This window comes from Epinephelus fuscoguttatus, linkage group LG10 (genome assembly GCF_011397635.1).
Source record: "Epinephelus fuscoguttatus linkage group LG10, E.fuscoguttatus.final_Chr_v1".
NCBI lineage: Eukaryota > Metazoa > Chordata > Actinopteri > Perciformes > Serranidae > Epinephelus > Epinephelus fuscoguttatus.
In genome coordinates, this window is record NC_064761.1 from 38106498 (window position 1) to 38217514 (window position 111017).

A 111017-nucleotide genomic window follows, 5' to 3' on the forward strand; every position below is an offset into this window, starting at 1 on the left:
AAAGCCTTCATGTAGCTTAACTTGCAAGTCTGCAATGAAACAGGTCACATGTCACACACTTTTAAAATTGGGTAGTGTTCATGTGGGTGTAAAGGACAGACTGAGGATGTAAAGGACAGAGACACTTGTTCTGTCGTCTGATTACAAGTAGGAACAGGAACAAAATGCATGGCTGATTACAGCACAGGTAGATATTAGAGCATTATCCAACAAACAAAATCAACGGAAAGCCTCTGTGACTGTAGAGTAGAGTTCTAGATTTTCCTTGCATGTTGTGTTCGACGTCTCTGGCAAAGGCTCACAAATTTGCCCTTGAGGTTGTCATAGCAACCCAGTGTAAGGGTTTGGTGGAGAATACATCATCCTCTCTGTTTGGAATAAAACAATGACAAGGTACAAGTAATCAAGCCCAGCATCTGATGAACAGGGTACATCTCATCAGCACAAGAGGACTCAGAGCAACGCCACGGCCACTTAAACTGATATCAGCTGCCAAGACACAGCTGAGAGCCTGCTTAGTATGTAGCCTGTGCTCTGGTTTACATTACAGGCATGTATGGGATGTTTTGTCCATTTTCTTCATTAAAAAATGTCATTGTCTGAATTTTTGCTTCAAGATATATTAACTCTACTATGTACCACAGATGTATCATAGATTTTAAAGCTCCTGAGGCTTCTTTTTTTTTTTTGGTGTGTGTCCTTGTCACTGATCCTGTTTGTGATTTTCACGGACAGGATCTCAAATCACATCTCTGCTTTTTTCTCCAGCATGCACTGGGGCGGTTTGCTGAGTGTGAAGCAGTTGGGATGAGAGTCAGCACCTCCAAATCTGAGGCCATGGCTCTCTGCCGGAAACCGGTGGATTGCCCTCTCCAGACTGGGGGAGAGTTACTGCCTCAAGCGAGGGAGTTCAGGTATCTTGGGGTCTTGTTCATGAGTGAGGGTAGAATGGAGCGTGAGATGGATTGTCGATTTGGTGCGGCTTCTGCAGTGATGCGGGCGCTGCGCCAGGCTGTCGTGGTTAAGAGGGAGCTGAGCCAGAAGGCGATGCTTTTGATTTACTGGTCCATCTACGTCCCAACCTTCACCTATGGTCATGAGCTCTGGGTAGTGACCAAAAGAATGAGATCGCAGATACAAGCGGCTGGAATGAGTTTCCTACGTGGGGTGTCTGGGCGCAGCCTTAGAGATAGGGGGAAGAGCTTGGACATCTGGAGGGAGCTTGAAGTCGCCAGGATCCTCCTGGGCGCCTCCTGCCGGAGGTGTTCCAGGCACGTCCCACTGGTAGGAGGCCCCGGGGCAGACCCAGGACACATTGGAGGGATTACATATCTCGTCTGGCCTGGGAACACCTTGGGGTCCCCCAGGAGGAGCTGGAAAGCTTTGCAGGGGGAGAGGGACGCCTGGGGTGCTTTGCTAAGCCTGCTACCTCCTGTCATGTAGCTGTCCCTTATTCACTCTCTCTACAGCAGGGGATGGCACTTCAAAATAAAAGCTCTGTGCCAGAAATTCACTGTACTTTAAGAGAAAGTGTTTTTTTACAATCTTGACACGTTTGTGATTCAGAATGGACCCATGACCCACCTCTGGACTCCAACCCACCATCTGGGAACCACTGGTCTGTAACACACCTCAGCTACAGAGTCCTCACTCATGACTTTGGTCAGCAAGTTCACACTGTTGCACTTTGTTTTATGGATTCTGTATCATGGCTTTTATGACTTCCTGCTTCCTTCTCATTTCTACAGAGTCTATATCTTTCTCAAGGCACGTGGAATACTTTTTATATCCTGTTTTAATTTTCATTATAGACAATATAATTACATCAATGATGTGTTGTCATGCTGACTTTGTATTGCTTCAAGTTTACTGCAGCTTGGTTTAGCACTTGCTTAAGCAAAATTTTCCTCCAGGGACAGTCAAATGTATCTTATCTTTTTTCCCCCTTATCTTAACCAAAAAGTCCCTTACTGATAGAAAGCCTTCTAGGAAATCTTCTTTCAGTTGCGTAACCAATGTTATACTTCTCTGTGCTTTAGACTTCAATTGTTGTTGTTTTTTGTAGTAGTTAGTTAGTTAGTAGTTATCATAGTTGATGTTCTCTAGCGGCATACAAATCATAATTTCTGATGTCCACTTTGATATAGAGAGGGGGGAAATCTGACTTTCATCCATCCATCGTCGCGGAGGCAGCAGGCCGAACAAAGCACCCAAAACATCCCTCTCCCCAGCAACACTTTCCAGCTCCTCCTGGAGGACCCCAAGGCGTTTCCAGGCCAGACGAGATATGTAATCCCTCCAGCATGTTCTGGGTCTGCCCCGGGGCCTCCAGGTCAATGCAACATACTTCCTGGCAACAGCAAGAGCTATATCGATAAATTTCCTAGAGCTTTGATTTAGTTTCAAATTTGTAACAGTTCCTGGGAGAAAAGTCCTGGATCATAATTTTATTGAGTGTGTGACACAAATCAAACCAAAATGTTGTAACTGTAGTGCAGTGCCACATGCAGTGTAGCATCTGAATCAGAAATTTGAAATTGTAGGATTATACTGGTGTAACTTTTGAAGGGTTAGGTACAGCTGATGGAGAAAATTGTAGATCACCAATGGAAATCTGGCATTTTCAGTGGCGAACAAACTCTTCTGACATAAATCTGACCATACATCTTCATCTTCATCTTCATTTGAAGTAATACCTAGGCCAGATTCCCACCTCTTAAATCTGTGTACATATGTTTTGGGCATTATTCAATCATTAATCATTCAGTTCAATCACTGCTTATTCCAGAGTGAGAGATGTTTGTTGCTAACCAGACCTGATCACATCAGTTTGGATTCAGCTCATTGTTGAATGGCTGAGGGTAATAAATGAAGGGGCTGTGCAGTCTGATTGACTTGGAAATGCGCGGGGAGGCCAGCGTGTAGGAGACAATCGTTGCACTGGTGCACTCTGGGAAAGCCAGGGTTTAGGATGCAGTAATTAACACAGTGCCTTCTGGCACAGATGTAAAGAGGCTTTCAATCAGATCTCTATGCACCTGGAGACTAAACCTAATGAAGGCTGGAGAAGGGGAGAGTGATTGGTGACCACTTCTTGATTTTGTTTCACCATAGCAGCATCTGATTAAAATACTCTAAACATATATAAGTGGTTTTAGTTTTTTATGACCTCACCACTAAAGGGACTGTATTATCTGTGACTTATGCTTTCCAACATCCAGCACAAACATTAGATCATAAGCTTTCGAATGCAGGATTATGTCTAAATCAGACATTTGAAGAAGGGTACAGAAACGTTATTTCTGTCTGTCAGTGTCTATAGACTCTCTGTATGTAAGCACCTTTTCTGTGTATCCAGAACAGTGTTTCTATTAATGGATTGCCCTAAACCCACTCTCAGTGAGGACAATCCAAAGTCTATTACAGGGCTAATTCCCTTCAGTTTGAGAGGACCACAGACGCCCACACACACAAAACAAACCATTATCAGACACGGCAGCAGTATTGTTCATATCTGAGCTACAGAGATGATTTCTATAGATCATTATTAGAATATCTATAAGTGAATATAATATCAGAGATCATATTCCACATTGGTGGCCATAGATAATCCTGAACAGCTGGAGTCTTGCTCTTCATTTAGTGTAATATTGAAACAATGTTCAACAAAAGCGACGAATCTTAAATTGACCACGTCCATGAGGGGGCATTAGGAGGCTGAAATAGGTGCTCAAGTCTAAGCTGGGATTAGCGGTGCAGCTCCGTATATTGCCAAAGGATTTCTCTTTTAACCTTATGCCTTCGGGTGAGGTGGAGGGGGGGCGGGGCTACTCTGTGGTGCTGAGCTGGTGTGGTGACAGCAGAAACATTAGGTTGTGGGATGCTTCTCTCAGTCTGCTGCCCTAATTATTTTAATTAATATGTTATGTATGTTATATTTTATCCCTATTTTATATCTATATGCCTACAGTATATCTATATAGACTTATATTTTAACTTACACTATTCTATGTCTTAGAATATCTTTTATTTTACTTTACTGATTTATTATAACATATCTAATGAGCATTACTGGAGGAAGATTTTCATTGCCAGCAACTGCCTTTCAATTGTTGTGACAATAAATAACTTGAAATTTCCAAAACCAATCTCATGTGTGGATACAATCATTTTACTTGGCCTTTTCTTATAAATCCCATGTTAATGTACAAAAACACTACAGTATCATCTTAGCGTACCATAATGGAAAGGGATGTTAGACTACCTAGCAGTGGTGGAGGAAGTACGCAGATCTTTTACTCAAGTAAAAGTAGTAATACTATAGTGTAAAAATGCATTCAAAACTTAAAATAAAAGTACAAAATCATCAAAGTGGGAGACGTCAACTGTGACTCTGTGCCTCTTCCTCTTAATGGAAAAATCAAAATAAAGTCTATAATTATAGACTTATAATTATAGATGCATAAATGTGTTCATCACTTAATGTTGCAGATGGTAAAGATTGGGGTGGATAACCTGTAATGATATATAACCACCCATTAGTTTATTCATATTTTGCACTGAAAATCTATATTCGCAAAGTAACTAAAGCTTCAAAATAAATGTAGTGGAGTAAAATGTACAATATTTCCCTTAGAAATGTAGTTTATATTCTATGTTTGCTTTTATTTATTTACTTGGTCTGCAACGGTGTTTGAGTGGGTGGAACATGTCAGGTGGTATCCACATGAATGGCAGAACCAAAGGTTTCCCAGCAGAACAATGCATTGGAACAAAGTAATCAAAGTTATTCACTTCAACTGTCAGTGGTTTGAATGTTTTGGCTGATCGGTGTGTACATATATATGCATACATATGTGTGTGTGTATATATATATATTTAACTTTTTATCTTCATATTTTGTGCTTGTATGTTTGAGATATTTTTTATCTTATATCTTTATATTTGTAAGTGTATGATGGCACCTTGGGGCTGGGAGAAAGCACAATTTCGTTCCCATACTCTGTATGTGGAAATGACAATAAAGTTGAACCTGACTTGAACTTGACATATTAGCATCAAAGAAAAGTTCATTTCAGAAGCACACATATATCATATAGTTGGATTACACTACTTATTATTGATGCATTCATGTTTTAATCACTTTAATGTTGCTAGGAAAGCTGGGACTCATTCTTATTACTCTATATACTGCAGGGTGGCCTAATCTGTAGTAATGTGTTATAATTTATTACTTAATTTATATTTTGTATCACTGATCTAACTCTGCCAAATCTAGCCTATAGATTTAAAAGTACAACAATTAGAAGTAGGCTGTAATGTAGCAATAATGGAAATATTCAGGTAGCGTACAAGTACATAAAAACTGTATTTAAGTACAGTACTTGAGTAAATGTACTTAGTTACCCTCCATCATTGGTTGATGCACTGTTGCTTCAAACTGCACACATGCACAGAGCTGTGTGAGGGTGTAAACTTTCTACAGTTTCAAATGCAACATTTCCACATTTATTATCTTACTTTGTGTCCGTGCCATGTGTTTGGTGTGTGTGGTTTTAACATGTGTCCTGATGACTGTGCAGTCAGCTGTGAGCTGTGATGGACGCTGATGGACAGGTCTCCGTCTCCTCCCCCAAGTCTGATCTGGGACCTGTGAGCTCAGCCAGCACCGTCCTCATCCAGCAGAGCCGCTGCTGCCAATTATGGACAGCCGGCATCGATATTTTTGGTGACGCTGCGCTCGGACCAAACGGATCGGGAATATTTCACTGGAGAACTATATTTCATTTTTAAAGATGGGATTATACAGAAGCGATCAGAGGGGAATTACTTGTTTGGTCGGAATAAAAAAGTCAGTGTGAAGCGGCTTCAGACGGGTGAGTTATCCGCTAAATGCTTCTGTTCAGACTCCGCAAGACTTTCAGATCTGTGACTGTAAAACTATCATTTTATTTAGAATAATATCATGTGTCGGTTTCTGTGAATTTGGACGGCTGTTCTGCAGCAACAGGTTGTCGAAGATGCTCACATAAATTCCCACTACAGCTGTCAGAGCTCTGATATTCTTCTGCACATTTCTCTGACTTCATTTTTATTCAACTTGATTAAAATGTCAAAAAAATGTGGAGTTATAGAAAACACACTTCAGAGCATATTGGTACATGGAGGCACACACTGCAGAGCACAAGCAGATAATCACAATGTGATGAGCTTTTTTTTATTTGTTCATGTCTGACTGTCTTGTATGAGGGCATCATACACGTCCTTTTCCATCTTCATATGTGAATTTCTTTGTCTGGAAATGAAAAAAAATGTGAGGCAGAGGAGTTGTAAAAGAGACTAGAATGAAAGAAAATGTTAAAATAAGACATAAAAGAAAGGTGAGGAATGTAATGAAGATGTGCAGCACCATTTTGAGCAAAGCTGTAGATCCACTGAGTTCTTTCATGCCCTGATAAAGCAGTAAAAGCTGTCATTTCCTCTCCAAAAAAATTGAAATAGAATACAATAATAATAATACACTGAGTTGTGCTTCAGGAAGGGAGCCTTTTTTGTAGCAGATTATATTCGCCAAGGTTGGGATGGAGAGCAGAATATTTTGTTAAGAGCTGTAAAATAACCTGTTTTCATATAACGACCACTGCAGCTGTACTTTAAGAGTCTTGCAACGCCGTGTGGGTCCAACACTTTGCGTACATGACATAAAAATAAAGTAGGCAGTTAGCCTTTAGCAGAAGCCATATGTCCAAAGGGTGTATCAGTTAAACAGTGCAAGCCTTAAAGCTTATTTGTAGGAGACTATGAAGAATGCAGCAGTCTATTAAACATATTTACATTTATAACTGGATTTAATGAGGATACTTAGTTTGTAGGGTAAAAAGCAGTAGGCCCATGTGAGTGAGGGGGGGGGGGGGGTGTCTTGATCAACACAATCTCACCACAAGCCTCTTAGTGAGTCTTGACACCTGGGTGCAGCAGGGAGACTAATCTCCAGGAACAATAATCATTTAAACACTGGTTTCAACTTTAAAGAGCCCGCTACTGTAAAGGGGACACACTGTTCAATAATTACAAATGATGTCACTGAATTAAAACATTATTGGGCCCATATTAATTACATTTTGGTTGAGAAAATGGCAGCATAAAATAATGTAGAGGCAGATTTGTCTTGGGAGTAACGTCATATTCAAACACCAGGCTCCAACACAATGTATTTTCTAGAGGCTCCATGATACGATATTATCACCATACAATATTATTGCGATTTTGAAAATGTCGTAATATGCTGAGTATCGCGATAAAATATGCTGCGATGTATTGCGATTTCTAACCTTTTTTCAGTGGCAAATTATGTCCCTAAAGGAAAACTTTGTCAACATTGACAGTTTTATTGAATAAGTCGCCAATCTGTTCATCTCACTCCAGTCATTAAAGTAAACCGAAAAAGCAAATGATGACATTATTGTAGTAAGCTACCAACAGTTTAAGTTTTGTATTCCTAATATTAATCACTTATATAATAAAAAAAAGTCTTGGTGTCTATGTCATGATGCAATATTGCCACACAAAAATATCACGATATTATACGGTATCGATTTTCTTAACACCACTGTGGTATGCTGTGTATTTTCACTAGAATTTAAGTGTATCATCGTTAGGTTGTCCTTGTTTTTAATGAATTTTTGTATGATTAAAAAAAAGCTCAAAAGGCAGATATGTTCAGCACAATGCAGGAAGTGGTATGCATTGCAACATTTTCTTTTTTTAAACTGCGCCATCATCCTCTGGTCTCTGACAAGCTGTGATTGTCATGTTTGAAAGCAAGAAATTATATGTAAAACATGAAAAAACAATGACTTAATGACACTTGACTATAATAAATATGCATTCTCAGGTGTAACAGAGGTGCTGCGTGGCTCAGGGATGATTATGCAACTCACATTTGGTGTACAGACAGCGTTGGCTTTACCTTTCGTCACCCTTCAAGCGCTTGGCTTCTGGGTGATTCTGCCGCTGTGATTTAATTTAGTGGGGGCTGGTTAACTCCCTGGTATTAGCACTAAGCTACATGTGCGCACGTGTTACAACCACTGGTGTTCCCCAGAGATCAGTGAGTCATTATTTACCAGCAGACCAAAATAATCTATTACCATGAAGCAAAAAGCACTTCAAATTTATTTAAATTATTTATATATTAATTATTATATATATATTTACAGACCTGTAATAAGGTATAATGTCTTAAAAAGCCACTGGGAGAAATGGGATATCAGTAGCACATACTTGTCTTTCCCTTTTCCTGCCTTTGTCCTCGCCTAAACTTCAGGACTGCAATTGAAATAAGTCATGAGACCTAATTGCAATACACTGATGGATTTTAGCTCTGTATAAACGTTCCTGTACTGTATTCTAATTTATCAAGTCAGCCTACAATCCATCTGCACTGCATTAAAATGTGCTTTATTTCCTGGAGATGGCTGACCTGGCCTGGCTGGTTTCTCCAGACTTTACCTAGAACTGAAAGAGTCACCATGTACATTTAGACTTCTTCTTTAAGTGGTGCTCTAATAGACTTAACCTGCCGTATACACGGCCGAACATAGCAACTACAGTCTACCTGTAAGCCATAGCTTAGTTATTTTAAAAGGCAGCTGATGGTTCACAGAGAGAGGGCACTGATCCTGTTTAGTGTTAAGGACATAATGAGGTTGTATTTTTAGGCGCTACTCTCTGCCAAACGTTCAGTAAACACATCAACAACACAGCTCTCACGAGGGGAAAATGATTTCTGGCTTTAAAATGTTGTGTTTGTGCCATAAAGTCAAAGTCTCAAAGTTTGTGTTCTCTGTGTGCTGCAGGCCAGCAGAGCCAGACACGACGACATGGCAAAAATCTGCAGTGAAAAGTCCTTTTCAGGCAGACACCGGCTGCCCACCAACACGCACGAAGACGAGCTCGCTGTCGTTGAAAATGGAGAGAGCAGGTCTGATATCACCGTCAGATTATTTAGATTCAAGGAATGCTCAAAAACTCACTTTGTGCTTCTGTTAGGTCAGGATTTTATGAATTTTGACTACAGTCAGCACCTTTTGCATCATTGACAGAGTCACTTGAAAGCTTTAACTTCAGCATGTCACTGTAATTTTCCCCTCCTGCTGTCTTGCAGGGCTCAGTCTCTTTGTGAAGACAACTCTGAGAGAGCGCTGTCTTCAGACTCCCACAGAAACTCATTTACAGGTGCTGGGGCCATGGCCAGGTAAACTTCTGCAGTCATACTTTTAAGTCCTTAGTTGGTATTTACCAGTGGTGGGAAGTTACTTAGTTAAGTTTCTAAAGTACTTAAATGCAATGTTGAGGTACTTTACTTGAGTATTTCTACTTTGTTTTGCTTTATTTCACTTTATTACATTAAACAGCAAAATATTGTACATTTTACTTCACTACATTAATTGGACAGCTTGTTACTGTTAATTTTTACAAAGCCCCTAATGCCTCAAAAGGTGATTTCTTGATTCTTGTGCGCAAAAGTTATTATCTTAAAAAAAAAAAAAAATTAAAAATCACCTTTTAGGACTTTAGGGACTTCTCAAAAACCAGTAACAACCTGTCAAATTAATGTAATGGAGTAAAAAGTACAATACTTTGCTGTACAATACAGTGAGTTAGATTGATTTGACTTGATTTGATTTGATTTGATTTGATTTGATTTGATTATTGTGTCATGCATAAACAGTATGTTCAGCCCAAACAGGCTCACAGGACACCATAAAAAAGAGAGACCAGAAACCAGCAGTGACACAAATCACAAATAATACTAAACATATAAACCATCTTGGCATTTTTTCAACTTATAAACATTGAAATTAAACAGTGAAGTAGAAGTATAAAGCAGAATACAATGCAAAGACTCAGGCAGAGTACCTCAAAATTGTACTTGGACAAGACTGACTTGTGCGCACAAAAAACAAAAACAAAGTCACCTGGGACATGAAGACTTTACGGGATTTCAGATTAAGAAGTGATTCCCAGCCTTTTGGCTTGTAACAAAAAAATGTCTAGTTTCATTTAAATAACTGTATGAGGCCCCAAAAGGCAACATTTGACAATATATATTTAACAAAAATATTTAATGTATATTTAACAAAAAAGCAAACATTCAGTCCAAAGCCCAAACAATGAATTTAAATACAGAAATATATTTTTCTTATCCCCTTTCCTATTATTATTTATCTCACAACCCTTTAAACATATTTTGTATGATTATAATGAAGATGAAGATTGATGTCTAGCATATAACTGAGGGCCAGACAGGAAACCCCTTTAACTTAAGCTAACAGTGCTAGCATTGATGCAACAGAAGTCCTGCGACATTCCCGAAGTGCCACTAGCTGCCGTGCAGTCAGTAGCTTTCCACAAGCTGTCATTCCTAACTTGAGGCTTGTAAGGGAGACGCTATCAGGGATGTATAAAGAGAACTGGATACGGCATTCTCATGAAAGTTGCTCAGTGGCGCATGAAGCCAAAAAAGTTCAACTTCGCGGGCATAAACTCACCTGGATTTCTCACTCTGCTTCCACATCATTGGGCCTGTAGGGCAGGTGCACTAGAGAGCTCGCCAGCTGGTGATAAAATTATTTAACTGTGTTGCTCTTGATCTTAATCTTGTTCAGGTTACAATATATATATGTATATATATATATTTATTTACGTTTATGTTTGTTAATAATTCCTGTTTATTTAACTATATATTTGTTAATACTATTGTTTAAATTTCTTATATTTTCACGTATCTTTCCTCTCTTGCAAGGAGCACCTGTAACATAAATAATTTCCCCTCGGGGATCAATAAAGTATTTCTGATTCTGATTCTGATTCTCTTCTAGACGTTCGTTATGTTATTGGCTCATATGGATCAAATCACGACAGTGAAGCAAATCATTTTGCTGGGGTTATGATGCTCAAAAAATGCATCCACTGATTTAGAGATGTCTCTCCCAGTCTAAGTCACTGGGGAAATGTCATTTTGGGCCCAGTGACATCACATGACAGACCCAGAAGCTAGACTGTCAATTTGGCTTCAAAGTCCGACATACTTCCTACAGGGGGCCAGAGCGCAACTTGATGCAGTAGCCATAGATCAGCTACAACAGTAAAATGCTGCTTATACATCAGTGCTTCAGTATTTATAATTTTATGATGTAACACTCCTCATGAATGAAGGACTTTTACTTGTAATGTAGTATTTGTGTTGTGTTTTGTTGTATTGTATTGTCCCTCCACCACTAGTATTTCTGTACCCTGTTACATCCCTAGACTAGACGGGTGTCACTTTGTTGGCTTTTCCCTCCTGCTAACCTTCCAGGCTCTCTTACTTCTTCTTCATGCTGTGGAACTGGGCGTCTCACAGAATAAACCCTGAAACAGAGAGGCAAGACTCTTTCCTCGACCGCTTCAGAGGCCCTGAGCTCAAAGACATCTCCAGTCGAGACAGCAATGCCCAGTCTACGGGCCACAACGACACAATTCGAAAGAGAAAGTAAGTACTGGACCGTGTAGCGGTGCCTTAATAAAGTTTAATTTCCAGGTCTCACTGTGACAGTGGTTTCTTTGTGTGAACAATTTCAAACAAAACCCACTGAAGAGGACAATTAATCCACTTTACATGAGGAACAATCATTTCTTGAAGTAGGCTTAATGGATGGACAGAAAATGATGCTAAAATTACAATGGGACAGAAGATTTAACCTCAGTACTGTGAGTGATTGGATCGCTGAAGAGGTTCAGAGCTGCAGAGGACTATCGCCTGCCACAAAAACCCCTGTCACCTGCACGAGGAAGAGGAAGAGTGAAATGAATAAACTGGACCTCAACCACATCCTTTGAATATACTAACTCTCCTACCATGATATTGCTCTGCTAGCTAACCACGAGATAACAGACGAGTGCGGTGTTATAAACTGGCAACCTCTGGGCTGAAAAATCAAGCCTTAAAGCTGAATCCACAAGCGAGTCAATCCCCACAGGGCAAAGACACAACAAACTCGCATCAGAGAAATAGTGGCGATGAAGGCTGACTGTTCCGTCACCTTACCTCGCCTGTGTCTTGGCCTGAAAGCTGCACTTGAGGGCAGCACAAAGACTGCAGACAATGGCCAATAAGCATGTACGTTCTGCACCTGTGTGAGAGGACATAACTTTCCATACCAGCAGGTGGCGGTAGTCTGTAATCGTCATTCAAAAAGGGAAACTGGAAGACTGACAGGATGAAGCTAGTTAGCTAGCTAGCACATTACCAACACAACCCAATGTTCAAAGAACAAATGATATTTAACGTTCCCTGATAAACAATAACACAAACAGTTATGAACAATTTCTGCTAAAGAGCTCAATGGCTGAAAGAAAACCCTTCCTTGATCAGAATCAGAATCAGTATTAGCTTTATTTGCCAAGTATGTGTGTACACACAAGGAATTTGACTCGTGTAGACTTGCTCTCAATGTACCAGTTGTATAACAAGTTTATTTCGATCTCACGCCAATTCAACATGCTGAACAACTAGGGCAACAGACACTCACCGACACACTGCCATTGACCTACGGCCGATTGTCAGCTTGGTGTGTCACGGCCCTTAGATGCACGTGTACCTATTCCCAACTTAACAGCAGAAATAAACATGTTTACAGCCTGGTACAAAAAAGCGCTTTAGGTCTATACAGCTAATTTTTCCATTAATGACAACTGTACAGTGAATTTTTTAAAGGCTTAAAGGTGTGCATAATTAAGGCTCTCAGTCAGAGCCACCCCTCACTCCGCCACAGCTCCACCCTCTCGTCCAGATAGGGTCACTGTGGCTACAGAAACCCAAGATGGTGACAGCCAAAATGCCGAACTCGAGGCTCCAACACGGGGGAGATATTAAAAAAACAAATACTTTCGAATGATTTTTTTTTAAGCCATTATTAGCTTGTAACAAGAGATAAATGAATAATCAACACAGGGGCACGGGATTAAACTAACTTCAAAACATATTTTTCATTTTACTGTGTTCATAAAGATAAAGATCTTTGATGTCTGACACCGTGAGAGCTCCCTGTACAAAAGTCTTGTCTTTTATTTCTTTCCAAAGTCTCGCCAGTAATTGGCCGCTAGCTACTTACAACATGAATAACTGCAACAACACAGACGAGTAAGTGTGTGCATCATCTGTGTCAGGAAGTAGAATGAAAATAGATTTAGATTTGTAGAGAAATTAATCATGGATCGTGCTGAGCATAGCTGGCATAGTTTGTGTCATGTAGCTGATGTGGTGCATTCTGCGGTAAATCGCATAGCTAGAAGTCTTGTAAACACCATGTCCTTCATTTCCCCATTCCTTTTTGGTGTTTCCTCCTGCATTAGACAGATTTAACCTCTGCTCCTATGCTTGCTTGAGTCATGATGTGGGTTGTACTGATTTAACCCTGGGAATACATAGATATGAAACTTATAGGCATATTCTGATATTTAGCTGACGGTAGTTTTAAAGCTGTAAACTGAAAAGAAGACATGGGACCTTACCTGTATTATGATGCCATCTGCTGGACAAATGTATGACCTGCTTTAGATCTTCCAATAAAGTCTTGTGGGACACCTCCAGTAGAAACCCCTCTGTGTAGTCTGGTAGTCCTCTGACAGCCCCTTGTAGACCACCTCCGTCCTTTTTCACTTCCACTGAAAAAGTTAACCTCTGATCCGTAGCAAAAAAGAGGACAAGAAGGAGGAGATTAAAAAAGATGAGAAAAAAGAGGAGGAGAAAAAGGACGAGAAGAAAGACGGGGACAAGAAGGAAGAGGAGAAGAAGGATGAGAAGAAGGATGAGAAGAAAGACGAGAAGAAAGATGATAAGAAGGACGATAAGAAAGATGATAAAAAGAAAGAGGAGCCACCGTGAGTACACCTTTAGATACAATATGTCTATTAAGAATGGGAAATGTATTTACAGAAAGCGCAAGTCTGTCTCTTTCACACTTACTGTATATAAAGTAATGCTGAGTTCTTTTCAGGAAAGAAATCTGGATTATGGATCCAGCCACAGACCAGTACTACAAATGGCTGACTGTCATCGCAGGCCCAGTATTTTATAACCTGATGATCATCGTAACGAGGTATTGTCCATTTAACGTGCTTCAGAACTCCACCAAGTGGGATATTCATAAAATCTAAAATGTATTCTCCTTGTCTTCTAGAGCCTGTTTTAATGAACTCCAGGACTCATATGTAAAGCTCTGGTTAGTCTTGGACTACACCTCAGACATCATCTACTACATGGACTCGTTCGTCAGATCGAGAACAGGTCAGAATCTTGAAAATGTTTTAAGACAGAATTTCTTTACACTGATCAGTCACAACATTACAGCCCTGTCTACACATATAGAGATGTTTCTACCAACACATTTTTTGGCCTTTTATTAGGTCACTAAAATGGAGATTTTTTTTTAAATGCCTTCTAAGGTGCAGAAATAACAAAAACAATGGCGGACTACAAGTTTGCTAACGTTTTGTTAGCACTGCTTGGTCTAACGACTACTTTACACTATTTCTGAACCACTTTATGGACAAACAGAGGCATCTGCTGCACCCACTGTTTTTGGTACACCTTAGTGTCCACGGTTTTAAGTCCTTCAGAAACACCAGTTTTGAATCAGGACCGGTTGAACCAGCAGTGGGTTTGTTGTCAGGTGACGTTAGCCTGTGCACTTTTTTATCTTTGTGATGCGGTAGACTGCTGAAGACAGCTAATGCCAGCAAGCATTTGGAGTTGTTTTTGTGTTCTAGTGTTTTTATTTATTTTCTAACAAAGGGGAACAATGTCAGTTTTCAAAAATATCTGTATATGTGTAGACAGGGCCTAAAACCACTGACAGGTGAAGTGAATAACATTGATCATCTTGTTACAATGCACTGTTCTGCTGGGGAACCTTAGGTCCTGGCATTCATGGGGATGCTATGTGATGTGCTCTACCCACCGAAACATTGTTGTAGACTAAGTATCCCCCCCATGGCAACAGCACTTCCTGATGGCAGTGGCTCCCTGGCAGGGAAATGCACAATGCCAGACCACAAAAGCAGCCCAGAAATGGCCTGAAGAACATGACAAAGAGCTCAAGGCATTGACCTAGCCATATTCCCCAGATCCCAATCTGATCGAGCATCTGTGGGACATACCCCATTTCATAACTTACAGGACTGAAAGGATCAACCACCAACACCCTGGTGCCAGACACAAAAAGCCACTCCCAGAGGTCTTGTGCCCAAGCCTCGACAGTTCAGAGCCAAGTCCGATCCAAGGAGGCCTCATCGTGGGACAGACTTGGCTCCGGGGTACTGGCACATCCCAAGAATACTCAATCAGTTGGGGATCTGAGGAATTTAGAGACCAGGTTAACACCTTGAGCCCTTTGTCATGCACTGTACAGTTTTTTTTCCTTCTATGTAGCATTGTGGTCCTGCTGGGGGTGCCACCGCCACCAGGGAGCACCGCTGCCTCGAGGGGGTGTTCTTGGTCCACAATGGCGTTTTAGTGGGTGGTGCATATTAACTGGTGTCCACATGAATGCCAGGACCCAAGGATTCCCAGCAGAACATTGCATTGTGACGAGATGATCAATATCAGTCACTTCACCTGTCAGTGGTTTTATTGATGTGGTTGATCGATGTGTGTACAACAATGTGTGCATTGTAGTTTGGGATTCGGCTTCTAATTTTGTGTTTGTTCTTCAGGTTACCTGGAACAAGGTCTGCTGGTAAAAGATAAAGGGAAACTGATAGCCAAATACAGAACAACATCTCAGTTCAAATACGACATGATTTCAATGATCCCCACTGATCTACTGTTTCTGAAATTCGGATTCAACAACCCCGAGTTCAGACTTAACCGTCTTTGCAAAATCTCAAGGCTTTTTGAATTCTTTGAGAGGACTGAAACCAGAACCAGCTTCCCCAACATGTTTCGTATCAGCAATCTTGTGCTTTATATCCTCATTATTATCCACTGGAATGCTTGTATGTTTTTTGCCATTTCGAAAACTATTGGTTTTGGATCTGACACGTGGGTATATCCTAATATCAGTCACCCTGAGTACGGCCGATTGACCAGGAAGTACATCTACTCTCTGTATTGGTCCACACTGACCCTCACCACCATTGGAGAGACCCCTCCACCAGTGCGGGATATTGAATACCTGTTTGTCATTGCTGACTTTCTTACTGGTGTGCTGATCTTTGCTAGTATTGTCGGTAACGTCGGTGCCATGATCTCCAACATGAATGCCTCTCGTGCCGAGTTCCAGGCGAAGATCGACTCCATAAAACAGTACATGCAGTTTCGAAAAGTCACCAAGGACCTGGAGGCCAGGGTCATCAAGTGGTTTGACTATCTGTGGACCGAGAAGAAGACCTGTGATGAGAAGGAAGTTTTGAAGAACCTCCCAGACAAGCTCAAGGCTGAGATCGCCATCAATGTCCATTTGGATACTCTGAAAAAAGTGCGTATTTTCCAGGATTGTGAAGCCGGTCTGCTGATTGAATTGGTCCTCAAGCTGCAGCCACAAGTGTTCAGTCCTGGAGATTACATCTGTAAGAAGGGGGATATTGGCAGGGAGATGTACATCATCAAGGAGGGGAAGCTGGCTGTGGTGGCCGATGATGGAGTCACTCAGTTCGTAGTGCTCAGTGATGGTGCATACTTTGGGGAAATCAGTATCTTGGGTATCAAGGGCAGTAAAGCAGGCAACAGGAGAACAGCCAACATCAGAAGCGTAGGGTACTCTGATCTCTTCGCCCTGTCCAAAGATGACTTGATGGAAGCTCTCACTGAGTATCCAGATGCTAAAAAAGCTCTGGAGGAGAAGGGGAAAGCCATCTTGATGAAAGACAACCTGATCGATGAGGCGGTTGCCAACGCCGGCGCTGACCCCAAAGACCTGGACGAGAAAATTGTCAAACTGCAGAGCAACCTGGAGGCCATGCAAACCAAGTACGCCCAGCTAATGGCGGAGTTCACCTCCAGCCAGACAAGGATGAAGCAGAGGGTCACTGAGATGGAGGCCAAAGTGAAAAGCATACGACCTGAGGACCTGTCAGAGGTGGTGGCCGACAAAGACAAAAAAGTCCAGTAATGTGAGCGATACTCAAGGACTTTACAGGAAATGAAGGGATTTTTCATTTAGAATAGAAGAGTGTCACTTTTTAAAGATCCATGTTTATATCTATTTATACATCTCTGTTGATTATTACTGTAATGTGTCAAATTGTAAACAAATGTACAGTGTATACAGCAAATATTTTTGTTTGCATGCTACGATTGACAGCCAATTTCACGTTGTCAGTAAACTACCTGAGTATTCTGATCAGAAGCACTTGTGTATGCAAAACAAATGGCTTTTCATAGCCTTAGAATAAAGTTTTTTTCCCCTGATCACTATCGACATTTTCACCAGAAAACAAAGTCATCTATCTATAAAGTATGAACTGCAGTTAATGCACAATTATGTCTATTTGTCTGTGCTGTTTTAATCTTGCTCTGTGAAGCACTTTGGGCTGTGTGTTGTATGAAAGGTGCTAAAGAAAAAGAAAAAAAAAAGAATGCAACTGCAGTATCCGTTTGATACAGTAGGTGAATGCACAAAATAAACCCAAATGCAGTTCTGTTTATAAGTTATCAGCACACACTATCAGTTGTAAATTGCAATGTTATATGTAAATAAACATTAAATGTTGATATAACATATTCTATGTGTGTCTAGATTGTTCTATTGTCAGAGATTTGATTGTTTTTAAGTGATATTTTTAAGCTAATTGTTTGGACATGTACTCAGAAAACTACTCCCAGTCTTTACCAATGCTGTATATCATCATACGTTTGTTTTCTCACCAGTGTCCGTAATGTCCGGATAACTTCCAATAAGTTTCAAAACAAACTTCCAATAAGTACAGCCATACAAATCTTAATCTGAGCACAGTCGAAAACTGTTTCCTAACATCAGCACCACCTGTGCTTACTGGCATGAACTTAAATACCATGGCAAAGTTGTGCTTATGCGTAGCAATCTGGAAGTTCTACGGTTGAGAAAATGTAGCGCCATGGAAAAGGGCTGTCTGACAGCAAGGTAAAGTGGTGACTTTAAGTTTGTTTTTTTTTAGGTGGTTGAAAGACGTTTTTGCTGCTAACCCCCATCCACAGCTGTACATTGCTTATCTGCATGGCAGTACTTCTGTCTGCTTCTCCAAACTGGGAGCATGCCGACTGACATCTACTCACTTAAATACCCTGATTGTGGATGGCAGTTTGGTGCGGGGCAGGTAGGTTGCACTGAAGTTCATTCAGGACAAAGTGTGTATACGTTCCAATTGTTCTTTGCATATTACTCATACATTATTACAGACAGATGCCGTGACTAATGAAATAGCTACGCCTACAGTCTTCATCTGGGTACTTTTCTCCACCCAATGGAGGCATGTGTGAGATATGTTCGGATTTTACCTGGTGGCCCCTGATTGGTTATCAATGCATGGCAAAAATAACTAAACCTAGGGTGGAAAATTACAAGAAATGTTGTCAGATTGGGCAACTTTCTGCCCAAGTGGGTGGCTTTGGGATGGACTATGTTGGTAAAAATTAGCTTAGGTAGCTTACACAATCTATTTTTCTTCTTCTTTTTTTTTAATATTCATATTTTTAACTGGCTAATAATGACATCTTTGAACCAACCTGGTAACACTACAGTATAGGCTCACCCTCTGACTGCTAGTTGGTTGCTACTTGTTGCAACAGTAGATTACAGCAATGTCTGTAGTACTATATCCTCCCGAGACCCCGTGTCCTCATACGAGGACATTAAATTTTGGGTTTACAGGACTCAAAATTCAGTCTGCTTGACTTAGACTTGTTGCCTGTGTTCATGAACACTTTTTGTGCTTTCTAGTGACAGTAAGGCCACAATAAACCTAGACTCACAAGTCAGTCTTTAGACGCTTTGCTTAACTAACGACTGATGACTTTCTCCCTGATTTTGTGTTTAGATGGGCGGATACAATTTCAGAGTTTAAAAAACTCCCTACGTTGCAGAACCAATAGTAAATCTGCAGGGCGGTCCTTCAGTGACTCGCTGAACTCTTGTGCTCATAAACATAGTCCCACTAGAAACACGTGTAGTGGTACAAAATGGCTCAGCCGTGCTCGCAGAAAACGCAGTCAAAGTTAGTGGATGTTTGTCGCGTTTGCGGCGACACATTCTCGCCAACTAAAAGAAACAAACATAATCTTTTACAAGGCCATGACTCATCCGTCCGGCCGGACTATAGAGGGAATCGCCTTGTTGTTTACAAATACTTCCGGGTAGAAAACCAGCAGATCTTTTAGCTATATATATATATATATATCACATTTTTCACATCACTGTATCACCGTTTGGACTAATCCGATGTTTGTAAAGTCTATAAACACAATGATTGAACAAACATTACTATTTCTGTGTGCACGTTTAGCTGGGCTAACCGTTAGCGGTGTCTGTAATGGGTAATAACTCATTAAACGGTCCGTGAAAAAAATATCTTTTCCAGCGGATATTTTAGTTACAACATGATTGAGCTAGCAAAGCAGTTTTGTGTTGCTATGTGTGGTATTTATTCAGTTTTGGGAACTCACGATGTCTAGAAAGCATCAGTGGCTGCAGCTGACAGGGACAGCTAACAGCAGCAGCAAAGCTAACATCAGGACGTCATCTGTTAAAAGCCTCCCGTTGTCGGATACGACATGAAACTACTCCAGTTAGCTCAATCATGTTGTAACTAAGACATCCGCTGGAAAAAATATTTTCTTCACGGATGAGCACACGTTTGATTAAACGGAGTTAAATCTCTCGGCATCCATTTTCAAGCTCTCTGTGTGTTTGTTTCCTTGCGGACGAGAAAAGGGGGAGCGCACATTTCCGAGTAGGCGTGTCCTTTTCAAAAATGCAAGAGGCGTTGCTTTGTTGCCGGCTGTTTTCTCCGGTGTGTTAAACACACTTTAGAAAGGAGTGTCCCCAGACTATCAGAAGGCGGAAATCTCTGATTGTCTGGTGACGAGACTATAATAAACCAATCCACGTAAATACAACATGGCAGCCATCTCGCCATCTCTGCCAAGTCAGTCTGCAGCCGACCCCGACACAAACCTGGACAAGGTACAAAACCTAATTTGACGGTTAAAACTCATTTATTTATGATTAGTGTTTGTAGTTTGACGTGGCAACAAACTGACCACTTTTAGCGACGGTAACAAGCTAAGTACTTGTTTGAGATCACTGGGACTTTATTATCGTTGACCATGACCAAGTTTTTTAATACTTATCAGATCCTACAAATCCCATATGGCTAAGAGAAGTTTAAAATGCAAACCAAACAAAAGTTTGGGACTCAGGAAGATATTTGTGGGTGGAAGGTTTTCTTAATGTAAGAGAAAGTTCAGAATGAGCCGCCATTTTGGTCAGGTTTGAAGTCCGGGAGCAAAGTACTTAGTGGCACTCTAATAACATACAAAACTCATGATTTACTCTGAGTGGTTCTGGAACATGAGAAACACTTTTCAATATACTAATGTTTACCATACAAAATGGCTCGGAGCTAACTGTAATGTTGTAGCCCCACCTAGTGGAAGAGTCACGCCATGCCACTGCTGTACAGCAGATTCTCAGAGCTTTTGCTGAAAGCGGTTGCCTGCTGCAACCAAAAACTATACAAATAGAACAGCACTAAACCAAAACTGAGAAGTTGCAGACTGTTAAAGCAAAATAATGAGCTTAAAGATGCCATAAGGCTACAGAAAGCTGAGATGATTCACTTGGGGATTGTCCCTAGCATTGACCCCTTTCACATTACACACATTCTTGTTGTCCTTTGTTGATTTGAAAAACCTGACTACAGCAGCTTTAAGTTATCTAAACCAGTGGTTCCCAACTGGTCCAGACAGGGGGTCCAAATTTCTCCTTCGTCATTAGTTCAAGGTCCACACAGTTTAATATATTTAGCATCATATTTGTGTTTGGCCATGTCGTCAAGCTAGTTTGCTCTCTGTCAAGCAGCTGTCCGTTAGTCACTCTACAGCGGGAAACAGCCTGTCATAATAAAAGCTCTGTGCTGGATATTTAAAATTTTTTACAAACTTGACACGTTTATGAGTCACTTGTGGTCCATTCTGAATGGACCCGTGACCCACCAGATGGGAACCACTGTCTTTTATCGTATGTTTTCAGTAGAAATCCCCTCAGTGCATATTAATGACAAAGCTCCTAGATTTCCTTCACTTTTATTTCCTTTGCATAATCTTTGCTTTACATAAGAGTTTCACATTATCTGCACATTCTTTCCGTACCTGAGATATTTGGCCAAATAAAACAATTCATGTGACTCTTTTCCCTACAGAGGCATTGCACATTTGGCAACTGCACTTACAAATGTGCAATCAGAAACACTTAGTAGCAAACAAACCAAAAGGAAGAGAAACACTTCTTTCAGGATGTGAAAGTCTGAACCGACCAGTCATTCTAAAACCCTGCAAGCTATGGAAACCACACGGTCTGGTCAGATTCAACACACAGTATTCATTTCATATGTAATACAAGAGGCACAACACAGAAATACTTCAAAATAACCTTCAGGTTAGTGGTGAGTTTCTCTCCCACTGACAGGAAATGAAATAAAGCTAGTCAGTGAGGCTATTTGGGTTAGCAGTAATATAAAAGGCTTCACCTCAGTATACTTTGTTACCAAGAAGCACCATTATGCTCAGCCCACTCCCAGCTGTGGGGCCTCAGGACTGAATACTGCTACACCATAAAGAACATGACAAAAAAATCACACTAAGTCAATAAATATACTGCATGTGCTGGCATTCACTAAAACCCTGTGTATAAGTGCACTTTCACAGTTTCACAAATCAAATGTTGTTCACGTCTGCCTGGAAACAAAACACAAAAGTCAAAATACATTATTCAAGTGCAGTGTTAAACTCTTTGGGAAATCTCATGTACTGTTTATGAAACTGTGTCGGAGAAAGTTAGGCCTCGGAGTGAAACGCCCACAGTGAAGTATGACTGGTAGAGGGCGGTTAGGCACGGGGTTATTGCAGCATTTTGTTTTATGTCATATCCATCTGTTTTTTGTTTTTTTTTTTTGTTAAAATACAGTTTCTGTTTGTGGACCTGTCACAGCATCCCAAATCCTTTGGCATATGTGATGGCCTTGAGGAGTCTTTCTCTCAGTTTCTCCTTGGAGGAGTATTCTGGGAGCAGCAGTGCATTGAAGCAGGTGTGAGACGTCGGTAGCCTGAAAGAGAGGATGAGAAGTAGGAGCATTAAAGAAGAGACAAATGTGAACTGAGACAAGCTTAATGTGAAGGTTTGAGCACCAACAGAATGTAACAACAAGAAGTAACTAACTGTGAGTGCTTTTTTTTCAGGTATGTCGAAGGACAAAATCCAGAAATCCAGAAATCATGCCCTGTTGGAATCTGTTCTCTCTAAAAACTGGGCCTGTTGTTCTTGATGTGATCATCTGTTGTGTCTAAAAATACCTTTAAAAAACTGACTGTTCTGTACCTGTCTGTGTCTGAGCCATTCTTGGCAATGATCATTTTTAATTTGCCGAGCCCGCCAACTGGTGCTCTGTCTGTGCCAGTGGTAAACTGAAGAAACAACCTCTTCTGCTCCTCTCCGAACGAGTGTATCGTCTCCCAGAAATCTCTGTGTAGAGGAAATATAAGACAACATTTATGGAGGATAAAAAAAAAGACATAAATAAATAAATGTACAAATAGATACAGGTATACATAAATAAATATATATAAATAAATAAATACAGGAATGAATAAATAAATAAATACAGGAATAAGTAATTATATAAATAAATAAATAAGGAAATAAATAAAGGAATAAATAAGTGTATAAATAAATACAAGAATGTATAAATAAAGACAAATAAATTGATTATAAATAAATACAGGAATAAACAATACCAAAATAAAAAATGAATACATAAATACATAAATAAAAAATAATGTATGAATAAATAAAAAAAATAAAAACAGGAATAAATAAATAAATAAATAGGGAATTAAATAAATGTATGTACAAATAATCAAATCAAGTAAAACAATAAATATGGAAATAAATAAATAAATATATTGATAAATACGTAAATAAAAAATACATAAAGAAAAAAAATTATAAAAAATAAATATGGAAATAAATGAATAAATATTAGAATAAAAAAATAAAGGCAATAAATAAAAAATAAATAAATGGATAAATGAAAAAACAAATATTGAAATATATATGGTTATAAATAGATAAATGCATGAATAAATAAAAGTTGATCATTAAACAGGAAAAAAAGATAGGAAATAAATAACATTTCTACATTTTTGTAAAAGTACAATAGTTCATTTCTGTATTTCTGTTAATGAGGTAGGAGGTCCTCTGCATTTATGTATTTTTTTATTCATTTATGTCGCATTTATTTAAAAATATATCTATTCTTTCTTTTATTTACATATTTAGTTATTTATTTGTTCCTGTATTTACTTATACATTTAAGTACGTATTATCTGATTGATACTTTTGTCCAATAATAAAATCAATGTCCACTTTTTAATACGACCTGCTTCTTAAACATGTTTTCTGGTGGACAAAACGTAAACAGGACTTACTTGATGATTTGGCTGTCTTTGCTGTAACCTCCATCATATTCCGTCGTCTTTTCAAGTGCGTCAAAGTCAAGTTTCTGTGAAATCCCAACAGATTCATCTGTAAGTCATAAAATACTGGCTACAATGAAGCAACAAAAATCGTAACAAGGCTTTGTTTCCTCACCCTGCTGCCACAGATAAGCAGCTCTACTTCCTCGGGTCTGAACAAATATTTCAGCGGGGACTCATTTGTGACCATTTGGAAACCTTTCTTAAAGGCTTTGAATTGTCTCTCCACGCTCTTGTTGAGTATGTAGTCAGCATACATGTCCACAAACTCCTGTGAATTATAGGTGTAAAGAGCAAAGTATCTGTTAAATGTAGGGCAGTCAAAGGAATATAAGTCCTGTGTTGTGTGCATTTTAAGTGACTCTTCTTTTTACAAACCATCTCAACAGAGGAAAGACGACCTATGGAAAACACTGTCATAGGAAACGGCAGCTGCACTGTATCATTTTCAGCTCTTTCATATTCAACAAGTTCCTGTTTCTGCACTTGTGAAATTCACAAATAAAATCAAAAGAGGAACAAGAAATATGTGAACTGATTCTAGGAATAATGCAGCTGGACATTAAGACACGTCAGAAACAGCCATGGTGTGAAAAACTTTTCATGAAATTTGGTGACGAAAAGTAGAAATATATTAAAAATAAATTCATTTCACCCTCCTTCCACGACCATAATATAAATGAACATAAACTTCCTTCAACAGAGCTCTGCTGTGGTTTAAACATTTGGACATTTCACCTGTCTATTTTCTTTAGTGATGGGGATCTGGTCTCCCTGCTCCTTTAGGTCGTATAAGATCGGGTTTCCAAAAAGGTCTGTGTGTGATATCTGGTAGGTGAGCGTCATGTCTTCCTCTACGTTGCCGGTGTATGCGAGCAGCTCCTTCAGACTCTGGTAGAGAACCTGCGAGAGGAGAAGAAGAAATGTCTGCTGTTAAAGAAATTGTTTGAGACTTTATTAGATATGCTTTCCTGTCAGGAGTTGAGGCCTTTATTTGAGGCGATACACTCCACTCTCATGTGTGTCAGGTAAATATGAAGCTCCAGCCACATTAGTTATCTTAACTGAGCATACAGAGTGGAAACACTTTGCCTGGCTCTTTCTGATAGTAATAAAATCCACCTACCAGCACTTCCAAAGCTCACTAACATGTTATATTTCATTTGTTTAAGCAGCTTCAAGAAGTTTTTAACTGCTTATGAAGCAATCTCAGTTTAATACTGATGCCTCCATATGATATGACTTACATATGCAAATGAGAACATCAGCAAGAAAAACGCTCTATTTCTTCAAAGAACAGCAATGACAAAAGATCCAGCAACCAACAATCATGTCACAAGTGTACTTACAGAAATATTGAACTTTTCTTTTAAGTGCTTATGTGCATTTATTATATGCAACAAAATTTAATCCTATAGCAAATAAATACTGAGCTTTATACTTGTGCTTTGTCTCCCCCAACTCTGAAAACCACAGCGTCATTTTCTTGAGTCTACCATACACATCTTCCTCAATAGAAGCTGTCTCCAAAACATATTTGGAAATACAGAAGTGATGGATTGTCTTTCACTGTGTATATTAACTTTGGAGAAAGTTACTGTACTGGATGTGAGTCTGACAGGTCCAAGAAGGTCCCCTTCTTGCCCATGAGTTTCCTGTAGACAACCATTGGGAAATGTACGTCCAGGATGCAGTTGTTGTAGATGGCGAGCCCCAGGACGAGTCCAACGAGAGTGTACTGCGCTTCGTTCTCAAGGGAGGATGAGTTAAACCAGAAAAGCTTAGTGTCGTCGTCGTAGCTGAACATTCCTTCAGAGAGCCAAACAAAGAGAGAGGAACATTTTATACACTAAAAAACAGACATTTTGTGAAGTATTTGCTTTCTTGATGAGAGTTAGATGAAAAAAATCAACGTGACTCTCATGTCTGTACAATAAATATGAAGCTACAGTCATTAGCTTAGTACAGAGGCCGGAAACAGGAGGAAACAGCGAGATCAGTACCTCTAAAGTTCACTAGTGTCTTGTTCTATAGTTGCCTTTACCATGGGGTTGCCTAGCAACAAGCTGAGACCAGGAAGCTGATGCACCTGGCCAAAAACAGACTTGCACATAACCCACCGTAAAACCACAACTTGACATTTTTATACTTTGGTGTACAAATTAAACCAGATATAACATGTTAATTATTGAGCTTTAGAGGTGCTGGTAGCCAGGTTTTTTTTTACCTTGTGACAGAGCTGGCTAGCTGTTTCCTTGTTTCCAGTCTCCATGTCGGCTGTAGCGTCATATTTACTGTACAGACATGAGAGTGGTATTGATCCTTTCTTTCTCTTGGCAAGAAAATAAGTGCATTTCCCAAATGTCGAGCTACTCTGTTGAGATGATATAAAACAGGAATAAATGGGAAGCAGATGAAATAACTGTAAAACTGTGATTTTATGTCTCACCTATGTCGGGATTGAAAATTTCCTCCAAGACCAACTGAAAGAACTCCTTTGAGACCCCTCCCTCGTCCACACCTTGCTCCCCCTCGAACTCAACGAACAGCTGCTTCTTCAGGTCGGACGGGTTCTCCATGGAGATCATCTCCAACTGTAACTCAGAAATAATTTCTGTTCACACTAACGAGCCTGAAAACACATATTGCATTAAAAACCTATATGACTGGACCATGTTGGAATTTAATTTGAAAGGACAGACACAGGAAGTGTCCATGCTCAGCAGTCAGACAGGAGTCAGGTTCATTTCCAGGGCTGGTACCTGCGGTTATTCCACAGGCTAGTTAATAACATGTCGGGCAGGAAATCCAAAGTGTGGGATCATTTTGAGAAGGTGAAGGACGAACCCAAGGTGATATGTAAACTCATCTTCATTGGTCGACTACAAACATGACGTATCATCTGAAACATGGAAGTAGCTACATGCCCATTAGCCCACAGCGTCATTAACAGGCGGCTCGCTCAGTGTGTGACGTGCACTTGGAGATAAAATATAGGCCTATATTAATGAAGGTTCATTAATACATGTAAGTGTGGCTGTAGCCTCAATTTAACATCATACAATAGTAGCAGATCATGCTGTGACTCACTCTGACAAGGGCGTCGTCGATGATGTGATCTCTCCGTACTTTGAGCTTGAGGTATGGGTTGGGCTGCTGGCCCTGGACCATGCTGTAGAGGGCCGTGAGACGTCTCTCGCTGTACATCCTGATCCTGTTGTCGTAGTACAGTCCCTGGTTCTTGGTGATGACACTGAGGATAAAGGGGCAGGTCTGGAAAGAAAACTTGGTTTCGGCGTTGACCTTGAAGAAGGTAAAATCCTTGTCCATCTCCACCACCTCGTTCAGTGACTCGTTAATAAAATCCTCAAATGGGATGAGGGGTTTAATGCTGTCCACAGGCCTGACGCCCAGTTCTTTCTCCAGAGGATCGACCCGAGGACCCTTTTTATACAGCCGCTCCTCACCTAGCAGCTCATGCAGGGTGGGCTCATCAGAATCTGAGTCTTCGTCATCCTCCTCATTGTGATCCACATTCACATCCCCACCCAGGATACTTGCGTAGAAGGCAACTTTTAAACACTGCGTTGCAGCCACCACAGTCTCGTCATCATTTACCAGGTTGTCGCTGTCGTATTCATTGCTGACAACTGTGAAAGTGATGAGCTGTTGGAAGGTCTCCATCATGCGGCGGATGTGTTGGAGACCGTACATGGACCAGAGCTTCACCAGCCTGGCGAGCGCCGTCACAGGCAGTTTACTCATCGCTTTGCAGAACTGTGGCAAAGCCACTTCCAGGTACTCTGGGCTGTGAAGGTTACTGTTCTCCAGCACGATGAGGAAGATGTTCAGGTAATCTGGATTTGTTTCGTACACGTCAAGGTATTCCAGGTCAAGTTCCATGTTTGGAGTGAGGTAAACCAGTGCGTTTACAAGAGCTGCCTCTACCTGGTTGAGTCCTAGAAGTTTGTCGTAGACTCTGCGCACTGCCTCCATGTCCACTGAGACCTCACAAGGGTCAAAGCTTTCATTAACACCCTCGTCTGGTAAAGCAGCTGCAGCACCCATTTCTTCTGAGGGTTTATCACTTGACTTCTCACTCTTGTCTGCACCTCTTGCTTCTAAAGAGTCAAGGTTTTCAGCAGCTTTGGGTTCATCCTTCCTGAAACTCTTAATCAAGGCATCTGCATTGGAGAAAATCCTGCCAATGATGCGGATGAGAGCAGAGTAGTCCCCTTTCTCCTCGCAGAAACTCAGGATCATACATACTGTGTTCTCTGTGAGGTAATTAACATCTGGACCAAAACAGTAAAAGGAAAATTGAATTGACACAGTGAACTGATTCAAAGCCAGTGTCCATAAGAATGAGTCAGTTTTACAGTACCTGAGAAGTCCTCCTTGGCAGGACAGAGGTCCATATCGCTCATCCTACTGTCCAGATGAGTGTCTTTGTGTTGGGAGTCAGAGTCTCTCTTGGAGGGGTGAGGATTACAGAGTTTGGCATTAATCTTAAACAGCTCAAGTGCTTTGGCAGCTGCTGTATTGTTATCCAAAGGTTGAAAATCACTACATGATGCGCAAAACTCATTCGTGCAGTCGCCATTTCCACAGCCGTCAGTTAACTGCCGAAAGTAGCGCTCAATTAGATGCTTTGCAGTCGCTCTGTTCCTGCGTAAGATATTTAAACAGGAAGTCAGACTGATGATTCAAAGTCATCTATGGTTAGAAGAAAAGCATGAACATATTCTTGCAATGCAAATAATACAACACATTGAATGGATTGCATTCAGTGAAATCCAAGAAGAACATGTTCTTGTTAGGGATGCCAAGATCGACCGTCTAATCTTTATCAGTTAATATTCAGTAAATAAATGCGATGACCAAATCAGCTACTATGACTCAGATTTCACACGTGTGTTTTATTGAAGGAAAAATGTGAAAAATTTAGTGTGATATAGCGGCATCTAGTGGTGACGTTTGCAGATTGCACCAACTGAAACTTCTCCCGGTTAGAATTCCTTCAGTGTTCATTGATCAGGTTTTTACAGGGAGCTGAATTATCAGAAGTCTCTTCTTCCCAAAACAAACGGACCAGGTGATTAAAACTGATCAACCAACTGAATAAAGCAGTTTCACATAAAAAAATCGTATTTCAAAAGGGCTTCTAAATATAGGGGCCAACGCGAAAACGTGCATGGCCCTATCTACGGAGCCAGTGTTTGGCTTTACAATCTTACGGTAAGCGAACACTGATATCCCAAGTAAAGTCGGTGGTTGTTGGACCCATCCACCACCACTCCCAACCGCCCAACTCAGACTTCTGCTGCCTTAAATTTCATTTGTGTCCCGCCTTGTTTCCCCATGATACTGCTGGGTGCCATCAAACAATAATGGCAACTAGCTGCATATCATGCCGACGTGAAAGGACAGCTTTTTTCGTAGGTGTCTGCAGCTGGAAGTCAATGACCAAGCGCCAGTTTTCAACGATTTCAAAGTGAGATCGTGTTGTAAAAAATCAGTCCAGCAGGACACACCCACACACTGACTGCGTGTGCATGGCGCAACAAGAGAGGGAAAGAGATCACATTACATATTTCAGATCGTCTTTTAAATGTACTGTAGGCTACTTGTTGCATTGCTCCTTGTGAGTTCTTTGCACTGCTCATTTGATTGAACAGACTAGTAGAAGCAGGTTGTTGACAGAATAAGAAACCAATAAGACTGAATTCATTCTGCAGAGTTTAGTCAGTTTCGCTGCCACCTGGTGGACATCCCAATACACTACAAAGCAATCAAACTGACCTATGATACTATTACACCTGCTGCTATAACAAAACAAAATCACGATTGGTAGCGGCTGTGTATCGGTCGGTAGGACTCATAGATGATGGGAAATTATCGGTATTATCCGAAAATATCGGTGGCAAAAAAACATGATCGGGGCATCCCTATTTGACAGACTACGACATAATTACACAAAGACTTGATCACAGGTATAAAAAAATCAAAAGGTGCAACTCTTCAGATATTTATATTAGTTAAACTAGCTTTAACCTGCACGTATATTAGTTTAGCTACTAGTTTAACTAGTTGAGTGCAAGTCCAAAACAAGTGACTTACATTCGGCTGGATTCAGGTGCACTCCTGCAGACCTGATGGACAGTCCTCTGAAAGACAAGTTGAGCAATAATGTCAAATTTGAACGCACTGTGAATGAACAGAGTATAACAACAGAAGGCTGCCACATTTAAGTCAGCATAGGAAACTTTTAGACCAATTTATGGCCCTAACATCAGAACTGGAAAACAGGCATGTATCTGGTATACCCTGACAAACAGCTGATTTTCGGGGGAAGATACTGAGATCACAATTTGGGAATTTTAACCTTAACAGTGCTCTATGATTTCAAAGTCTGTAATATGTTAGATTATTGGATTTCACAGACTTCACATGTTCCACCACACAGGAACAGGATGATAATGTCTCCAAATCAAGAATGGGCATTTTTGGGTGCCCCTATGGGAGATAAAACATGGTGGAATACATTATAAAGTTTTCCTTTAAATCAAGTACACCATAATGCAGTGCCATATAAGCTGCCCAACATGCTGGGACCCTTTTTTTCCCTGGCCCCTGCCCCTCGGACAGCCTGAGTCCGCCACTGGTTCCTGATATGAACAACATGTGCTTTTTCTTCAGACACACTAACACTGTGTGTGTGTGTGTGTGTGTGTGTGTGTGTGTGTGTGTGTGTGTGTGTCTGCACAACTACACTGAGAGCTCCATTTACATGTATCAGTTTACGCATAAAGCCAGCGTGTATAATAAACGAGAGCTTACAGGTCAAAAGAGTGAGAGTGCAGGCTGGACACAGCTTTCTCTCTCGTTCTCTTCAGTACGTCAGCGAGCACTGAACATGTGCGTTTTGATATTTACACTCTTTTGGAACAGCTGTCTGGATGAAATGTCTCCAAAAGCTCTGGACATGCGACTCTGTGTCCTTTTGATTTATGACGAACGGTCAGATATTTGATGACGGCTACATGATCTAATTTATAGTTATTTTGGGCTATTATTTGTAATTCGGGGAGCTGGAGCCGTTCAGCCTGTGCCAGGTTCTTCCAAAAGCTTAAATAACTGTTTAAATGGTCTTCATTACATTAATATTATTATTGAGAGCGTGGCTGTGTTTTCACAATTTTTTAACATTTGCCACACTGGTAATATATTACGTAACCTATGGCTATTTTTCTCAGTCCAGACGTACAGTGACATTTTGCAGAAAAGCAGCATTTTAGTGCAGAAAATGTACTAAAATCCTACTACAATAGTCCAATCCTAGAAACGCTCCTGTGTACACCCGACCTGTTGACCTGCTGCGACTGGATTTGCTTCTTGGCAAAGATGTGTGAGGACATCAAACCTCGAAAGGCTGAAAACAGGCAATAAATATTAATCATATTTGTTCATTATCTGGCCCTTGGCCATCAGTCCTTTGGAAAAGCGTCCCCTGGCAAACTGAATGTTCCTGGGCTAAACGTAACATTCAGGTTGGTGCTTTGTACTTGTAACTGACGGATTATTAAATCAACAGCACTATGGGACTGTTCTTTATTTATCAGAGGACTGGGGCGGCTGGCATGTGACTTCATTTTTTTTTTTTTTTAACTTATAGAACAAATATTTTTTCTTGAGCCTCCTGAGTGACTGGCAGAAAATGTCTGACCCTCCTTTCACTATGAATTAGTTGTTAGATTTTTAAAACTTACCCTTTGATGTTTGAAAGTTTAAAGTCAAAACTTAAAAACTCTGGAGTTGAAAAAGGCTCTGCTGGTTAGTTAGTGCTGATGATTGCCTCCCATGTATTTATCGTATTTATCATACTGATTTTATCTCACACTGATGGATTTTTATGTATTGTTTTGTTATTGTATTTATGTATTTGTTGTTTGAGGTTGTTGTTTTTGGTCTACCTGCCCAGGGACAACAGATGTAAATTAGCTGTTAGCTAACTCTGGTGCAATTACTTTTAATTGTGCGCTGTCCCCGTTAAAAATAAACAATAAATAAAACAAATGAAATAAAATATTTATTTTTTGGCTAAATTTGAAATGAGATGTGGAATGAAGCTATTTTGATGAAATATAAGTAGCTCAGATTTGGTTGTGTTGGGTTTTTTTTTTCTGATGAAAGTATTTGTTACGCAGTGTGTCCAGGGACAATCAGAAAGTTGAAAATCCAACGATATTTTCTGTTTTTACAGTTTCTGGCTGTGATAAATGATGTAATTTTGATGATTTTTTTTTTTTTTTTTTTAAAGGTGGGTTTGGAAAGCATGTTTTCTTTAAAAATCTGCAGTAAAATAATTACAAAACACAACCATTTAAATTCATATGCCCCTTAGGGGTGAACCATATCATCTTGTTCACGATAATACGGTATAACTTTTAATACAATATGAAAAGTTCACATCGTGTTACTCGCGACATTTTGGCTTGTTGACATATTGACGTTATACTGTTACCCACGGCAACAACAAGCATGGCTGAAAGCGCTATTATTACCGACTCTGTGCTGGTTCCAAAAAGAGGAGCAGCTTCAGTAGTGTGGAATAAACTGTGGCGTCCTGAATGTTTTATGAACAGCCCCGGACTTCTCAGACTCTTTTAGTGACTTACCGCTCAGAGGGAACTCATTCAGCGGCTCCTCTGGCAGCAGCACAGCGTCTCTCCCTCTCCTCTTAAGCAATGTGTTGTCAAGTGATTTGTCATTAGTCTTTGGTAATGTAAACCTACATGACGCTCGCAGCTCGACAAAAAACTCCATATATGTGAATGTGTGATAGTTGTGGTATCATAACAGCCTGTCACAGGTTACAGCGTGATGATTAGAGGAGAAATGGCAGAGCATAAAGGTCCAGGTGGAAAAAAAACATCATTTAGGATTTTACTAAAGATATATATAAGATATATAGACCAGGGGACATTTTTTTGTATTTGGGAGCTGTTTAAATCTGTAATTTGTGGTAGATTTTATTTTGTTGAACTATTAATATTGTAACAGAATCTCAATCTCACTGAATTACTGTTGTAGTTCACAAAGTTTTCATCGAATATTTGAAGGCAAACTGTAAAACGTTATCACTTATTTTGTTGCAATTGTATGTTCTTAAATTAAAGTGTGTCGTCAAGAATATCATTATCGCAGAAAGACCCTAAAATATAACAATATTATTTTAGGGTCATATCGCCCATCCTGCCCCTCCACTAAGCCAAAATAAAAAAAAAAACACCTCAGTGCTTTAAAGGGCCAGTGTGTAAAATGGGTTGAAAACCGTTGAAAACAGTGACATCAGTGGTCAAATTCTAGATTGCAGGGCTCACTCGCTCACCCCTCCCGTCGGGTAAATGACGGTGGCCTCGTAAGGACAAAAAGCTTTGCGCAGACATGAGTTTTTCAGGAGTAGGTCTATCTAGCAACGAGGTGAATGTTTATTTAGAAATCTAAACCATGTTACGATATTGTAATGAATCCATCACGAGCAGGAGACCAGAGGAGAGTTCGGGAAAAAGGCCCGTTTATTTGAGCACTCCAAAAACTCCGGTAACACTCCAGGCGGTAAAAGACTCCGTCCCAAACTCTGACTCTTCTAGCGTAACAGACACACTCCATACACACATACTCGTTTACAATACCAAGCAGGGACCCCCCGCCCCTTTCTGCTCCGCTAACCTCCAGCCCGCACACTGACTGACAGCGTAGCCTGTAAACAGAGCTCAGCTGTTTATTTAGCCTAGTAATATTTCCGGACTATAGTAGCTGCAATGGACGACTTTGAACGTGATTTTGAAGAGTTTCTTGTAGCGGACACAGACCCAGAGCCATACTTGTTTGAGCCGGAGCATACAGATGAGGAACTTAGATGCTGAGCGGGCGAGACGAGAGGCTGAATCCGCCGCTCACATTTTGCTGCACAGAATGGGATTCGGTGCTACTGCTACCATCGTTGGGGAGATATATCATCAGGAGGAAAAGCGCCGCAGAGAGTGCATCACAAGGAGTGAAGGTGCGTCTTCTTTTCCTTGCAGATGACGGTTCGGGTTCATTCTCTCCTGTTGCGTGGTAAGTGTGGTCCATTCGCAAACTTTATAACTAAAAAAAAAATTTCACTACTCTCTATCGACGAACTACTAACACTCTGCTGTTTCCTCCTCCTCCTTCTTCCTTCCGCTGTCTTCGTTGGTTCATTTCCACGCAAAACGCGTTCTCTGGCTGGCTGGATTGTCCGCTCGGTCTGCCGTACATACACGGCGGCGCAAGATGGCGACCTCTCTAAAGCAAGGCCCTTGCTATATATATATATATATATATATATATATAAGCATAATTATAAGGTTACAAAAAACAAACTAATTTTATTTTATAGCAATTGTACACTTATATATACATATTAATGGGTAGAATATTCAGATTCAGATTCAGATTTGATAATAAACCAGGCCAAATATTACACACTGGCCCTTTAAAATGATCTGACACCCCTCCCCCTCACAAGTAACGGTCATTCCCTAAATAGTTCCGTCATTCTTCATGACACCTCCCGGACACCGTAGCTACCATTCGAAACACTGATATGCTAATAAATAACGGTAAATAACGGTGTTATTTATATTTCGCTTGGTTAAATAACATGTAACGTTAGTCCACATTTCACCAACAACGTGATATGACACAAACCTGACAGCTGACCCTCGCTAACTGTCACACAGCTCTGTTTTTACAGGTTACAGTAATTTCTGCGGCTAACTGCTTTAAGCTAGCTAATTAAACAAAGCTACGGAAGTGAACACAGCATAAATCAACGTTAGCTTCAGTGTCATTTGACGGCCAGCTTCATGTACTCACCTGTGATATGAACAGGAGTAAAGTTCCTGTGTGTGCCTCTGTCAGTGACAGTGCAAAAAAACCCGTGCTGTCAGTGTGAGAGCTGCAGTTTGAGCCACATTCAGTCCGCTGCTGTCTGCGCCGCTGCGAGTCAACCTGCTGAGATTTAACCGCACGGAGCCTGAAGAAGACTCACTGTGACAGCGTGAGGAAGAGTTAGCTTGGTACTTTAGTTAATAAATCAGAGCAGAATAGCCTTCTCTACCATCTTGTAAACAACAGCGTGACGTATCCCGGCATGCAGCGCGGGGCTGTCAGACATCACGCCCCCCTCCCTCCTCTACCGACACCCGCAGAAATACACTCTGAATAAACAATGCGGAAATACACCCTAAATAAACAATATCACCCTAAAATATAATACAACCTAATATACTAAACTGAATATTTCACTACTTACTGTTAAAACTGGACGGTATGTCAGTGTAGAAAAAGTTTTGTTGAATGTGCTAACCCAGAAAACTTTGTTTCAGTTTGTCCTTTTTACTTGGAACTGCTCAGTCTACTTTTATTTAGTAAAATAAAAACAGACATTAATTTATAAATCTGGATTATGACCGTCTGTATCAGGATAAACTGTGGGTTTGTAGCAGCTCTTTTTCACTGTTCAGTTCATCTGAAACTCAATATTTCAAATATATTATCAGTAGTCTACTTTAAAATATGATTTATTTTATTTTTAAAAATATTTTTGCCCTTTGTTTTTTTTTCTTTCTTGTATGCACAAGATGTAGGGTAAATTCAGGTCATATACTTTTTAGTCGATCACAAAAAACAAACAAATGTTGCCTAACTATTCATTAAAACCCCTTTCCAAAATAAATAAATAAATTGGATTGAATAAATCTTTTTATGATAAGTCAAATATTAATAAAATGTAACATCTTACATCTATTTTTGTTGTCACCCTTATTGTTTCTTGTAGCTGCAGCACTCTTTGTAACATGCCACATGGCTAACCTTGCAAGTTCTGGGACCAGAATCTTTGCACTGCCCATCCAGACCAGTCAAAATGACTGCTTCATGTCCAGCACATTTGCAGTAAAAATACAATAATATGTTTGGGGTTATATTTTAAGAGCCCAAGATGTACAACCTAATTTGTCCCATGATTTTACCTGACGTCTCACATTATCTGACTTGTAATCCCATGTGGGACGGGGCAGATGTTTTGCACACTGATTTAACTAGGCAGAACGTTTAAGGTTCTTTGCTGTTATATCGCAGCATTTCAGTCTGTTCGAGCTGCTCCTACAGTCATCATTCAAATAACTTTGAACCTTAAGTTATTAAGCAAAAATGATACACAAAGGCAATTCTAAACTGAAAAAAATCACATAAAGTGATAAATACTCTTTGACCCTAAAAGAATTCATGATTTATGACTATAAACATAAAAACAAAGGTCATCACATGTATGTTTTTTTCTGTGAGCATCATTTAAACACTTAATGAATTTATTCACTATGTGTATTAGTGCGACTATATCCATGTCTTGGCTTACAATACAACAATGTAAAATACTCTGTTACAGTTACACATAAGGTCCATTTTAGGTAAAAGTACAAAAGTATTATCAACAAAATGTCAATAAAAGTACTCACTATGAGGAAATATGTGCCCTGTGAGTTTTATTATGATACACCGATCAGCCAGAACATTCAAACCACTGACAGGTGAAGTGAATAACTGAGATTATTTTGTTCCAATGCATTGTTCTGCTGGGAAACCTTTGCTTCTGGCATTCATGTGGATACCACCTGACATGTTCCACCCACTCAAACACCGTTGCAGACCAAGTACCCCCCCTCATGGCAACAGTACTCCCCAATGGCAGTGGCCCCCCAGCAGGATAATGTGCCATGCCACACTGCAAACATGGCTCAGGAATGGCCCAAAGATGTGACAAAGACCTCAAAGTGTCAACCTGGCCTCCAAATTCCCCAGATCCCAATCTGAATGAGCATCTGTGGCACGTGCCATTAACCCACCTCACAACCCACTGGACTAAATGGATCTGCTGCCAACGCACTGGTGCCAGACACCGCAGGACACTCCCAGAGATCCTGTGTCCATGCCTCCACAGGTCAGAGCCAAGTCCCATCCAAGGAGGCCCCACCTTGGATTAGGGTACATCTGGGGTACCGGCACATCACAAGAATCCTTGAGCAGATTGGGATCTGGGGAATTTGGAGGCCAGGTTGACACTTTGAGGTCTTTGTCACATTCCTTGGGCCATTCCTGAGCCATGTTTGCAGTGTGGCATGGCGCATTATCCTGCTGGGGGGCCACTGCCACTGGGGAGTACTGTTGCCATGAGGGGGGGTACTTGGTCTGCAACAATGTTTGAGTGGGTGGAACATGTCAGGTGGTATCCACATGAATGCTATTTTTATATTGTATTTTTTCTTTTGGAATGATGTGAAAAAGTGTGTCATTTTGCCACAGACCTACTATCAGTAAGTAATTCCATGCAGTATCACTCTACCAATTAGTCGTTGCCTCTGACTGCTGAACAGAACTCATGAGTCGAGCTGTTTATTCAAACATTTGTTATATACATTTTGGGTAAAATCTGAAAAATTTATATTACACATCTCTGCAGGAAAGTGTTGATGGAGGCCCAGACAAAGTACAATCTCATTCATAAGCCCTAAAACATATTCATAAACCATAAATAAAACCGGCTGTACCTCAGGTAAAACCCTGCCGTCTCATTCTGCAGTATGACCTTGTAAATTATGCATTATCTACTTCATGTACATTGCTCTTATGGTGCTGAGGAGATGTTTGTTATTCTGTCAGCATTGGAGCGTGACATGGAGCTTTACACTGAGTGTGACTTGGTGGTTTCTTTGGGTCACATATACAAAGGTTTTACATGACAGTACAGATGGAAACTAGATCAGAAGGAGAAATATTCATATTCTTACAATAACTGAGTGCATTCAGCATGATCCTGTCTACTTCTTATATTTATTATTAATAGATATGTGCTCAAATTATCATCAAACAAGAGAGAATACAAATAAATATATACTTTTAAGCACTGATTACCACCCTTCCTTCTCTCTATCCGGGCTCATACATGTAACACTGATGTAGTACATGGCTGCAGTAACACACGTGGCCACTGGGAGTCACTGTAAGGACACTTTTAATGTAATGAACTCACAAGGTGATTGATTTCTTTGTATCGTTTTTCCTTCACTGTAGATTATTAATTGCACATTATAATGTAGATAACAACAGAGAGAGTTAAAATAGTCTCCCAAACCGTCTGAGATCCTGAGTCATTTTAATGAGGAGTTTTCTCACAAAATAATAATTTGGTATTGTTTCTCATTATTTTGACAAAGTTTCCAATTATTTTGGGATACTAACTGAATATATTTTAGATATTAAATCATTATTTTCAGAAAGTTATATCAAGATACAGTGTCAATTTTTTAAAACACCAAGTCGTTATTTTGAGATACTAAGTCATTATTTTAAGTAACTATTGTAATACTAAGTCATTTTTTAAAGACTTAGTCGTTATTTTAGATACTAAGTCATTTTGAAAAAGTTTTTCATTGTTTCCAGATACTAAATCATTAAAAAAAAATACTAAGTCATTATTTTTGAATAAGTTTTTATCATTTTAAGAAACTAAGTAATTATTTTAAATACTAAGCCATTGTCTAGGCAAGCTTTCTTATTATTTTCAGATACAAAATGATTTTCTAAAAATATTAAGTCATTATTTTTGAAAAAGTTTTTCATTATTTTCAGAGACTAAGTCATTTTTAAAAATACTAAGTCATTATTTTTGAGAAAGTTTTTCATTATTTTCAGATACTGAGTCATTTTTAAAAATACTAAGTCATTATTTTGAGAAAATATTTCATGATTTTCAGCTATAGATCAATTTTTTTTACAATACTAAGTTAATTTTTTGACAAAGTTTCGTATCATTTTGAGATACTAAGTCATTTTTAAAATACTAAGTCATTGTTTAGACAACGTTTCGTATCATTTTCAGATACTATAAGTCATTTATTTACAATAATAATTTATTGTTTTTGAGTCATATTCTACAAATACCAAGTCATTATTTTGAGAAATTTTCTCATTAAACTGACTCACAGGATCTTTTCTTTTTCATCACACTGGCAGAAACAGGCTTTCATACCTCCCTGATTATTATCCTCTTTGACCGTTCATTATTTTGTCTCAGTTTTGAAGGAATGTTAAGAACAACTTCATAAAAGACGCCCAGTCTGATGATGCACTCACTCACAGTTGACAGAAATGGAAAAGGAGGTGACTCCATTAATCTGCACTACAGCCTGAGCTTCATCACACACAGGAATTTGTCTCATCATTTCTCAGTAACCCTTGTGCTCTGGTCTTGTTATGTTTAATGCTTCAGATGGAGGAAATTGGGGCTTTAGCAGCCACTGATTCAGGTGAAGCTCTCAAAATGAACATTAGCCGACACTGTGGTCATTGCTTCCTACTGTATGTGTGATAATCTATGGTTATATCCGTCCCTCCCAGCCATTTGATATGGATTAAGAGTGCCTAAAATCGACATCATCATGGCACATCACTTTTCATGGAGCATATCAATTAACCTCAGTTGTACTGTTGGCAGTTTGGGATATGTGGCTGCAGGGTGGTACAGAGTTCAGCAGAGGACACTGAAGGTTACGTGTAGGACAGGGCTGTAGCGTGGACCGGAGGATTATTGTATCATGGTTGTTAAGTGATTCCTGGACGTGTGCCATACAGCGGACAGAGACAGGGGTCACTGAGGCAATAACACAGAGCTGATGTCTTCTGTGATCGGGATCTGTGAACGAGAGGCATGAAGGCCGCGTCTGATCGGCCCTCTCACCTCTGGCTCATAATCCACGCTCAGCGGCTCAGGGGATTTTCAGCACTTCAGCAGAGTGTGAATGTTGACATCATCAGAACACGCGGGCAAACAGTCGACTGAAATGTTTACGAGGCAGAAACAAGGAGCTTGCTTATATCACACTGTTTCCACAGCATGAAGGTCCTCTGATAAAAACAGTTCAGACTGAAATATCTCAACAACTACTGGATGGATCGCCATGACATTTTGTTCAGATATAACAGATAAAGATCCCTAAAGCCTCAGAAATGCTTTGCACATGGACATGAGCTGACACGGATTGTGATGACAAAAAGTTTGGCTTTTTATACCCTCTGCGGCTTCTCCTCACAGCAAGCAGATACTCTCCAAAACTGTAGGGGGCAGTGTATCGAAAACTCACATCTATAGAATGTTTCTCCACCTATACGAATCTGCATTATTAGGAAATCTTGGATGTTTTTCCCGGTGACTACTTGCAGTGCTGCGAGAAAATCCCCTGTGGTCCAACAAGCATTTCCACTGCAGGCCACCATTATGAAAAATGCGTCTGTAAAACTGTTGACAGGACACTTTGAACCCAATTATGACTCTTTCTATTATACATTTTTGAGCAGTGGTGGTTTTACATTTGCAAATATTTCCTCAAGCTGAGAAAAAAAAAATCTGTGACATCATTACAATGTAAAGTCTATGAACCAAGTGGGAACTTGTGGGGCCAGCAGGACACACTTGACTGTGGACGCAAACCTGAACGCTAGAACCCTTTTTTTCATATGCATCAGAGAACCAACTCTATTACAATGAATAGGTGCCATCTTGGGGTCTCTCGTCATTTGTGTGGCTGTGGGCACGGCCATCACACAGTCAGTACGTTTACATGCAGCTTGAGAAAATCGAATTATTGGCTTAGTCCAACTGAAACTGGAGTATCCGTAGCTCAGCGAACACACCTAGGTAATTCGATTGAAAATCAAACTTGGGGTGTCAGTGGTTTAGTGGTAGAGCAGGCGCCCCATGTACAAGGCTGTTGCTGCAGCGGCCAGGGTTTGACTCCAGCCTGTGGCCCTTTGCTGCATGTCACTCCCTCTCTCTCTCCCCCTTTCACACTTGTCTGTCCTATCAAATAAAGGCTAAAAATGCCCCAAAAAATATCTTTAAAAAAAAAAAAGAAAATCAAACTATTGCTGCATGTATCCACTCAGTCCAACTGGAGTCGGAGTTGGCGTTCTGCCCATGCACCACTTTTTCTTTCGCGGGTTTTCACCCAGAAGAAGAAGGAGATGACGTAGTGCAGCAACTCCTGGAAAAACAAACAAACAAACAAACACCATGGCGGCCAAGAAGCAGAAGATGCACTTCTGGACAAATGAGGACACTACATTCATGCTCCGTCAGCTAAAAGAGCTAAACATTTTGAAGTTTATGGATGGTAGGAGGATGCGAAACACGGATTTATTCAAAAAAGTTTTTGAACAAGAACTGGAACTAGTTCAATACACACTATATTAAAAAGGACACAGCGCAGCCTATCGAGGCAGAGTCAAGCATACTTGGTCAGAAATTCGATTTTCTCTAGCTGCATGTATACTCAGACAAGATGAGAAATCCGACTTGACTGATTAGCCGAGCTACGAGCTTAGCTCGACTACTGCGTGCATGTAAACGTACTGACTGAAACACTTTCAGCTGGGTGTCAGCTTACTAGCATGTAGGACGTAGGGGGAGGGTCTACTGGCAGAACATGTTTTCATCAATATAAAAACACTTAAAACCCACATACTCAGCTCTGCTGCTCATCCCACAAATGTATGTTCCTTACAAATGTGGCACCATTTAAAGAGAAATAAACAGGCTTTCCAGCGGTATAAGATTTATTGCCAAGAAGTTACAACAAAGAAATAATCTACCAAACACAAATTTCCTTACTTTTTGTGCTTAGTTTACATGGGGAGTTGGTCCTCTTCTACAGAGCATGCCATGTTGTCTTTTTACGGTGGCCGAGACAAACAAAACACTGGCATTACAGAGGGCCTTTTGCATTTGTGTGTTACCTAAAGGCCACCTTTAGGTCTCGACTACACACTTAAAAGGGAGGACTGAGCAGAGGAATATTCAGTTGGTTGCAATGTGTAACTTCACCACTAGATGTCACTGAATCCCACACACTGCTCCTTTAAATGATCACAGAAATATGACAATAACAATATTTATTATTAGTCTTGTTTCCTCCTACAGGGGAACTGTTGACTATAAATTACCCGTAGGTGTTTGACTGTCTTTGTGTTTTCTGTCCAGTGTGTGTCCCTGCCGTCTCTGTTGGACGGTTTCCTGTGTCAGTGGGAAGTTAGCCTGGAAGAGAGCAATAATGCTTTGGCTAAATCACTCCTACGTGATAGTGCAGGATGAAGCCGTACAATGCCTCCACCAACTGGAAGACAGATGGCCCTGGCTCACAAGCAGCCTTCATTTGTTATTTGGAATCAAAAGTGATGCGGTGTGTAGCTCCTCTGGTGTGAATGAACAAGTCCTCAAGTCTTCTCGGGAAAACTCAACACTTTGAGGAGTGGAGAGGAGGAGAGGCTGCAGGGCTTTTAAAGCATAAACGATTCTCATAATCCAGCCCTGTGACGGCTTCATTGGACCAGGTTATTTACGAGGCAGCTTGGGAAATTGAAAATATCCTGATTTAAGCTTGTTAAAACTACAGGTCATGAGGCTGGTCCAGGCGACTTTAATGACCAGAATCAATGAAGCTCCTCTGTGATAAAATGCAAATCAAACTCTATTAGCTTCTGCAGCATTTGCATCCCGTCTGTCTGCAGACTACAGGTAATCAAAAAAGTAATTAGAGAAAATGAAAGAAGACTAGAGGAGACTGTGAGAAATCCTGTTTAATTAAATTATCAATCTTTCTCATGAATTCTCAGAACAAAACATGTGACGCACTACATGACAAAATCCATTTTTATTGCATGTGCTGCTCATCTAATGCCACAGAGAGCAGGCAAATCACACAAAACATTGTTGTGCAGAGACCGAAGCTTTGCACAATGGCACAAAAGTTCCACACTTACACACACAGTTTGCAGAAAAAAACAGCTGATCAATCCGCCTGGTTTACACTTGGGCTTTGAAAGAGATGGAGGGAGCAGCGCTGCGAGGGGAGAGGAGTCATCATTATCTCTGGGTTCAGATGAGGGATCTGCTCTTGCAAAGTGCAGCGGCGGTCAGTAATTTGGCCGTCCCGTTGCAGCGGCTCACTAAAGGCAGCATCAGCAGAGCCTCGTCTGTCCCTTCTCCCTCAGTGTGCCTTAAAAATAAACATTAATAACGTCCCACACCTCTAGAAAGCCGTCGCAGATGTTATGCACACCAGGCAAAGACACACCGCTGCAACGCCAGGCCAAAGATCATCCATCTTCTGAAGGCCTCTTATGTCACACTTTGGTACAGATGTGTGAACAGGTGAGAACAGAAACACAGAGGGATGAATTTATGTAGATATATCACTGAGACATAAGACTACTTGCTCCAGATATTCGAGTGTCTTTCAAAGGTACAATGTCACCACGAAAGGTTTGCACTGTCAATTCAAGACCACTAAAAGTTTGTTGCCATCAACAAACCCACCAGATTCCATTAAAATAAAGTCATTTTAGCATGTACAGAGGCAGCATGTTTTCACATCTAACTGGATGAATTAAGTGTTTATTTCTGGAGCCTGTCCCAGCTGACACTGGGCGAGAGGCAGGGTTCACTCTGGACAGGTCACCAGACTATCACAGGGCTGACACATAGAGACACACAACCATTCACACTCACAGTCACACCTACGGACAATTTAGAGTCACCAGTTAACCTGCATGTCTTTGGACTGTGGGAGGAAGCTGGAGTACCTGGAGGAAACCCACGCTGACATTGAACAGTGACCTCAGCCACCTCTGAACAATTTATAATAACAATATAGACATTGTTCAGGGATGGCTTTGGTTCGATATTGGGGCACAGAGGTACACATATATACATGTATATATTTTTTGATTTATTCTTATGATCATGGGCTACTGGTGTGGCATGTCACATGACTGGCTTAGACAGCACTATCGGTATTTAAGAATGTGACTTTCTGTCATGTATCAGAAGTCTGCGGAAAAGCTGTGTGGCTCAAAATGTCACTCTGCATTAAAATCCTTCTAAACAGGAGTTACTTGGTGTACCCTTCAATGTTTTAACTCAGATGTACAGCAGCAATAATATGAAAACTCAGTCTTTCTCTGAAGCTGCTCCTTCAACCTTAAATGGAAGATTTGTAGTGAGACTATAGACCCGTTTCCACCGCAGTAATTTTACGGGGCCGGGGCTGTTGGTGCGTGTCTCCACCGCAGGAACCACCCCCGAAGGACAGAGTTCCAGAACTTTTACAGGGGCTAAACAAGTCCCTGCCTCGGAGTAGGTACTCAGAACAGCCCCGAAAAACTCCTGGGTGGGGCTTGGGGTTTACTTGGTGCTGATTGGATATACTCAAGGCAGAGATGTGACATCAACAGAAAGCAACAAAACAGCCGGCATTTTTAAAACTCAGCAGACAAGGAGTCGCATTTTTAAACCAAGAGACATGCCAGAGACCCAGCAACCACCTCAGCTCCTTCCATGTTGATAATCGTCTTTCTTATGTCTGCTTTCTTCTCCTTACTTCTGCTTCTTCTTCTTTGTTGTTGTTCTTCTTTGTTTGTTTCTTTGCCGCGTCGCCCCGGTTAAAATGGTCGCGCAACGATTACATCACATACAGGAACCTTCCTCCTACTCCACCCTCTCAGTGGAGACACGGCGGTTGAGAGAGCCGAGTGAGAGGACGTTCCTGTAAAGTTCCTGCCCCCCAAATAATACCAGGAACTTCTTCAGTGGAAACGGGCCTGATGTGACAGTTGCTGAACAGCGGCGGCTGTAGCCACAAGTGGAAATTACAGGAAATTGCTAAAAAGAGAAAATTAAAAACAAGAAAATTAGTTGAAAAAAAGAAAGGAAAGGAAAAATAAAAGCAAGTTAAAAACAAACAAGGATATGATCTAAAAAAAAAAGGCTTAAAAATGATAAGAATTCTGACATAATTTTAAATATATAATAGCGATAATTATAAATATAGTTTTTCCCTAGCTTTTTAAAAATAATTTTTTATTTTTGGAAAATTTCTTACCAAATTGCTCATTGCCTTTCCCCTCATGTTTTTGAAAGAAATTTCAATAAATTTGTAAAAAGACAAAATTAAAAACAAGAATATTAGTTAAAAAAAAGTTAAAATAAAAAACAAAAAAAGGAAATTATTAAAAATATGGTTTAAAAATTATAATAATTCTGTGCCATAATTTAAAATATCTAATTACTGTTTTGTTTTTTTGCAATTTGTGGGACATTTCTTACCAAGTAGCCTTTTTTGCTATGTTTTTGAGCAGAACTGCACCAATTTGCTCAGCATTCAAAGGTTTAAATACTTGCAAAGGGTGTCTGAAAGCATCACAAGAAAAGTGATGTCACTCCAGGTTTCAAAGGGTTAAATTTATTTCCGATATCATAATAAACCTTAATATTTTCATATGACTGGCCCTTGAGACCAGACTCTACACACACTCTAACCCAGATTGAATGAACAACTTGTTGAGCTACTTTATGCTTTACACCCCTGGGAGCTGAAAATAAAGCTTGAGCTCAGCACATTGATCAAGCTAACCTCAGCATCTGCACTTTTACTGCAATAACACAAGACCGGCTGTGCTCTGAGTTATGTAGCACGGTAAGCTCCTAACAATTTTATCCTTTCCAATCCCGGCCCAGAAGTTTGAGGCAGAAAGGAACACAGGTGGATCGCAAGACAGGATGAAAATTGAGGACTGAGACATTTTATTAAGCAAAGAATACATTTTCCTGAACAGACAAACAGGTAGCAAAGGATAAATACTTTATTATTACCATTTTTATTTTGTTCACAAGTAGCCACGGTACTAGTAACCTCCAATTACTCCAAAGACAAAGAACTGAAAGAACAATGTGAATATTTAAAACCTAAAGTTTTCCCAAATTGATGTTTGTTGCTGATGTGGGCTGCAGATTTTAGTACTCTGTGTGATCTTGTGTCTACTACATATCTAGACTGATACCAAGGCACGATACTGAACTCTATGGAAGCCCTGAGTCATCTTAGTTTGATCTAAATTGTTTTTCTCCTGTGAACAGGTGAAAAAAGGATTGACCAGGATGTTTCTAAATTCCCTTTTTCCATCTGTCAAACAGGTGGGAGAAAAAAAAGCTTTAACAGGATCATTTTTCTAAGTTACTTTTTTTCATCTGTGAAAACAGATGGGGAAAACATTTGGCAGGCGTTTTTGTTTTTGTTGTAATACTCACGTTGGCCACAAGAGGGACAAGTGTGCCACTACCCAATGTTCTAAACAGGACTAAAAGCGTTCATGTTTTCTTTCAAAGCGCTGCTGGGGAGAGGGGTCTGAGGTGCTTTGCTTGGCCTGCTGCCCGAGAGCAACCCGGCCCTGGATAAGCACATAAAAATGGATGTTTTCTTTCAGGTGAATTTGAATTCCTCCGTACTCATGCCAACATGTTATGTAACATCACTGTCGTGTCTTTCAGCTGGCAGAAAACATGAATGCTTTTAGTCCTATTGAGAACTGAAATCCTAGAAAAACTTTTTATCCCACCTGTTTTACAGATGATAAAAAAGGAACTTTAAGGAATCTTTTTTTTTTTTTTCCATTTTCTCTTAAAGGTCCAGTGCGTAAGATTTAGGGGGATTTAGTGGCATACAGCTGTGAGGACTGCAGATTGCAACCAGTCCTTCGGCGTTTGGGAGGTTTCTAACATGAGCCGAATTGTCCGCAGAAGTCTCGTCCTCGCCAAAACAAACAGACCAGGTGATTAAAACCCCTGAAAACAATGAACAAAGCAGTGTCATGTTACAAATGAGTGTTTCTTCTATGCCGTTTGGCTCTTTGCAGACAGGCTACTATCGCCTTTTTCTGATCTAGACGTTCAGGAGGTTTTTACCAGCAGCTAAATTCTCTGTAGGTGTCTCTTCCTCTCTAAAACAAACAGACCAGGAGATTTAAACTGGTAAAAACACTGAATAAAGCAGTTTCAAGTTACAAAAATCAGTGTTTTCCTGACACTGCTCGTCACAGAGGGTCTGCGAACTCTGGTGGCTGACACACAAATACGAATGGCCCTGTCTAGAGCCGGCGTTTGGTTTGTCTGCTCTGGGCTACTGTAGAAACATGGCAGTGCAAGATGCCAATCTCCACTGACGAGGAGATGCTCCCTTTGTAGATATAAGCAGCTCATTCTAAGGTAACAAAACAGGATTCTTATTTTCAGGTGATCATACACTTAAGAAAATGTACTTATTATATCTAACTTCTGCCAATATATCCCCCTAAATCCTGCACACTGGACCTTTAAGTCGTAAACACAGGAGAGTAAACAATTCAGAAAATGGATCACCACAATATTTCTTTCTTACATGCCTCTCAGGGGCTTCCGCAGCACTCTGTCATTTAACAGCAGATAATTTGTCGCATCTACAATGCAAACTGTGAAGCTTACAGGAGGCCTACCATGTAACCAAAATACAAATGAAAAACCCAACAAATGGAGCTCAGATAACGTGCAGTGTGCAGCGAGGGTGAAGGTTCCTGTGTGGAATCTGTGAGAAGTGTTGAAATTCAGCAGTGAATACACTCGAGCTTCAGTCTGGCACATTAAGCGTGACGCCAAAAGCACAGAACAGACAGAACCCATAAAACAAAGTGGACAGACTGCAGAGTCAGAATGTGAACAACATGCCAGAAAAAAGGCACTGTGTGCAAAAACAGACAGGTGGAGAAGAAACCACATCGCATGTAGCCTCATAAATATCATCAACACAAGATGCTCCTCGTTGAACAAAGATGCAGTGTCATCTTTAAACAAATACAGCTTCAGCATCGTGAGCAAACTCTTAGACTTGTAATTTCTTATCCAGTGTTAAGGCACATTGCTTCGAAAATACAGAAATATAAATGATCTTTGGTAAATGATACACTTTATAAAAATGTACTGCAATGACACAAGAGATACAACAATCATAAAATATTAAAGGTGCTGCTGCTTTAAATGCTTAATAATTGCACTGTAGCATCTTTCCAATTCTCCATACTTTTACTAGTTAGTCTGTGCATGATGTCAAGTGCATCATGAGGAAATAAAACTGCGTCTGAGCAGGGAACATGATGCCATCAGCAACAATACTCTACAGCAATTTTAAAATAATGCTTTCAAAGTGCAAGATTAAATCTTAAAGCCGCAACTTTTACATTTGGGAAAGACTTTCTTTCACCAAAGAGTTTTTTGGTCGACAGCTGAGCACCAGCAGAACATAAGATGAGACTGTTGAGATAAACTCAGCACATGAAAAAAACCTTAGAACAGGACCTTCAAGTAAACTTGTTATGAAACGTGATGGTAGCTTGTTGTCAACCTACGGTACAGTGCTTAAAGGAATAGTTACAGATTCTAGGAAACATTATTTGCTTTCTCACTGAAAATGAGAACAAAAGATTGATACCACTCTCATGTCTGTAAACTCAATATGAAGTCAGGAGATGGTAACCTTAGCTTAGCATAAAGACTGAAAACCATTGGGAAACACAACACGACCCAATCACCAGAACAAATGTTAGAATTTTCCATTTCTGCAAACCACAGATAGTTATATTTGCATGTTACTCATTTGCAGCAGATACGCTGAAACTTTAAGTTCATAATGCTGTGGTTGACGTGTTGTTTTGTTTAGTCACAAAACCAACTGTCCATTGTTCGGAAAATATCATGTTTTGGGTTAAATACCCGCTTTTGGGAGTGTGGTCCCCGCTGGAAAAGCAATAACGTCTCTATGGGTTTTTGTGCCGCTATCCCAGCTGGCAAAACACCTACAGGTGACTACAAAACATCCATGTTTGGCACCTACAAAAGCACTGGAAAACACTGATGGGTTGCTACAAAATACCCGTGATTGGCACCTAAAAACAACTGGAAAGACACCTACAGGTCACTACAAAACAGTCACATTTGGTGGCTAAAAAAGCGCTGGAAAAAGATGAGTTACTACAAAACACCCATGTCTGGCACCTAAAAAAACAACTGGAAAAACACAGGTCACTACAAAACAGTCACATTTAGTGGCTAAAAAAACGATGATGGGTCGCAAGAAAACACCAGTGTTTGGCACCTAAACAAAACACTTGAAAAACACCAATGAGTTGCTACAAAACATGCATGTTTGGTGCTTAAAAAACTACTGGAAAAACACAGGTCACTACAAAACAGTCACATTTAGTGGCTAAAAAAACGATGATGGGTCGCAAGAAAACACCAGTGTTTGGCACCTAAACAAAACACTTGAAAAACACCAATGAGTTGCTACAAAACATGCATGTTTGGTGCCTAAAAAACTACTGGAAAACGCTGATGGGTTGCTACAAAATACCCGTGATTGGCGCCTAAAAAACAACTGGAAAGACACCTACAGGTCACTACAAAACAGTCACGTTTGGTGGCTAAAAAAAAAAAACAGTGGAGAAACACAGATGGGTCGCAACAAAACGTTGCATGTTTGGTGAAAAAAAAAACAAATAAAAAAACCCCACAAATGAGTCGCTCCAAAACATCTGATTGGTGCCTTAAGAACTGCTGGAAAAACACTGATGGGTCGCCACAAAACATCCACGTTTGGCACCTAAAAAAAAACAGTGGAAAAACACAGATGGGTCGCTACAAAATGTTGCACGTTCGGTGAAAAAAAAAAATAAAAAAAATAAAAAAAATAATAAAAAACACCAATGAGTTGCTCCAAAACATCTGGTTGGTGCCTTACAGAACTGCTGGAAAAATACTGATGGGTCGCTACAAAACATCCACATATGGCGTCTAAAAAAACAGCGGAAAAACCCTGGCAGGTTGCTACAAAACACCCACATTTGGAGCCTCTGGAAACGCAGCAATAACTCGCTAGAAAACAACTTCTTTTGTTGTTTGCTGGTCTCGAACAGTGGTCTTTTGTGGTCCACAGTAAGGCAGGCGTTCTGTATAGGTGCCATTTATCATCCCCTCCACCTCCTGATGGAAGAGTCAGTCATATACTACGTCACTTTAGAAACACAGATACCCTAGAAATGTGCAAATGTAACAACACCCCTAAAGCCCACTAATTGACATGTATGAAAAATGCCATATAGAGACAACATTCTGTGTCATTACAGGGATTAAATGTCTGACTATTTCCTGGCTGGGTGCAGTGACTTCTTTGAGTTTTCACCGGTTCACAACAACAACAACAACAAGATTCAAGTCTTTGTATGGATTAAACAATCAAGTCATAAAATGTTAATTAATGAGCTTAGATGTGCTGGTAGGCAGATTTTGCTGTTGTTAGGACAGAGCCACCTGCTATTAGCTTCATATTAAATGGCCAGACATGAGAGTGGTATCAATCTCCTCCTCTGACCCTCTGTAATAAAGCAAATAAAAATGTCAAACTATTCTTTTACTGTGAAACTGGCTGGCACTGTTAAAACAGATCCAATGAGTCAGCGAACACACACACTCACACACTAACAACACACACACAGTGACGCAGCCACACACGCACACAAGCACAAACACACACACTCAAGCAGAGCATCATTACTGGTAGATTGTTGTTGTATAAAGACTGAAATTAAATTTTCTTGGTGAATGCTCATAATGCATGATCATATCTAAAGTCAACAGCTCTCTGAACTATTCAGTGGAATGTACTATGTGACAGAACAGCTGTAAACACGCTATTCAGTCTTTAAAATTTAGCAAACAAATGTTGCAAATCCAGCAACAAGACTGAAACATGCGCTGAGCCAATGCCACCGGTTTACGTAAAGATAAAACTCTTTGAGAATCTGTACTGAAACGTGTTTCTGTGGAAAACATAAAAAAATCTCTTCTCAGTAATATCAACACTGATTCAAGGCCGCGGTGGCGTCTGATCCTGGTCTTAACGCATTTACAGGTGAAGCAGAAAGAACGAACAGAGAATCATTTCAGAGAAAGAAAATAAAAAACTCCCAAATAGGCCAGCTGTGGAATGTCTCTACTCTGCTCGTCTTTACAATAAAACCTGATCATCTACTGAGATGCATCTTTGACATAAAAAATTTCCAGGATTTTAAAAAAAACAAAAGAGGAGATATTCCAGTTCTTCCATCTCCCAAACCTCAAAAACATCTTTAGCTTGAAACGTCCAAAATATAAAGTACCTATCTGCATCTTTAATAAAAGAATCTCCTTGAAAAATACAATAAAATTAGATTTTCAAAAAACTATCGTGCAAATCTGAGTAACATGCTTAAGACTGTGAGACATCACAAGATGGTGTGCAGCGACTGTTCTGCCACCTGCTCTGTCCTCTGTGCTGGATGAACGCTGTGGTCAGACTGGAGTCTTTCCTCTGAGTTCCTCGTGTATTTGACACACTGTGAGTCTCCGTCAGGGGGCAGGTTCAGCTGGACGCTGTCTGACGGTGAGAGCAGGGGCGTGGAGGTGATCCAGCTGGACAGACTCAGATCTGACGCCTCTAAAGTCTTATCCAGACACTCGGAGTCTTTGGTGGGAGGAGGCTGTGGCTCCCTCGAGAGCTTAGGAGCGTCTTTGGTGTAAGGAAGTGTGTCTTTTTCTGTAGGAACTGATGTGTAGAGATCTGAGAGGCCCCTCTCACTGTTTGTTGGCCCCAGCGGGCTTCTTTGGCCTTGTTCATCTGTTTGTAAAAAGGGCCCCTGTTGTGTCTTGGAGCTGGGGAAGCTCCTCTGGTCTTTTTTATTGCAACCTTTAGGGGAGGGCTTGGTAAGGGACAGGAAGGGAGGCTTGGGGCTGAGCGGTGACCCCACCTTGACCCTGCTGAGGCTCAGAATGTTCCTGCGGGTTTCAGAGGGGAGTTTATCCAACTGTCTTCCAACTTGGACTGGGCTGGGAAACAGCGTGCCTTGACACGCCCTGTAGAAATATCTGGAAAGTAAAACAGAGCCAGACATCAGGACAGCACTATTCCGAAGATGAATGCCAGGCTCTTCGGATAAACATGAAAGACATCTGGTGCAGATATAAGTCACTGCACGAGTCATAAATATTTGGAGAGACGGGCTTGTGTATTCAGTCAAACACAAATCAAACACACGGCGTACCTGGGCAGCAGCGCTGCTACAGGTGTGATGACACAGAGCAGGTAGAAGAGGGGGTCCTGCAGCAGCCTCTGCATGGTCCAGTAGGGGTTTGAGGGGGAGTAGCAGGTGGGACAGGAGGAGTTGTAACACAGCGCCACTGTGAAGAATAAGGCGACACTGAAGGCGATAGACAGCCAGTTCGTCCAGGTCTGCAGGGGAAGGACACAAAGGGGGAGTTTTGTGAAGAGTTTTTCTTTTATATAATATTCTCCTTAATTACATAAAAAGATATCACAATGGTACATGACACATGTAACATTATAAGGAATTTTATGCAGTATAATTTGGGCTCCAACTGCTGATTACATCTAATAAACACTAAATGAATCCACAGACCCAGCAGTGATCATTTGTGAACTAGTCCAAAGCATTACAACACTGTAACATTAAACAGTGTTATTTACTTCTATACTTACTTTATGTGAAGTCTTTGAACATTAATATTTAAATGTCTACTGTGTAGAATTTAGTGACATCTTGTGGTGAGGTCGCACACGGCAACCAACTGACACTTTCCCCATGAGCCATGTGTGGTGAACTTCGGTGGCTCACGTGACGGTAGCTCGGCTCTTTTTGAGCAGTCAAGCTACCCCTCAAGAGTGACCGCAGTTTTTCTATTTACTTGACCCAGATCTTATAAAAATGGAACCCCTTAAAACTGCAGCTTGGTCAGTTGATAAAGTGCGCACGTTCCTGTTTGGCTGCAGATGAAAGGATCCACTGAGTGCTGGGTGGAGCAAAGTGTGCTGTGTCAAGTTGAAGACGATGTCACGGCAGTTTCATGCGACGTTGCCATGAAGATTAGCTGAGAATCGATTCATTTGACGGGATGGAATGTGACTGGCAAAAGCACCTGGGACCGGAAATGAGTCTAGCCAAGTCGAGCCAAAGCGTGTCGTGGAAATGAGGCAACAGTCACTTGACTGAGTGTTAATTTGGCCTGCCCCCTAAAAGCTGACCCAACTTTAGTCGACCAGAAAGGTCATTAGTCGGCAAGATTTCATTGGTCGCTTAGTCCCAGAAAAAACAAAAACAAAAAACAAACACAAACAAAAGTGAAACTATATGAAACTACCAAGTGGGAGTTTAATTTGAAAGGACAGACACAGGAAGTGTCCACGCTCAGCAGTCAGACAGGAGTCAGGTTAATTTCCAGGGCTGGTACCTGCGGTTATTCCACAGGCTAGTTAATAACATGTCGGGCAGGAAATCCAAAGTGTGGGATCATTTTGAGAAGGTGAAGGACGAACCCAAGGTGATATGTAAACTCATCTTCATTGGTCGACTACAAACATGACGTATCATCTGAAACATGGAAGTAGCTACATGCCCATTAGCCCACAGCGTCATTAACAGGCGGCTCGCTCAGTGTGTGACGTGCACTTGTAGATAAAATATAGGCCTATATTAATGAAGGTTCATTAGTATGCTTTTGTATTTCTCTGTAATGTAGCACAGTGTTAACAATGTTACTGACACTATTCTTTCTCACACCTTCAACTCAAACCACCAAAATATATCATTTAATAATTAAATTAATATCGTAAACATGCGGGCAACTAGTCGACTAACGGTCTTAAATGACAACGACTGGTTAACTAGGAAAATTCTTAGTCGGGGGCAGCCCCAGTGTTATAGTATAAAAATACTGATTGGTAAAGTTTTAATGTTATTTCCCTGTAACATGTGATAAACTTGGAGGGGCAAAATAACACACATTCAAATGCGCAAAGATATAATTTTCAGTAAAACATGTTTGTTTACATTCTTTCTGAATGTCTGACCCTGCATGTTCCACACCATGTTGGACTGTTTTAGTGATGACGGTGCATCCCCTGATCTGATGGCCAAAAATAACAAATGGAAAAAGTTGTACGGAAGAAGGTATATGAAGTTATAACAGTGGTAGTAGATTAAAAAAAAAAATTGGCACTGAAAAAAAATAAAAAAAATAACAGGCACTCCAAATTATTTTATTCTAATTTTTTTGCATTCTGATGTTTTGTTTTTAAACAATCTTCCGATTTTTTCCTTCGTGTCACTTTTTTTTCAATGCCTGTTTTTTTTTTTTTTTTTTTAAATATATATAATTATATATATATATGTATAATTCTACAGATTTTCTTTATTATAATTTCGTGATTTTTTTTTAAAACGGACAGCAAAAAAACAAATTAAAATGCAAAAGATATCAAAATAATTTAAAAACATTTTCATGCCTGCTAATTGATTTTTTCAGTGCCCCGTTACCATTTTCAGTGCCAAATTATATTTTCAAATTTATTTTTAGTGCCTTACTGTCACTGTTTTAGCTCCACACAGTAAATAAAACCACTGAATGCAATGAAAGGTATTAACGTGAGAACCCTGCAAAGGTTAGGAGATCTGTGTTCTTGTGTTATTTAACGAGTTTAGGCAGCTACAGGAGAAACGGCCCCCGTGTCATCCTGCGGCTGATAGACATCTGACAAGGTGAATTCTATAAAATGCTCCACTGGAGTATTGTCCCTCCTGACACATACACAAGCACTCACAGAAGCACATAATTAATTACAGCCTCACAGCTTCTGTATGGGGGGAAGAGACAGAGCGCTGCATGCTGTCATCTCAGATACCTTTAATTGACTTTCACAGCCGTTTACCAATCATGCATGCATTATGCTCCTGAGCAGCCAGAGAATGAAGTACCTGCCAGCTGAGCATTTGGGAGTGTTTACCTTCGGTCGATGCTGCTCAGTGTGAATCCCTCTCTGCACGAGGGGGCCATCACGTCCGGGAAGGTAGTTAGTGAAAAGGACATTTTTCATGTACAAAACTTGTCAGGCTAAATTTACAGCCTCAGCATAATGGAAAAGAGTCTGATTCAATGCAGGGTCATAAATTTAAAATGGCTTGTGACCAAGACTGCCGGGCCGTTTACGAGAACCACGCGTGGATACCTGAGGGAAGGGCAGGGAAGGAATGTGGAGGGAAAACAAGAACAGGTATTTTGGAGGTGTGTGGCAGAGTGGAGTGGTGTGTTGCCATGTGGTGGAGAGAGTCTGCAGAGGGCTCGGACCGAGTCAGACACACTGTCAGGCTGATATATAGGCTCTGATGCTGCAGAGCTTTCTGCTTCAATCTAATCAGCTGGAGTTAAATATCCATGTGCACGTCAGCCTCCACATCACAACGCTCGCGCAGCGTAACATGCTGATGTGAGTGAGACACAATCTTCAGTATCACCATCAGTGGGTCTGAAATCAGGTTTCTTACCCAGGTTTTGGTCTCAATGCCCAGGTGGACCAGGATGGTGAATAAGGCTAGCGTGGTGATGGGCGTTCCCCATGTAAACAGATCGACATCAGAGTCAGCATAGGCCTGGGGAGGAGAGGAAGAGGAGGGGAGGGGAGGAGGAGGAGGAGGAGGAAAGGAAGGAGACAAGTAAAGAACAGAAGTAGAAGAAGAAAAAGGAGGGGGAAATAGGAAGACAAAGAAGAAATAGAAGAAGAAAGAAAGAAAGAAAGAATAAGAAGATGAAGAAGAAGGAGGGGGGAAAAAGAATAAGGACAAGAAGAAGAAGGAGAAAAAGAAGAAGGAGAAGGAGGTGGAGAAAATGAAGACAAAGAAGAAGAAGAAAAAAGAGATAAAGATAGATAGATAGGGAAGAGGGAGAAAAAGAAGATAGAACAGAAGAAGGAGGAAAGGAAGGAGAAAAAGAAGAAGGAGAAGGAGGTGGAAAAAACGAGGACATGAAGAAGAAGAGATGGAGAAAAAGAAGATGAGAAGAAGAATTAGAAGGAGAAAAATTAGATAGAGGAAGGAGGAACAGAAGGAGAATAAAAAAGAAAGAAGGAGAAGAATAAGACAAAGGAGGGGGAGAAAGGAAAAGAAGAAAGAGGGAAGGAGAAGAAGAAATAGAAGGCGAAGGAGAGGGACAGGACGAAGAAAAGGAAGACAAAGAAGAAGAAGTAGAAGACAAAAAAAGAAGAAAGAGGAAAAAGAAGAAGAATTAAAAGAGGAGGAGAAGAAGTAGAAAAACGAGGGGGAAAAAAGGGAGAAAAAGAAGAAAGAGAAGAAGAAGACGAAGAGGAGGAAGAAGGGAGGGGACGGGGTGAAAACAGTGGAAGTGATGAGTAAGAGCAACAAGGACGTACAGAGAAGACGAGCTGATATTAAAATTAAAAGCAGACTCACAAAGTACGGGATGAAGAAGCAGACCAGACTTTGGTAGAAGGCATCAATCATGTTCATCCAGAACATATATGGCTTATATTCCTGTCAGACGACACCACAGAGTTACAGTTATTAACCTCATCAGTGTGACTGAAATGTTGTCATGAGTCATTAAGTGAAATCTGTCCAACATCTGCTGTGAAGAGTAAACACTCACGGTTACTAACATATCTGAGAGACACCAGAGGAAGTCAACAACAACAACAAAAACAACAACATAGCCACTAAAAACATTTTTATATTAGCTGTACTTGGGCACAGTGCTAAAGGTAGGGAGATGCTCATCTCTCAAGACAGATTCTGCAATTTACATTGTAGAATCTGTCGGCAGCCCTGTGTGAAAGACGACTAGAGAGGGGGGAGGGCGGGGCTTTGAGTTTGAACGATGCCGCGCTTTAGCCAATCACAATGGAGGGGGCATGGCCGAGATGTGCAGGTGTCCCCAGGAAATGTGTGCCTACAGAAACAGCAAGCTCCGCGTCCATAGCAACCGCTCCACCCAAAATGCCGTCTCGTCAACGTAAAAAAAATTTTTTTTCCCCAGCGGATGTCTTAGTTACAACATGATTGAGCTAACTGGAGTAGTTTCATGTCGTATCCGGCAACGGGAGGCTTTTAACAGATGACGTCCTGATGTTAGCTTTGCTAACTGTCCCTGTCAGCTGCAGCCACTGATGCTTTCTAGACATCATGATTTCCCAAAACTGAATAAATACCACACATAGCAACACAAAACTGCTTTGCTAGCTCAATCATGTTGTAACTAAGTTATCCGCTGGGAAAAATATTTTATTGAAGGACCGTTTATTGAGTTATTATCTTATTTTTATACAGTCTGTGGTTATTACAGGCACTGCTAACGGCTAACGTTAACAGCTAACGGTTAGCCCAGCTAATCTAAGATAACCATGTTAATTACAAAACATGCACACAGAAATAGTAACGTTTGTTCAATCATTGTGTTCACAGACTTCACAAACATCAGATTAGTCTACACGGTGATATAGTGACGTGAAAAATGTGATGTATAGCTAAACTCCGCTGGTTTTCTACCTGAAGTATTTATAAACAACACGGTGATTCCCTGGGGGCACCGCCGGAAGTGAAGGGCGTGAGCGATCGCCGAGGCCCCTGCACTTCCGTTAGTCGAATAACTCCGGACTGTGCCTCCAGAGGTAAAGGAAGGGAAAAAAAAGTTTTTTTTGTTTTTTTTTTAACCGATGGATTTCCAGACTGGGGAGATGCTAAAAAAATGACAATGCTAACAAGCTGATGTTCAGCAGGTTTAGTGTTTGTCATATTTAAACTATTGCAAATCAACACAGCTACGAGAGCTCTTGGAGCATACAGTCATAAATGTGCACCTGAAATAATCGGCTGATTGGCCATAAAGGAAAGTTACTAGATGACGCTTCCTCCTTTTTATCACTAGCTTCTTTCTACGCTGAAAAAAAGGGGGCAAATAAAAAGGGAAGAACACAGGAGCAGCCCAGACCTCGGAGTTCTGGCCATTCACGTAGAGCTGAGGTAGTTGTTGGAGGGTCTCTGCTGACACGTCTTTGTCCAGAGTGCCAGTGATGAGTTGTGGGAAGGCGGAGAACATCAGGTTGAAGAAGATAAGATACCACTGATCAATCATGGCTGAACCTGAGAATCCGCAGTAGAACTGATACCAGAAGATGAGCGCTACAAACATCTGTGGGAACAAGAGATATCACATGAGCATGGGAAAACAGGGAAACACACTTCAGAGGTATCATATGTCAGGTGAGCTTTATCACATATCAGCTCTCTGTTACTGACTGTTAACACGTGTCTGCACACACTGAGGCAGAAGCAGCTTACAGCATTCTTGTAGAAGAAATAGAGGATCATGTTGGCCAGTCGTGAGTAGCACCAGTGTCCGTGAACCAGCAGGAGCTTCTGGAGATACCGGAAACGTGGGAGAGCAAAATCACTCGCCATCACCGCCTGCGAAACACCAGAGAGACCCGACATTCAATCTCCTCCATCCTGTACGTTCCGTCTCCCTCCCATCATCAGCACACACACGACTTGTGTAGTTATTAGGGAATAACTGGTGTAAATGGCCGCCCCTGCTTCACACGTCTGCCTCTTTTTAATGAATCTTTAGTGTGTACAATCTCCCCAAAGCAATAACCCTTAAATGAGTTGTCCACCTTTTGGGATTTATCGTTACAGCAGCAGGAAGTTGTCAGTCTCATCCATCAACATCTGAAACAAAACCCTCCCTGTAGTCAGGCTGCCTTTATAATTCACATTTTAAACGGCAGCACTAACCCTTTATGACAAGTCTCAACTGTCAACATTATCCGTCAACAAGAAAAATAACAGCAGGTGCCTTGTTGTGTGGCAATTTAGTTTCTGCTGCGCTCTAATTACGGCCTCGTAACGACTACATGGGGAGCGAGCTCCTGATAGAGGAAAGGTGTGTTAATCATAATGCAGGGTGTGCTGGCCTGAGAGCAGAAATGTACGTCTCAGCACGCCGTGGAATCCTGAGAAGTGACCGCCGTCTCATTAAGAGCGAATTTGATTAGCAATGATTAATCTAGCAGCCCAGGCGAGGACAGGATGCTGAGACTTTAACAGATGTGCTGCACAGCAGCGCGTCTCCGAAGACTCCCCTGGAAGGTAATTGGGAATCTCCATCAATGCTGTGCAGGATCACCTTTCCGGAACAGGGTGCTTGAGTTAAACGACCTGGGGGGGTTAACTGAGCTTTTTCCTTTCTTTTTTTTTTTAACCACGTTATTGTCAACTGCCTTGACTGTGGCGTTGGCCATAACCTCAGGGCAGGGAGAGGAGCTGGTGTGGATGGAGTCGAGACTAAAGCACCCATAAAGTGTAGCGCTTCACTGCAGGACACGGGACAAACTTCCTGACTCAGCAACACACAGGCAATCCTATTTAGAGGATGTGTATGGATGTGGGCTGAAACACACACTTAACAGTAATGAAAACCCATTAACTATGTTACAGAACGCCAGTGTCTTCCCCAGTGGTGGAAGAAATATTCATATCCTTTACTCAAGTACAACTACCAATACCACACTGTGAAAATACTCCACTACAAGTAAAAATCCTACACACAAAACCCTACTAATCAAAAATATATCAGTATTATCAACGAAATGTATGTTGTATTTTTTTATTGAACAGAAAACAATGCATCATAACGAATGTCAGGGTAAGCCAATCAGAGGCAGAGCAGGGCAGGATGTGCCTTTGCTATCGTTGGAAACATGAATTCATGTAACAGCTAACAGCTAACGTTAACTAGCTCTCCTAACACCAAATATCCATTCCAGTGTTTCCCCTTGTTCATTCTGCAACAGTGCCGTGAGTCCATAAACTCGGCAAGTGTCTGTGGTTACTTCATGTCTGTAGTAAGAGCAGGACATTTGCGTGTCTGTGAGTTAAACTGCTAATGTCAGCTGAGCAGGTGAAGTGAAGGCAACAATGTCAGCAGGCTGCCAGTTACAAACAGGCTCAATAGCAGACATAACAATGTGCTGATAGATTCCATCAGCACGTTTACATGACATCAGAGAAAATCTAGTCTGACTAAAATCGCACTTCTAAAATAAATGTAAACATGTCAGCCCGACTGAAATCGTACCAAATCGAATTTCGCAAAGTCAGACTAACACACCCAGATAATGTAACTGGAAGTTGGATTATTTTTGCATGTATAGTCAATCAGACCCAAACTGGCCTAGATGCTCAAGGTGTCGACCTGGCTTCTAAATTCTTTGAAAACTTTAGAGCTGTAAAGTTGTCCACCATGGTGCCAGTTTGATGTTAGCTAACCGTAGCTAACTTGTTTGTCAATTGCTTGGTCTGTGGCGTAATAAATCAACCGGAAAAAGGCCCAATACAAACAAGCTGAAAGGAGGCATATCTCCACCTATCGTAGCAGAGTCGGACATACTTTGGTTAATAAATCGATTCCCCTCCTGTGCTTGTATACTGGGACAAGGACAGCAGTCATATTAAATGGCCTAGTTGAGCTTTAAGTAAGCGTTAACTTCACTGTGCATGTAAACATACTGAGTGTTTTTCAGTTTTTAGCCGAGTGAGACCAGAAAGTATTGGGTTAAAACAGACTGGTGTTCTTTACACTGTTTTGGAAGGAGAGAATAATGCGAGTAAGAGGCGAACCAGCTTTATAAGTGAGGGATTTTCTTTTTAAATAAGTGCTGTGTGGTGGATCTAATTTATGGTGTTGTGAAGAGTGGATTCCCCCGCCCCGCCCCTGGCCCATCTGCCAAGCTAAAGGAGACAACCTCGGGGAAACACAGCTCTCCTTACCTGCATGCCCTCCTGTCCCGAGATGCCCACACCCACGTCCGCTACTTGGATCATGCTGACATCATTGGCCCCATCACCTGTGATTAATGTAGAGACAGAGAAAATAGTCCCTCAGAAGAGGAGTAAACAGCCTCAAGATACATTGGAAGCAGAAGGAACTTTTCTGAGCGTGATGGTGGCAAGACAGAGCTGTATTGTTGAGTGTGTGGGAGGAACATCAAGCTTTCACAGAGCTGTCAGTTTCTTCAACTGTTACATTAGCTGTGTGTTTGTTATTTACTGCTTATTGCCAGGTGCTCTTCACCGGCTCGACTGTTCCTCTGGTTGGACAGAGCCAGGCCTGCTGTGGTGCCTGACGAGCAGCGATTTTGTTTTTCTTTTTGCAGATAGGTTTTGTGTCAGTGCAGGTGTTGGAGTGGGAGATGAAGTGTTGGTGGGCAGAGAGGGTTTTGTTGTCACGAATAGTAAACATGACTGGAGTGGTAGCGTTGGCTCATTATGAGAGGTAGTTGGTGATGAGCCCACAAACACAGGTTTGTGTTAGCTGGCAAATACTGTTGTACAAAATCTATCCAAACACACCAGTGCTGCAGCAATTAGAAATAACATTTCTGTAGCGACAGAACAACGTCCCCACTGCCCTCTGTTAAAGGGTATCTGTGAAATACTGGTAACATGGAATAGTAATTCAATCCTGAAATTTAGATACTTTCGTCAACTGGAAAAAAAATGATAAACTTGAGGGGCCCTAATTAAGCAAGCAATTTCCAAGTCCACTTTAACTAGTTTGACGACACATAACCTTGGAGCAAAGTACGGCACATGGGACAAGAAGGCTGTATTTATTCCCTTCATTAAACAGAGGTGAGTTTTGGGCGTAATATGAATACAACTAAATCAGAGTGTCGAGCAGTTATGTCACTGCAGCACAGGTCGTGGACACTGTGGTTATAAACAGCAGGAAAATGCTGCACCATTCTGAAGTCACACCATGTTTTTGTTGGTCAAGTTGTGTTGAATTCATGACATCATCTCACGCGTTGAGTAACATGGCACGATGTGATTTTGCCAAGTAGGACCTGCTTTTCGATCAACATCCCACATTGCGTTCCCGAACCAACATTGCGATCAACCAATCACAGCCCTCTGACATCATCAGTGTGCTGCTCCTACGCTTCTTTCAAATTTCTTTTGTGCTTCTTCAGAGCTAAGCTAGTTTTACAAAGTTAAGATAACACAATTAAACACAATCCTGAGTAACACTGGACAAAAACCTTATGAGCTACTGCTGGGTTAGCAAGTTAGCCTGCTAAGTAGGTATGCTATGCTAATGAGTAAACATGCCAGTAGACTAGAATATTAGAGAGTTAGCTTGCTAACGATTTCGGACAATTTTTCAGTCGCAATTTCCTGCAATTAACACATATTGTATTTCCTCCTTTTTTTCCATGTTGATCCTGAATAGATTTGGTTAGGTTTATCCAGGACTGTCATCATCATCATCATCATCATCATCACCTGAAATTCTGGATAATTTGTTTATGTCCACACCAACATGGCTGTGATGGCCCTGGATCAACATCAGTGATTCTTTTCAGGGCCAATGATAATCTAGGTCAACATAAACAAGTTATCCAGGGTCAATGTGACGATGATGATCTTGAATCAATATAAATAAATGATCTAGGGTCAACATGATGATGAAGGACCTGGATCAACACGAGCACTCCAATCTTGCAACATAATAGTTTTGAACATAATATTGAAACAGAGGCAAATTTGTGTCGTTCACAGGTCATTGCAACTGAAAAATGACATCTCTTAATGTTAGTAAACAATATTTTAGCCTATTGGCAAGTTTACTTGTTAGCGAAGTCAACCTAGTTAGTAAGCTAACTCGCTAACCCTGCAGTAGCTTATGAGGTTTTTGTTCAGTGTTACCCAGGGTTTTCTTTAATCACATTAACTTCAATTTGTAAAACTAGCTTAGCTCTGAAGAGGCACAAAGGAATTTTGAAAGAAGCGCAGGAGCAGCACACTGATGATGTCAGAGGGCTGTGATTGGTTGACTGCAATGTTGATCCAGGAGCAGGTCCTACTTGGCAAAATCACGTTGTGCGAGTAACATGCAAGAAAATGTTCCACCTTAAAAGCTGTGGGTAGCAGTCTTTGAGAAGATCGGCAAATTAAATTATTTTCTCTCTATAGTCTATAGCTACTTACGTACTATTTACTAGTGAAGATGAAAAGGCAGCAAAACATCCTCTCATCTTTTAGTTAGAGTTGACTAATGTACGTAAACTTGCCAATGCAGAAACAAATAAAACCATGTGGGTGTGTCATATGTGTGCTGTGGTATTCAAATCAACAGCACTACAGCCCTGATATCGACTTCAAGCGGATGAGGTCTGAGAACGTTGGTGTTGTAATGTACTGACAGACATTAGAGCTCCACCATCACCTGCTGTCCCCGCAGAGATGTAAAATAAAAGAGTGTGAGGAGCAGTGTGTTTCCTCCTCATTACTGCTAACACTGCAATGACAGAAAAACGCTTGGCGGGCAAAAACACAATCCTCCTGAGTGCAGCAGGAACAAACGAATGGAAAACGGGGAAAAGACAGTCGTAAGTCACACTGACGTCCTCGTGTCACCTCCATCACGCTACAGCTTCATTAAGCCAAAGAGTATAATTACTAAGGTGCCTTAAAATAACATTGTTTTGACTCAGGTGTGTGTGATGAGTGTGCACTTCTGTTTGCAATTTCAAAGTCAACTCATATTGACTCCAAAACAAGGGAGCTTCACTACATCTGTGTTACAGTGAGTCTGCCACAGTGATATTTATTATAACAGGGACATGTTGTAGGAACACGTGTCACTGATTGTTAAACAGGGAAATACATAATATCTTCATGATGCCTGAAGACTTTGGGGAATCTGTGTCTGAGTTATAACTGCTGCAGGGTCATCTGACAGTGATGCATTGTGGGAGCACACTGAAATATGAATATTTAGTCCATAATATTTTAGCCTCCAACATTAAAATGATCAGCTGCTCTGATTTGTGTTTTGGACACGGTACAAGTACATAAAGTACGTCGTGAGCGGGAGGTCGACCTGGAGCGGCAGGATAAATCTGGTGGAGAACGTGAAAGGGCAGCACTAAACAAAAAATGAAAAACATGCAGTGGCTGCCACAAGGTATTACTAAGGAGAAATATTAATATAATATAGCCTCTTTAAAGGAATACGTCACCCACAATCGACCATTTGTTTATCAATAAATCAGCCAGTTTTACCCAAAATTTGTGTAGAAAACTTTGATTTTCTTGCATGCTTCAATGGTGAATGAAGAATCCAAAAATTTTGAAAATTATTGCATAAACACATAAATAAATAATAGTCTCATGCACAGATGAGCAGCGAGCCTGGGCAAGCGTGTGGATATAAACTCTGCTCAATGCAATGCACAGGCAGAGTCCATACACACACACACACACACACACACACACACACACACACACACACACACACTTACTTGCTCGGGCTCGCTGATCACATTCAGAAGTGTTTTAAACCCGAGCAAATTGGATTGATTGCTTTTAGAAAAATATGGGAAAAGGAAATGAGCTATGAAAGAAGAAATGACCCCAAAAATTAGCAATAAATTAGTAGTACACTTATAGTTAAAAACAAAAAAACAAGGAAATGACCTGTAAAGAGTGGTAAAAAATTAGAATAATTCTGTAGCATAATTTTAAAATGTAATAATTATTTTTATTACAAAAATAGTTTTTTAAAATGAAGAAATTGTCCAAAAAATAGCAAGAAATAAGTAAAAAGAGAAAATTAATAAAAAAGAAAATTAGTAAAAAATAAATAAATAAAAGTTAAAAACAAGAAAACAAGGAAATGATCTGGAAAGGGTGCTAAAAAAAAATTATAATAATTCTGTAACATAATTTTAAAATATAATAATCATTATCTAAAAATAGTTTTTTTAAATAATTCTCTAAATCAATTTTTTGTGCAATTTATGGAACATTGCTCATTGCCTTTTTTCCCATGTTGTTTTAAGGAAATTCAAAGGTTTAAATGCCTGTGAAAGGCGTCTGTGAGCAGCACAAGAGGATGTGATGTTGCTCCAGGGTTCAAAGGGTAAAGTAGGAAGGGCACAAGTTGTGTGAGAGTTTGTAAACAGATTTTTTGATATATGTTTACTGTCGTTAAACGCTGACCCCTCTGATTTCAGTTCATCAAGAATGTTCTCTGTTTTTGGATTCTTTGTTCACCATGGAGGAATGTGAGAAAAAGTTTTCTTCACAAATTCAACAGAACACGGGGTGAGTAACTGAAACACAAATGGTCAAGAACTTCTTTAAGTCCAAATAATGTCTCAGAGGTTTTGTGAAATTCTGGTTAAATTCAGATGCACAGAGCACAGAGCAAAACTGAGAACAGCACCTATTTCATCAATTCCATGAAAGCATGTTTGCTGCGGTGATGAAGTTAGAGCTCAGTAAAAGTCCATTGACACTACTTAGCATTTTGGAGAGGCGGCATGATCTTTAAAGTGGTCACAACATTTTGAGACAACTGAGGAAGTTTCTGAGGTGAAGGTTAAAGGTTTCAGACTGAATGTTACTTAAGACAAAAAGGTAATGAGTTTGAACTGGTTCACAAAATTAAGAAACTTTAGGGAAGCCAGTTGAAGTTAAAGTTGATATTTCCACCTGTCAGCAGACGTGTGCAGTGCTCAGGCATGTTTTGATCTGTCTGGACGCTCCTGGATTTTACAACCTGGTGATAGCCTAAGGCTTCAAGACTACGGCTTACAGTTAAATATATTCAATGATGAGGAATGTTTTGCCCTAAACTTAGCCCCTTCTAGCCTCCAGATCGTACATGTCTAACACCAAAAACAAATGCAAGCATGACAGAGAGTCTGTTTTTTCTTCAGAAAAAGGCAGGACCGGAAGATATTTCATTTCCAGAACAGGTTATTTGTTCACAGATTGACAATTTTGACAGTGACCATGGAGATCAAATCACGCACATCAGCTGCACGGGTCTAACTGTGAGGCGGGCCATGAATACTTTTTTCCACTAGCAGTAGTAGTAGCACATCAAAAGCATCCAGGTCAAGAACTCACATAAAACGGGGAGCTGTGGTAATGGGTGTCAAAGTGGATCTTGAACTTTCACTCACCTATGGCGAGAGTCATGACCTTCAGCTTGTTCCGCACCAGTTTGACCACCATGCTCTTCTGCAGCGGCGTGGAGCGGCAGCAGAGCACTGAGCGGCAGCTCCGCGCAACAGCCAGAAACTTATCCTCCAAACTCTTATCCAGGGCGTAGGCCAATGTCCGCCCGTCAATCACCAGGCCCAGCCGGTGCACCATGAAGGGAGCAGTGTGGGAGGAGGAGGAAAGGGATGAGGAGGGGTAGATCTCAAAGGGTGCAAAGTTACTCTGGAAGGCCTTGGCGGCGTGGTCTGTAGAGCTGCAGAGGAATTTGGCCTGGATGTAGTGTAAACTCTCCTCCAGTAACAACGCACACGCCTCCTGGTGCAGAGACAGGCACAGAGCGGGTTGGAGTTCAGCATCAGGTCACCAAGTTGCTTAATATCAAACTGCCAGTCCTGCTTCACATCTGGCAGACAGATGCTTCAGCAGCACAGAATTAAACATCGCTGGTCCTCAAATGACCCTCGTTCTTTAAAGTTCCCATGCATTTACACGTTTCCTGTAAAAACAGGAAGCTAAACAGGAAGTTGTGTCAGATATTTATTAGCATTTATAGTAGCCGCTAGTGCTGGATGTGCGTTACAACCCCCGCCAAAAATTCAAATGGCAGGAGCTACTAGCTCAACATGGAGAAAAGCCAGCCTGCTCTCTGCTGTCGAGGACTTCTCGCCACCGCTGTTGCCTACGCATGTTACTGCTGGATCAGACAGGGGATCAAATGGAGGAAGAAGATGACCACGCAAGCATTTCTGGAGTGAGGACATGCATGTTTGAGCCCAGATCTGAAGCCAGCAGTGCTGCAGGCTCATCCCTGCTATGGAGCTGATGCATCCCAATGATAAGCTTGTGTCTGTATTTATATCTGCTCATGTGTTTTATTGGATGCAAAATGCAGAGTGAGTCATCATTATTTCTGCATCATTTTCCAGGAAATTACAATGTCTAAATTACCATTAAGAATACCTTCACAGAGACTTTTTCTCTTTTCTTTTTTTTAAATATCTATTTTGATTTCAAGGGAACTTTAAAAAAGTTAGTTACAAGGACATGCCACTGTTTATGGGGCAGCGTGCACCCTAGACAGGTCACCAGGGCTGATACATAGAGACGGACAACCATTCAGACTCAGCTTAACATCGACGGCCAATTTGGAGTCACCAATCAACCTCCATGTCTTTGGACTGTGGGAGGAAGCTGGAGTACCCGGAGGAAACCCACGCTGACACAAGAACATGTAAACTCCACACAGAAAGTCTTCTCCACCACTTTCTAATCCACAATGGAAATAAACTAATTCATACTGGGGATTGTTTTGTGTACTCTGAATGTAAATAAGTTGCCAGCGTGCATAAAAAAGCATCAAAATAGAGCTTGGTTATCCAACAAAGTGCCAGGGAAGGACCCCTCAGACCACCCGACAGAGGTCTGGGTTGAGCCTCAATATCCTTAAACCCTGGAAATGCCCCTGCATACACCTGACCTGTCTGTCGGCCTCCTGACATTTTGCAGAAGTGCTTCCCAGGCATGCTAGCAGCTCTGTGAGGCTGTACAGTGTTGCTGTGAGCTAAATACTAACGTCAGCGCTAACATGATCTTTGTCTTCTCAGTGTTACACTCCTGAAACTCTGCTGCTCACCTGAGAATCAGCATTCAGTGTCAGGATCTCCTCCTCAGGGTCCAGCAGCTTGCAGGCGTACGCAATGTTTACAGCTGTTTCCTGTTTGTCGCCCGTCAGCACCCATATCTGCAGGCCGGCCTTCCGCAGAGAAGCTATGGTTTCAGGCACGCCATCCTGTAGCCTGTCCTCAATACCTGTCGCTCCTGTGAGTGAAGGAGCATGACAGTGACCCTTCAACATCCAAAATAGAAAAAAGCAGCGAGCCAAAATGAATACAAGACCTACGATAAATAAAGACATAAATTACCCAGAAGATGCAGGTTTGTCTCCAGCCTCAGGGCCGAGTCAAAGAGTAGCTCCTCTCTTCCCTGGATGGCCGTCTCAGCCTCCAGGTGACGCTGCAGCCAGCAGGCATATTGCTCTTTGCTCAGAATCTGACACATGAACACAAGCACACACACACATAAACACACCACCGTAGAAACAGCGAAGCAGCTTCTCCTCCTTTTGCCTACATGGCAGAGGAGGAACCACAGGAGAAAGTGCGACCTTGAGAAGGTGTTTTATCACATCGCTTTGGTAACGGACTTTGCACAAGCAGGGATATAATGAGCCCGGCTTGTGAGAGCATAAATTTACAGCCTGGGAAAGTGGCACAGATTGCAGCTGAGTCACGAAGAATGTCACTTTGGAACGGCCAGTCCATGTGATCATCTGCGCCGGGCTACAAACACAACCTGCCAAAAAAGCCACTGAGAAACATCGTCTCTGACTTCTGAAGCAGTTAAATGAGAGAGGGCGTTTGTTCAGAGCTTCATGGATCTCTGTTACCTTTTTTGCAATGCACAGTGTGCGAAGGCCATCTGCAGCATACAGGTTCAGGTAGTTCTGGGTCCGGCTGATAATCTTTTTCTGGCGTTTCCCTTTGGAATTTCCTAGAAAAAAAAACAAAACAGCAAAGCACAGAAGAAGGAAGATTTTTTAGGGGAATTTGCTCAAGTGTTTCCAGACAGCCAAAGGCTTCTTCCAAGAGGCACATGGAAGCCATCTGTCTTCGCACCTAAATTAACCATGTACGCTGCGCCTTAATATATTTCACCAAGTCGTCATATTGCTCATCAAGCTGTGTCTGGGGTATAATAAGCAAAATATAATTTTAAAAATCTCATTTTGTAAACATAACTTCTCCATTTCAATAACTGTCTAAATGGTTTTAACATGTCTGAATATTACATGTTGTTTTAGATGATTTTGAAGTATCATATTTTGTAATGAAGTCTCGCCCAAGTGTGTCTCTGGTGCAGCGTCTTGGGCATCTTTGGCAGGGGGACGGTGCACAAACAGATTGGCTTTATCAGTCTCCTGACACAGATGCACCAGCCAACACTCTGATCGCCAGCCTTGTAATCTCACTAATAACACAACAGCTTGGCAGGCGCTGCTACACATGCACTGCCACGCAAAAATATTTTTACTGAAAAGAACAAATTAACACAAAAATGTCAGTAATCTGGAGAATTCAAACACACTGAAATAATATTTTCTTTAACACGATGAAAGATAAACTCATGGTCGTCTCACAGAGAAGTAATGTGACAGTTTAATATTCTTGTTTGTGACAGAAACTCTCTTTCCTCTTTGGCTGTGGAAAAAAAGGATTTCCAAGGAACAGGAGGCTGTACAGACACAGGTGGAACTTCACACAATGTTTATTTTTCCTACGACTGAGAATGGGAAAATCCACCTAAAATACAATTTGTGTTCTGCATGTTAAAGGGATAATTCGGATCTTTTCAAGAGGGTTTGTATGAGGTACTTATCCACAGTTGATATATTACCTACAGTAGATGTCAGCTCCCAGTTTGGAGAAGCAGGCTGGAGTACCACCACAGAAGCTAAGCAATGTACTTCTGTGGATATTTAACCACATAAAAAAAATCAGTATCACTTTAAGTGTACTATATTTAGAATATTTAGCGCTTTCTAATGAAAATCTGAAGCTGTTATATCACTCTCTTCAAAGCCAGACTCCATTGAATAAACAGTACTGTAACATTGCTGGGCGGCAGTAGCTCAGTCCATAGGGACTTGGCTTTGGGAACCAGAGGGTCACTGATTCAAGGCCCCCTCTGGACCAAATATGGAGCGTGGATTTGCAGCTGGAGAGGGGCCAGTTTGCCTCCTGGGCACTGCCAAGGTGCCCTTGCTCTGACATCTCTCCATTTAATGCATGTATAGGTCCTGTTCATGTGTGTGTGTTTCATGCTGTGTGACAACAGAGTGACTTTGGCATCTGGAAGGGTTATTTCAGATTAATCAAAGTCACACAGTTACACAAATAAACTAACTGATCAAGCAGCTAATGTGTTCAGCCAGCTAAAATTAGTGTTTTTGTCAATGGAGTTTGACGAGAGCATACATGGGGAAGACGTTAGCAATGGAAAAGGCTGTCTGATGGAAAAGTAGAATGGTGAAAACACTCTGAATGTAGTGTACACTTAAACTGATATTGACATTTTAAGGTGGATAAAATATGTTTGCTGCTGCCCCCATCTACAGCAGCACATCTCCTAGCTTCTGTGGCAGTACTCCTGCCTGCTTCTCCAAACTGGGGCGTGCTAACCACCATCTACTCTAGGTAATACACTGATTATGAATAGTAACCTTATACAACCCCACTTCAAAAGATCCAGACTATCCCTTTAAAGATTCTCTGAGGAGTTTTGGACTACTTTTAACACTTAAGAGCAATGTTTCATGTGCGGCTCCCCATTTAGCAAATATACTCCTCCCATCAGTGCTCCATCAGAAGCTCCTGTAATATCTCTGATGTTATTCACATTTCATTACTATACTACAGCTCCATTCATCGTGGGCGAGCACGTGAAGGAGGGAGAATAGTCGGCATAGTGTTGTGTAACTCAGTACAAGACACTTTGTTTCCTATTGACAGAGCGAGGTCTGTGTATCAACACCAGATTGTTTTTCTGCACATACACTTAACAACCAGCTAGCAGACTGAGAGGATCTATGACAGAAAGTATGTACAACCAGTATCGTAGACTCCACTTCCAAGTTTAGAGAGCCAAAATCAGAACCCAGAGGTCTGCAGTGTCATCACAATCTAAATATATTAACATGTACTAACAGTGAAAGATCTTCAAATGAGGGTAAATAACATTAAAATTTAAATTCTGTTTTAAGGTGGAATTTGCTATTAAACAGCAGGAGTGAGACTGGAGTTACGTCATGACACACACTCCAACTTCTAAGCCCCGAGGGTCTCCAGTCCACCTCAAGCACCACCATGTGCGCTGTTATTAGAGTGACACTGAACAACTCCCTCATCGCCTGAATGGAGCCTTTATGGAGGTCTGTGTTATGAGGAGGCCCAACTCACACTGCACTCTCACTGGCTGGTTTCACCCAATGGTAAAACAAAGAAGGGAGCTGTCTGTGTGTGAAGACACACCCTGTTGGCCATTAAAACTGCTGGACTGAGACACACAGTGGAGGAGGGTGAGTGTGTGACAACTGTCCCGGTGGAGTCTCTCTCCTCTGGTGAGCAGCGGCGCTCTGTGAATTTTAACTAAGTGAAAACTCCTGAAAAAGCTCACAGAAGGCGTTTAAAATGACGAACAATCAGCTGAGCCTGCAACCTCAATGCAAAGGGACCAGCGTGGTGTGATGATCCAAAATCAATACAACAATCATACTGTAATTCACAATTCTTCCAAAGAACAGGACCTCAGGTCAGCTGGAAAACATGCCAGAACAAGGCAGGAGTACTTTCCTCCATTGATGTGTAGCAGTTAACAAGTCTTCATTCAGTGTAGGAGGATCATTTAGCTGGAAACCATTTCTTTTTTCTGCAAAGTCGAACTGCCTCCTTGAGATGAACTGCCTGCCTCTAATGAACAGGAGGGAGCCACTAACCAGGCATGTGAAATAAATTAATTATCCACACAACATGACAGCATGCTTTTACTGAGAGGAAGCAAAGACAAGTTGCTGCACAAGTTGATTCAGCCCATTAAAATATAAATATGTGGAATATATACGACCAGTTTATGAGGCTTTTAAACGCAGCACCGTGTCTTGAAAAAATATCCACATCTTATTAAATCATGGTCAGATATCTTAAAGAGGCACACAGTGATTTACTAATGCACTTCCTTTAAGCTGGTGGGACTTGGGAGAGAGAAATTTAAAAAAGAATTGTCCTACAAATGACCGTAAGCTTGTATGATCTCCCACAATGTAACTCAACACCACATTACGACTTAAAGGCTCAAGAACACATCGAACTCGGAAGAACGATTTCCCGACTCGAAGAAATGGGACCATCTGAGGATTAACTCTGTTACTTTTCCTGTAACATCTCAACCAGAAAGGAAATCAAAGTGGTGCTAAAGTATTCACAGATTGACAGATTTTTTTTAATCTAACAGTCGATTAACTGTTTAAATCATCAATCAAGTCAAAGCAAGCGAGCATCTTATGGTTCCACTTACTCAGCTGTGAGAATTAGCTGCATTTCTGTTTTCTATTACTGTAAACACAATGTCCTTGAATAATGAAAATAATCGTTTGCAGCACTACAGACTGTGTGTTGTGTCAAACGCTCGGTCTGTGGGCTGAAACAGTCTCTGCTAAGCACCCCTGGACAGATGTCTGGTGACTGTGTACAGAGCATTAGGGAAAAGTGCCTGTGTAGCTCTCTGTGTGCCTGGAATACTAACAACCTGGTACACCTTTGCCATTAGGACATTAAAGAACTCGTACGAGGTTATAAGATCACAGAGGAAAAGTGGAAGGAAGTGTTTTTATTGAAGGTAGCAATAAAGATTAGCGTCGAGTTTTGCAGCTAAAAATACTGGTTCTTACATAACATGTTATCTCATATGTTTACTTCAGTGGAAAGTATGAAGGTTTGGGGCGAGGGGGGTGAAACCTTGCAGGCATGTTTGTCCACAGACACAAAGTAAAATCACAATTTTCCACAAAACCTAAAACAGCTGCGACTGAAAACAATTCATCATTTGGGATTGACCAGAGCAAAGTGAAAATATTCTCACTTTGCTGACATGTCCAGTAAAGCTCATGAGCCATGTGAAGATTACATCCAGTGATTTATAGCCGATCACAAGTTCACAGCCATTAATTCTGGTGGAGGAGTCCGCAGACATGATCCAGATCCAGCAGCACCCCCCTCCAAACCACATCACAGAGCCATGTTGACAGCAGCGTCATCATATATCACAGAGTGCACCACCACTTAATTCACCTTCATGTTGTGATTAATCTCTAACTGGACACAATAATCTGAGAACGTCTACAGCGAGTGTATAAATGAGTGTTTCCTACCTGTGTCGGGGGGTTTGATGAGGTCCATGATGACAGAGTCTGCGCCTTTAGTGTAGACCGTGATCTGATCCGTCAGAGGGTGTCTGACCACCACAGACATGCGCTTCCTGGTGGAGTCGAAGCCCAGTGTGTGCAGCAACTCAAAACTCAACTTCCCCAGGTGTGGCAGCTCCACAGTCACCTGGTCAGGGAGGCGTCCGACGAGGGAGCACTTGTAGGCCCTGGCAGCGTACACCAACGCAGCCTCGTCAGGGGACTCGGCTTCATAGCGCAGCTCGCCCTCCTCTATGTTCCACCCCTTCCCGTCGTAGCAGGGTGGCATGGTGCTGAAGGCGTGCTCCAGGCCTCCGTGAGGCTGCTCCTCGTTCAGTTTGGTGAGCGTGCTCTCTGCAGACGGGGAGGACAGCAAGCTGGAGCATCCCTTGTTGGAGGAGCGGTTGGTGATGAGGCTGGAGGAGCTGCTGCTGTTGGAGCCTGAGGTCAGGCGGCTGGGGGTGAAGCGTTTTATGAAGTCCTCGATGGTCTTAACTGGAGACTTCAGCTCAAACCTCATCCGGACCTGGAGGACAACAAATAAGGAGTCAACCACACCTGCAGCAACAAGTAGCACAACTTACACAAGTAACACAAATTATGAAGCTTAATGGTCAGCGTTTTATAGTTCATGTAACAAAGTGGACGTTAACTTTGATCCAATTAGCTGCTGGCTAAAGGCACCAGGACACTCCATCAGAACTGCTTGTAAGATGGTCAAACAGAAACCTCCTCCCCCTCACACCTTTCTGATGTCGGATTAAGGAGGTGATTATTTTTGTCACTTTCAGAAAGCTGTCATTTACACCCACTTCACACTGTGATTGGCGTATGTCAGAGAGTAGGCAGGGTTTGAACTTTTCTAGCTCTCTGTTTGATTCTTTGCAACATTATTTTTGTCACTTCCAGCATACCTGTGGTTACCTGCTGGAGCCTATCCCAGCTGACATTGGGCGAGAGGCAGGGTTCACCCTGGACAGGTCACCAGACTAACACAGGGCTGACACATAGAGACAGACAATCATTCACACTCACATTCACACCTACGGACAATTTAGAGTCACCAATTAACCTGCATGTCTTTGGACTGTGGGAGGAAGCTGGAGCACCCGGAGAAAACCCATGTTTCTACAGTGGCCCAGAACAGACAAACCAAACACAGGCTCTAGAGAGGATGTTTCACGTTGTTATATTACCTGAAAGCCACTGTGGGTTCTCCAGATGCTTGGAAAGGGAGGGGTATTCAGTTTGTTGCAATCTGCAACCTTAACGCTAGATGACACTAAACCCAACACACTGGTCCTTAAAGACGTATCTTACTGCTGGGGAGATGGTCCATAAATCTGGGCTGTCTGTGCAATAAAAACACGTAAATACATGATATAAAAATAATTCTGAAATTGGTGCAACATGATCAGGGACAACAGAGGAAAAGGGCTGTGGCATTTGCTTTTGCTCAAGAGGTAAAAAGAAACCCCTACAACTACCAGAATGCACTGCACCACACCGGACCAATAAATGCTCCCCTTAAAAGTGATGACATGCAAGTTGGTTTTAGCGGACTTGTCAGCAAACAAAATGGTGACCAGCTGGCATCAAATGATCTTGTATTACAGTTCAACAGTAAGCTAAAATATGTCTCTGAAAACATCTTCGAATAATAGAAACAGAATAAAGTTTATATTTGATCAGCACTGTCTAGTGTGACTGTTAAGAATTTGGTCACTCTCTCAATCTGCTTCTATACTCTTTGTGTCCGTGTCGGACATGAAAATGCTGAAGTTCAATCTGCAGCTTGAGCAACAGCCCTAGAGCCAGCAGATTTGAGCTGGGAGATGAGCAGGGAGATCTGTGCGCTGGTGAGATGCATGAAGGTTAAACATGGTGCACTTACACATATTACACACATTATTATGATTCAAAGCTGCTCGAAAATCAGCAAAATATCCCTTTAAGAAAACTCGTAGGGTAGATTTAATGGTCATTTTAGTTTATGGGAAACCAGGCCTATTGTGCTACAAGGGACTTGAGTCCTGATGAAAATGCACCTCCAGGCTTTTATTCTTGAGCCACTCCTTTATCCCAAGGTGGCGCAGTACAATGGCAGAAAGAGTGACTCACATTGAGGACTCTTGGCAGCAGGAGCCACGGTTCTCACATATATATAGATATAAATCATTCAGGTGCTGCTTCAGCCACAAGGGCATCATAATAAAATGTGAACAATTACATTGGCTCAAAGGACGAAAAAAGCACAAACAATAAAAAAAGGGAAAAAGAAACAGAGACTGTATCAAAGCCAGCGTTTCTGCGCAGATTTACATTTCCTCCCATCTTATCAGATAACCTCCAAACAGAAACACGGAGTCCATAAATAATGCGTCACGTTGTAAAGCTTAATCTGAGCAGACTTGTGCCTCTGACTGGCAGGACAGCGAGCTGGTGCGCACAGTGTGTGGCGAGCAGAGGATATCACCTCTGAACAGGACAACCACACCCAGGCTCCCACAAAAACATAACAAAACACGGATACACAACTGCGACTGGAGCGAGCACATCAAAGATACAGGCAGCACAACAGCGAACGCTACGTGACTTTGTCAGGATTTTGGAAGGTTTTTATGTTTTTGAGGCGTGATGAGCGGTTTTTAAGAAAAATAATGGTCAGCAATTCTTTGTGTCAAAAGATGGAAACTACTCCCATGTTGTTCAAAAGAAGAAAAACAAGAATACTCGGAGGGGTTTGGTGCTTTGGAAGAGTATCAATAGTTTCTACTGGATCCCCTACTGATGCTCCTTATAATACCGCCTCGCTTTTTGTTCTTGTTTTACAGCCAATCTCACGAACATGCTGACATGAAAAAAGTGGTTTAAAGATCAGAGAGAAACAGTGGAAAATTAGCGACTTAACACATTTATTTAAAATATTATAGTGGCTTTTAGGAGATGGTGCATCAAGATAGAGCATCTGTAGCAAGCCTCAAAAGGTCCTGATGTGATACTTTATATTTCTCACAAAATTAAATCAAAACTGGGGAAATGTGGGGTGTCCTGGAGGCTCCAAACTTTTAGTGTGTGACCACTTAACACAAAGCATTATCTACATGTGGCCCCTCATCAATGGGGAGGTTTTATCCCCTTTGTAAGTCTGAATGTTTTTTTCAAAGCTCCGAAACACCTCAAACAATTCACGAGAAAACAAGACTACCGCTGTGTCTCAAATCACGTATTTCTGTACTTGCACTTAATATTTTGAGTGCATAAGTGCGTTCACACTGAGAAGTATGGAAAAATGCAGTGCACTATGAGTACCCAGATGGTGCACTCAAAACGGTCAGTAAGTTGAGTGTGGAACTATGGACACTTCTCGCCCTCAATGGACACCATCTTGGCTACGTAGTGGAAGGGGAGGGACCACTTTTCAAACTGGAAATGGTGGCTGAGGACTGTGTGACCATGAACATCGCACCACTATACTGTTGTCGGGTATAAGCCAGCAGTATGTTTATTGGGTTAATTTAGCAGTCTGTAATGATTTGGTACCGCGAACAATAACGCGAATGCTAATGCTAGTTTGCTAACTAGCTAATTTGTGGTTGTCATTTCCGGTGAATGCACAACGGCTGTGTTTGGTTTGAGACAACACTACCCTGTCGAAATTCGCACACTACGCCAATAAGCACATAGTGCACATAGTATACTACATGGAACTGACAGAAATATGTTATTTGAGACACAGCAACAGCCATGCTAGCAGCTCTGAGGGCTGTGTGTAGGCGCAGTGGTGCTTTAAGCTAAATGCTAATGTCAGCACACCAACACGCTCACAATGACAACACTGATGTTTAGCAGTTAAAATGTTTACTATTTTCATCTTGGTTTAGTGTTTTAGCGTACCGACATTTGATAACTAGCCCTACACACAAAGTACACACACACACAGTACAGCTGCGGCTGATGACGTCATTCGTTTTCAGGGACTCTCAGCTCCTATCTTCAGTTATGTTTCAAAGATAGAAAAAATCTTTTCTTTGTATTACAGACGCAATTCCTGAACTCCTGGCTGTGCCCCATCCTGTCTCAGACATCCTATCTTATCTTAAGAAGTCCTAACTATAACTGTAAATCAGCGCTCATCCTGTCATGTCTGTATCTATGTTTAGAACGTACATGAGACTGCCTGTCACTTTGATTAGATTGTACCCGTCGGCTACTCTACATGGACATATCAGCTAGGGATGGGAATGGAGAACTAGTTCCAAACTGTCCGATCCATCGGAACAGTTTGTTTCCAAGCTTGTCAATTCCTTTTGTCAATGCCAGCATGTTTTCTGACAGTTGGGTGCTGCAACACAATGACATCAAACTCATGGAAGAAATGTTCCAGTGCACGGCTTCATTTAACTGAGAAAGATGGCAACAGTGCTGCTTGTTATGTCTATGAAATGATAATTTCATGTCAGCATGGAAACACCATCTCTCTACACAACAGAAATTCCAGGAATGCCATGTGTTTGACACTGCTTCCCATCCGAGCTGTGACATAGTAACATCAGCGCCGTGCAGGCTGACTTTGCAAAATTTTACTTTGACTAAGAGAAAAACTATTTTGACTACTTAAAAGCGAATGCTGTACAAACATTCTCCAATTTCATCTACACCAGTGATTCCCAACTGGTCCAGTCATGAGGTCCAGATTTCTCCTTCGTCATTTATTCAAGGTCCACACAGTTTAATTTATTCAGCGTCATACTTGCTTTGGCCATGTCATTGAGCTAGTCTGCCGTCTCTGTCATGAAGCTGTCCATTATTCACTCACTCTACAGCAGGTAGAGCGAAAAAAAAAAAGTCCATAAAAAGTTAATAACTTACAAATTATGGCGAAAAGGTAGTTTCTTGCCACCCTAGAATTAGGGTAAAAATATTCACAAACGAAAAAACACTTCTGGTTGCTGATAAGTAGTGTTTAACTTTTGATTTAACACTAAAAATTAAAACCCTCGGCGCGCACTGCAACACAAGCAGACAGATGCGCGACTCAGAGCAGCATGTGTCACTGACACCAGACTCAGAGCGCAGCGGACCAGTGGAAAATGTCACCATCAGCATATTATTTTACATCAGTAAAATCTATTTTATCATTATTTTGAGTCACATTGTTGAAAGAATTTAGTCGTCTGTGTTCAAGCAGGATAATAAGTCTCCATTCATTGCACGTCGGGCTTTCTATTTCCTTGTCCGAGATGGTGTTGCATTCAAGGTCCCCCCCCCAAAAAAACAGAGGAAAAAAAAGGCTGAATATTCGAATTTTTTTTTTCACAATCGAATCCTGTGCGATTGAACAAAGCTTCGAAGCTTTGAATTTTTTGGGTCAGCCCTACTTGAAAGCACAAATTTTAACTTCGTGGAGGCACAGCGGAAAAGAAAGGGGATCGCCAAACTGATCAGGATTCGTCATCTGAGGATCATTAATGCTTTTACAAAATTTCCTAATAACACATCCAAAAGTTGTTGATATATTTTAGCCTGGAAAATAGTGAGGAAGGAAGAACAGCAAGAGGGTTAGACCAGAACCAGGAACTGTCTCACTGATTTCTAAAACTTAATCTGTTATTGACTTGGACAGATTCTGTCGAGGTGACTTTTACCTTCTGCCTGGGCTGGTTGGGGGAGGACACCACCACCGTGTTGCAGATAGTGAGAGCGATGAAGAAATCAATGATGTCGGCGAGGTCAGAGGGCAGCTGGGACACAGGCTGGCTGTGGAAGCGCATGAAGTCCAACTGACTGCTGCATTCGTTGACTTTGTCCAGGAGCTGAGGGTCGGGGGTGATATCTTTCTCCTGCAGGACAGAGGACGGTTTATCAGAGGAGAGTACACAGCAGCACAAAGTACGAGGACGGCGTGACAACGAGGCGCACTGACCATGGGGCTGCTGAAGGCCGTGTGCTTAGACAGGATGCTGGCTCGCTTGGCCTCCGCCCTGCTGCCTGTCCTGCGGTGGGACTTTGTGCTGTGGGAGCGCAGCACCACTCGGGCGCTCTGGTGGCTGGTCACACTGTCCCGCCTGGGCAGAGTGCCACCGTGAGACGTGCACTCTTCCTCCTCAGAATCCATCTCCTGGTACATAGCAAGTCTTCTAGCTGGATAACACACACACTTCATTAGGAGTTACTTAAAAAGCAATAACTGCTGAATGAGGGAGTGTGTGTTTGCTGGCTTGTCTCACCATTGGCATCATGGGAGTACTCCACCCCTGCCACAGTGCAGCGGCGAAACACCATCTTATTCTCCGTCAGAGTGCCCGTCTTGTCAGAGAAGATGTATTGCATCTGGCCGAGATCCTCGGTGATATTAAGAGCTCTGCACTGCAGGTGAGAGTCCGTCTCCTCGTCGTATAGATCCATGTCCTGATGGATGAAGTACACTTGGCAGATCTTGACTATCTCAATCGACACAAAAAGCGAGATGGGTATCAGCACCTGGGAGAAGACAGAGAAGAGGTAGATTTGGTTATCAGTTTCTAAAGCCTTCTCTGTGACACATTCACAGTGTACACACAGAAAAAAAGCGCTAGTAGGAGTAGCTCAACTAATCTGGATAAATAGAAAGCACAATTTGAGAAAATACAGAGCCATATTGAGTCAGCTGTAACACCTGGACAATAAAAGCTGAGTGTGTGTGTGTGAAAACTACACAAAAATATAACACAGCATGTCTGTTTTCCCTCCTGTCTTTCATGAGTTAAAATTAAAGATCTAACACTTTTTTATGCAAACGAAAAACTTATTTCTCTCAAACTTTGGTCACACATTTGTTAAAATAAGTGTTGGTGAACGTTCATTTTCTAGGATCATCCATCCACCCAACAGGTGTGTCATGACAAGATGCTGATTAAACATCATTACTACACAAGTGTGAGCTTGAGCTGGTCACAATACAAGACTACTCGAAAAAGACATTTATCAGGCACTCTGACTGGATACAGATATTCACTTTTTGGTCATAGAGGATTCATCCATGGAGAGAGCACTTCTCTAAAGTAGGGATGCTGAATTTTTTGCAGATATCCAAAATGCTGATATTCATGTGCATACCAATGTATGAACATCAACTTAAGAGAGAGAACTCATAACTTAAAGGGAAATTTTGGTTTATTTCAACCTGTCTCCTATCGTCCTAAATTTGTTTCAAGTGACTAGTGACATAGAAATAATAGTTAGCATGTTAGCCGTCAGCCTAGATACAGCTGGGGCGCATAGTAGTGTCAGACCTGTTAAAACGTAAGTGAACGGGCAACCTTCAAGTGCAAAGTTAGTCCACTAAACAAGCTTTTTTTTTCTCACAAAGACCGCCTCATATCGTTAGGATAAATGTCAGAGAACATACAGAAAACGACATGTAGAGCAGGAAGAGCTTCGTGAAATTGAAGAATGGAGGAGGAGAGAGAGAAGCTGACCCTTGACCTTTCCATTTCATTTTTGAGTCCAAGTGAACGTTTGAACAAAATTTGAAAACATCTCCTCAAGGTGTTCTTGAGATAGCGCATTCATGAGAATGGGATGGAAGGACGGACAACCCAAAAACATAATGCCTTCGACCATGGCTATCGCCAGCACAGAGGCATAAAAAAAAAAAAGACATAAAAGAATAGGAGGGTGATGGATGCCATCTTGTTAGAAATGCTGAAACAATTTGAAGTGGTCTATAAAAGGTTGCCAAATTTTGTAACATTTTTCTCAAGTTGATCTTTCAGAGTTAATTCAGATTTTTTTCTGGTTCCAAGTGTTTCATTCCATCCTTCACTAGATCTGAATGTTTTGGTGCAGTTCTCTGTTACATATTACACACGTGATAACTTTACTATGTTACAAGTCTATAATTCCTAGAGCCCCATCAAAGGATCTTAGTCAAGAGGTCTTTGTATAATTCTTGATAAGGTCTGAAAAATATTGCTCCAAAAATGTGATACCCTCAAGCAACTGCACAACGATATGAGCTAATGATACCATTACAAGGGCAGAGCGTCACATGAAGGACCTACGTCTGGAAATATCCTCCGAGTTTTTGTTTAGACCAGTTCAAGTGAGGTTTAACCTAAACTGCAGGAGGCCATGTCTTGTATAAACTAGTCTGTCTACCACTGCTCCTCCGTAATCTCTTTATCTAAGTCGTCCTGCCAGGCTGATTTCTAGTGTTTCATAGTTGCTATAAATGTCAATTGACACAGTTTCGCATATATGTTTGTTATGCCTCATTTATTGTTAGGTATCATTTCACTGAAGACTGGTTTCATTATGAGAATTAATGTATTGCTATGCCTTCTCTCATCACGAGGGCCGACTGGCAGATGTGGACACAAAATAAAGTGCTTTTCAAAACAACACTTTAGGTTACAAGTTAAACATGCTATATTTATTTTTATATCACTTTGTCAAACAAAAACATTGCAGTCATCTTACCTTTAACAGGTTTGAATGATGCTTTCTCTAAGACAATCCTGGTAACAGCCGCAGCCGGTCTAATTTGACCAATTTTAAGTCATTAAAGTCACATGATTAAAGTGTGATTCTAACGGCCTGTCGTATCGGCCTTTATCTGCCGATACTGATGACGTGCCGATATTATAGTGCATCATTACTACGAGTGCCAGATGCAGTTGGAGGCGAGCAGTTGCCCATTCAAGTTGGTTACGATGACGGACTGCTGCCAAGTAAACACCGTGGTGAGGATGACGAGCATGCTGGTGAGCTTCTCTGAGACGGTCTCTAAAGGCCAAAACACACCGGTGGCGTCATATGACAGCGGCGTCATTGACACGAGTCAAGTGCCGCCCCCAACACACACAAAAAGCGTCACGCTGCAGGGCATCAACTGGATTTCTATTGCACGGGAGCTGGGAAGTACAAAATAGCGCTTTTTCAAGGGCGGCGACGCTGGAAAAATAGGACAATAGCGTAAAGTGGCGCAGCGCGGCATGTTGACGTGCGTCGAGCCGCCGCCGGTGTGGGTTTGTAAATAGAAAATAATGGGGTCGGCTGTTTTGACGCGTGTTGTACGCCGCCAGTGTGTTTTGGTCTTAACAGTTTGTGCAAATGTTCTTTGGTTGTGCAAACCATTTGTTGCATCAGCTGTTTCACATAAACGACATTTGAGATGGCTTATGGTAGTGAAATAAACATTCACTTCACAGGCAACAGCTCTGGTGGACATTCCTGCTGTCAGCATGCCAATGGCACGCTTCCTCAAATCTTACAACATCCGTGGCATTGTGTTGTGTGATCAAACTGCACATTTTGGAGTGGCCTTTAATTATGACCATCCCAAGGCACACCTGTGTAGTAATGACGCTGTTTAATGAGCATCTTGATATACCACACCTGTCAGGTGGATGGATTATCTTGGAAAAGGAGAAGTACTGGCTAACATAGATGTTAGGGGAAGCAGTAGCTCAGTCTATAGCCCCTTTTGCACTGGCAGATTTTTGGCGAATGTTGGGCTGTTTTGCCGGCAAGCTGCGAGCGTTTAGACACACAGAGCCAGATTGGCGAGTTGATCCGAGGTGCCCAATTTTCCGCCTCGTAGGGTAGACATATTGGCGGAACCCTATTAGTTTAAACAGACAGAGGCGGCCTTCCACATCAGCTGTTGATGACTTGTGGGAGGAGCTGTTGATGACGCCGCACGTGTGAGCCACTGGCGGTGGATAAACATGAAACAGCTGATAGCAGGAATTAGCGAGCAGCTAGTAGCAAAAGGGAAATGCAAACCTGACAGACACTGTAAAGATGAGCAACTAGGAAGACAAGGAATTGCGCGCCCTCCTTGCCATCGCAAACGAAGAGGCCATTAACTGTCAGATGACGTGAACGGTGAAGAATGGGCCAACTTATGAGAGAATCGTCGAAGGACTGACCAGCCACAGCTTCTCTCCCACGTCACTGGTTACTCACACGCTGAGCTACACGTTTTGTTACTTGCTCACGCCCCCCATTGCCCCGAAAAAGGCGCATTCTGTATAAACAGAAGTAGGTTTTTCCACGATTTTGCTTTTAAACTGCCATTACTGAACGAAGACTGATTGGGCTTTCCTGCAAATCTGCACGATTCCTGTTTAAAAAGGGCTTAAAGCATCCGGACCAAATATGGAGCACGGACTGGCAACTGGAAAGGTCCAAGTTTGCCTGAGGTATCAAGGCACTGATCTCAAACTGCCTGGGGCGCCTGTCCATCGGCAGCCCCCCACTCTGACATCTCTCCATTTAATGCATGTATCAGTTCTGTGTGTGTGTGTGTGTGTGTGTGTGTGTGTATATATTCCAGGCCTATCTGTATATAACAACAGAATTTTAAAAATTGAATTTCCGCTCAAGGACAGGTATCATCTTTTGACAAATTTGGACCAAAATATGAGAGAAATACGTCTTTTGTGTACATAGTTGAAAGCCTTAGATCTTTCATTTCATCGATTCGTCTTCAGTGCAGTTAGTAAGCGAGCAGAAGTTGAAACAGTTTGCGAAAAATGTTGAATAAATGGTTAAAATAGAAAGCTGGGAGTAAAGACGCACTGGAAACAGTGAAAGTTATGGATAAACACTTGATTGCATTAGCTACAGTAATTTTCTGTTAACTTTTCTATTGTTCACCTTCCTAATAATGTGATTTATTATATACAAGTGTTCTGGGTTTACGTTTCATTGTTTAAAAAATGTTGGCGTAATCCCGAGTGAGACATTTCCATGCAACATTTCTGGAAAGTGGTTCCGGGGAAATGAGTCATAGCTCTTGGGAGGGCAGTTCAGGCTCCATGTGCCTGGAGAGTCATGTGTTTATTTTAGAGGGCATCAAGCAATGTCTGCCAATACTGGTAGGTCCTCTAACCTCAAACAGTCGCTGTTTGTACAGTGGAACCAATCACTGACTTCTCATTCGCTGCTAAAGTGACCTGATAGCTGCAACATCTGACATGGGACAGGGTGACATGTTCACCGACATTCTGAAAGCAAGCGGACCAAAAAATCTAAAACAAACAAATCAGTAGCTGTCAGCTTCTTCATCTTGTATTAGAGAGATTATTTTGCAGTATGAAGCGAGTGCTTCCTCACTGCTCGTCCAGATGAAACATGACGATAAAGATCTAGAGGTCACACACCCACAGGGAGAGAAATAGCAACTGCCACTGTTTTGATTTAAGACCATGCTTGTGTACAGTGGGATAAAACATTTCAAAGCTAATCATACTGGGTCCTGTTTCCGTCTTTATCTGGGCCTTTGTTTCTTTAAGCCTCTCTCTGGTTCGTACCTGAAAGACGATGATCATGGTGAGGAAGAGATAAATGGCTGACATGATGGGTGATATGTCTGTCCCCTCTGGACTAAGAACGTCAAACACAGGTCTCTTATCTCCGTACTGAAACATCCACAGCCCATGACCTGGAACAGCAACATCACAAGGTCAACTCATATAAACACTGCAACGAGGAGATATAAATAAACAGAACAGTAAACACAGTCTGGAATAAATTAAATTTCTCAACAGAATGATTTTCAAAACAGGGGTTAACACAAGTGAAGTGTTCCTCACCAACAGCAGTAAACAGGCACATGACCAGCAGGATGATGACACACCAGAACACATCTACATTCATCTGTCTCTCCAGTTTACTACGCTTGTAGCGCGGGCCGTTGTTGTTTAGCATGGCTTTGGTCTCATGACCTGTGAAGAAAACAGTGTTTTAGCAGCAGCAGGTCAGAGGTCAGATATAGAGTGTGAGAGCTTACAGCAAAGTTATTTTAGTGGCTAACCTGCGTAAATGACTATTCCCACAGCCTCCTCTGTGTTGCGGATGGTGCAGCCTCTCAGCAGCAGGTTTTCTTTGTAAAGTGCATCTCTTCTGCCACTTCGATGGATTCTGTCAGGTTAGAAGATGCATACAATGATTATAATCTTAATATGTATTGTATTGTTTAGAACCTCGTATTGCAACACAAATCAATAAAGTTTAAGTATAAAGTTTAATTTATAGAGCTGGGCAATATGAAGAAAATCAAATATCGCAATCACAAGGTTGACCGTTGGCGCTGTTACAAAATATTTACTCAATGAGATGTTTTGTAAATCAGTCCTTTTGGGATTTCACAGGCTTTTTTGGACTGCTGCGACCTTAAATGCCTGATTTCATGGCAGCTTTTCTAATCAATTGCAATGCATGCTGCCATGCTTTCAGGCATTTAAGGCATTATTTCCATGAAATTATGGGAACAACTATGAACTGCAAAAACAGTTGCAATATTTCACTGAAACTAAAGGCAACTTGTTAAAGTGACAATAAACTGCACTGTCCTGGGTTTGTGATTTATAACACACTAACTCAGGCTGTACACGCCTCAGAATTCAGTCAGTTGAGTGGATTTGGCCATTCATTACAAATATTAGACTCTTTTTTCCATATAGAGAGAGATTATAGATTATAGAGTGTGAGAGTTTTAACGTTCTGGGTGACAGTGACATTCCCTCCAAGCTAATACTTGCTTTCTATGGTAACAACATATTGTAAATGAGCAACAACATTTTTTGCCGATACTAGATATCAAAACAAAGCCAGAGTCTGTGTTGTATTGAGCTGCTGTGAGCTGTAAATTCACAACTTCTGAGCAGAAGGCTGAAGATAACACTGTCTCAGAGCATTACGGGCAAAGCCTCTCTTCCTCCAGGCAGCTGCCTCAGACTCACCCTGGGTCTGGGTCTGCAGCTGCCTGTACTGGAGAGCAGTGTGAATGTGAAGAGCACTCACTCTGCAGCTAAATCTGGGGACCAACTCATCCCCAAAAGTAAACTGCACACTGACTTACAAAAAACAAACAAAAAAACACAGACTACTTGACCTGAAGGGTTAGGGAAACTCAGTCGACTGATGATTCCAAACTTTGACTTTCAGGGGGGCTGCCCTGACGCTAACTGTACCTCATCTTGATTCTTTCAGCACATATAATAGATCTGGATGCAACAGCCTCTGTCATGATGATTTGTCTTGTCTGTTATTCACACGTTTCAGCCATTCTTTTGGTGTGTTTTGGCAAAATGAATGAACAAAACTGACAAATTGAAAACTTGTTAATCAACAATGTTGCACACGGTGCAAAACAGTTCACTCCTGCTTTCGTGCAGAACATCAGGGAGTTGTTACGATGCTTGGTCAAATCTGTGGAAAAGTTGCAGTGATTGGACAACATTGCGAGATTGCGCAGAATTCACAGAGATTGGTTGAATTCGCGTTAATCGTTGCGATCCTGAAGGGACGGATAAATAAACACCAGTAATGTAGATAAAATTACTTAGTGGGTAAAGGTGTGTAATAGAACAGATAGAACAGTCTGAGATTAGAAAATTACACCACTTTACTGTAATGAAATCTTTAAACCAAGAAATGGTACTACAATATCTAAAAAAAATCTAAGACTACATACGATCTCATATCATGATATCGATATAGCATCAATATATTGCCCAGCCCTTCCATATGAGTTGGTCCAAAGTGCTATCCAACAAAGGCAAAATGACCATGGATATGTCTTTACAATCAGGTGAAAAATACTGATACTCCAGGAGAAATAGAGTATCTCACTATAGCGGAGCCCCCGAGACAACATCAGTTTATTCTGCTGAGCACCTCAATCGATCACGCTCTAAAGCATCGTGGTCTTCCCTCACCAGGAGCCCTTATCTCAGCACAAATTCCCTCTGATACAGAAGCACTGACCGTGCTACCGCTCCACTGAAACCCCTCGGGCTTAGAGTCAATCAGCCAATTCACCGCTTCATCGCTGACCCTCAGATCTCACTTCAGACTAAATTTAAAGCTTGTCAGGCTCATCTGGAGTGTCGATGTCGTACAAAGACTGAATTCAACTCTTAGCCAGCCCACCAAGGAAGTTTAAACCCTCTTAGAAAAGGCTTTTTAACTTAAAGTGAGATGTATGTTGAGCTGTATTAAATGTGCCTGTTGTGGGGGGTGTTGAGCTTTTAATGTCAGCCTTAATCCCATTACGAAATCAAGGATTACAAGTGAGTAAGTTAAACGGCCCCACAACCTTCAGCTGGAAGCAGCGTTTAATCATCTCTGTTGTAGCTTCTGTCAAAGTCACACAACTGTCAGCGTATTTGCAAACAGTTCATCCTTTGGCCTCTGACAGGCTGACACGTCACCACCGCTACAGATTGATAACTATGTCCCTGAGCTCCGAGCAGCCGTAGTTCACACACAGCTCGTCTGAGTTCATAGCTCACACCGTTCAAGAAATTGATAACACTCTGAGACGCAGAGTGCTTTCTCTCCCAGAGCGGTAGTGAGATTAGACTGGGTGCCATTGGCCGTAATGTAATAAAACACTGCTGAGACAACTGCTCTCCCCCCCCCACCCCCCACCCCGCCCGCCACTGTGCCCTGTGATCCACTGTAGCCTGGCAACTCAATACCTGCAGCATCTGGTCTCCTTCTGGGCAAAGAATAAATGTCATAATCATGTGAGTGCTGGTCAGCCCGGCTGCTTTACTGTGAGCCAAGAGGACGTTTCTCATCGTCTCAGTGAGGAGACACAATGAAAGCACAGAGCCGACACACCTGACAGAAATCCAGGTCTTTGAAAACTCTGACAACAGCAGGGAGCAAACATGCTGCATCCCACTGATAAACATGAATAGTTCAGCGTTTAGGGAAATGGTATTTGCGTTTTTGCAGAGAGTAAGATGAGAAGATTGACACCATTGTCATGTCTGTGCCATAGACTGTATATAAAGATGGATGGTGCGTCACCACTTCCTCCAACTGCATAAAAACAAAGTCAAAATATCTCCGATAGGAGCACTGCCATCTTGCACTGGTGATGTCATTTGGAGGCAGAGAGTTTGCCCACTATTTATCAGGGGGTGAAACCATGTATCAAGGTCCCACCTGCTCGTATCAATCGCTAGTCAATCAGAGCGATCATGACATCACAGCCCCTTTTTATAGCATCAAAAGCAATCAAAACCAAACCAAAATTTCAATATACATCAGCACGACAAGAACAACCTTAAATGATAGAATCCATCCTTGGAGTAATGTATTTAACGTGTACTTTGATTTTTTTAGTTTGGCTCATGTTCCATCTAACATGGAGGAGGTTGGTTACTGCATTGTGGCTGGCCACCAGGAAGCGATCAGTATGTTTGGCTTCACAGGGATCAACACTAGCTTTTAAAAGTGGTTGTCAGTCTGGAAATATGGCACACGCACAAAAGGAGGCCTGAAAGAGGGGTCCGCCACTTCTCAGGGAAAAGTTGTGATCTATAAAAACAGACTTGATGGGAGAAACTTTGACCCATGGTTACAAACATTTTGGAGACAGTTAATTGACGACGCAGATGGTGAGGTGGAAGCCTATGTGTAGAAATTGTCGAATATTTTTTGGCGCATGTCATTTTTGGCTTTTGTCCGTGCGTACATTTTTAGTATGGATCCTATGCGCTGGCATCGGCTTTGCCAAAACTAAAAATCTGGTTGCCATTTTTAGTCACCTCATATTTTGAGTAATTAAATACTATACAGTCAGCTCAATAATAAACATGTGACATAAAAGAATGTTTAAAAGAGTATTACAGAAACTGTAATGTTTGTCTGATACTGTACAGAGTGTCACTGTCTCTAAAACAGAAGACTGTGCATACATGAGTAACGTACATGCAGCATTGTCTGGTTCTAGTTCTGACTGCAACAGCAAAACATAAACATCACTGATGCAACAAGTAATAAAAAAAGAATCATTCTGGGGTGCACATTTTGCTGTTTTGTCTCATTTATGTTAAAAAGTTGTTGCCACTGATGGTGACCAAAGGCAAAGAATTGGTTGCCAATATCTCAAAACGGTAACGGCAACCGCTACTGCCAAGCCCTTTAGAGGAGCTGTCATCTCGTCGATCTTTATACACAATCTGTGGACATAAATATGAAGCTACAGGCAGTTAGCTTAGTAGTTCCCAACTGGTGGGTCGCGGTCGAAAAGTGGGCCATGGGTCCATTCTGAATGGACTGCAAGTGACTTGCAAACGTGTCAAGTTTGTAAAAAAAACAAACAAACAAAAAAAAAAAACAACATACTTTTATTTTCCAGTACAGTGAATTTCCGGCACAGAGCTTTTATTTTTAAGTGGCAAAGGGACTCAAATGCAAACTAGCTCAAACACATGGTCAAAGACTAAGGACCAGTTGAGAACCACTGAGTTAGCCTAGCTAAGCATAAAGACTAGAAACAGGTAGAAACAGGGGCCTGTCAGAAGGGAACAAAATCTGTCTACCAGAACCTCTAAAAAGAGGTTATGAGATAAAACACGAGATATCTCTCGTTTAAACTGAAGTGTTTAAATGTCACATTGTGGTTTTATGTGCTGAATTATTTGTGGAGTGACTTCCTGGGTCCGTATTCACAAAGATTCTCAGAGTCCTCTCAGGGAGCTCCTAACTTAGCCTAAAAATTCCTAGCAAGGAATCTTAGCTTAAGAGTGATTCAGGAAGTTTCTGAGAGCAACTCTGAGCAAGGAGGGGACATAAACTTTTATCTTAGTGAGGAGGTGTGGTTGACCCCGTTGCTAGGTATGACGCAGTCTTCTAAAAGCTGTGATTGGTTGTTACAAAAAGGAAAAAAGAAAAAAAAAGAAAAATAAAAGGGCTCCTAGTAATGAATGGACAGTGAAATCAACCAATCATAGAACTTAGACTGTATTAAGAAATGTGTAATCGTGAAAATAATTTTATGTCATGATGATGAAACTCAGCAAAATTAAATTAAATGTTACACAGCTTCAAAATGTTTGAACGTACCTCATTCACATGCCAATTATTATATTGATTTGCTTATTGTTATGTTTACTCGCCATGCTGGTAATTTTACTACTTAATCTATTTGATATTAATGGTGGACGCAGACTCAGCTGTCAGCAGTTACTGTGATTGCTGGCCTCCTTGTAAAAAGCGGTTTGATTTGGCAGAATGACCAAAACAATGAATGAAATGGAGGAAAAAGAACGAGAAAGCCGAACTGGACAGAAGAGCAGTGCCTGCTGTTGGCGCAGCTCATGGAGGAGAACAGAGAATATCTCTCCTTCCTCTCTGTCTTTCCGCCATCTTCTCTGTTTAAGACACTCGCAGGCTTCTTAAAAGTCCTCCTCGCTCCTCTTAACAGTTTTTCACCTTCGGAGCTCTCTTAAGGCCTAAGATGCTTTGTAAATAACTTTTATCTTACCAAGGGAAAATTCTAAGAAAAATCTTAGAATTCAAGGAATTCTAAGATTTTTCTTAAAATTGATGTCACTAGGAGCTGCTTTTAGTCTTAGGATTCTTTGTGAATATGGGCCCTGGAGTTTTGTCATCACCATAAAGTTGCCAGGCAATCACAGAGACTTTGAATAATGTGCAAAGTAAAAAACTAGGGGATATTCAAGCAGTTTAGTGTTGACTTGACTCACAAGAGACTGATAAAAACGTTAAAATCAAAGAGGCAGACTTGACGTGTAGTAGTATGGATCAAGCTCCAAAAACACCGGATCCTACATTTCCCATAAAGCAACTCAAAAGTATCTTTCATTAGTCCACCTCAACTAGCAAATGCCCATGTCTTTCAATTCCCACACCTCCAGTTTGTAATCTTCACTACCAAATGTTTAGTTTCCAAAATCAAGCCAAGATAACCCTGATGACATCATCACGGTTACGTTCACACTTGACACAGCTCCACAGAAGAGGTCAAACTACTACAGGCTTAGAAGTACCTCTGGTGAGTAAACTGGCACTGAAGTGTGACATCAAAGCTGGATGACCAGTATGAAACACTACATATAGATGAACAGGTGTCACTACTCACATACTGGTTAGTACAACAGCCACAGACTGTAAAGGAATGAGCTAAAACGTGTCTGATAAGGGAGAGGGACAAAGTACAGCAACAGGATATGATGAGGCAAGCTTTCCCATCTCTGTCAATATGTCCACTGCATCTCAAAACACACCCTCAAGCACTTCTACTGCAAACACAGACAAAAAGGAAGTGAGGTATAAGACAGGAAATCAGCTGAGAGTGAGGCCAAGCTGTTGTTGAATCCTCAGGCTGGCACAGCAGTCTACGGCTTCAGTAATGAGCAAAGAGCAGCAGTTTATTCTGGTCATGAGGAAGCATACGCGTCTTCAAACGTGCATGGTCAAACAGGCAAAACCCTGCAACCACATCCCAAGAAGACAAAATCGTAATCTCGACTTGGAAAAACTGTTTAAGTCATAATTATAAGTTGGAAACTCCTGGCTTGTCGACAGACCGCAGTTTCACATTATTTCCATTTTGGAGCTAAACATTGCTCAAAACGACTGCATCAGTTTACAGTGAAATGAAAATGAAACTTGAAACCTTGAATGTGAGTTAACAAAGTTGGGTTCAGAGCAGTTGTTTTTCCCGCCACAAGATGGGCAGGCGTCTACCACACACCACACAGAGCTGAGCACTCACATGTAGCCTCGGAATCTGTTCAGGTCGTTGTTGGGCTTTTCACATTCAATGATGCCGTTGTACTTCAAGGGGTCAAAATCACAATCCTGCAAACAGACAAAAAACCTGCTGATTATTCAGGCGGTAGACAGCACCCTTCTCAGTTCGGCTTAAATGCACTTACACTAAGAGGTGTTATATTTAGCGTGAACATTAGAAACATGGCTCAATAAAGTGCAACACAATTAAACAACATCACAAACAGCAGCCTCGGAAATTATCATCCAGTTGACATCCTCCAGTTACAACAAAAACTGAGCTGCTGTATTAGACTGTATCAGATAAACTGGCAAGTAGTCTGAGTGTAAAAGTCAATTAATTGCATTGATGCCAAAAAGATCTACCTTGTGTGGCCCAAATGGAGTGACTCCTGTTAGTGTATTTTATTATTTACCCCTCCAGATGACCTGAGGTGCAGTTAATACTGAGGTGCTTGTTGTTCACCTTTGGTCATGGCATTCAAGTGGATGCCATTTGACGCCCTTTACCCACCCAAACACTGCTGTGGGCTAAGTAACCCCCCCTCATGGCATAGTACTCCCTGATGACAGTGGTCCCCCAGCAGAAAAATGCGCCATGCCACACCACAAAACCTGCTCAGGAATGACCTGATGAACATGACAAAAAGCTCAAGGCATCGTTCCAGCCTCCACATTCCCCAGATTCAAATCTGATCCAGCATCTTGGGACATGCTGGTACCTCAGAGGTACCCTTAATCTACAGTGAGGCCTCCCTGGATCGGACTTGTCTCTGACATGTCAAGGCATGGACACATGACCTCTGGAAGGTGTCCTGTGGTGTTTGGCACCAAGGTGCTGGCTTTGGATCACTTGAGACCTGTCAGTTGTGAGGTTGGGTACCAGCACATCCCAAGATGCTCAATCAGAACGGGGTGTGGGAGATTTGGAGGCCAGGTCGACACCTTGAGCTTTTTGTCATGTTCGTCATTGGGTCTGTCAGGCTGCAGAAAGTTTCACGGTAATGTGACCGAAAACAATTACGACCCAACTAATCTGAATTTAAGACAATTTAAAGGGAAATTTTGATTTATTTCAACCTGTCTCCTATCGTCCTAAATTTGTTTCAAGTGACTAGTGACATAAAAATAATAGTTAGCATGTTAGCCGTTAGCCTAGATACAGCCGGGGCGCATAGTAGCATCAGACCTGTTAAAACGTAATTGAACGGGCAACCTTCAAGTGCAAAGTTAGTCCACTAAACAAGCTTTTTTTCCCCCCACAAAGACTGCCTCATATCGCTAGGATAAATGTCAGAGAACATATAGAAAACGACATGTAAATGTGTTGTCTTACCTTACCGGTGTGCTGCCATGTTTGTTTATCATCTAGCTCTGCTTTCCAAAGCGCGGCCGAAATATCGCGAGAACAAGCAGCGATCTCATACCGTGCCTGAAATCTCACGAGAACAAGCCGCAGCAGCTGGAAGGCAGAACCGGACAGTAGCCTGAAAAGTTCATTCATTTATTTTATGAAAGATTTATAGAATAATGGCTGACTTTTTGCCAGACCTCGACTTTGTGGAGGAGGAATTTGATTTTGCAGAGTTTGATGGCCGCCCTTATTTATTTGAGCCAGAATACACTGACGAAGAGCTTCGTGAAATTGAAGAACGGAGGAAGAGAGAGAGAGAGAGGCGCAACAGGTAGAGGACGAGAGAGGAGGAATGGCTGCTGCAAGGCTGCGTAGCTCTGGAGATTGGTGGTGTACCTGTGAATGCTGTGCCCCAGTGCCCACAGAAGAGGAATGCCTCTGTTGCAAGGAATGGGACCGGTTGCAGCCTTATTTTCAAGGTCTGGATGTGACCAAAGACGAGACCTGGAGTAACGTTAGTATGCAGCTGGGCTTTATCTAGAGCTTGCGAGATATATTTCGGCCGCGATTTGGACAGCAGAGCTAAATGGTAAACAAACATGGCAGCACACTGGTAAGGTAAGACAACACGTTTACATGTCGTTTTCTATATGTTCTCTGACATTTATCCTAACGATATGAGGTGATCTTTGTGGAAAAAAGCTTGTTTAGTGAACTAACTTTGCACTTGAAGTATACCCGTTCACTTACGTTTTAACAGGTCTGACGCTACTATGCACCCCGGCTGTATCTAGGCTAACGGCTAACATGCTAACTATTATTTTTATGTCACTAGTCACTTGAAACAAATTTAGGACGATAGGAGACAGGTTGAAATAAACCGAAATTTCCCTTTAAGACTTTCTAAGGGCTTATATTAAGCTATAAAATTAATCTAAGGCATTCTAAGATTTTTTTAAGGACCTGTAGACACCCTGTTCTACTTTTTACAAACGGACATGTTTCGTATTTTCACTTGACAAATGATTTAATGATTATTAGCAGGTTATCAAAATGACCAGTTTTACCATTCTACAACTAGGATTGAATTACTGTCACCAGTAGCAGAAATATATTGTGTGAAAATTGGTATTAGTAACTGAGTTGCACACACAATTTCAAAAATACAACTTTTAAAATACAGAGTGGTAAAATTGTTGGCATCTCCAGTATGGCTGTGTGCCCACTACTTCAGTAAAAGCGAGTTTCCAATTGGCCAAAAATCATTTAAAGGAATGCTTCACCCCCCAAATGATCATTTGTGTATCAGTTGCTCATCCTGTGTTACCTTGAATTTGAGCAGTTAACTTTGCTTTCTTGAATGTCTCCATGGTGTACGAAGAATCCAAAAAATGTAGGAAATTCTTGATGAATGTAAGTCATAGGGGTCCACATTTCACAACAGCAAAACTATTAAAAACATCTGTTTACGAACTCTCACACAACTTGTGCAGTATAATCCAAGTCTCATTTATAAAGTCGTATGCTCAGTACTTCCCAAACAGGCAGCCCTTACCCCCTTTTCTTTGTTGGTCCCCTGTGACTTCAATTCATCAAGAATTTTCTGTTTTTAGATTCTTCACCCACTGTAAAGACATGCAGGAAAAACGTTTTCTGCATGAATTCAACTTATACAAATGGTCATCCTTTGGAGTGAAGTGCTCCTTTATCACACAAGTACTTTGACTTTGGAAGCACAGCTAAAATTGAAAGTGTTAGGACGGGTTAAGTTTTGCATCCATAAACAAAATTCGCACAATCCTCTCACACAGACCCAATCATGACAAGACGGGAGACAAAACGGGTGGCCGTCTCACCAGATCAAAGAAGCTGCGGACGACCTGCCTCTGCTTGAGGTTGGTCTCTCCGTCCAGTGTGGCGGTCTCGATGTGGCACAGGCGGTCGGGGTCGCTGGAGCTCAGCAGCAGAACGTCCGCGGGGAGGATCTCGTTGCATCGCAGCTTGATGAAGTCTCCCACCCGCAGCTCCTTCCAGTACTTCTCCACATAGCGTCTCTCCGCTCTGCCAGAACAATGAGAGGGCAAGCGGCTGGTGTGAGCTGCACAGCTATTGTTTTCAATAATTAGCGGTTCTATATACAGAAACTTCAGCTCCACTTCCATACATCTGTAAGGGACAGCACATATGCATAGAAGAGGACAGCCTGTTTGTTTATGCTAAAGCTGGTGTCACCAACTCCCAGATTCCTCTCAATATGTCCATCAAAACACAAACAAAGTCCAAACTGTTGGTTAGCAGCAACATAACACTATATTTTCACTGAATTATATCCAGATTTGGGATGTAGGTGGATGGGATGAGACCTTTGGACCTATTCTCAGTCCACGTCAACAGAAATTAGTTTGCAGTGTCACGCTGGGATATTGTAAATGATGCCTGTATTCTGAAGAACTTGCTACACTCCCAACTGTTAAACTGCAGAAACACCCATGAATGGATACGACTTCACTCATGGTTACTAGTTTCTGAACAATGTAATATTCCTGGTAGCAAATACGCTAAATAATGCATACAGCCAAGCTACAAACAACAGTCAAGAAGTGAATGGAAAAACACTCATAATGTTACTTATTCATAACAACCCGCCCTCCCAGACATTAATGACTCACATCCGAGTATGTAAAAACATTCCCTCCCTTGAATTTTGTCACTGAAAGGCACGTGGTGACAGAGTGAAAATCAGGCTTTTCCCATGCCCTTTATATTCCACAGTCAGACGGTCAACAGAACAAAATCAAAACTTGTAACGTGTCTTCTTATAACTATTTTGTTCTGCCTGAAAATGGATCCGTAGCCTGAGGACAAACGAGAGATATGAAAAGGTTGGACCGCAGGATTGTTAAATAAGTGACCCACATTTATAAAGTTTGTTGCTGCAGTAAAAGCAGAGCCAGGCATTCCTACAAAGGTCAAATATACTAACTGATGTACTAATGCTGGCTGATCAACGAGCAGACGGAAGGAAGTACGTCCTCCACTCACAAGTCTCAAGCAAGTCCCAAGTTACTGTGGTGAGAATCAAGTCAAGTCAAATCCCTGTCATGAGTCAAGTCAAATGAAATTCTGATGGTTGAGCCCAGTTCCCACATTTATTAACAGCAGAACAGTCAAAAGCCCAGGTAAAAAAATCATATATGGAATTAGCCATTTTATATTAAACTAAAACACGCAGAAATTTTAAACATGAACATAAAATGTCTTAATATGCAATATCAGATGTCAGCAAGTGAAACATTCATTCATTTTACGTAACTGCTTATCCTGTTAGGGGTCGCAGGGGGGCTGGAGCCTATCCCAGCTGACATTAGGCGAGAAGCAGGGTACACCCTGGAGTACACCCCGTCACCAGACTATCACAGAGCTGACACATGAGACATGACATAGAGACAGACAACCATTCACACTCACATTCACACCTACGGACAATTTAGAGTCACCAATTAACCTGCATGTCTTTGTACCTGGAGAAAACCCACGCTGACATGCGGAGAACATGCAAACACCGCACAGAAGGGTTCTCCCACGCCGGAACCTTCTTGCTGTGAGGTGACAATGTTAACCACTGAACCACCATCCCGCCCAAGCAAGTGAAACAAATAGTCACAATTGGTTACAACAGTCCTCTATGATATTTGCATTGAATAAGTCATTTTTTTGTTTTTCATAATTGACTCAAAAGGCAAGTCTAACATAGATTAAACTTAACGTTAGCTTTCAAGCTAATGGCTCCCAAGCTAATGAGCAACAAAGTTACTGAAAAAGACACATTCACATACTATTTTTTCAGTTTTGTAATGACAGATGACATTGGATGTTGTGTTGTTGTTGCTGACCTTGCATAACTGCTCTTTTATTACTATCGTCAACAACAACATAATTCTTGAATCCAAACTTGTTATTTCTGGACCAGTGCCATGTATGATCGCTGCCATGCCGGCCTTTGCTGGGTTGCCATGTCCTAGTAGATAGGCAGGTTTGCACACACTGCATTAGAAATCATCCAATCATGTTTCAAAATCAAAATGCAGATTTTCAATATGTAGAAAAATGAAAATATGTATAGTTAAAAAAAACTCAAATCCTTTCTAGTCATCTCTCTTAGGTCATAACTCGAAGTCAAGCAAGCCTCAAGTCTTCAGATTTGCGCCTCAAGTGCTCCACCTCTGTCAACTAGTTCCCTGAAGTGGCTCATTTTGGGTCTGGGTTTGCTCAAAGTTTCCGACTCTGTAAATCTCGAAGTCGCAGAAAATCTATCTACAACTATTCTGAATATTGATTCATCATTGTAGTCAATTTTAAAGCAACAATGCTTCACATTTTCTGATTCCAGCTCCTCTAACTTGAGGTTTTGCTGTTTCTTTGTCATATCTGATGATAAAATTAATATTTTTGCACTGCTGGTCAAACAACACAAGCAATCTGAAAGCATCACTTTGGGCTCTGGGACACTGCGTTGAACATTTTATGCTGTTTTCTGACTTTATATGGACTAAATGATCAATTCATTGAGAAAATAATCGGGCTGCACGATATGAAAATAAGAAAAATCATATTGCAATTAGTTTGACAGATACTGCAGTTGCAATATGAGTCACACTTCTAGTAGGAGTGTTAATTTCTTTTCATTTTTACCACAAAAAAATACAAAAATGATGAAGATGTGATGTTTGCCGAGGTCTGTACTAAACAAGCATGTTTCCTCACTTCTGGAATATGATTTGTAGGTCAGTGCCCCTCTGTAGCAACACATTGCTTTATTTGTACTGTCATGTTGTAACATATTTTACCATCATAAAAAAATTGCACTTCCTGTGATTTGGATATTGCTCCGTATAAAGATAATATTTTGATTTAATGGAGCCCTGCAGATAAATACACAACTGTTAGTTGTAGCCCTATTTAGTTTCTACTGTCCGGCTGAGTGCAACACATGCTGTCTGGAGAACAAGGAACATCTTTTATGTGATAAAAAGATACTGTAGATACTCTAAAACACATTTTAAAAACTGTTGAGAAAGTGTACGCAAACACGTAAACACCCACTCGGGTGAATTTACATCTTATATGTGTGAATCTAATGAGCATGTGGTTTTTGTTATCTTTTAGGTCACACTTTATGAAATGTACACAGCGCACTGTAACCATAACATACCATGATGTGTGTCTATGAGTACTATGTCTGCTGGGAATATCCCCGAGCGCTCTTCTTACTGGTGATCTTTGTTTAAAAAAGGTCACGGCTACTGCTAACACTTTACTGCTAAAATGTGTGCAACAGTGCCGAATCCGGGAAATTCACAACAGCTGTGTGTCTTTTATCTTAAGATTCTTTAAAGGGATAGTTTGGATTTTTTCAAGCGGGGTTATATGAGGTACTTATCCATAGTCAGTGTATTACTATGATAGATAACAGTCGGCACACCCCCAGCTGGGAGGAGCAGGGAGTAGTGTCAACACAGAAGCTAGGCAATGTACCAGTGTGGATGAAGGCAGCAGCAAATGTATTTTAGCCACCTGAAAAAAATCAGTTAAATTGTACGCTATATTTAGAATATTTTCACCGCTTTGCTTTTCCGTCAGAGAAAGTCTCCGCAATCGATGCTCTCGTCAAAGCCACCAGACTCCATTGACAAAAACAGTGATTTTAGCTGGCAGGAAACAGGAGCTGCTGGTCTACAGCTGCCCTGTTCAGTTAGTTTATTTGTGTTATTGTGTGAATATGAACTCTTTCAAATGCTGAAGTCACACAATAACACAAACAAACGGATCGAGGCAGCGGTGAACCAGCAGCTCCTGTGTTCTGTGATGTTAAATTACTATTTTGAGTGACATTGACTGCATCAGCTTCACATTGGAAATCGCTGTCTAAATATAGTACACTTATATATACACTGATATTGATTTTTTTAGGTGGTTAAACATTCACAGTAGTACACTGATAGTGCTCCAGCCTGCTTCTCCAAACTAGGGGTGTGCCAACCTACATCTACTGCAGATAATACACTGACAATGGATAAGTATCTCATACAGCCCCACTTCGGGACTTTCTGACTCAAAGGTAAAGGGGTGAAAATATTCTAAATTTAGCGTACTCAAACTGATGTAGAAACTGTGGGCATGCCGATCACTTTGAACTGTATATAATACACTGACTATGGAGTATCTCATACAACCCCACTTCAAAAGATCTGAACTATCCCTTTAATATGCTCTACTATGTTGTTGTTTGCAACGCTAGTTTTTCTGAGAAACAGGAATTATTCTCTGAAACAAACAAACAAAGGCGAGTGAAACGAGGACAGTCTATCTGATGAAAATGAATTATGCCTGCAGACAGACGTCTGTCCTTTAATGCTGCTTCAATGTGAAATGTATCTTTTATTCTGAGTGCATGACTACAAAACAACTCCAGTAAATAGAGCAGAGAAAATATGGCCCACACACATCACTAATTAATTATCCAGTTATGGAGGAATATATCAGCTTCGACAGAAAACAGCTAGTTGTGGTTAGAGTGCTGTGTTAAGTGACCCATAGTCTGGCTTGTTTCTGGACAGCACCAGCAGATGTAAAGCAGATACATTCTTACATTCCAGTGAAGCCAATTTTGTCTTTGTAATCAGCATTTAGGAGGTATCCCTTTAAGTAAATAGTCATGACAAATGGGAGGAAACATTTACCAGAGCATGTTTCCATCTATCAGAAATTGTCAATATTAGCATTTTATGATAAAACTGGAATATTTCATATAAATACAACCTCCTTCTGCTTCATCGTGTCAGCAGTGTGTCGTAAAATGACCTTTATTAGGTAAACTATTTTTTTTAAAGTTCACCTGCGGTTAAAAGTTCTCCAGATGCAGTCATGTCAGATGTTGCCAGGTTAAGAAAAGGGGATGTTTTGCACAATGTTGCCACAGCACAAGAAAATTCAATTATGCCCAACCTTGACAGAACAACTTGGGTCAAGACTTAGCTAAAACTGTGTAGCCACTAAACACTGAGCCTTTTGATGAGCATGAATTATGCTCTGTGCATGGGCGACAGTGCGGCTTTTCATTAGCAAAATACGCTCTGCACACACAGGCTCAGGAATATAGTTGGTAGTGGAGAAAGCTTGGGAGAGAAACAGGTTGTCAGGTAACAAACTGACTCGTGATTAATAATGACAGCACTGAGGCAACATCTGGAGTATCAGAAAACAGATTCACACCTCTGTGACAGAAAGGTGGGCTGCAAACTGGAGGTTTTCTGGACTTGTGGGCTCCACATGTGATATATAAGCCTCATGCCAGGTTTGACTCTGAGGCCTGGATGTTATTTCTTCCCATCCTGGAGCAGCTTAGGAGGAATATCTGACTTAGGGTTCAAGCGTGAGGATAAGCGTGAGGATAAGTGTGAGGATAAGTGTGCATCAATAAAGTGGAGTAAATGTGTCTTGATTGTTTCTAGCCTGGTTCATCAGCTGATGTGAGTGTGCGTGAGATGCACTGGGGGGAGGACAGTTTGTACAATGATGGAGAAAATAACCAAACACACAAGCAGCAGCTGGACACTGCTGGCTGCTGGTGCTCAGGCCCAACTTACCTGCTGTAGACCAGACAATCCATGTGATTGATTTCTTTATCCGACCTGTGTCTCCTGTAGTCCTCCCATAAGTCTTTGATGGCAGTGACAGACAAAATAAAAACTACAGGAGCCAGGGCCAGTTCTGGCTGAAAGGCATTGACCACTGGAACAAAATTCAGCAAAGCGATGAAAACAAAGTAAACATTGGCGAACCTATGAAACTGTTCAAAGAGATTCTTTGGCAGGAAAGACAGCACTGTGTATTTGGTCGTCTTAATCTTGTTGTTTGCATAGTGTCGGTTTGGGTTTTCCTCCCCTTTGGCGTGGTCATACAGTATGTTCGCGTGGACAGTCCGGGTTTTGTTCTCCTTGGGTTTCTTCTTTCTTTGCCGTTTGACTTTTGAAGCTTTGGCCATCCCGGGGTCTTCGCTGTCCCGCGCCATAGCCGCGGTCCCTGCCTTCAAACTTTCCCACAGTTGAGGTTTTCCTCTCATACAACACAACACAAAGTGCTAGCTATGTTATCATTCTTTTACCGTGTGCTGCGTGTTTTCGTCAGTCTTTTGGTTTATTCACACAAACAGCTCCTTTTCATCCATGTCGACTCCTCTTTTCGCGAGTCAGAGGAAACTTTTGCTTGTTTGGCTTCTCCTTTTTTTCCCCTATTGCTGGGAAGGATGCTGAGATAGTAGGGAGGCATAACTTGGACGTCCCACAGCTCGGGAGTAGATCTGTAAACCATGCGGATGGGCCTCCGCCACTGATAGAGTGCTGGTGCAGTGTGTGTAGATCAGCGCATGCGCGCAGGCTGAGCACAAACAGGATGCTCGTCAGCGGATCAGGGGTCGCACTCCGGTGGAAATCTGACCCGTAGGCCCCTCCTCGATCCAACCTGGGTTTTTTTTGTGTCTCCAAGTGCCACGCGGTATTATTGGAGTTTACATAGGCTCACAGGAAGCAGCCAATATCGAAAGTGTTACAAGTTTGTGCAGTTTTTATGCAAGTAAAACACTTTGACGAGACAGAAAAATGTAGTTATACTATTTAAAGTTTAGGAAACTTTTTTTTTTTTTAATGTGTAGCATCTGTTTATAATGGAGAATATTTAATGTGGAATTTGACTATTTTTCTCTTTTTTTTTTTTTTTAAAAAAAAAAAAGAAAACACGTTCATTCAAAGATACAGCAACAATATGTACAGTATAAAATATATTTTTATTTACATTTTCTATTTTAAAATTTTACTTCTCATCTTAATACAACAAAATAAATCAAAAGCAATACACACACACACACACACACACACACACACACACACTACCCTACTATCACGTATATACACTATCATATTACGAATTTAGGTTGTGTTGGTGACCAAACTCCACATCTAATGCCAATTTGATACAGACTCCTGACGACAAATAATGTCGATATTTTGTTTGTTTACTTTGTGTTTACTCTTTAGTAACCAAAGTCCAGCAACTTCCAAACGTCCCATGCCAGCGTCATATTGACATAAAATAACTACATTCACACATATGCTATGGTGAACAAATGTTATATGTTATGATGTTTTGATACATGACTTAATATTTGTTTACTCTGTTTACAGACAATTAGATGAGATTCAGGAAGAAGAATGTAAGATGTATAGCTGTATATTTTTTGTATATTCTGTATATTCCACTTCTTGCCTACATTTGTGTACTTATGTCCATTCTGGTACACTGAGAGCAAGTCTACCAGAGTCAAATTCCTTGTATGTACACACGTACTTGGTGAATAAGGCTGATTCTGAATCTGATTCTGAAGAGAGACAGGATACTCCGTTCTCCCCTCATACCACCTCTCCTCACCTTCTCCTTTATATAGAAAGATATGTTGAATTAAACTGTCTTTTGGGGTGTGTATGTAATGCGGTGTGTCTGGTTGTTTGCATGGGTGGTGAGCATGTGTACAGAACCATATATGGAGGATACTCAGCACCTGTGCAGTGTACGTTACAACAAACCTGATGAAGCCATGGGCAAAATGCATTGCTTGTAGCATTTAAAAGTGAAGACTAATTTAAATATATTTATATTATGGGGGGGTGACAAACTCCCAATATATCAAAAAATCTAAACATAAATAAACTTAACAAATTGTCGTTATTATCAACACCAGTTTGAGTATTATGGTGTACTGCAGTTCTGCATGTGGTTTGTCCAAGTGATGTTGCTGTACTCCAGTGGAGGTTGTTGCTTGACTGCTGTAGGTACAATTATATTAAACACTCATTACGTTGAAATGTTTTAAAAAGTGGAAAACTAGAATGTCATGTAGGCAATATCACTGTTGACTGTTATAGGTTTTGTAAAGGGTTAGTCTGTCATAAAAAAGGTCAGAAAAAAATTATTAATAAAAAGTCATATCATAGTATGTAATAAAAAAGACAGTGCGCACCTTTCCTGATGTATTGAAAATGTTAAATAGGTGATTATAATAAATATTAATGCAATGGCAGGAGATTTTTGGTAGTATTTTGGTATCTAGTATATGTTTTTTTTACGCCTCCTAGTGGCCAAGCAATAATGACTGCAGCTTTAAGTCTCAGAGGCTCTGACAGCCCAGCACAGTCTGCATCTATATCTGATTCATTATCCAACTGTCTTTTTGAAACATTATTATAACAGCCATTTTTGTAACATTTCTTGCCACCTTTCACACAGGTTTCCAACTAGTGTCTTGAGATGTGCCCGCTCACCTCCTGGGCACTGCCACAGTGCCCTTGAGCAAGGCACTAAACCCCCAACTGATCCCCCAAATGCACAGGGTGCTGTCCTGTAAGGTAGCCCCCTCACTCTAACATTTCTCCATACATAATGGATGTGTATAGCGACTTGTTTGTGCATGTTGGGCCTGTGTGTGTGAACATATATAACAATACAGTGAAAAAGTTTAATTATATACGGACATATACAGAGACTCGAAGCTCTGACATATTAGTACCTCCAGAGACTGACCGGCCACTTAGCCAGCAGGTTCCCCAGAGGAAATAAATCAAAGGCCTCTCCCAGGGCAGTCCACAGCAATTTTCCACGGGGGCATCCAGCTGCTGGGCTAAAAACTAATGGCTGATTGTACACTGTGGCATCTTGGCATGGAGAACAATCCAATTTCCTCGTGATGAATGAGCAGAGTGAGGTGGATCTGAGACAACAGGCTGGCTCTGGCCTCAAAAACCCAGCTACTGCACCAAGCAGACAATACAGACAAAACTAAATTGGGTTCTCGACTGATGGATGGATTTATGTCTAATAGTCATAAGTGTGTAATGAAGTATAAAACTGATTATTTCAGTGTCTGAACATTGTTGTGCAAAAACAACATTGCAAACAATACAACATTTGTTAAATGTTTATGGGTCAGGGGTCATAGCTCAAGTCTTAAACTGCTCCAAACTGTTCATTTCAACGCCTTAACATGGCTGTGCAAAAGCAAAATTCCAAATAATGCAACATATCTAAAAGCCTTGCGATTTGTTTGTTTTGTAACTCTGTGTGCCACTCCAAGCTGGTGACGTCCTTCTTGTCTGTGGGAGCAGTCTGTCACACATAACTGGCCTGTGTGAAATGCTGCAATAATATAATACAGTCCCAATGTCCTCAGACAAGTGCCTCCTCCAGAAAATTATCAGTTTCTGAACTTGTTACAGCAGCCACAATTGTCAGATTTTTATGCCATATCAAACTACAACATTATTAAGCATAAATAAACAAGTGTCAACCCTACACCTTCGCCTGACGTGCACCTCCCCAGAAAAGTAACTACACGTCATGGCAACACAGATTTCCTGTCTATTTTTGTAAGCTGATACACTTTCCTTAAGTAGAAACAACGCTTTTGTTTGCTTTAATTTCACAGCATGAAATAACATTTTAAGTCTTGTGTGTGATTTATCCTGGCTTTATATGAGTAGAGGGAATCTCTGCTCGTCACTAGGCTAATTTATACAATGTAAAATGCCATAGGCTTGTGCTAATAACGTTAACATGTCGTATTTGTTTGGAAAACATGTTTAGTATAAGACAGTTTTTTTGTCGATGAACCTTGTGAGTTGTGATGAAACCTTATTACCTCCGCAAAGGAGGTTATGTTTTCACTGGCGTTGGTCTGATTGTCTGTTTTTCTGCAAAATAACTTGAAAAGTTCTGAACGGATTTTGATGAAATTTTCAAGAAAGGTTGATAATGGGACAAGGAACAGATGATAAAATTTTGGTGGTGATCGGTTGAAGCGAAGAGGATAAAATAATGAAATGGCGGGAAATCCGAGCTGCTTGGCGGAGGTCTGTGCTCTCCGAGTGCTCTAGTTTTGTAATGTAACATTTGTTAAATGTTGCTGATGGGGCGCTGGTGGCTTAGTGGTAGAGCAGGCGCCCCATGTACAAGGCTGTTGCCGCAGCGGCCCGGGTTCGACTCCAGCCTGTGGCCCTTTGCTGCATGTCACTCCCTCTCTCTCTCTCCCCCTTTCACGCTTGTCTGTCCTATCCATTAAAGGCTAAAAAGAAAAAAAAAAAAAATGTTGCTGTTGTCCCTGGCTTCATATGGGTGGAGGAAAAGTCTGCTAGCCACTAGGCTAATTTATACAATGTAAAATGCCTTAAGGCCCGAACATACTCGGGCGTACTATAAGCGGAGCGGACTCGGCGAGCAATGTCTGTAGTCATTCGGGCTTTCATAGTCGAGCGCACTTCCACGTTGTAGTTTCCTGTAAAAATGTCCGTGAAAAATCCCCGCAATGTGAAAAATACATGCCGAGCAGTCACTGGTGCGTGGAGCGGAGTCCGCGTGGTCGTAAAATCTGAGCTTTGCGCGCACAGGTCTTGCAGACATCCGCTTTGAGTCAGCGCGGACCTCCGCGGAGTCCGTTCCTCGTACATTCCGCCTGAGTATGTTCGGGCCTTTAAGCTTGTGCTAATAACGTTAGCATGTTGTATTTGTGGGGAAAATGTGTCCAGATGAAGACAAGCATTTGAAAAACAGATAACTGGTTGCTCTGTGCTGTAGAGTGTAGATCAAAAAATGTATCGAGTGCTCTTGGAAAAAAATCAGGGAACTCCAAAATACTGCAAACAGGAAAAGAATCCAGGCACTCCAAACAAAAATGAGAATGAGGAAGGAAAGATTAGATTAAAAAGCCTTTAATATAATGGCCAACTCATTAAAAAGCCAACATGTTTCGACCACTGTTGGTCTTCATCAGGGCTGGAGAAATGAAAGACAAGTGTTTGTCTGTGAATGCTGCGAGTTATAGTGAAGCTGATTTATGTACTTGTGTTTGAAACTGTCTCTATTAAGCCATGTTTAATGTGTGTTTAATGTGTGTTTCGGGTGTGTTTTGAATCACCTAAACTTTACAACACTTCACAGAAACCCTGACGCCGACTAGTGTTTTGGAGGTGTAACTGCAGAGTGACAGATACAACACTGCTCAAGTATAAAATGCTCACAACGGTGTAAGCCATGTGCGTAGGTTAGGCGAAGGCTCTGCATAGAGCTGATTCACAAGTATGAATCCCGCACAAGGCAGAAAGAGGAATATGGTGCAGCAAAGCCAAAATGTAATGTCCTCATATGAGGACACAGGGTTGTTGTAGTAGAATACCTTTACATGTTTTATGTTAAATCTGCTCTTTGAGTGTCGACCCTTTTCATTCTGTCACTGAGTGAAGTTCATATTCATGTTTTCCACCCCTTCATCATCCTCGCTGTAATGGAGCCGGCCTTGGCTCAGGGATTTCACATCATTCTTTCAAAGCTATAAAAAATACCCCAAAACACTGGATCATTTCTTGTCTGACTGTGAATGCCGAGGAGAAACATTCAACAAATGGAAGCTATTTTACACAAAGTGATGGTGTCCACGACACATGGCTTTCATAATGAATATTAAAAAGTCTTTTAGCGTCTCCATGACGACGTGAGATCGTGAGATGAAGTGATGAAACGGCTGACACTCTTCCATCCCTCTTTTAATACCAGTTCACTCTCCATCTGTGTTCACTCCTCCTGGTGTCCTTCAACGCAACATAAAAATTACATCATCAAGACTGCACCCTCCCAGAGAGACCTGACGTGCTGCCCTTGAAGAGAAACTCTCAGCTCATGGTGTTGGTGTGTACTCTGGATATATGTTCATTCACTTACTCACCATTTTATGAGCAGATGTAGCAAGGCAATGCTAAGCAGGAAAGAGCAGACTCGCAGGTTCTACATACATTCCTACTCAAACTAAACTTTAGGACTCCCATGTTCACCATATCAGGGTTTCATGTTGTACATGTGCCAGTTGATCAGAACATTATCAGAGCATTGAGTTCATAGCTCTGTAACACCAACATACATAAAGATCACACAAGGCCTCAGAAACAGGCCACTGAAGTCATATCCTGTCTATTGTTTATATTAAAAAAAAAAGTTTTTATTTACTCTACGGTGGCTGTGAGGGTTCAGTGCAGTTGTTTGTATCGAGATAAAATAACAGTAATGAATTGAAAGAAATAATGAAAATAATGTGATCCCTGTACAAATAAAGGTGTTCACTACCAATTTAGGAAGTTTTTTAGAGCCCAACCCAAATGTGAAAGGCACAAGTTTGTAAAATGTTGGGACAGTGGTCAGCTGGGACACCTCGCTCAGGGCTAAACCAAACTGATGAAAAAAGCCATCCTTAAACAAAAGGCAGTTAAGGCAGTGAAAATCTGAGTAGGGCAGGTGGGAGGGGTGTTTTTTATTTCCATATTTTCATATGGAAATACTGGCGAGTTTTCCCTCATTGGATTTTGTACTGTTGATTAAATTTGTCTGAGAAGTTTAGAGGGTAAAAGTCTCTTTAGTTGAACTTGTAACAGCTCACAGACATTTGAATCGAGACAAGCAGTGTTGACCTGATAGCAGGGGCGTAAATATAGACAGTATAGGCAATGTGGCTGCACTGGGGCCTGTGATGTGGGCAGAGAATGGGCCCTTATGAGTGACTGCCACCTTAACATATGCCTATGTTCAAAGAAGAACCCTCATTAAATTCAAAAAGGTGCCATTTGCTATACATGCCCTTGAAAAAGGCAAAACCATCAGTCATGTTTTTTTTAATATTGTAAAATAGTCAGTAACATCTGTCAAATATATATACTTATTCTACATAAACTATAACTCAGCTATAACAGGATTCAATTAAACTAATAATTTCTTATTTTCTTCTTTGATTATTTTTGTTCCAGTGCATTGTTCTGCTGGGAAACCTTTGCTTCTGGCATTCATGTGGATACCACCTGACATGTTCCACCCACTCAAACACCGTTGCAGACCAAGTACCCCCCCTCATGGCAACAGTACTCCCCAATGGCAGTGGCCCCCCAGCAGGATAATGCACCATGCCACACTACACAAACTGTTTAGAAATGGTCTGTGGAGCGTGACACAAAGCTCAAGGTGTCGACCTGGCTTCTAAATTTCCCAGGTCCCAATCTGCTCAAGGATTCTTGTGATGTGCCGGTACCCCAGATGTACCCCTAATCCAAGGTGGGGCCTCCTTGGATCGGACTTGGCTCTGACCTGTGGAGGCATGGACACAGGATCTCTGGGAGTGTCCTGCGGTGTCTGGCACCAGTGCGTTGGCGGCAGATCTATTTAGTCCAGTGGGTTGTGAGGTGGGTTAATGGCACGTGCCACAGATGCTCATTCAGATTGGGATCTGGGGAATTTGGAGGCCAGGTTGACACTTTGAGGTCTTTGTCACATTCCTTGGGCCATTCCTGAGCCATGTTTGCAGTGTGGCATGGTGCATTATCCTGCTGGGGGGCCACTGCCATTGGGGAGTACTGTTGCCATGAGGGGGGGTACTTGGTCTGCAACAGTGTTTGAGTGGGTGGAACATGTCAAGTGGTTTCCACATGAATGCCAGAACCAAAGGTTTCCCAGCAGAACAATGCATTGGAACAAAATAATCAAAGTTAGTCACCTCACAAACAGGAAATACTCATGTAAAGTACAAATCGTACAGAAGCCTCAGGTGGTAGGTCAAGTATAAGGTAATAAAGTTCCCTCATGAATTAAAAAAAAAACCTTCCAGTAACACAAACAACAAAAAGACAGTGTAAGAGAAGAGAAATCTTTAACATGAAATACACTGAGCAGATCAGAGGTTAACAGAGACACAGCTGCAGTTCATCCTGTTTTACAGACAGCAAACAACCTGCCAGAAGAGGGCATGATACTCCAATCAGTACACACCAAGTGCTTCACTCCCAGTGCAGTGTGGAAACTACAGGATGTGTCTGTGCACACATGTAGAGTGTGTGTGTTTGTGTGTGTGTGTGTGTGTGTGTGGGTGCAGAAAAGGGAGTTTTATAAACGAGCATACTGTAGGTGTTACATGACAAATACATCATCTCCCATCATGGTTCTTTATTTGTGTTGTTCGCTCCCAAACTGGGTTAAATCAAACCTCAATAAGCCCAGTAAGAATCTATCTGATGAGCACACTGTGAATATGAGCTACAGAGTGAAGAGTGTTCACAGGTTATGCAAACAGACTCACATTTCTTCACTCACAGAACATAACATTCGACCTTGAGAAATTAAAAGGCTTCGGATGTGGATTGTCTGACTGGGAGGCCTGTAGAATCAGATGGTGTCTATAATGAGAGTAGTATTCTCCTGTTGCTTAGAGACGGTGCGATGTTTGGCACATCCGTTTGTCTGAATCTGTAGGTGTTAAGAAACCACGGGGAAGCCATGAATGTAAATGAAAAGAATCATATCAGCTTCAACTTACTGTACAGTAGTAACTTTTTTTGTAAATCTCCATTTCACTGCTGTCCTGTTTGAGAAGAACAGAACTACATTGATCCCACTGTCTGTAGAAACTGAAGCAAATATGCAAACAAATTATCCAAAGTTATTAGGAGGTCGTTTTATTATATGGAATTATATTATATGGCCAATGTGATGTAAAAAAATTCTGTAAGTCATGACGTAGTATCTTAAATAATGATTTAGTGTCTTTAAATAATGCAAAACTTCCTCAAAATATTGATTCAAAAATAGATTAATGAATAAATAAAGACTTAGTATCTCAAAATAATGCAAAACGTTCTCTAAATAAGTTAGTATTGTTTATCATTATTTGGGGATATTAAATTGATATTTTGAGATGGTTTCTCGTTATTATGCAATACTAAGCCACTATACTAATACTAAGTCATTATTTTGATATACTAAGTTATTATTTTGAAAAGGTTTCTCGTTATTTTGAAATACTTCATCGTTAATTTTAGATACTGAGTCATTATGTTGATAATGTTTCTCATTATTCTGAGATATTTTCTCATTATTATGCAATACTATGCCACTATACTCATACTAAGTCTTTTTAAAAAAAAAAAAAAAAAAAAAGTTTATCATTAATTGGAGATTTTAAGTCATTAGTTTTGAGATATTTTCTCATTATTTTGAAATACTAGGTCATTTTTTTAAAAAACGTTGCTCATTATTTTTGAGATTTTAAGTCATTGTTTTGAGAGTTTCTTATTATTTGGCATACTAAATCATTAGTTTGATATACTAAATTATTATTTTGACAACGTTTCTCATTATTTTGAGAAACTAAATTATTCTCTTTTTTTTTTTTTTTTTTTAAAAAGTTGCTCATTGTTTTGAGATATTTTCTCGTTATTATGTAATACTAAGCCACTATACCCATACTAAGTCATTATTTTGAGATACTAAGTCATTTTTTAAAAAAGCTTATCATTAATTGGAGATTTTAAGTCATTATTTTGAGATATTTTTTCGTTATTATGCAATACTAAGCCACTATACTAATACTAAGTCATTATTTTGATATACTAAGTTATTATTTGGAGAAAACTTCTCATTATTTTGAGATATTAAGTCATTGTTTTGAGAGTTTCTTATTACTTGGGATACTAAATCATTATTTTGATATACTAAATTATCATTTTGAGAAAGTTTCTCATTATTTTGAGATACTAAATCTTTTTTTTTTAAATGTTGCTCATTAGTTTGAGATATTTTCACATTATTTTGAGATATTTCTCGTTATTATGCAATACTAAGCCACTATACTCTTACTAAATCATTATTTTGATATACTAAGTTATTATTTTGAGAAAGTTTCTAATCATTTTGAGATACTGAGTCATTATTTTTGAGATACTAAGTCATTTTTTAAAAAGATTTATCATTAATTGGAGATTTTAAGTCATTATTTTGAGATATTTTCTCATTATTATGCAATACCTAGTCACTATACTAATACTAAGTCATTATTTTGATATACTAAGTTATTATTTTGAGAAAACTTCTCATTATTTTGCGATACTAGGTCATTTTTTAAAAAAAATGTTGCTCATTATTTTGAGGTTTTAAGTCATTTTTTTGAGAGTTTCTTATTATTTGGGATACTAAATCATTATTTTGATATACTAGATTATTTTCTAAAAAATGTTGCTCATTATTTTGAGATTTTAAGTCATTATGTAGAGATATGTCAATAGTTTGAGAATGTTTCTATAATCTTTATAAGTCATTATTTTAAGAAAGTTTCTTATTGTTTTGAGATATTTTCTCATTATTATGTAATACTAAGTAATTACCTTTGATATACAAAGTCATTATTCTGAGAGTTCCTTATTATTTTGAGATACTGAGTCATTATTTTGAAAATGTTTCTCATTATTTTGAGATATGTTCTCATTATTATGCAATAC

General features: G+C 41.0%; 3 protein-coding genes across 4 annotated transcripts; 1 reads left to right on the top strand and 2 right to left on the bottom strand.

The window, feature by feature from the left end:
• The first annotated feature begins 5682 nt into the window (after window positions 1-5682).
• On the top strand, window positions 5683-17809 carry cnga3a (cyclic nucleotide gated channel subunit alpha 3a). The gene is made up of 9 exons (XM_049587746.1): window positions 5683-5876; window positions 8859-8983; window positions 9167-9256; window positions 11363-11536; window positions 13127-13186; window positions 13738-13926; window positions 14043-14144; window positions 14226-14332; window positions 15760-17809. The coding sequence occupies exons 2-9, from the start codon at window positions 8883-8885 to the stop codon at window positions 17154-17156; spliced, it is 2220 nt and encodes a 739-aa protein (XP_049443703.1). The 5' UTR covers window positions 5683-5876; window positions 8859-8882; the 3' UTR covers window positions 17157-17809.
• Window positions 17810-21309: 3500 nt separating this feature from the next.
• On the bottom strand, window positions 21310-34971 carry ube3a (ubiquitin protein ligase E3A). 2 transcript variants are annotated; one of them, XM_049587744.1, is made up of 11 exons: window positions 34679-34971; window positions 29894-29940; window positions 28158-28245; window positions 26864-28068; window positions 26223-26367; window positions 25377-25582; window positions 24512-24676; window positions 23889-24044; window positions 23726-23799; window positions 22617-22760; window positions 21310-22344 (listed from the first exon to the last, which is right to left on the bottom strand). In XM_049587744.1, the coding sequence occupies exons 3-11, from the start codon at window positions 28198-28200 to the stop codon at window positions 22224-22226; spliced, it is 2259 nt and encodes a 752-aa protein (XP_049443701.1). In that variant the 5' UTR covers window positions 28201-28245; window positions 29894-29940; window positions 34679-34971; the 3' UTR covers window positions 21310-22223. The 2 variants fall into 2 exon arrangements, with proteins under 2 accessions (XP_049443701.1, XP_049443700.1); XM_049587743.1 differs by having other exon boundaries at window positions 28158-28441; window positions 34679-34970.
• A 10503-nt stretch (window positions 34972-45474) lies between these two features.
• On the bottom strand, window positions 45475-100894 carry atp10a (ATPase phospholipid transporting 10A). Its single transcript, XM_049587742.1, has 21 exons — window positions 100260-100894; window positions 94470-94674; window positions 91243-91328; window positions 84517-84623; window positions 84296-84427; window positions 84014-84144; window positions 78941-79193; window positions 78637-78854; window positions 78359-78553; window positions 72678-73236; window positions 68142-68245; window positions 67618-67744; window positions 67329-67513; window positions 65656-66010; window positions 60446-60522; window positions 57956-58081; window positions 57606-57806; window positions 56072-56152; window positions 55151-55255; window positions 51857-52044; window positions 45475-51680 (listed from the first exon to the last, which is right to left on the bottom strand). The coding sequence occupies exons 1-21, from the start codon at window positions 100733-100735 to the stop codon at window positions 51041-51043; spliced, it is 4551 nt and encodes a 1516-aa protein (XP_049443699.1). The 5' UTR covers window positions 100736-100894; the 3' UTR covers window positions 45475-51040.
• Window positions 100895-111017: the final 10123 nt, after the last annotated feature.

What these genes read in the sequence shown, in the direction of transcription:
- cnga3a (XM_049587746.1), top strand. Translation starts at nt 8,883, where the DNA reads ATGGCAAAAATCTGCAGTGAAAAGTCCTTTTCAGGCAGACACCGGCTG. An exon ending in GTTGAAAATGGAGAGAGCAG is followed by an intron (nt 8,984 to 9,166) that starts GTCTGATATCAC and finishes GCTGTCTTGCAG; the next exon opens with GGCTCAGTCTCTTTGTGAAG. An exon ending in AAAAAGAAAGAGGAGCCACC is followed by an intron (nt 13,927 to 14,042) that starts GTGAGTACACCT and finishes AGTTCTTTTCAG; the next exon opens with GAAAGAAATCTGGATTATGG.
- ube3a (XM_049587743.1), bottom strand. An exon ending in AAAGACAGCCAAATCATCAA is followed by an intron (nt 22,761 to 23,725) that starts GTAAGTCCTGTT and finishes TCCTCTACACAG; the next exon opens with AGATTTCTGGGAGACGATAC. An exon ending in AATGGCTCAGACACAGACAG is followed by an intron (nt 22,345 to 22,616) that starts GTACAGAACAGT and finishes CCTCTCTTTCAG; the next exon opens with GCTACCGACGTCTCACACCT.
- atp10a (XM_049587742.1), bottom strand. Translation starts at nt 100,735, where the DNA reads ATGAGAGGAAAACCTCAACTGTGGGAAAGTTTGAAGGCAGGGACCGCG. An exon ending in AACAGATTCCGAGGCTACAT is followed by an intron (nt 84,624 to 91,242) that starts GTGAGTGCTCAG and finishes CTAACCTGACAG; the next exon opens with AATCCATCGAAGTGGCAGAA. An exon ending in GACAAACCTGCATCTTCTGG is followed by an intron (nt 67,514 to 67,617) that starts GTAATTTATGTC and finishes CTTCACTCACAG; the next exon opens with GAGCGACAGGTATTGAGGAC.